The sequence below is a fragment of the Lissotriton helveticus genome, chromosome 5_1, assembly GCF_964261635.1.
Source record: "Lissotriton helveticus chromosome 5_1, aLisHel1.1, whole genome shotgun sequence".
NCBI lineage: Eukaryota > Metazoa > Chordata > Amphibia > Caudata > Salamandridae > Lissotriton > Lissotriton helveticus.
Genome location: NC_136065.1, coordinates 1,941,748,338 through 1,941,892,516, shown reverse-complemented (window position 1 = coordinate 1,941,892,516; position 144,179 = coordinate 1,941,748,338). Strand labels below are relative to the sequence as shown.

Here is a 144,179-nt window from a genome sequence, read left to right as displayed (position 1 = left end):
TGCGGCCGCTTTTAAAACTGTTGTCATTTCTAGCAACAACACACATTGTGCACCCCAAGAAGAAAATGTCTAGAACTATTTGGGGCAAATATGGGTTCTGTCTGCAATAATCTGCATTGCCAAAGGCTCCTTGTGACATGGCAGAGGATGAGGGCAGTCCATCTGACCCAAAGTCAGGCACTCACTATAGACAATTTGAACTGCTTGAGCGTGTCATTGTTGCCAAGAGGCTGGTGCAAATGAAACATCGCTTCGATGACCTGGCATCAAGGATTGCAGGCCAAAAGACAAGAAACCAAAAGTCCACCTCCCACCAGGTGTACAGGATCAATGTGCCTTAGAATGCAAGATGTGTAATTCATTCTCTGAAAATTTTGTGAGAGAATCCTAAACCCACTGTAAAAGTTTTTATTTTCTTGTTAAGTTGAGACCAATGTTACTGCTATAGTGCACTTAAAAATGAAAGAAACTCTACACGATGTGTAGAAAGATCAGAACAATCAGATATTCACATTTTATTTTTCCGTAAGTTTTATACACTGCCACGGAAGAGATTGATTGTTACCATATTGAAGGTGATGGAAGTGAATCGGTGTTGCCCCGCTTTTTTAGCAATACAGAAATTAGATACTATCTTAACAGTTGCATCTATTTCTGAATTTCTTTAAAATGTTTTTAGACTGCGGAAATCAATTTGTATATGAGAATTATGACTTGACCGTTGATGATGGCCCTGCCACAATTATGCAAAGTGTTAGCCCCTCCCCCGAAGTACAGGTCTAGTTGCAGCCCTGCACTATTGTAGTGCTGGCTGAAGCAGCACTGTGAACGGTAGTCACACCACACAAGAGTTACAGGTTCAATGCTTGACCCAGCCTAGGATCCAGGCCCTCTATATTTGTTCTCTGACGCTACACTGGGTAAGACCAACCACTCTAGCTAAAGTTGGGGGAAGCAGGGAGACCACCCTCATCCGGGAGTCTTAATGGTATCCGCCTTAAAGATTACAGTTCATTACTGGCATGTACAGTACAGGGATCCAAAGCTATTCTGCAGTGAGAGTTATTTCTGATCAAATAAACCCCCCTCAGCCAAAGGCCTACTGACTCCAGCACTGTCAATGGAGAACGACCAAATAGCAGGAATTGTATGATTCACATTGGGATCAAAGGGGCAATCTTCTGCTCGCCTGAGTTCGCTCTGTCAGACCTCAATTCCATTTTACTGTCAGTGCCACACCCATGATCATTTTCTTGCTCTCTTCCTGCTTACCATTTTCTTCTCTGTCTAACTGACTCTGGCCTGCTCATCTCCTCCCAACTAGAGGCCCAAAGCCTCATGTTGGAGGGAGCCGGGTGAGAGTACGCTTCTGGAGGCTCCGTTGGATCGCCTTTATCAAATTGTGACCGTGTCCCTTGTACTCTTTCGGGCAACCTGTGGCATATCTGCCTGCTGTTCTACTGTACCCGACCCCTAATAAGCATAGAGAACTTATATTGAGCTCAAAGATGATCGCTTCATCAAACTGATGACTTGTCCAAGACTGACGACTGCCATTAATCGTTTTGAAGATCAGTTTGTGACTTCAATCAACAGTAGACAACGGTATTGACAGACCCCTAACTTTGAGCGTCTAACCGCCTTTGAACTGTTGTGCCCCATACGTGGATAGCCTGTTGAAATCACCACTCATTTATAATTCACGTCGGAGAAGAGATAGCTCTTTTTTTTGATGATACTTTCCGACAGAGACTCTATAGATATTGGAATCATCGCCCTGAAGATTTCCTATAGTAGGACGAAACGCGTCGGCTGTATTGTTTTTTTCTACACAACGAGAAAATGGAACAAAGAAATCAAATTGAAGATCTTTGCCTGTGTTATCTATTGGTCTTGAACCCTATAATCGGTCCTATTTGAACTATTGATTAAGTGGTGCACCTGTGCTTTTTTGTTTCAAATTGTTACATTCCTGAGGGAATAGGCATTGTGACAGTGGTTGCTGTTCGGTGTGCACACTGACCCCCATAAGAATAGAAGGGGTAAAACTTTGGGAGCAATAGTAGGTTAGGTGCTGGCAATGAGAAGGCTCCACTGTCCTCCAAAAACTTTATCCGTAGAGGCCCAAAGCCATCCTTCCTTAATGTGCGTCCTCCCAACCAGAGGCATCTCTAAAGGCATGTGACTTTCTTCAGTGAGTCACTGACATTTTGTGGAAGATCATTCTGTGCACAAGGTTTTGTCTTCCCAAGGCTCCTTCGTCCTTCCTTCTTTCTACTGTCCACCTGCTTCACAATCTGTTTTACATTAACAATACGCTGTAAAAAGCGCGGGTCAAACATCCAATTTTACACTGTCAAAAAATTGACAAATTCGCCACTGTGGTTCAGGCTGAACTAAAGATTGGAACTACTCAATTTAGCATTTGAAAATAAACTGGTTTTGCTTGTTAGACATAGATTTCTCCTCCCCTTGCAAACCTTTTGTATTCCATTACGTTCTACCTATGGGAACTGAAGTCCGAGGCAAAATCTTTGGAGCAACGTGAGGGAATACATGGGCAAGCATGCTTGAGGCCCAGTAGTCGGTCAGAATCCTGTACACCCAGGGGCATATTTACAAGCCCCTATTGCCACATGAACATCACTCTTAGTGACGTTCTTGTGGCGCTATGAGCTTCACCTTATTTACAAGGCAGTGTTAAGCTATTTAACATGGCTCAACTGCCTTTTAAATAAGGCACTTTTTTACGCTATATTTAACGTTAAAGGGGTGGGCAATGGGTGTTGTGGTGGCAGGGCCGGACTGGCTACCGGGCAGTTTGGAATGCTGCTGAGCTGGGGTCTGATTTCGTTCATGGAGACTTGCGTGTGCTAAACAAAATTTGTGTTGCTTTAATTATTTAGAAGCACACGCAGGTCTCCATGAACGAAATCAGCCCCCACCACAGTGAAATCAGCCCCCAGGTCGGCAGCATTCCAAACTGCCCGGTAGTCAGTCCGGCCCTGGGTGGTGGACATTCCACCACAACACCCATTGATTTTGTTGCTGCCCCATATTTATAAGGTCAGCGTAAATATGGGGCAGCGCCACAATTAAGACCAGGGAAAACCTGGTCTTAAACAGGCGCAAAGAGTAGAAATGTTGTATTTCTCCTTGTTTTTGCTGTTTCCATGTGTGCACAACGCAGCACACAAAGAAACAGCAAAAGGCCATTGAGTGTTTATGTGCAGTAATGTGACCGTTCCTGCACATAAGCAATCTATTTTTAGAAAATGAAGTTTTGCAACTTCTATGTGCGCTGCATTAAACAGCAGACATAGAAGTTTCAAAATACCAGTTCAGATTGTTTATGTGCAGGAGGGACAACTTCCTGCACATGAACAATCTTCCCCTACAACGCCGGCACCCTTGCCCTATGGTGCAAGGGTGTACGTGTTGGCGCTATGCAGCTAAAATTAGCGCCAGCGCAGGTGGAAACGCAGGGCTGCGCCCTATGTTTGTAATACGGTGCAGACCTGCGTTTTGGGAGTGGCAGAGCACGGTGTTAAGCGAGGGAGGACCTGTTTTGGCAGTTCAGACCAGACTGTTCCCATGGGGAGCAGGGTAAAGACTGATTTGCAGTGGCTGGGTCCAAACTGGGCTGACATGGCGAACAAAATAACAATGGATTAAACACAGATCTGTGACTGGGGGTGAGTGTTTGAAAAGTTTCAACACTCCGTCCATCATTTTATATTGTGATGGTGTAAAGCAATGGAAGGAACACACTTTGCCAAGATGCTGGGCACTTATGAACCAGAAGACATTGTAGAAAGATTGAAGCACATGTTTTCAGGACAGCACTGTTTCAATGCATGCCCCAATTCAACTCCACTTGACCGTGCAGCCAAGCCAGAGTTGTGAGACATCAAAGCACACCCTACCATTTGTGGGAGGATGAAAGGATAGTTAAAAAAAGACACAAGCTCCACCCTTGAGTCATTCGATGGTGATCAGACTAACACTAAAGCAACCTGGAGGCGTTTGACTAAGCATCGACAAACAAGCAGCGCTATCAAGTAAGAGCCCCATTTCTCTCTGACGAAGGATACCTGCTGTCAAACCTAAATGGTGCAAGATATTTCTCTAACCTACCTTTGAATACAGGCTACCATCAACAGGGCCGGACAGGCCATAACGGGCACCGGGCGTTTCCGCGGTAGGCCGCTAGGGTCGGGACTGTTTTTGTTACCGGGGTCGGTAATTTCGGCCCTGTAACAAAATTGCCCGAAAACGGCCCTGGCAAACTGCTCAGCTGCACTCCCCCTCACCCCGGAGGGGGGGGGGGGAAGCTGAGCAGTTTGCCAGGGTCGGTTTCTGTTCCCAGTCCAGCCCTGACCATCAACTACACCTTGGGGAAAGCAGTTTGCATAATACCACATTCTTTACCCAGGTACGGGACAGGGGATATAAATATCTGGGAGGTGCCCCCCCAGCCAGCGGCCCCACCCCTGGACAAATGGTTGCAACAGCTCCTCAAGCAATTCACATAGGAGAGGCAACAGGCCTGCTGCCACCATTGAAGGACCTATCTGCACCAAAGATGGTGGCAGCACGTTAGGCCGCGTGGATTGGCTGTTGCGCAAACTATTTCGTGGCCACCAGAGAGAGTTTGATTTGGTAGATATGTTTTCAGCATAATAGTGAGTGCATGGCAAAAGAGAAAATATTTTTGTAGATGAATTATCTGATAGAGGTTTTGATAAATGGAAATCAGGTATAGATTATTAATAACAAGAGAGAAATACATTTCTATGTAAAAAGAAAAATAAAGAACCACAGAATAATATTATTTATTAGGCAGGCGAGGAATCAATTTCTGTTAATGCCCATCTCTTCTCCTCGACCCATTTGCTGGCTGTTGCTGTCTGTTGGCAGTGATTCTCCTTTTTAGAGGGTTCAGCATGCTGGGGTCTATTTTCCCCACAGAAAAGAGAAGCAGCCCCCATTCCCTGTCACCTTGTTGTAAGTACTCTGTGTTTGGCTGGGCCTTTGATAATGGGGCTTTGGGGGCTGGAGGCTAGTAAAACCTTGCCCCCCCCCAGAGTCTACGAGCGAGTGGTTCAGGCCAGAGGTCTGATGGGCAGCAGTTGGTTAGGTAAGGAGGGGGCAGGGTTTGTATTTTGAAAAAGTCTCAGTAGTTAGGAGAGGTCCTCTTTGGTGTAAGTACACGCTGGCCAGAAGGCGTCAGATAGGGTTTAGGGTTGTGTTTTTGACAGTACTTAATTTGTAAAAAAATAAATAAGTGCCACAGCTCTCATCAGGAGGCCATTGCAGCTTACACCACATATTTCCCCTGCAATGCTTCCAATAATAGTAAAAACACAACTACTAACCATCACACTCCTACAATTGATAATTTTGACTATTTCAGGCTCACGAATATAATATAAGAATGACTTGGGCATTAGGTAATAGTCATTTGTAATGTATATTGAATTATTAATTATCTGCTGTTGTGGTCATCCTAAAACAATTGCCACACAGCACGACCTTGTGGTAGACTGTCACAAGCACCGGTGTTCACAAATAACTGCTGGTACTCAGAACCAGAAACCTCCGGCTCAAATTAAGCACTGGTTAGGACTCAGAGCGGGTGGGGGGTTGGTGTCGTTTTAGGTTTTTAGAGTGGGGTCGTTTCTAGTGCTGGGAGGGTCGCATTGTTTATAGGGCAGAGGCCAGGGTTTTAGGGCTCAAGGTGGGGGGGTCGAGGTAGTTTTAAGTTTCAGGGGTGTGGGGTAGTTATTAGGGATCAGGGGGAGGTTGGGTCGTTTATATAGCAGGAGCCAGGGTTTGAGGGCTCAGGTCGGAGGGGCAGGGTGTGATCTTTACTACACATCCCTTTACCAATCATGTCTTCACCACGAAATTGCATGATAAAGGAATGCGTGGTAAAGGAATGCGTTGTTCAGACGCATTCGTTTTTCAGGCTGAGTTGTAGAGGCACACGTGGTTAGCCATGCATGCCTCTGTCATACAACCATGGACGTTCATGCGAAAGAAGGCAGTTTCGCTGTTTGCAAGGGCACCCCTTCCCTCCAGTTTTCTGATAGCCACAGAGAATCCTGTGCCGAGGGGCAAGCTGTTCTGTGCAGCTCCACCTTATGGGTGCTGTCAGCTAATGCAGCTTTCAACACCAAAACGCAGGAAGAAAATCTGAAATGTACCCAGCAATGGCAGGAGGAAATCCCCTTTGTACAATTATTTCCCTCATGGCTGGCTTCAGTCTAGACTACAAAAGAAGATCCAGATCAACTTAGTCCCTGGGCAGTTTAGCTTGCAAAGACACGGCTGGTTTCATTAAATGGTGCCTCAACGTCCAGCCCTGCACAGGGTTGGACTGGGATCAAAAATAGGACCGGGCATCCTAAAAAAAGTGTCCTACATTTGCCGATTGCACTTTTTCGCAACACACTGCTTCTGTGTTTTAAGTATTGTGAAATGGGGGGAGTTCTCTAAAAGAGGCATGATGTCTTAACATCACTGAGATAAAAAATAAAATTACAAAAGTTGCCAGGACTTTTTGCGCACGGATTAGTTCACAGTTGTGAATCACACCTGAATAGAAGTGAGGCCACTCCTGCTCAGGCCCCCTGCACAATCTGCATACATTCATGGGCCGACCCAGTGAGAGACTGGGAAAGACACCTCTGCCCTATTGGTAATAGAGGCCATCTGCCTCCACAAGGGCTGCTCAAGGCCCCACTGGGCCTCTGGCGACGCCTAAACAGCACAGACACAGCCCAAATTGGCCAGCATGCTGGCCAAAAATAGCAGCCCACTGCTGCAACTGGGATACCGGCCCGTCAAGAAAACCTAGGGTCTGAAAAAAGGGTATTATTAACAGCCTTTATATATCTAACTGGAGGTCTAGATTAGTACAACCAGATACAGCCAAGACTAGTTAGTTCTGGCTCAGAATAAGGAATATCATACAGGTGGACCACCAATGATTGTAAAGGAAACACATTAATTTAGGATTCCCATCAAACCATTGTATGATCGATATTATCAGTTGGTAATCCTATTAGGGTCGCAAGTCTCTAGGGGCCAGATGTAGGTAGGCATTTACCGGTCGGTAACGGCTGAATTCGTCCGTTACTGACCGGTAAATGCAATTTGAGATGTAGGGCCCTGTATTTTACAGAATCGGTAAATTTACCGATCGGTAAATTTACCGACTCTGTAAAATACCGAATCGGTATTTTTACCGATTCGGTAAAATTGATATGTAGGTGGGACTCTTCTGAGTCCCACAAGCATTACAAAATCGGTATTTTACCATCAAATTCTATTTGATGGTAAAATACCGATTCCGGTGTGCATGCACACCTGTGCCATATGACAGGCAGACCTGCCCTTAGGGCAGGTCTGCCTGCCACATGGCACCCAAACCTGTTTTGGGGGTGCTAGAGGGTGTCAAAGTGACACCCCCTGCACCCTTGTGAAAATCGGTATTTACCGATTCGGTAAATACCGAATTGGTAATGCCCATTCATTCCTATGGGCTTCAAAGCCCATAGGAATGAATGGGCATTACCGGTCGGTATTTACCGAATCGGTAAATACCGACTTTTACCGATTCGGTAAATCAACATCTGGATTTACCTAAATCTCGGAACTTCTATTTTACCGATTCATAAATACCGAATCTGTAAAATTCGGTATTTATGAGTCGGTAAAATAGAATTACCTACATCTGGCCCTAGATCATTGAGACTGGGATCGTACCCTTAGTTCAGAAATGGGATTCCGACCCACAATCATTTTAGGACCATGTGACTCTGATCATGAGGGAATCAAGTGCAGTGCAGAAAAATTATAAGAGTGGTGAGATTAAAATAGGATAGAGAACCGCACGAAAAATTTATTTTATTTAAGAAAGAAGCGGCCTCTTCCTGTTAAAAACCAAGAACAGTGCAGTAATAAATGTTTTATTTGCAGTTTTAACCAAATAGCTGCAAAGGGGCCAACATGTTTCAGCCTAATGGGAAAGATGCCCTAGGCTTTCTTCGGGGCCTCTGTTCTGACTTGTAAATGCTACAGCAAGTGAAGATTAAGGTGCTAAATTAATTCAATAAAGTGTTGACAAAAAAGGATATTATTTTCCATCGTCTGTTTTACTTCACCGTGTCACCTGGTGTCAACTGACATCTGAAATAACAAGGCGAGGATAGGATAACCCTCCAATTTTTGTAGTTGTTACAAAAATCAAGCCATGAGGAGAAAAAGGCATTGATGATCTAAACCTCGACTACGCCTCAAAGAGCTTTTTGTCACCGATTTATCTTGCTCCATCAAAGACAATCTTTACTCCAAAACTTTTTGCGCAAGTAGATAATGCCAGTTTGGGGCTAGGGAATCAAGGGCAAAAAGGAAGGTCCAAAAGGGTAGAGGGCAAATGGGAAACAAGGTCATGTTCCTATTAGGATTTCAGTAATGTGTGCTCATTCAGTTCTCAACCTGCAAAACACAGTTGAGAAATGCATTGTAGCATCATAATCACCAGAGATCTTCAGTACTAGTACTGTCGCATATAAGTAGTTCTAAGCCACATATGTCAATGGGATCATATAAACATTATATAATAAAAGGGACAAGATTGGTCCTGGGGGTACACCACAATCCAAGGATCCCACCCCGTAGAGGAAAAGGAAGAAAGGGATACTGAAACAACCTATCAGACAAGAACTGCTGAACCAGGAAAGAGTACATCCCCCAGATCCCAGTGTCCCAAAGACTTTTCATATCATTGTCGACCAGATCAAACTCCGACAATAAATCCAAGCGAATAGGAGCAACTGGAAGATTCTGGCCAGCACAGCAGAGTAGTACATCAAGGGCAGTATCTACGTCCTTTTGGGTGCAAATCCAATACATAAATATACAGTAAATTGAGAGGTACAGGGGTTCTGAGGGCAGAAGTGGACAGTTATTGTATTGTTATGTAGTGTTCGTAAAGAGGTGCCTTCAGCTCTTTCCTAAATTGTACACCACTTGGGGCAATCCCAATAGATACGGGGAGGTTGGTTCAGATCAAGGGTCATTAGGCAGAGAAAGACATTAGAGAACACATACAATCTCACTAGTTGATCTCTACAACTAGATGCATCTGCGACAACTCCTCACCAGAAAAGTCCCCACAAGACCTACTTTATTTAAACAAATGTCAAAAAGGACCTTGCTAATGACTAGATTCTCCACCGAACAGGTGCTGGCACACCTGGCATCTCACCTGGCGAGGCCCCACTCCAGCGGTTACCTGCCTTCTAGAAGTAGAACAGGTTTTTGGAGTTTTTCCTCACGAAACCAGAAGGGGAATTTTCCTCACCTGGATCATGCATGCCAAGGTTTTTATGAGCGAAAACAGGGAGTGACCCGAGAGCAGCGGATGGAGCAATAAAAACCAAGGAGATAGTCATTGCTAGGGCACGTCCCAGAACTACAAACGATTGTAGGAGGAGAGGCGTGCCCTGACTTTCCAAATCCTGTCAACCTGAAGGTCATGTACGAGGTGAGGCAGGCAGAACCACATTGCTCTTCCTGATTGGCTGTGCTTCTTGCACACATCACTCGGGTGGGAAGATGAGCAAAGATAACAAAAGACAATAGAACCTAATTACAACACCTTGTTATTCCGAGAAAAATATGTTATATTCTGCAGAAATAATCATTTTAGGATATGTGAACCTTAGCCAACTCTTACACCCTCCCCGCAGGCACCATAAGTGGATCGTATTTCCATTCTTCTCGCACCAGCCAGGTGTTTACAAATTATGATGGAACAGCACAATTTTGGCTCCACCCTCACACGTCATAACTGCACAATATATACATGCATTGAGCACCATATACTCAGTGTGTCCTAACGTTATTAATGCGAAGTGTTGCACTTGACCAAAACACTGAAGTGCATTCACTGTAGAATTGGAAATTCATATACATGTGTACACTAATGTTTAGCATAACGTGGAGATTTGAAATCCTCATTTACGTTTACGCTTATATTTCAACGTATACCGCACGCAAATGAAAAGTGCATTGCATATATCACCATTATTTCAGTTATATTTGTAACCATTATTTTGAAGTTGTATGTGCACATATAATCATGTATTCAAGTGCACATTGACTGTCTTACTAAGTGAGCTTAACAAAAGGCCTTAAGCATTTGGTCTTTAATGTTTAACCTTTAAAGTGTACGTTTTGCTTGCGCTGAAATGTTCTTTCTTTTGCAGGTGCGGTCACATGATCTCATAGCTATTGAAAGGCATATTGTGTATTGGAGATAGTGAGACTGGGAGGAGAACGTTTGGCAACGATGAGAGGAGCTAAAGAACTAAGGGGCATATTATCAAGAAAGGGCGTTCCATTATCGCCGCTTTTATCGGCAGGAAACTGCCGATAAAAGCGGCGATAATGGGCTTGATAATATGCTCTATGAATTCCAATCGAAGCCAATGTTAGATGTGAAGACAACAGGGAGATGTGAAGACATCTAACATGCGCTTCGATTGGAATTCATAGAGCATATTATCAAGCCCATTATCGCTGCTTTATCGGCAGTTTCCTGCCGATAAAAGCGGCGATAATGGAACGCCCTTTCTTGATAATATGCCCCATAGAGAATACTCCCTGTTCATGTCGTATCAGGAGTTCGTAGACACTCAAGGTCGTCTTGATGTTCAAACTGTGGAACTGGAGGATCAACTAATGGTGCAAGTTCCTACTGTTCGAAGGTGGAAAGTTACTGGAGCTGGTGATGTGGAATTCTCGAAGTTCTGTGGATTGGTTAGGGCTCACACTGTGGATCTAGGGAGTCAGATTCCCTGTGGACTTAGAGAGGTACAGACCATTCTGCTCTTATTCTCTTTGTGTGGCTTTATGCCATGCATCTTCTTGATTTAGAGAACTTTTACTGAAGTCTCACCAATGTGGGTACCTTTCTGATTTCCCCAACTTAATTAGGGTTCCCCTTGTATTTCAACTTTAATATAGGTTTGTTTAAGTTAGGATGACTTTAGATGTATTAATGCATAGACAGGAGGATCGAACTTTGTACACTAGCCATCTGAGCTTATTCCTTATCTTTTGTATTGCTGCAACTGAATTTCTTGTATGCCTTATGCTACTAAGACTTAATTTCATTAAAGTTTGGGGTTACCTTTGGTGATTTTATATCCTTACAATATGTTCTTGAGATTTATACATATAGGTTTGGCCGTTAATTTGTAATAAATCTTACTTCACCTTACTTACGGATTCCTGGTGTATTGCATGGCCAAATGGCCGACACTGTAAATTGAACAGTTGGATTGATGTTAACTCCCCATTACTTCTCAGGCAACTAAAAAGATTAATCGCAGGATAAATGATATGAGCGGCTCAGTGCTGCTTCAATGACTAGAGCCTAATTGTTGAGTGGTGGTAATATTTTGCATTAAAAGTGTAATAGTCTTCCTATGGTTGACACAGGTTTGAAAAGGCTATGTTTTGACCGCTGTACATGGGTTACCTAAAACACATTTGCAATATACATCTATGCTTTGTTCTTGTCCAGAGAAATGCCCGGATCTCAAAAAAGACTTGCCTATTGAGCCCTACTGTTTTCCTAGTGTTTGCATATAGGTAGGCAAAAAAGTGGACATAAAAAGGGACATGGTGCAACAGTTCTGGTGGCTTCTCTTTTGTGAAAGGCGCCAACAATGCTTGAGCATAGTTGATACCTTTTTGTAATCTATGAGCTAAAAACAATGGAATGGAATGCTACAATGTGCAATTTCCCAATAATATGATTGGGTCAACCATTTCCATCCATCAAATTTTTGTTGTTGAAGTAAGCTGTTCTAAGAGGCACGAGTAAACCCAGAAGCAAATTCCCTAGTGCTCTGCTACACTAACTAAAGCTGCACCTCCCCAATGAGGCCCCACAGGGCTGAAAAACATCCATGGCATTCTACGTATTCAGAAGAGCCATAGCCTAGCATTTTTTGGTAGACTGCTTCTTTAGTGGCTGAACTAGACTTTTGCACATAACAGATCCCCCTCTGTCACGCCACAGGCTGGTTAAAAAAAGCAATGGATTTGAATGCTAGCTTTTGGAATTCTCAGCGGTTAATATTTATTCAAGAGTTTTATATCTATCACTTGTTGATGGAAAAAAAAGTGTCAACAGATCCAAACTGTCCCTTTGTAAGTACGGTATTCCAAAAGGGAATTTCCAGTAATGGCTTGTAAAGGGTACAGTAGACCTGGTTAGACGTACTGGTACTGAGAAGCAATGATCAGTCCAGGTACAGCAGGTCTGCTTTGCAGAGCCGATACTGTCCTATTAAATGTAGGGTAGCCTTCCTGAAAATGCTGGGACTCTTCTAGTTGATATATACCTACCAATGAGAATAGTCCCTTTCAGAGTACAGCTGGTGTACTGTCCAATCACAACAAGAAAAAAGGCAGCCACGTAAAGCCGACGGCAAATGTTCTTTAAAGGCAACAGAGACATCAGAGTTGTCATAAAAGCCAGTGTGAATTCCATCCAACAAGATTTGATTTTAATACTTTGATTTCTCAAATCTCCTCTTAAGTTTATCCTTTCTCTCGCTATCCTTGTAAACTCCTCTTCTGCGTCTGGCGTTTTCTTGGCTAATCTAAAGTCGTTCTTTTTTAAAGAAAAAAACACTCCTTTGATCCTCTGAGCCTGTAACTGTCCCCCATTTTACTCTCAAATTCCTGGAATGCATTGTACATGTTTGAGTTTCAACATTCCTCCAGACTCACATTTCATCGTCTCTGATTTTCTGCACCAAGGTCGAATCGCTCACTATCTTCTATTGCTGCTCTACTTGATTTTTTGCAGCTTGTAACATGATTGATGACCCTACTCTTTTTGTGTCTCTTTCCACTCGCAGGCTTTTTAGGGCTCGCGAAGTGAAGAGCCCTTTTGTAGGGGTTTAAAAATGGACCTTGGAATTCCACACAGCTCGTGCGTGTACATTTCCTAGGTCCATTTTTATTGGGCTTTGCGTGCGTGCTGTTTTTTAACAGAACACGCAATAGGCCATAGGCGGTCGCGTAGCTACGCCTATGGCCTATTGGTGTCTGTTACGCGCACCAAAGCCCATATGTCTTCAATTATCACGGCCAGACACGGGCGCGATAATTGAAGACATTCGCTCCAGACCCCGTTCCGCCCCGGCTGAGTGCCGTTTGTGCGGAGGGTCGAACTCTAGAGCGCCATTCCCCGCCTTCTCTTTTCCACTTCCGCCCTGCCGCACCCAGCGCAGGTTAGCGGTCTAGTGGTTTCACGCCCCTATCATATACAATGACGGTATGGCGGAAGCGCAGCGGACGAGCGCAGCGGGAGCGCCGACTTCGCGCCGAAGTCAAGCCAAAGTCCTGCCCGTCTGCGCCCGTCCGCGGCCGGCCGCGACCTGCGGCCTTACACTCTGCCCATACATTCCTGTATTCATCTTCGGACTTATGTTCCCTCCATTATGCTGTTCCTCTGCCGCCTGAGGCTATTAGGAGGGCCCAGGCGTGTGGCATTTTTCGTCCCCCGAGCACGTTCTCCCCCCTTCCGCCCGGTCCTGCCTCCTTATCCGTACCCTCTATTTTTCCCCCTCCCACTCCTGTCACCTGTACCCTAACCATTCTTTATCTAAATACACGCTCCCTGGTGAAACACCAATTAGAGATTTACCGCCTATTAGATGACACTAACATAGATATCCTTTTCCTGTCTGAGACCTGGCTCACAGAGGACTCCGTGCCTGATATTCTAGCAGCTATTCCAAACGGCTACTATATCTTACACGCTAATCGTCCTAGGGGGCATGTTGGTGGTGGAGTCGCAGCCATTATCCGTAAAGAATATGTCTTTTCCATCTTAGACTGCACTCCCATCCCCAATACCCAATCCCTCGTTATACAGCTCCGCTCTATCACTACCTCCCTTATTTGCGCTCTTATGTACAGACCCCCCTCCTATATGCCTTCTTTCGCTCAATCAGTCGGGGAGCTGGTTTCTCAGCTTCTTATTAATCACTCCAGGATTCTCATCCTGGGCGATTTTAATTACTGGCCTAATGACCCTCAAGAAAGTCGATTGTCTGAGCTGTTCTCAGAAACCCTCACCAGCTTGAACTGCCAGCAATTGATTTCCACTCCCACTCACTGCAAGGGCCACATACTTGATCAGGTTTGGATGGCTAACCTTGACATTGAGCCTCCACTGATCACCCCTTGCACCTGGTCAGACCACTACTTCATTTCCTTCTCTGTTGACCTTCCTAGCTTCCACCGCCCTCTGTGCCCGGCTAACATCATGGCCCGTAATTGGAAAAATGCCAATTTGCCAAAACTTCACTCTCTTCTGGCAGCCTCAGTCCTTCCAGTTTCTGAATCAGTCTCTCACCATGCCTCTACCCTTGAGCACTGGCTGAAGGAAGCAGCCGACACTGTAGCTCCCCTAAAAACTATAAAAGTCCAGCGCCCCCATGACGCCCAGCGATGGTTCAATGACCAGCTTAAACTTGACAAATTAGCCCTCCGCCAAGCTGAACGTCGTTGGCGCCACAAGTACGACCCCTTACTCAAGACAGAGTTTATCACTCTACTTAACAAATATAAATCCTCGATACTTGAGGCAAAAACTTCCTATTTTTCCTGTAAAATCTTGGAGTCGGCGTCAAAAACCAAAGACATCTTTTCGATCGTCAATGAGCTCTCCCTTCCCGATCGCATCACTCTTCCTCCCGTGCCCACCCAGGCACTGTGTGATGAGCTTAATGCCTTCTTTCAAGATAAAATTTCCACTATTAAAAACAATATCTCTCCACCTTCCCCTTCCAAACCATTTCCCCTCCCCTCTGAAAATCCTCAGAAATGTCACACTTTTCCTCTTATTTCTATCACCGACTTCCACAGTCTTCTTCAAAAAGTCTGTTCCGGTTCTCCCAAGGACTGCTGTCCCCCACATATTCTTAAAGAAATCTTCATGGCCTGTCCTGATCCTGCCTTGGCTCTCCTCAACTCCTCCTTAACATCAGGAGTGGTTCCAGAGGCTTTCAAGCAGGCTGTGGTATTACCCATTTTAAAAAAAAACCAGCGCAGACCCACTTGTGCTGAGCAATTACAGACCCATTTCCCTTCTCCCTTTTCTGGGAAAGATCCTAGAAACCCATGTTACTAGATGTCTGAGTACGTTTGTGGAGACTTCCCTTTTCCTGGATCCCCAACAGGCTGGGTTTCGCCCCCTCCATTCCACAGAGATGGTGATTGCGGCTGTCATGGACACTCTTAGAGCCGGTGCCGATAATAACATCTCCCAAGCCCTTGTACTGTTGGATCTCTCGGCGGCCTTTGACACGGTCGATCATATTATTCTGATCGACCGTGTCAGAAACGCCGGTATCCAAGGCATCGCCCTTGATTGGGTTCGATCCTTCCTGCAAGGCCGCTCGCAGGCAGTCCACCTTTCTACATTCTCTGCTCCTTTCTCCCCCCTCACCTGTGGTGTCCCCCAGGGTTCAGCTCTTTCCCCGCTTCTCTTTAATCTATATATGCAACCACTTATGGTCTCCCTTCGTCACTCCCCTGCCACTATATATAATTATGCAGATGACCTGCAGTTGGTCTTCCCTTTGGACACTTTACCTTCTTCCCGCTCTCATTTTCAAACAACAATGTTGTTCATCTCTGACTGGATGGCTCACAGCCAGCTCAAGCTGAACCCGTCTAAGACGGAACTTGTTCTGGTGGGTGGTCCTACCAATCCATGGGATGACAATTATTGGCCCTCTTCTCTTGGCACCCCCCCCTCGCCCGGTCAGCTCTGTGAAAAGCCTTGGAGTGGTCATCTCTGAGGACTTATCTATGAAATCCCAGATCTCGGCTGTTACATCATCCTGCTTTTTAGGTCTCGTCCTTTACCATTGCGAAGCAATGGGAAATGGGGGAGAATTCAAGTGCTCAAACGGATTGTCAAACCACCGCTTTTTTCCGTGGCGTTTTCTTCGAGTGCACGTACAGGCACGCGCATTTGGCCCATACACTTTCATGGCCATCTTTTCCTGTTCCTAATGGCCCTCCCCCCTCCCCCAGCACAGAGCGCGCATCGCGGCCGCACAGCACATCAAAGGGCTTCTCCCAGCGTGTGCTGTGCGGCTTCTCCTCCCCTAATTATGTGGCCGGCCGTACTTGTGTTTCCTGGCCGCTTCCCGGCCGCTCTTGTATTTAATTAGCAGCAGCAGCATTTCTCCTGCGCCAGGCCAAATCAAAGGCTCTGTGCCTTTAAAACTTAACTTATCTGCGAGGTAAAAGACTGCGAAGTACTGAAATCCTAACCTGGAAGTAAAACTCCTGATGTACTCACTTGCAATGTAACATCCCACGATGGAAAACCTATGATGCAATGGTGACGTACATACACCCACACCCTACTGCCCTGCATATCTGTGAATCCCAAAGCCGAGTCCAAGTGATCTTACACTCAGGTCTTGCATCAATCATCATTCCGTGTAAGGTGCATGTTTATTTCCCGCCATGCCGCACGCTGAATCACAGTTTTCAAAACTTGACAGATTTATAAACCTTGTGTAAAAGTTCCGCAGTGTCAGCAGGAGCAGCCCGTAATACCATGGTTACACATTTTACAGATTAAATTCATTTTCATGCCCTGAATTGCGCATTTGTTCTGGACAGTAATCCTTCAAGAAAGAGCTGAAACCTGTATTGCGCTTATCTTTCTCCATACTCTTCCAGCAAGAAGTGTATCCTAAAGGAAGCCAGACACACACAAAGGTCTCAGTAGCCTCGGGGGACCGTATGTGTTAGGGATGCCACTCATACATTATTGGCTCGAGAGCATCCTTCTTAGACAGACTGCAGCAATGAAGAGGCTCACACAGAGAGAGAACAGAATGTAAATCTCCAGAATATGATTGCAGAAGCACTGACTAATGCTCTGGCGGGTCCGTCGCTTTGATAATTTGTGCACACCCGGTGGAAACATAAAATATTAAGACATACGCGGTTCTTGTGCTATTCGCCGTTTTACTGTTCTTCCCGGTAATTGAATACGGGTTGGCTTGCCCAGGCGGTTTCAGCTCCCTTCCCTCCTTGTCTTCAAGGACAAGCCTGGTACATTTTACAGGACAAGCCTGGTTATTCCTTGCATAACTACTTAAGATATGAGGTTAATACACATTTTATCTTGTTTTATTTTGATAGATGTCTTTTTTGTTTAGTTTCTTTATAATTTCAACTGACATTTAATCCAGATTTGGATTCGGGATTCTGAGTTCTGCAACAAAATACAGACACCTTCTATATTTTCCTTTCACATTTCAGGAGGAAACACTGGGTGAAATGTCACATCAAAGGCTCTGTGCCACTTTCACCCACACAGCAACACTTACAGACACGCAACGCCACTCACACCCACTATCATCCACGCAACACCACACTCACCCACGCAACGCCACTCACCCAAGCAACACCACTCACACACGCAACGCCACTGACACGCGCAACGCCACTGACACGCGCAACGCCACTGACACGCGCAACGCCACTGACACGCGCAACGCCACTGACACGCGCAACGCCACTCACACGCGCAACGCCACTCACATGCGCAATGCCACTCACACGCGCAATGCCACTCACACGCGCAATGCCACTCGCACACGCAACGCCACTCGCACACGCAACGCCACTCGCACACGCAACGCCACTCGCACACGCAACACCACTCGCACACGCAACACCACTCGCACACGCAACACCACTCACACACGCAACGCCACTCACACACGCAACGCCACTCACACACGCAACGCCACTCACACACGGGTGCAGATTGTGGGTGCAGATTCAGAGAAAACTCAGCAGCACCACCACCATTGCAATGCAATAGGTCTCGTTTTAACGCAAATTTAAGCTATAGGCCTTGTAAATGGCAAAGCCTTTTATTTATGTTCCAAAAACCAGAACGCAAAAATAAAGGGCATAATCATTTACAATGCTAATAGTTCAGACTCGCGTTATTGCGAGACCTATTGCATTTTCAATGCTTGTTTCAACTGCGCAGGATCCGTAAGATCTGCCGATTTCTTACCAGAGAGGCACTCATACTAGTCATACTGGCTTTGGTCATCTCCAGGGTTGACTTTGCTAACATCTTGTATGTGGGGATCCCTGCCTATCAGCTTCAAAAACTCCAGCTAATTCAGAACCAGGCGGCCCGCTTGGTGTTCCATCAACCTAAACACCAGCATGTCTCCCCTCTTCTGAGGAGCCTCCATTGGCTCCCAGTGGCTAAACGGTGCTCCTTCAAACTCGGATGCACCATATTCAAATCTCTCCATAACCGCGCCCCTGAATTTATCTCCTCCAAACTAAAGAGATACCTCCCTACCCGTAATCTCAGATCTTCTGCTGATAACCTTCTCTGCATCCCATCTAACCGCCGCAAAAAACACGGCGGACTGCGTTTTTCTTTTTTAGGCCCTTCCTTCTGGAATTCCCTCCCCTCTTCTTTTCACCACTGCCCTTCATATGAGTTGTTCAGGAAAACTTTAAAAAACTCTCCTTTTCAAAGCGGCCTCAGAATAATACCCTTTGCCCTGGCTCGTTAAGTCTGTTATGAGCGCCAAGAAACCGTCTCGGTGTACGTGCGCGGTATAAACTTTTTAACATAACATAACATATGCTTGCAGTGGAGCGCGCACCACTTGCAAGCTTTTTTTTGCGGGGGGGGGGTCAATTTCACGGCGAAGCAACTAAATAAAACAACCGCTGACGTATTGTTCTATCTTGCGTGAACCCTTCTGGTTTTTTTTCCGAGGACTTCAAGTTGGGCTCTGTGAAACTAGCGCTCAGAAATACAATATCAAATATCTGTTTACTGAAACAATGTTGGAATTTATTTTCGGGCAAATATTTATTTTCTGATCCCCCACCCCCCAAAAAAAAGAATCGGACTCGACTGGAGAAAGAACCTAGCTTGCACGATTTTGTCTCGAAATGTTTTGAATTATTCAAATATATTGACTTTTGTACTATGCCTCAACTTCCTTTTCAGAGGGATTGATGCGCTCCTGAGGTACATGTTAATGTCTCGTGAGGGTTGCGTAGAAATCACGCATATTTCTAAAAAAACTAAATAAATACATACTTTGTTAAGGGCACCTTTGTTTCCACTGCTGACGCGAGCGTGTAAATAGCGCCTTGCGACCGCTTTCCTTATTTCTGTGGTGCTTCACAGTCTGCAATGTGAAGTGCTTTGAAGTGCTACTGTACACCTACTCCGCGACCAAAGAAATGCCTGCCATAACGAGGAAGCTGAGTGGGTTTGCGAGCTCCGTGCAGACATTTGTATGCAACCTGCGGGTAATGGACACGTTTCTACCCCGAAAAGGCCACCCCAGGGTTCCATCACCTCAGAGTGGATGCAGTGAGTAACAGCGGGCTTTTGTACCACCCCTCATGCTCGCGAAAGTGCCCAGATGACCCAGGAAAATAAATGTTGATGCTAAAATCAGTGTGCATTATTTTAACACGTTTCTATTTCAACAAAACATGATCCCTGTCGAGGGAGTAAAACATTCATTTAATGTTATTGAGTATCTTTGTCATTTAAAACGTCGGCAGTTGTATCGTGACATTAACATTATCTCCGACATACAGCATTTTTGCGTGCACCTTGCACCAAGCAGGCAGTGCGCCTGCATCTGCCGCACTGTCCATAGTGAAACGTGAAATCTCACACCTGCCTGGGACCTACCTGCTCCCGTTAAAACGCATGCCGCTCCCTGCCCCTGAGACATCTCATACACGAGTATAAAGCAGAACACCTGGCGCCTGTCGCGAAATTAATAGCCCCCAACTTCATGAATACATTAGGTTCAGAATTTAAAAGAGGCCTCAGCCCCCCTCCCCATATTCAAGGGTACTTCAACATCTGCTCATTTAAGGGCAATTAATCATTTTGATATATGGTTTAAAATTGACTGCTTCCCATGGACCTCTTTTTGACAAGAATAACAAAGTATTTTTCCAGGAGCCATCTCCCGGACATGTTATCAGCGTAGCCTTCATCTTGGAGTTTCTCTCCCCCACCCTTCTTAAACTCCGATTTAGAGGCCTGCCTTAAGGAGTCCTCCCCCGCTCCTTTATGCGCCGCCTTTGATGCTTCTCAAATCCTCTGATTCCTGCCAGGACTGCGCATTCCCCCGTCCCTTAAACCACTCTTGGCTCAGGCAATGTCACTCGCGCGCCATTTCTGCTCCGCGAGAAGGTGACCTGAATGTCATTGGCCTGCTCTGCTGCTGCCTGGCACTGCCCGCCTCTTCCCTGACTTCCTGCTGCCCTGATGTTTGCCAGCAAAGCAATTCAATACTATATAAGAACTGGAATTTGTTATCTGTTCGTGTGCGAAAGTTATCGTGACAGTAGCCAATCTGGACGACACTTTAAGGATCAGGACGTATGAGTTGTGATGATGCAAGCGCGAAGAGCCCCCCTGGACAGGCCCAGAGTCACTAAGCTCCTGCGCTGGCCATGGTGCTTATAATCCAATAAAACCAAGCATTTACAATGAAATAGGTCTCGCATTATTAAAGTTTGAGCTATTGGCATTGTAAATGACAATGCCTTTTATTCATTTGTTTTTAAAACCTGCAATCGGTGCATAGACACGCACTTTGAACGGATAGTCCTTGCTTACGATGAGCACGGCTGGCAGTAAAAGAGACTGCAAGCCTTTCTTCTCATAAGCATGGACTATAAGTACAAAGTGCTTGTTTACGCACCGATGCAAATGAATAAAAGGCATTGCCATTTACAATGCCAATAGCTCAAACTTTAATAATGCGAGACCTATTGCATTGTAAATGCTTGTTGGATTTGGCAAGGGAATGGGTACATTCTTATTTCTCAGGGCATGTCGGACACCTTCACACAAGAGTTCTTATGTTACAAATAGTTCCTCACATTATGGTGGACCTTAAGGGTGTGCCCTAGTCTTGGCCCCTTCAATACTTCTCTTTTGCTCATTATTTAGTCATTTGTTTCTAAGGTTCATTAGAACATTGGAAAGTTGAGCGCGTCATTGAAGACAATGGAGTGCTCCAGGATTCTAATGGCTGGTATAAGCCTGGAGCAGCAAAGTTCCAATGTTTATTCACAGCTGTTGCTGTGAACAAAGGCCTCACGAAGCCTGGGCGCATTTCAACCCCCTTGGGCTCCGAGAGGGCTTTGTTTTACAAATTTGAACATTCTGCCGCCAAGGCATGGAATGTTCTAATAGCCTTTGAGCCCTCGGTTGCGGGCTCTACCGGCCATTACCGGCTCTGGCCTTTAACACAGGAGCAGACCTTTAATGGCCCATAGAGCCTGCTACGTCGGGCTCTAAGGCTATATTAGATCGGGGTTTTAAGAGTGCAGCTATTAATGGACTTACACAGATTGGCCTCTAGATCTGCCCTTTTCAAACGCCAGCTGTCATCTTAGTTATGTGTGTACTTACCTTGTGTACTGTCATTATTTGAATGTTGGTTCCACGTTCTGCTCTGATGCTTGTTGAGGTTCTTAACCCCTCCCATGCTCATGACGAGCTCAGCTCGTCATGAGCCACGGCGCTACAGTGCTCATGACGAGCTCAGCTCGTCATGGCCCGTGGAATGCTCAGGTGCGGGAGAATTCCCCTCCTGTGCTGAACGTTCCACAGGAGCCAATGCACCTGTGATGAGCTCAGCTCGATGCGGAAGTAATTCTTCACGTTGCTTCTTTAAAATTTTGTCCTGCTATCGGGAAACAGTGTAACAAGTGTGGAAGGGTAGGACATTTCTCTAAAGCTTGCAGGGATGATAAGAGGAAAAGTGTAGATAAGAGTAAGAGTCATGGGATTAAGAACAATGAGGTGTCATCTGTGAGATATAGTGGTAATAATGGGGTTTGTTACAAATGTGAACATTCACAAGATTTTGATGCGAATAAGGAAAGAAGAATTGTAGTTTCTCTTGTAAATATTTGTGTTATTGATGTAGAAAATTTGAATTCTCCAAAATGCATAGTACAATTTTGGAAGAAGTTCTTGAATTGATGGCAGATTCTGGTTCTCCTTGGACCATCATAACTGAGAACTATTTTCAGGAGAAATTTGGAAACAAGAAATCAATTCATGATCTAAGCCCACCTGATATTGTTGCTCAAGGGTTTGATGGTTCTGCAATTGATTTCATTGGATATGTTGCATCTTGGATAATTTTCAAAGGAAGGACAGCCTTTATTAAGCTGTATGTAGCTAAGAAAGGAATTAATGTGTTAGGATGGAGAGATCAGTGGAAATTGAAAATTGTTTAGAATCCCCGTAGCATGGAACCAGTAATGATAGTTGTTGAAGTGTTGGAGACAGGCACATTAAGTGAATCAAATCTAGAAAAGGAATTTCCAAGCGTTTGTTCAGAAAAACTAGGCAAACTTAAAGGTTTTACATATGTTGCTAAGCTTAATCAAAATGTTTCACCAGTCAAACAGAAATTAAGAATGTTCCTCTCAATGTGAGGGAAGAATTGGGAAATACTTTAAAAGAAATGCTTGACACTGGTGTTATTGAGGAGGTAGAATCTTCGGAGTGGGTGTCTCCAGTGGTTCTTGCGTGCAAGCCAGATACGTCTTTAAGGCTTTGCATTGATTTGAGAGCTCTAAATGCCAACATACTAATTGACTGCCATACGCTTCCGAACATAAATTAAGTTGTAAGCATGTTGGGTGATGCCACGGTGTTTTCTACACTGGATCTTAGATCAGCATATCACTAGGTGGAATTGGCGGAGGAATCAAGGCATTTGACAGCCTTTATTACACCCCAGGGGTTGTTCCAATTCAAGAGGATGCCTTTCGGACTGGCGGCGTCAGCCTTTCAAAGGACTATGTGCCACATTTTTAGAGATATGCAAGATTACGTAAAGTGCTTCCAAGACAATATATTGATATTTTCTTGTGATGTAAGTGCTCACACTGGACATTTGAAAAATGTATGTGAGGTATTAAGTAAACATGGTCTTACTTTAAAAGGGAACAAATGTAAATTATATCAAGAATCCGTATAATATCTAGGCCATACTGTGTCCAAACATGGAGTATTTCCAAAATAATCACTTGTTGACGCTATTTTGAAAGCCCCTGCTCCAGATTGTAAAGATAAATTACTTTCATTCTCAGGTCTTTGTGAATATTACAGTAAATTCATTCCAAACTTTGCTACAAAGATGGAGCCTTTGAGGGAACTTACTAGGAAAAACGTAGAGTTTGTGTGGGGTAGCAGGCAACAAGAAGCATTTGAGAATGTTAAAGCAGAAATGGTGGCTGCACCCACACTTAAACCTTTTTGCATGAATAAGGTATGCATTCTTACAGTCGATGCCAGCCTTTATGGTTTGGGGTGTGTGTTATCTCAACAAGCAGAGAAGGAAGAATGGAATGTAGCGTTTGCTTCGCGTACACTCAGTGTGTCTGAAAGAAAATATGCTGTGATTGAAAAAGAGTTGTTAGGATGTGTTTGGGGTGTTGAACACTTCTGCAACTACATTTGGGGAGCTCGGTTTGTGTTGAGAACAGATCATAAGCCTTTGGTTACAATTTTGTCACCCAGGGGTGGTTCAAAAGCTACAGCTCGTATTGCTAGACTGATGTCTAGATTGCAAGAACATAGTTTTGATATTGAATATGTTCCAGGTAAAAGCAATGTGACAGCAGATTGTCTCTCCAGACTTCCTTGTGATGAAGAAGGTGTAAGTGAAAAAGAGGAAGTGGTAGCAAGTATTTCTGAAATTGTTTCAGAGAAGTTTGGTTTCATTACGGAAGAGATGTGGAAAGAGAGTATGAGTGAGGATGAAGTTTTGACAAAAGTAGTGGAGTATGTAAAGTTTGGATGGTCGTCTAAAAATGAGATTCCAGCTGAAATGGTTCAATTTTGAAATATATCCAGTGAACTTTTCACAGAGGTGATTTAGTTTTAAGAGATGGTAAGTGTATTCCTTTTGGAGATGAGCCATGAGAGCCATCTGGGAATGTCGTCTATGAAAAGATTGATCAGGTCGTTTTTTTGGTGGCCTGGGATGGACAGATTCATAGATAGAGTGGTCAAGGAGTGTCCAGAGTGCATCAGGAGTGATAAAATTTGTAGATGTGATCCTGCACCGTTAATTCCGGTAAAGTGGCCTAGTCAACCTTGGCAAAAGGTAGGTTTGGATATTGCTGGAGCTTTCAATTTCTTACCTCAGGATTGCAAGTTCGCGTTAGTGGCAGTAGACTATCATTCAAAGTGGCCCGAAGTTAAGTTAGTGCCGCATCCCAGTACTGATGGTGTGATTCTATTTCTAAAAGAAATGTTTGCTCGTGAAGGGTATCCAGAGGTGCTGATTTCCGATAATTGCATACAGTTTAAGTCTAACCAGATGGTAGAGTTTCTGAAGTTTTACAACATACGGCATATGACTACTGCGTTGTATGAACCACATGGTAATGGACAAGTGGAGAGGTACAATAGAGTGCTGAAACAGGACATACTTTGGGCATTTGCTTTTGGTTCTCTTTGGAAGGAAAAGTTGAGAGAGAAACTTTGGTTGTATCGTATAACACCACAGTCTACTACGGAAGTTTCTTCTTTTCGTTTGTTGAGAGGTAGAGATCCCATTTCTAAGTTGTGTCCGTGGTGGTTCAAAAATGCAATGAAGAGTGGGAATTCAAAGGTTCATGTGAAGGAATTAGCTCAGAAAATTGAAGTAAAGCAAGAAAAGAGTAAAACATATTATGATTTTCCATGAAGGTAAAGAAACCTTCCTTTACCATTGGAGAATGGGAGAGGATAAGGAAACCAGGACATGTTTCCAAAGGAGAATGTAAATTTGGTAAACCTAGTAAGGTTGTAAAAGTCAATCGTAACAGTGTAGTTACACAAGACGGAAGGGTATGGAATGTGAGGCGTGTTGCCAAGTGTGTTTCCTATTCGTCTTAACTTTGTATTCTTTAGGGGAGAGGTGTGTTACATAGTCACACTTTGTTTCTTTCTGTATTTCCTTTTTAATATTTTCATTCCACATTGCCCTTTTAATAGAATTGCTATCCTTTGATTTTGGGTCATGCCATCTCTTATTGATTCTGTTAGAATGTTTGTAAAGGACTTTCATAGAAGTTACAGCTGCTGAGCTGGGAGCTGTTGTACTGTGCCTCCTGATTAAAGATCTTCAAATATGCTCTGGACTCACATTTCATTGGATTTTACAGTAGTGATGGTAGAACTTCTCGTAAAGTTAATCTACCTGGAAAATGTACGCATTTTTATATGCACTAGGGGGCATATTATCAAGCAGGGCATTAAAATTATCGCCATGGGCTTGATAATATGCCCTGGAGAATTCCAATAGAAGCCCATGTTCACACCAGAACATGGGTTTCTATTGGAATTCATCTACCTTTACAAATGCGCAATTTACATAGATAGCGCCAGCCATATTTCCTTATGTGGTTTCTTTTGTGTCTCCACACTAGTTTGTCCACATGGATTTCCACCACAAAGGCACAGGTGCCTTCTAAATTGTTTAAGTTAATTAAAAAATATTCTTTCCTCTATTCCATGCATATGTGTAATTAATTATAGCATTATTGCAATATTATTTTTGCCACTCGTCTAACAGCTTATTCGTACCTCTGCTTGTTATCCTGGCTTCAATCTCTCTCTAAACTATTTCAAACAAATGGTATCTATCATCAAAGCATGTCATCTTCATTCCTAGAATATTTGTGCAATTCAGTCAGTGGTATTCTTTAAAACTTCCTTTCCAAACGTAGGTTCTTTCTCGTTCAAATTGCTGTTCATCTCTCTCTTTATGCAGACCCTCCAAGGAGTTTGCAATTTTCACAAAAACATGCCGCTATTTTTACAAAAGCGCCTGCAAACTCCTAATTAAAATAGAGAACAGAGAGGCAACAATATTGAATGCAGTGCATCAATCAAGTTGTTTTTCAAAAAAAGTGTTCATATATGTTCACAAAAAGAGTAGCGGTCCTTCAAGTTGTTCTTCAAATATTTTTATTGCAGTCTTCAAACAATATCTTGACAGAAATGACAGCCAACGCGTTTCGCCCACATTGGGCTTCCTCAGGGCGGACCTGAATCTTTGGTAACGAATTAGAGCTGTCTATAAGTTTTGTGGTTCACACTTTTTCTATTTAAATGCAAATGTCAGTGTCAGTCTTTCTAAAAAACCGTGCGTTTTTTTTTAGAAAGACTGACACTGACGAAGAAACTGGACCGGGTGCTGGATGGCGTCACTGCGCTCTGCCTTGTAACTTGTGACATCCAGAGACATCTATCATAGTGTTCAACCGGAATCTAACGCATTAATCGCTGTGACTTGACCACCATACGTATTTGAGGAAGATATATTTGAAATTACATTTCTGTGTCAGGACCATTTTCGTGTTCCATGCACACTGGCATTTGCATTTAAATAGAAAATGTGTGCACCACAAAACTGATAGACAGCTCTAATGCGTTACCAAAGATTCAGGTCCGCCATCCGTGGGGCATCGTACTGCAGTGCCGTTGGCGTTCTAATATTTTTTTTGCCCTGAGGAAGCCCAATCTGGGCAAAACGCGTTAGATGTCATTTCTGTCAAGATATTGTTTGAAGACTGCAATAAAAATATTTGAAGAACAACTTGAAGGACCGCTACTCTTTTTGTGAACATATATGAACACTTTTTTTGAATAACAACTTGATTGATGCACTGTATTCAATATTGTTGCCTCTCTGTTCTCTATTTTTTCTGTATAATTAGGGTTCTTTAGCAGTGGACCTAAGAGGCGGTCAACTATGGCAAATAAGGTTTTGCTTTGACTGCCGTGTATATACTAGGGTAGTGCAACTGTTGATTCCTACTGCTATTCGTTGTTTGTTTGAAACTCCTAATTAAACCCTTTGTTTAACCTTCATTTGTATTGACCCTGTGCTGCTGCACTGGGCCAACCAAAGGAGGCCTGGCAGGAGAGAGGTGGTTTCCTACTCTGCTTCCACAGCCAGGAGCAAAAACATAGCAGCAGAAGAACAGTATTAAACAGGTATGTTAATGTCCAGGCCTCTTTTGGCGGTCTTAAGCCCCTAAACACCCCTCCTGCCTCCACCACGCAGAATGTTAACAACTCCCTACCCCAGCCTGATGCCTCGGAAAATTCCCCCAAGCACATATCATGCACAAGTACTAGCTTAAAATAAATTGTACTGGAGGGGAGCTGCTACTTTAGCCTCCCTCCGTCCTCCTCACACCTTAGTATAAGGTGTGAGGAGGGTGGAGGGAGGCTAAAGAAACAGTTTGCTTCAGCACCATGTATTTGATGCCGCGAACCATAATGGCGGGATGGGAAGAGAGAGAGCTACAAATTTAAATCACATATTTGTCTCTTAGGTCTGTCACGCCGTGTAGTGCTGGTTAGCTGGCCGATATTTTGCGACAGGCGCGTTTAGTGCTTGCTGCAAAAATACCGCAAATTATGTATCTATTATTTAATTTATTGCACTCTTCTCCTACATGAGGGGCGGCCCGTGCAGGTAAGAGCAGTGGGAGGGGGAGAGTCGACAGACAACGACAAGGAAAAATTCTATTTAAAAAAATGAAAACTTCTTTCCTTGCCCTCGCGACATTGTCAATTCGGCAATGCAACCAGCGCAAGGTAAGTGCTATTCTGTTTTTTTTTTATGTCATTTCCCCTCGTTGTCTGTCGAGTGTCGCCCCCAATCCCCCCACCACACACCCCTCCCGCTCTTACCTGCACTGGCCACCCTTACTTACATCACCATTTTAATGTTACATTAGTTACATCTTCCCTTTGTCTTAAACTATCTCTGAATAAACTGAGTCAATAACTCCTCCTTTTCTCTTATTCATTAGTTAAAACTCATAAAAACAGTTTCCAAATACGCACTTTCAATGAAGAACTCCGACGGACTTTCTGAATGTGATTTTAAACGGTTAAATGGTTTCTCATGCTTGGTTTTTAGACTGCTTGTGTCTTATCAATCAAAGTGTTTGGAGTGTTCTTCAGTTTGTATCCATATTCTCGGTTTCTTTGCTCCTCTATCGATCGCCTTCTTCCTGTTCCTTCTTCTACTGTCACTTTTCCTTCTTGTGGCACCAAAGCTATTCAATGACTTTTTCCATAAAGGGACAGGTATTATTTCTCTTGCTGACTATTTTTAAACTACGTCACAAGCAGGTTCTTCAAAAGAATTTAGGACCTCCAAACAACAATCTTTGTTTGATAGGGAATTTTATTTCATTACTGTATTTTCTACTGTCAAACCTTTGTCTGGTCCTTTGGATTAAAGTTCGATAGTAAATTCAAATACATAAAGACCAAAATGGATTGTTGATGTCACTGTGTCCTTGGTGTCACCTACCTCCAATGTATTGGGGTTTTAACAATCTGCTGTCGTTAGACATGTACTAGGAACCCTGCAAACATTTAAGACGTTTTGGGGGATTTCTTTAATTTTCCGTCTTCTCCTCAGCCCCCACCTCTACCCCTAATCTCAGTTGACCAGTTACAAATGGTTTCTAATGGGTACTTTTTTTTACACGTGTTACCTCATTGATTCTTTCAATTATCTTTACATGTCCAGCAGAAAACAAAAGTTAAATTCCATTGAAGAATACAGAATCAAGCTAATCTACGCCTTCAGATTCCTAGGTCTGCTAGAATATCAATTTCACCATGGCATCATATTTCAGAACGTGGCTTCCTCTCTAAAAATCAGTGATTTCAGTAGTGTTAGTCCAACTGAAGCAAACCAGGTTGATATCCGCAAGAGCCACTGATGTGTTAAATAAAAGACTGACAGCCAAATTGGAGTGATTTGACAATCCGAGATTCAAGTTGAAACTGGGATTTTCCCTATGGCTGTTCATTAGGTGTCAAAAAATCCTCGTGCCACTAATTGGATCTAGTAGATATGATTTGTAAATAGTCAACTGTATCTTCCACTTATAGGTACTGGAAGTAGGGGTATGGGAGTGCCGCAGCACCCCAAAAGTAAACATGCTAGAATTCAGATGATGAATGAGCAATAAAAATGTGTATTACATTTTGCTATGTGTTCAAAGACAGGTCAAATGTCAGATTGTGTCTTCTGACAAATTGCTGCTTATTCTTTTAACATGGGGATTGAGTTTTACTTTATCTTTCTCTGACTTCAAAGTTCGATAATTTTGTTAAGTGAGTTGTGTGACAATGTCACTGGGGTACAGGGAGCTTGAAAGGAAAGACTGCAGGGTGTCATTTTCTTTCTAACACAACATTTAAATATCTGTAAATGAACTGTACATCTATTTCAAAACATAGCAGTTAGGAAAGCACAAATGAAGGACATTTTTAAAATAATTCTGAAGTGTGATGAAAATAGCGGTTTTAATGGGCTAAAAACAACTTGGTGATGTGCAAATAATCAATATTTGCTGAAACCTGATTTCCAATCACTGTCATTTGTGTGCTATATAGTGTTATCAGTAAACTACATGTCAGTGTGAATTTTGTTGCCATGTCAATGGAAAATTTGATTGCTACCGCATAATGCTTTAGGAATAGATTTTCGACGGTGTGCTCCAAAATGCACCGCTGGTGCATACTACACCCTTACTTCTCTGTTGAATGGGTGTGGCTCATATGCAACACTTGTTCTTTGTTTGACAATTGGATTTTTCACAATCCCTATGACTTCAGTGATGGAACAGTGATGGCAGCACCCCCCACTCTGATCATTGTTCCAGGACCACTGCTGCTGAATGCTGGAGAGTTTGAGGTCTAACGGACACTTACCTGATAGTCCAACCCTTTTGTCCTTTTTACCCTAAAAGGACTAAACATAAAAACAGACAACTCTGGACTCAATGAGATACACTAAAGAAATTTATTTCGGTAAAAAAGGCATTTTCCAGTTCTTTTCACAGCAGTGCAGAAGTATTACCTCAGGTCTAAAGAGACATTGTAGAATTTGGAACAAGTCTGGGGAGAAGAAAACATGTTATTCTGTGAAACCACAGACAGCAACCATTGACAGACCACAGACTACTAAACTGACTGAATAGCACTCGTTAACTCTGGCCTAACTCAAAAGGATGAAAGGTTGCGCTGGTACTGGACTTTAGAGCTTGCACACAGAGTGTTGCTGTTGGTGAAGTAACCCACTAAACTATCTCACCAGTAAGAACTGCTGCTAACAAGTCAAAGGCCTCAAACCCAACGGGGGAATGACTGACAGGGTGTGGGTTAGAACCTCTCAGTCCAGTTTGGTCGGAAGCGGCACCCACCCACTCTGGTTGGCAATAATTCCTAATGCACTGTGTTGTGGAATACAAGGCCCAGAATACAATGGGACTCCTATACAAGTCCAAGGTTAGAACGTGCCCTGGCTGATCTTGATGTGGGAGCAAACAGTGTCCTAGGGACGGGTCCAACTCACACTCAGTGACTCCACCAATTCCATCTGAAAAGGAAGGAGGGGACTAGTTTACATTTATCTCTCAGACCTTTTAGTAATATTTAGATTCATTGCGGATTCCACACCGTTTCACATGGATGCGCCCATTTGGGGTATGAATCCATATTCATGTGGTGATACCATTATCTAAGACTGCAGGTCTCTCTCTCATGTTTCCCACCCCTTGCCTCCTAACTACCACCTTCCATCCTACTCATATGTGTTTGACTCTCCCACTGGTCTCAGGGTCACATGAGTTAGTCTGGTATGGGTGAGCTTGAGATGCCAAGATCCATCAACTATCTCCAGATCAGGCGAAGACTCACTGTTTAGGGCTCAAACTCCATGTTTTTGGTGAGATTTTCCCGTTTTCACATTTCTTCGTTATACAAATTGCAAAGTCAAGTGAGTGAGAGCACAATTTTAATAGCAAATCCCGCTCTTTCAAGATTTCAGATTTTGGCAAGTGTAAAAGTGACAGGAATTTTACCTGCCCTAGTTAAGGTACTGACTTGTCAGGAAATTTTGAAATGTCCTTCTATATCACTGACTGCACCTCCAACCCGCTTACCTTTGAGCACCACCCTGTTCTGCCATCTCCTCGCTTCTCTATATTTATTGCCTGTATTCCCCAACCCAATTGTCCTCTGAAAAGCACCTGCTTGTCAGGACATCTCCAGATTGGTCCGCCTCTGCTCCGGGCCCTATGTCAACAAGCCTATGTGCTCTGCCATTAGGAATGCACATTTGGGAGGACACTGAATCCTTCAGCGCTTACAGTCCATGAGGTAGTGCACCTGTGCCACGCGGCGAGCCAAGCAAGACAGGTTCCCATGGGTGGGGATGGCTAGGCCTCCTGTACCCACCCTGTTTTATAGGAGACATCCACTCGTAAAAAAATGTGTGCATAGGTGCGGCAGGGTTGCAGGGTTCGCTTCTTTGCCCCCGGGGGACAGGAAGGTTGTTTTTTTTTTAGGCCTATCTGGATGTACCAGGAAGTGATTCTGAGTGACGATGGAGAACAGGAAGTGACATTGTTAGCAAGGGAAGCAGGAAGTGCTCGTGCTAATGTAGAAGACCAGTCTAATACCTAATCCTGATGACAACTGCCGGTCTCAAAAAAATATTCCAAACAAAAGGAGGGGCCAGCACGAACAGACTTTTACAGACACAGGTTTCCAAATAGGTCACTGCCTATTGAATGCCGGGCAGGAAGTGACCTTGCATTGACAGTCACAGGAAGTGACTATAGGAGGCCAGATGAAGCACAAATTGGTCAAAGCCAGGGGAGAGGACATGGCAGACACCGATTAGCACCAAATATAGAGCTAGGGTTAGCAGATGATTTCAGGTCCCCAGGACACGGTGTTTGCATTTCTGGACTTTTTTTTTAATTAATCATAGTTCTCTGGTGTATTAGTGCTAAAACTTTGCAAGCATCAAAAAGGGCATTGTCAGCCAGTGTCATATTAAGGATTTTGGGGCCCCAGGTAAGACATGTGTTGGGGGGCCCTGTTCAGAACACTGACATTTCCATAATCCCAAACTATACTGAATTATGTGTTACACTTTAGGAAACTGGGTAACACAAAAATAATTGAAATATGTCCTGCCCGGAAGCACAAAAATCCTAAAGATGACACCGGAGAGAGAGAGAGGAGTAAGAGGGGTAGGCAGGCATAGAGAGAGAATGGTTTAGAAACCGAAATAGACATGGTAGACAAGACGTCAAATAGAATGTTCACTTTCCCAGGGTACCCCTCGGAGGTGGCCATTTTGCCCATGCCAATTGCGCAGTTTGTCCATGCCTTAAAACCTCTCTTGCATCGGTATGCAACACTTTTTGGTGGGAATTTTAATATAGCACAAATATGGGCCCTTTGCGGATGCACCGGAGTTTTTTTAGGGCACTGTGAAATTAAGTGGTTTGACCAGAATCAGAGGATGTTGCCCAGGCGCCGGGGGCTCGAACTTGGTTCCGTAAATACAAGTTTGGATGCCCTGGCCGCTAGGTCTCACCTCCTCCCCTGTAAAATCTGTAGCTTTTCTGCCTGAAATGCCTCTAAAATGGATGACATTAATATCGTAACAACAGTAAGGGTAGCATTGAGAGAGAGCCACTGAAGTTCAGCCTGGAGCTGCTGTTTGAGCTTGTAAATCTATGTCCAGGTCGGAAAAATAAATTATAAAACGTTCATTTAGTACATATAATTTAAGAGCCTAATTAAAAGAGGGAACGGAAATGCCTAATGCCTGGTGTGGTCTTGTAGACATTCAAAACTGTGTCTCAGACCCCTGTGCTGCACAAAACACCATGTTATATCACATTTATTTTAAATATCTGTGTGCTCACTGGCCACCCACTGTCAGTGGGGCGCTGTGTCCGATTGGATATTCAGAGACACCCACACGGCGAAGCAACAGATTGGATGATGCAGAACGGGCTATGTGCAGTAACATCTAAGTGGCTAATATAAAGCTGCACGTTGCTTGAGCGTCTAATCTGAATTCACTGTTGGGGAGAAGGGAGGGGCTGGCTATTCTGATAATCAGAGTCAGACTGGGTAATCATAAAACACCCTAACGCAACAGGCATTGATTTGCTAATTCAAAAAGTGTCTGCAACAGAAAGGCATGGTTGGCAAATCCAGATCCAGCCTTAGATGTAACTGCCTGATGGGCCACAGTCGAGTCACACTAGTTTTAGAAGAACCTTACCGAGGAGCTGCAATCTGACAGGCTAACCCAGAACCATCAATTAGCTGCACAATATGATTGTTTAGTGAAGACCTCGACCCATTTTTGATTAGTTAATCCAGAACACCAAACCAACAAAGAAACCATGCAAATTGGACGTACCGGGCAAAGGTGGACTGGCTTTTGAGGAACTTTCCAATGAGACAACACTCCTCGCAGCCAGTAGCACAGCCAATCAAGAATGTTTGGTTGTGTTAGAGTGGCCTTTTATTTTTACATAGTCCGCCTCCTGGCTCTGGCAAGCTCCAGATAGGCCAACATGCTTGGAAGCGCATCCTTCTGAGATCCCAGCTGTGCCTGGGACCAAACGTATCCACTACTTTTTCTTCAAACAATTACATTTTCTTTACTCCATTTAAAAGATATAGAGAGCAAAAATAGAAAGGAAGGAAACTATACAACCCTAAGTGTTTCTGTGCCCAGCACCTGGCTCCAGGACCCATCACTGTGGGCAGTGCGGATGGAGTCCAGCCAGAAATGGAAGTACCTGGTTGTGCGATGGACATGCTTATTATGGCTTCTGCAGACCCTTCCATCATAAAAAAATGTGATCTTGAGACACAAGCCTTGTTGGTTAGAGCACTGACTTCCACAATTGATGCATTGCGTGACCTCTGAAAATCAGATTAGATGCCCACAACTGGAAATTGGGTGTGCAAAATACAAGGCTATTAGGTGGTTAATTATAGATGGCATGATAGCTGCCTGGTTGTGAAGAGGAATTGAGACTTGGCAGTATGTATTGGGTACTCAATAAATGTCCTTTATCAGGCCCCTCAGATACCTCGGTACCCCTGCTAAGGACAGTCCTGGATGAAGCCTGCACCCCCAAAATATACCAGCTACAACACAATTTTGAGTAAGTGAAGAATAGGCAGGACCCGCAAAAGGCATGTAGGCTTGTGCAGAGTTGATCACATTAGATCAGGCAGCACTAATACACTCAACATGAAACTGACCCTTCACCAGCTCTACAAGCATTTTAGAAGCACAATGATACCTTCTGGGAACTATCCTATTCCCCTGGCTGATCATCTCGCCTAGTTTACACACCTCTGAAAATATTTAACATTAGTCAAACCACCAGAATGAGTACCTGTGGCAACCCTACAAGCCTTCTCACAGTATTTGAAAGCTTCCGGGCTAACCCCCGTGACTGGGCAGGCTGACATTTCATAGAAAGAGTACATTCTTGGGCATGTGCATGCAATGTTTAATAGCATTTTAAAACATATTTCCGCCCCTTTCACTGTCTCCTGAAATATCAGCGAATAGTCAGTTTTACCCTTATGTTTTTTCTTTAATATGTAGTGAAGACATATTCATGTCTCTCCCAAAGGGAATAGCAGGGCAGTTGACCTGTTCTGGCCTCAGGAGCACATCCCTTTCCAGAGGATATAGTATGCAGCTTGGTAGAGATTCTGTTAACAAAATTGATGAAATACAAAACTATCCACAGTGAAGACCGCGCTAAGGGAGAACATGTCTAAAATCCTCCAGGCGTTACTGAAAATGTGCACACTCCTCAAGATGGCTGCCACAACATGGTGCTGTCACAAGAATGTTCCAGAAATGACCATATGAAAGTTTCACAGATATTGAACTGTCCAGTTGTCAATGGGCACCCAAGGTTCCCACCTAACTCCTTGTCTTCCAGCGCTTTTCAGGTACAAATCACTAGTATTAATTGTGTTCATTCAACAAAAGCAAAGAATGACTACAACTTGCAGAATGCATTAGGCTGTTCAGTGAAAACATGGAGTTCTGCCGACATGGAGAAAGGTGGCAACACAATAGGCCCCACCCCACAGGTGGTAGGAGTGGATCAATGAACGGATCCTCCACATGAGGGGGCACTGGACGGCTTGGCTGGCATGTCCAAAATTAAAGACCGAATGATTAAAAAAACAAAAAATATTATTAATAATAAAAGAAGCACATTTCCTCCTAGTTCAGTGCACTTATTGGGTCGTTTGATGGGCCCTGGTTAACTCACTTTTATCTCATAGGTGGAATCAGTCAGTCGCTCTCTTCAACCTGGATGGTAAAAACGAATTAAGAGGAGATACAATAAGACCCCATGTACATAAAGCTCTAAAGAAAGCTTGTGTGCAGCAGTTGTCTGTGAGTTGGTCTCCATATTTTGTCACATGAATATTATCGCACCTGCAGCTACCCGGTTACAGCCTAAGGCAGAACTGTAGAATGAAAGGTCTGCAAGTGGGTTGGGACATCTGAAGCCAACATTAACAGAGCTCTAAAGTTACACGGGCATATGCATGGGTAGCATATCCAAGCCCTGTTTTTTCCTCCCATTATGAATCCAGGTCCATACGTGCCATAATGCAAAGTCTGAGGGCCTGATTTATAGTGTGGCAGGTAGGGTACACAGACACAAACTTGATGGATATCCCATCTGCTGTAATTCAAGTAACGTAGAATATATTATGCACTTGTAATACAGCGGACTGAATATCTTCATGTTCGTGATGAAGTATCCTATACACCAGACTCTACATCCGGTCCTAAAACCTTCACTGATTGGCTCGTCACTCAGGACCCGGGAAAGATCTCTAGCACCAAATGGCAGGAATCGTGTAAGGATCGTTCATACCGCTACCTGCATGTGACATACCACCAGGCACCACTCAGGAGCACGGATAGGAAAATGCCTCCTTCAAAGCAAACTACCTGACTCAAGCAGTGCTAATTACTGCTCCGTGGTATTGGGGTGCCTTGCTTCCAGTTGCTTAATCAGCTTTTACATTACTGATACTTGTAATCAGAAAGATCAATTAAAAGAAACCGATAATACCCAGAGTGATTTAGTTTGTTAAATAAAAACCCAGAACTGAAAATAGAGTGACATGGTTGCCCAATACATGCTGGTATTCAAATGTTGAGGCCACCCACCTATAAATGGCCCACTGCCTCTGCTGAGCAGGCAGGAGCCGAGCACGCACACTAGATCTGCATATTTACACCAACGGAAAAGACAGCAAGGGCTTCTAAAAATACACTTTCCCCAAATAATCGATGGTTGGAGTTTAATAGTAAGTGAGCCTGTCCTTGAACATATGAGCGTATTTCTACGACTCCCATATGCTTTTCAGGGGAATGTGTGGAGAAACAGCAACTTCCGGGAGACACGGAAATACAGGGAAGCTTAAACAGTTAGAACACTGGCCCTATTATCTCAGCCTGCGTTCGGCAGAGCTTTCCGGGAGGTGTAGCCCCTCCGCCCCCCTCATGCAACATTGCGTTGTCAACAGAGGGAGAGAGCAGGTGAGCTCAAAAGCTCACCCTGCATCGATTGAGCGAGAAGATAAAGCGTGGAGCTATTTCCGCCCTCCTCGTGCCTCAGATCCTTCCCACAGGTTCCCTGGGACATGTCCAGACAGCTCCAGCTCTGGCATGGGCCGTGAATTGGGAACTGATTGATGCTAGGCCTCGCGCACAGACTCTGGCGGGTCACATCATGGCGTCTCTACCTGATGATGGTGGCTGGGAAGACCAAGAAACTGCAGAACATGATTTCAGACACTCCTGCAGGTATTCCTATCCCACCATCCACAGCTGCACCCAGGCTTTCTCCCTTCACCTCCACAACAAAATACACAGTGTCTACTACAAAATGTAACTTTCCCTCCTTCCACTAAACAAATAAATTAACCCTACTGAGGTGCTGAATGTTCATAGTTAAAAGTTTCTACAGGCAGTCGGTCCTCGACCCCTTGTCCAACTAAGGAGGGGTAGGTGTGTTGATGAAGGCTCGAAGGAAGTCCAAGAGCCAGTCAGTCAAGGCCCCACGAGAAACCGCTAGATCTAGGCAGCAAGTGCAGTCTGTCTGAGGAAGGCCATCCCTGTGGACGGAGCATCTATGGCAGTAGGTCCCGGGAAGAGACTCAGTTCACTTGAGTGCCACTCGGGGCGCTGCCGTCAGGATCGCGCTTGGCTTTCCCGGAGGGTTCCACAGCATTCCCTTTGTTCTCTCCTTCCGCCGCTTCCCGGCCCCCCTCGTGGGTCTTCATATGCTTGGTGAGGTGGTCGCTTCGCATGAAGACTCGACTGCAGACTGAGCATGTGAACTTCTTTGCACCAGTGTGGGTCTGCAGGTGCCGCTGTAGCTCATCAGAGCGGGTGAATCGCTTGCCACAGAAGAGCCAGTTGCAGACAAAGGGGCGGTCACCGCTGTGCCATCTCAGGTGGGCTTTCAAGTGAGAGGTCTTGGCATAGGCCTTACCACATCCCGGGATGTGGCAGTTGTGGAGGTGTTTCTTCCTAGTGCTGTCGTTGCTCTGCCCAAGGCGTTCCGCATCCACACAATTTGGGCAGCGGCAGACTGCTTGACCTGCACTCCTGGGCACGGAACGCCTCGAGTTCTTTGGGCGGACTGAATTCTCCATGGCTTGATCCGAAACATGAGGCTCTTGGGATGACTCCAGCTGCTTAAATCCTTCTTGGCCAATGAGATGCTGTGAAGAGGACAGCATGTGAGGTGGGCCACACAGCTGATGCTCAGTTCCATAGCCACCAATAGATGACTGAAGACCTCCAGAGTGAGTTGGTGCTTGAAGGTTACCTTGGCTGTGTTGCAGGTCCATCCAGCTGGAGCTGGCATGTAGATCCCACCAAGACGACACCCCCCCATCTTCAGCTGAGTTACCAGAGTGTGTCTGTCTGAACCAGGGCTCGTAGTGGTGAGACATCTCTAAGGAGGGATGCAGAAGCTTCGAGAAGTGGCCCACCTCCAGGTTGTCGTCACTCTCCAGGTCCTCACAGTTCACTCGGCTCGAGCTGTGAGGCTCATAGCGGCTCGGCGAAGAGAACTGGTGCTGCGAGCTCAGCGACAGGTCGTGGAGTACTGCTGGCTGCAGCGAGGACTGATAGTTGCTGCCTTCGGATCCACTATGGAGCTGATACGGTTGCAGGGGTTGCAGGTCCAGGTCTGGTGAGGAGTTGTGAGGTGTGTCCGAGCGTTGGTTCCCAAGGGAGCTACATACAGCAGTTAGCATTGCCGAACCCCGTAATTCAATGGAAGGCAGAAGGTGTCCTACAAGGGGAAAAAACATAAAAACATGTTAGGATTAATATATAATTCCCAAAAAATAAATACGTATGCTTATTATTGGAATGGGAAGCGTAGGGCAATATGCTAACATGGCCTCACTGTCTTATCGAATGTCTCAGCGAATGATATCTGTGAAACTTCTTCCAAGATCTCTAGTTAAGTCAGGGACCATCGCATATTCAACTATTGTATATTCAACCATTGAATATTCATGTCCTCCTTGGGAGCTTACTGCCCCCTACTCTGCCCTCCACCAGCCCTACCAGTTCAAATTCGCACACTAAATACACCTCACATGTTGTCACCTGAAAAAAAAGTTTTCTTGTTCAAAAGAGGACTAATCCAGACCAGATTTTCCAACCGGACGGTGATGTTTTGGTGCACGGATGACAGAAATATTTAAATATAGTTTATTCCCGCCATCTAAATATACTTAAAGACAGTCGCTCTAATAAGAGGCTTTGGGGACTCGGATTATAGTAATTAACTCTCTGGTCGAGCTGTTGCACGGTAACAGAATGAGAGCGAGGGCGCTGGTAATTGCTCCTCGAGCCGATGGGGAGCGTGGGAGAGGTCCTGTGGAAGTCTATAGGGTAAGGGAGTGTGGCGACTGTGGCAGAGGTGAAGGCGGCCAGGCATGAACTCCACGCTGCTCTTAACACAGTAGATGGTTTGGTTTTTAGAACATCCAACATCTTCGCCTAGAGGTGTTGTTTCTGGTGAGAGTCTAATCAAAGGTGAGGTCCTTGGGAGTAATGTGGGGCAATGGAGGGGTGTTGGGAGGATCTAGGGAGGAGTGGAGGCTCCTTCTTGAGGAAGGTGTTCAGTGTGTGGGTCTTGGGGAAGGGTGGGTAAGTCATGTGAAGGTGTTTAAGGTGCAGTCACTAGAGTACTATTTGCCACTGGGAAGGGTGTTCGGTGGGTTTTGGGAGTGGCTGTGGTAATGATGGGGTGCATTCAGGCTGGGGTTTTAGACGTGGATGCGGTAATTCTGTGCAGGGTCGGGTAGGGTGACCACTTCACTTCATGTCATGTCATTATGGCCACTGTCTCTGCTCCTAAATTTTCCATCTCCAATTCATGATTTCAAGCGTATTTGTCTAATTTGTTCAGTGTAAGCAAAACAAGACTACGACACCCAGATTGCATCAGGCTATTGCATAGACGTTCAGAACTGGAAACAGACCAAGAGGGAAGTAGACACTCTCTGGGTGGGCTTTCCCAAGAGTATGGGATAGTCACATGAAGGTGTTTAGGGTGGGGTCTTTTTGGAGTACTGTTTGGGACGGTGTTCAGGGTGGAGGACTTTGCATTGTTGGCTAGTGGAAAGGTGCTTGGGGTGGAAATATTGGGAGTACTAAGGGAAATGATGGGAACGTGTTCAGAATGGGGTGTCGGGAGTGTTTAGGTTCACACCTCAAAGGTGTTCGGGGTGAAGGGCTTTGAGGTGGGGTTGGCCAATTAGGAGACATTCAATCTGAAGTTCTTCAGATTGAACTCTTTTGCAGTGCTGACTAGTGGAAATGGGTCGTGGGGGGAGGGGTGGTAATGATGGGATCTCTTCCGGGGGATGATGGTGCGCAATGTATTGATATTGCATGTTCATGGAGGTGTCATAATGTAAGGGATTCATTCCTGGACCTAGGCTTGGTTAATGGAAAGGTATTGAAGAAGAGGGGAGAGGAGTGTGGACCAATGGGAAGCTGCTCAATATCAGACCTTTTTTTAAGTAATTCACATTTGGAATGTGGTCAAGGTGATGATCCTGGGAGTTGTTGGGTTTGTCTCTACCCAGGGGACGTTGAACTATGCGAAGTTGATGATAGCTGTGTTCTTTTGGGAGTGGAGGGCATACCTGGTGGGTGGTTGGCCAAATTAGAAGCTACTTATTGCTTGATTTCCTTTAAGTATTTGTTTGGTTTAAGTGGGAAGATGTTCACGCAGTGGTGTTGATCATTTGCAATTGGTTTTTGCCACTAGAATGGCCTTTAGTGTAGGAGCACTGGGAGTTTGTGTGCCGATGAGGAACTGGGTTAGGGGCGCAAGTAATCTTTGCTGTGTGATTCTGTAGGGAGCGGCACAAGGTGTTGTGATCCATTACAGTGGTTAACGGCTACAGGATTAGACTCAAAGTGGCAGTGGAGAGCTGGGAACTTGTTGGCAAAGAGGGGATTTAACAAAAAAGGAGATGTGTCAGTTGGAGGTTGGAGTGGTGTATGCCAATAAAATGAAGTTCTGCAGCAGAGATTTAAGCAGGTCTTGGGAAAGTAGGGGTCAGGCCTCTTGTCCCTCTGTCACCCCAAGGTGGCTTCCACATTCTCATTTTCCCGCCCAAATATCTGATCCTCTCCTTAGAGAGGTATTTCTACTTCTTCTTAGAGCTGGATCGGGTGTACATTGGCATGGACAGGAAGGCAAATGCCTATACCAGACAGAAATTCTGTAAGATTTGTCATTCTCTCTACACGTTCTACTAGCACTATGACACAACTCCGTGGTTGGTTTATTGGCCCACAATTATTTTTTTCTGCCGAAAGCATAGGCGGTTCAACAGCACAATAGCAGTTTAGGTGGTGACATAGAAGGAAATTTTCAAACACACACGATATATGATACATGATACACATGACGTGACAGCGGCAGGACTAGGTGTGTTTGGGATTAGTGGGAGCTAAATGTAATCGGTCTTGAAAGATCCCTTTAAAGGAGATTAACTTTTACAGCAATTTGAACTTGACAGGGAGGTGATGGCTCTTACTCGTTCGGTAGGAGAATGCAGTGCAGGGAGCCAAGGAGAGTGAAAGATGGGAATCTGGACACAGCCATGTTTGGGTGAAAGGAGTAGGGCTCTGCTGGTAGATTGTAGGGCGCTTCACAGAGTGTAGTGAGAGAGGATCTCAAGGAGATATGAAGGAGAAGATATGTTTAAATACCAGGATTATATCCCACTGGTGTCAATCTTTTCCTTTTCTTTTCTTCCACAAAAAGATTCGACATAATATTCAGCACCTAGCATATAAATGTGGCTCAGGGAAGCGCCTTTCTACTGGAATAGAACAATGTTAAAATTAAGATTTATCCAGGAACTCAGTGAATACAGCACATACCAATCACCTTGACAATGCTCACAGGGTGACCCCATTTTTTAAATGGGCAAATCCCACATTGCTGAGTTCTTGAACATACTGTGGAAGTTACCGAGTACATTATAGTATTCAACAAAAGCTAAGGTGTATATTACAAGCCATTGCCATTAAAAAAAATACTAACCAGAAAGCCAACATTTCCATTCTTAGGGCATGGTTCAGAACCAATCAAGCTATACAACCTTCTGAAATGACCCTGCTGTGGTCATCTTCCCCACCTCCACTCTAGTATTCCACACATGAATGGTTGTTTTAAATGAAGTGTGGGTGGGTGCTTCATGGCTCCTTTGGTACTGCTAACCGCAATCAATGGTGTCTGAGTTTGTTGATATGCACCATAACACTCTTTGGTGCAAGTTTTTTTGGTGAATGTTTTGCGCTTATTATATCTACATTTTTATTGGGTTTAGAACTTTGAAGACCATACGCAAAGATATACTGAACAAAAGCACTACAGTAGTGAAAAATCAACCAGCCACAGAAAGCATCAACAGCCTTTGACATGGAGGCAGTTAGTGGAATATACCTAAACACAATCACCACATGGTCACTGGATGTTCACAAACATTGAATATGTGATAACAAGACATTCTTCAGATTTTTGGGGTTAATGTGGACATATTCCACCTGTTATCAATGTGCCATTATCCCCCCTGGTAATGTTGTGGGTCTGGGCTTGTCCCAAAGAGCATAAGGCAAAGCATTTTCATGGCAGCCTGCACACCCTTGTGAGGACTGCAGGTCGAACATGGCCAGAGGAGATAACAATCTCAGTTACTCAGAGCCAATCATAAGTACTGTTCAAGCTAATCAATAAGTTTATTATATAGTAGAGGGGGGAAGAGAGAGAGAGAGAAAGAGAGAGAGAGAGAAAGAGAGAAAGAGAGAGAGAGAGAGAGAGAGAGAGAGAGCGAGAGAGAGCGAGAGAGCGAGAGCGAGAGCGAGAGCGAGAGAGAGAGAGAGAGAGAGAGAGAGAGAGAGATTCGTGTGTGCTTGCAACTTCCTGCTCCCGGGATTTTAGAAGGAAGGCGATGCCACAGCGAAGAGTCCTTCCTGGGCAGCAGGAAGTTATTTGTCATGTGAGTAAAAAACGCCTGGTCTAATTATATGTATGATGGACCAGTCAAGTTAGTTTAAGGATAAGGGGCATTTTTACAATCCCGCTGCGTCGCTCTTGCACCACGCAACGTGGTGCAAGAGTGATGCAACTCAAAATGAGATTTATGAAGCCACGCAAGGCCCCCTTCCATGGCCTCATAAATTTGGAGTAAAGCAACACAGTGCAAATTTCTGCATTGCCTTACTCTACGCAAGGAGGCATTTCATGGGTATTGCGTGGGTGTTTCCACACAATAACTATGGATTTTGACGCATTACCAGAAGCGGTAGACCTGGGAATGCGCCAAAAACCTACACCTCCCCAGGTGAGGTGTAACAAGGAGAAATATCTTTATTTCTCCTCATTTTAATGTGGCCACCCATGTACCATCATGCAAGGGTGCTGCGTTGGCACTAGGCAGACAAAACGGCACCAGGGCAGGGGAGAAGGCAGGAATACACTGCATTCTTTTAAATACTACACATTCCTGTCCTTTCCCTGTCACGCAGCACAGCGAAGTGACTTGCTGCGCTGTGTGACAATCTCATAAATCTGGCCCTAATTCTTTCCTCTAAGCCTAGCTTTTCTCTGGCCGCTGATACATGATCAATTTTTCAAAATCATTCTCAATTCTCACTATCATATTTTGCATTCGCTGCCTCTTCTATAAGGCACATTTAGGCAACCTTTTTTGAGAGATTTAAAAATAAATGTGCTTGTGGGAGAAAAGTTAGATTTTGATCAAAGATCACAATCAAGTACTCTACCTTAATGTTTGGAAGGTGAGTGTCTCCCAGTTGAGCAAGTCTGATTTTGGGCGGTTATCATTCTCCCTAATAATCAACAGCTCTATCTTGTCATTATTCAGCTTTAAGAATTTATCGGTCATCCAATCTTGGATTTCTAGGAGACATTTTGTAAGTCTATGAATGGATTTTGTAGATCTAAACAAATTTCAACAGAAGCCAGTTCTAATCAATATGTAGGTAAGTGTTCTAGGGGTAAAATGTTATAAGGCTACAGAGGGTTTGTACATACAGATTCAATGCAATGGCAGATCAGGCTGAGCTTTGTGAGATGCCACAGGAGAGCATAGTGTAGGTGAACAGAAGTTGGCTATTACCATCGACTAAGACCTGTTGGTCAAAGAGGAAGCAAACCGAGAAGATAGACTGCTTTCTAAATTCAATAGAATATAGTTGGTTAATTAGAAGGCCATGATTAACTGTGTCAAAAACACTGGAGAGATGTAACAATAGAATTTCTATGCAAATGCCACACAATATACATACAAACACATACATATATTATTAATCAATTGTGAGGAGGATCTGAGTGTACTAAATGATATGGCTGTGGGGCCTTATGGTGGAGTACGGTCACAGACGCGGTCGTGGGTCCATTCAGTATCGTTTACTCAACTGTGGCAGCGAGCAGTAAGGCTTGGCAAAGGAACTTAGTGTAAAGCATTTAACAGCACCAAACAACGAAATAAGAAAATCACACACCAATGAATTTTTTGTGAACTTGATCATCAAAATCCATTGGCGGGTTCCGGAGTTATAGGTTTTAGAGCTTTGCAGCTCTTTTAAATACAACAGCAAACAAACATTGGCAATGTAAAGTTTCAAAGCTTTTGAAAAGTTAGTGTGAGTACTCCAGCCCAGAGGCGAAACTAGAGCCAACTTTCGGGGGGAGGGGCTACTGAAAATTTCATGGGGGGCTAATTCTTCCAGCAATAGGCAGAGTGGAGATGAAGGGGTAAAAAAAACAACAAAGCCTCGTTAACATGTAATGGGTCTTTTAAAGACCTGTGAAGTACTCGAGTGCGGCTACGATAAGCTCAAAAACTGCCTATGTGTCAGCCGGGGATGCTTTCTCAGCCCGGGCTGACACACACGACGGCGGGGGGCTGAAGCCCTTTGAACCCAATGGGTATTGCACACCTGCTCCGGCCTGACGTGGGTTACCAAATCCAGCTGGGATAAGGTCTAGGGGGCGGAAAGGATACTTTGGACAGGTACCTGGCCGCTCGTGCATTTTTGAAGCAAGTTGTCAACTTTACAGGATGACTGCCATAGACTTTAATAGAGTGGCACTGATGCTGAGGGGTGCAGGCAAAGGATGCTCTTGATGCTGTGCTGTCAACGGGATGAAGTCCGGTCAAATCCTCAGTCCATGAGTGGAGGAGACTCTGTCCACGGATCTCGGGGTCCCACTAAGTCTTAGGTGCAGGGTCCAAGGGCTGCTGATACAGGCTTTGCGCTTTTGCAACACAGCGGTCTGGGTGCAAATCTTTGGTGGAGGCTGGTGTCCCTCTTGGGCAAGGAATACAGTCACAGCCAACACCCACGACTCCAGCAGACACGGATGCACCTTTTAACTTTGTCTGAATTGTCCTTTGGGTTGCCTAGCATTTGGTTGTGGCAAAACTTTTGCGGGGGCTACCAGAGAGGCGAATTGGGCTCTTTTCAGCTTTAACGTCCCCAGTTCCGTTCTGGAGGGGTCAGTCAACTAACCCTTGGAGTATCTCCTTCGGACTGGGGCCAGGGATCAATATTTCCCTGAGCCAGGCACGGAGAACAAAATCCAAACTCCGCTAGCCCTAAGTGCAGCAGGTGCAGTCACTCCAACGTCACTGCCTCCCTTTGTGTGCTTCTAACAGATGCAAAGTAGTATTCTTGTCCTCTTCCCAAATCCAGTGAGTACTCAGGGGCAGGCAGGGTGCCAGGGGTGCTCTACTAATCCCAGGAAAGTGCCCTGTGGGGGCCATGTGATCGCTAGCTAATGGGCTACTGGGTCTCCTCCTCCCTAGTGACAACGTTCCTGTGATTTGTGGCATCTAGCTATCCCAGAGTGCCCCATTCTTGCCCCCTTCAAGATGGCATGAGCCTTCTTTGGTCGTCTGGAGCACGGCAGCCCACCCTAGAGGTGTGGCGAGCAGAGGGCTACACGCCCACGAAAAAAACAGTTTGGACACAGCGTTCCTTCACATAGCTCTGTCTCCTAATTTAGGAACAAAAGGCATCCTGCTAAGGGATGTTGTAACAAGCGGCCCTTCAAAGGAGGCTTCACCTTTGAAGCCTGCCTTTTCAGCTAACACCCTGAGTGGCCATCTAAGAGTGGAGGTGACACCTCGCTCTGACGCAACTGCCTTTGTTCCCAGGCCTGGAAGTCGTCCACACGTCTCCCCGGGTGGTCAGAAACCCATATATGTGTCAGGGCCTTTGTGAGGCTAGTGGACTAACTGGAGTGCAGAGTGGCAACTTTCTAAAAGTTGCTTAGTATTAATAGTGACTTTAAATCTGGCCTGGGCACCAGGTCGGATTTGATGTCCAATTAATGTGATACCTTACTTGACCCTGTTAGGTAGTCCCATTCAGGAGTTAGACGGGTTAGAGTCCCAACCGTTTAACCCTGTGTTAGCCAATGGGGCTCCTAACCTTTCAACAGCAGGTTTGCTGTTTGGAAGTGTTGCTGCTAAGACATATAGAAAATCATATGTCTTACTTAGTATCATATAGTTCTCTGTCTTAGGACCCCATAGGCCTTACTTATGGGAGGCTTACATAAATTACTTAAGGGAAGTGGTGACTTTGCCATCAGGTGTAATGGCAAAGTCGAACCGTCAGTGTCACACACTGTCCTGTCAGTCTGCAGTGGCAGGCTGGGGTCCATTTTGTGTCTGTCACATGCACAGAGGCACAACTAGTGCTGCAGTTCTGGGTGAGCACTCTGTCTTACATGCCCTGGGTATGTACCTGTGCATCATATTCCAGGGACTTATAAGTAATTCAATACTTGCCAATCCAATTAGGTGTATCCAATTCAACACATCTTTGTATTGGGGTTAGAATATTGGCACGAAGGGCTGGTTAGCAGGCCTCAGTGGACTCTCAAGAGTCGAATAACCAGCAGCTAATAGTCGAAATGGGGCAAAACGTGTTTGGGGGGGTGGAGGGGGGCTGCACAAAAGCATGTTTCCTTATATCAATGCTTTGATTAAATGAAGCAGGTGAAAAAGTTGAGCTTGCCTGTAGGCCAGACCTCAACATGTAACATCTGACTCAACCACAGGGCCACTGTAAGTATATTTCTCGTAATAGACCATTAGAGAAAATATAAGAAAATGCATAAAAGTATTGCCATTTAGGATGTATTTGCCCCCTTTGATGTGCTTGGGTTGAACTGTTAGCCCAGTGCATTTCAGAGTGGTCCTTTGGCCTGTCCCTCTGGACTGAGAAGGGGTGTTTACGTAGATTGTCCCATTATGTTGGCATGGTAATGCAGATATGGCCCAGTCATTTTGTGTTCTAAGCAGTCAAAGTCACCTCATAGCTCCTTCTATTTACTTCCTATTGCGACACATTTCATTTGGAAGCTAGGCTGCCATATTGGAAATCCATGCAGATAGATGCCTGAGGCAGGGCTCTCAGAACCAACTCTTCTGCTTTCCACAAGATAAAAGTAGTTTGCCTGGAGACCCCTGAATTCACAAAGCTCTTCCTTTCAGTAGCTCCTTACCTCCCAACTAAGGGAGGACTTCAAGAGTTTGAAAGCATCTGAAGGCCGACATCTTCCTAGGCTTATGTGTTTGACTCAGTGTAAGGCTTCCGCCTTCTCGCTCCTGTGTCACTCCCGAAGCCTTGTCTGCTGCCTATGTTAGCATGTACTGAATCAGGGAATCACAAGAGCTCTCCAACTCCGCAAGCTTCACTTATCGTGTTTGAGCCTGACTCATCGAAAGTTAGTCCAACTCCTGATCAGCCCCATAGACACATTGGAGTGATGAAGGGACCTTCTTTCCTAACCCACTTCAAGTCATCGTAGGCTTTAATGGACTCTCACTCCATAAAAATATGTTACCAGTAATACTATTTTTTCGGATGTATGACGTTACAACGCATGCTTTTACATCGCATGCCTTTACAACGCGGTTTTTACATCGCATACCATTACAACGCATAGCGCTTTTGGGTGTTGGATAGTGAATAGTTTAATTTACTATTCCAACTCCAGTCCCCGTGGACACTAGGGAAGGTTATTGGATAGTAAATTAACCTATTCCCTATCCTAGAGCGCCCCCCAGCGCAATGCGTTGTAATGGTTTGCGTTGTAATGACCGCGTTGTAATGGTAGTGCATTGTAAAAGTTTAGTTGTAAGTGATGTTTCCCTATTTTTTCCTATCCTTTGGGGAGTTCGATCTTGTATCTCACCAGGCGATGTGATCACTTTTATAAATGAAAAGCAGATTGCTGTTCCAAGCTTCCTCCATTATTTTTCTGACCGAGAACTTTTCACAGTCAGAAATATGGGTGCTTTAGTGCATGAATTATGCACCCCACATGTATGCATCTGAGATGGTACCTATATTTTAGTCTGTACTACTGCCGTTGCTGGTTCGTTATTAGCCTGTTACTGTTTACAGAAAAATGGAGTACATTCCTTCTTAAGATTGGAGCCTGTTTCCAGCCCTCTCTTTCAGCATGCATTATTCTATTTACAAGTGTTATTTTCCCACCATCTCTTACAGCGTGCAGTACTTTGTATACAAGATTGGTTGGGTGATAAGTGCCACAGTGCATAGTAGCCCAGCGGGTTGTTGGGAGCTCTACTGAACCGAATGACGTATCTCAGCATCAATAATGGCTAGTATATACCTTCTAATCCAACATTCCAATGTGCATCTTTCTGTTTATCCCTTCTTAATTTATAACATTCTGCCCTCCATGAATGGAACATCCTAATAGCATTATTGCTCTTCTGTTTTGGTCCATACCGGTCCTTTAAGCCTCGTGCTCTTGCTATAGGTGTTTGCCTGCAGCCTGCACCTAGAATTCAGAACAAGTACCTTTAACAACCAGCAGAGGCCAACGCACTGGCCTATAAAGCTATAAATTATAATAGTATCCGTTCTCCAATGGGCTGCCCAGAAGTCCCTTCGAAATATGTAGATCGCATTTAGACCACAGTTTCCATATTTCAGGTCCCCCAATTGCTCACTAAAGTAACCAGATATTTCGAATGTGGCATTTAGTAAAAGGTAGCGCTGGGACCGAGCCAGGGAAGTGCTTAACACATGAAGGCCAAGGGTTGAATAATACCATTGTTCACGACTAGACCTCGACATTGATTGGCTGAGGACTAATAACAACAGGCGAGTAAGCGGAGGTAAGGCTGTTTACTATCCTGACCTATCAACGTCGTTCGAATTTTCCATTTGACGTAACGTAATGACCAAAACAAGTTTCTTCTCAGAGGAAAGACGGGATGCTCTGGCGGCTACAGGCTCCTTCACTCATCACACGGGCCCTTCATCTCTACCCACCTGGTTCCCACAGCATCCCCGACCTCGCCTGACGGGTTCTGCGGGCCCCTGACTCAGTGTAACCGGAGCAGGGCAGAGAACGAGGGCCCTTCCCAAGCAGGCACCGTGTAATGTTATTGGAAGGCGTATTTTTAACGCCCGACGAAAGGAAAACACTGGCGGTGCCAGGCAGAGTTCACTCCGAGGCCTGCGCCAAAGCCGCCCACCCACTGAACGGGGCCAACAGTAGCCCGACAGAGCCCTGTGCCAGGCCAAGAGCACTGAACGGGGTCCGCGGCAGAAGCGCGAAGAGGTCTGTGCCAGACCGAGGGCACACGAACTGGGCACACTGCATGCAGCTCGCGCCGCCCTGCCACCCTGCCCATTTAGGCTACCGCTTTTGCAGCAGTCACACCGCCTACGACTTGCCATGGTTAACCTACACTTCCTGCCCACGTGGAGCAAAACAAAACTGGGAGAAGCCCCCGTGCGGCCAGGCCGAGGCTGCCTCAGACTAGCATTTGCCCTCACGTGGTGTGTTGGGCCAGCAGGGGGCGCTCATACACGGAGAGAGCCAGGCAGAACTTTCTTAAAAAGGCAATGCATGAAGAGGTATTAAACTACGACATTGATACTCAAAGTACGGCCAGGGGTGGCATGCGGCCCTCCTGACATTTACATGCAGCCCCCTGGTTAACCGCAACAATGGGCTGCTGTTTACTCGACACAGAACAAACATTAAAAATATGTTTAATAAACAGGAAGAAGTGTATTTAAAGGTTACTTAAAATTAAAGAAAGGAAGTAACTAGGGTGTCCTACACTGCTAAGCTTTAGACACACCTTAATTTTTAAAGGTATCTTGTAGTAAAGGTGTAAAAGCCTAATAAAGTCTCTTCAAAATTCTATAAGTGTATTTCCTTAACATGCAGAACTGTTTCTCCTTAGTACATCAGATTATATCAGTCCATTGTAGAGTATTTTTTCAAGGGATAGTTTTCAAACATGAAGTTAGAAACATTCATTCTTACACTCCCCCAGTAACAATGCCAATAGTGAACTAAGAGATAAATCAGTTGTTATGTGCACTCTTCAGGTGGCCTGGGTTCCTATTATATAAGAACAGAATTACAGTTAATTAAATCAAACTTTGGAGAAAGTTTTGTACAGTACACATCCTGAAGTCATGTACTTCAATGTTCTCATATGTGATTATGAAGAAAAAGGTGGAAAAGTTAAATAAAACAATTGCTAAACAATTACTTAGGATAACACTCTTTGGTTAAGTGGAAAAGCTAGGATTAATCCCAGTTTTTCTGGTTTCACAATGTGTAATTCAGCCACCAGTTGTATATACTTCACTTCTACTCCCACCTTACTGCTAACTCTCACCCACACTCCAATCCCCAACCGCCATCCACCCCAAATCCCCAAATGCTACCCTGCTGGCATCAGTGCGTCCCTGGGCTACATCACTTGACCAAACATTTTGGCCCCTGTGATCACCCTCAACGATGTCTTATCTTCAAATTATCACTACATTGTCATTGTTGGTTACCAGGCTTCCGATAGACAGACACCTCGGCCTCATCAGTCACTCAACTGAAGAGTCTATTGAGTAAAAAAGCACTGCAGTTGGCAAGAGGTTTAGGGGGTGAATGAAACTTCTGACACTCTAGGAATGAGAATCCATGGCAAGCAACCGGGAGTTCAGTCTGAGAGGGTCAGAGTGCAACAAAAGGGAGGAGACAAAAACAGAACTATAATAGAAGGAAGATACAGCAACTTGGACAAGAGAAAGAATAAAGAGAACGAGAGAAAGAACAAAAAGCTAATAGGTCTTTTTTTAACGTGCTAGAGCATGCATGGTAAAGACATTAAAGCCAGACAAGAAACGAAAGGTGGACTGTATGCAAGGCTCGCGTGCCTTTAATACAGTCACGTATTTTGTTTGCCTTTCAAATAAAGAGGGTCATAGTTGAAAAGTAGTCCCTTCATGCAGTTTAATGCAAGCATTTGAGTCAGTGGGAAGCATACATCTAAGCACCAATATCATTTGGAGATAGGTGAATACTCCACTGGGCTGGGCTAAGACGTGATTGACAGATGTCTTAAACCAATGACTAAAGAAGCTGATCGTAGAAAGCCAATGTTTGGAATGGGCAGACCTAAAGGCCAATTAGTGTATATTGTAAGCGGTATCAATAGCTGTGGTGTGAAAACCAAGACCAAAAAGCTGGGAGAACCAGGAAAGCAGTTAAGATGAGATTAAGAGAGAGAAACAAAAGAAAAAAGAGACAACAGACACAGCAACATAAGGTGAGATGTCAAGGGGATAGATCATCATTGTGAGTTTCTTAAGGAAGAGTCAGATTAACAGAAAAACAAGTGAACACGAGATTGGCAGGAAAGAAATATAGTGAGTGATGGAAGAGAGGAGAACATGAAGATGGTTTGAGAAAAAGAAAGATGCTGGATAGAATAGGCAGCGGATAATGGGTAAAAAAAAACTAACCAGTAGAGGATGTGTGCAAGAGAGGAAGTCCATTGAAAGGAGAGTGAGACAGGCCGAAGTCTAAAAAAGTGGGGTAATTACAGATAGAACTGTAGCCAGAGAAGGTGGCAATTAACCCATCTGCTCTATACATGATCAACAAAAGCTAATCCCCGCTGATGTTCTAATGACTCTGATTGGAGTAGCAGTTGTCGAGGATGAGTGTTGCCAGAAACGGTGGACTCTAAATTCTGCTCATTACCAAGGGGCCGATTCACGGAACTAATTTAAGACAAAATCCTAAACTTACTACTTTTGGTATTCACAGAAGGCATTTAGTAGTAGTAAAGTTAGGATTTTGTCTCTGCATGAATTGCGAGGCAGAAAAAGACGAAGGAGTGACTCGGCCTCAAAGAGGCACACTTTAATGAGATGGGAAGAAAGTCACTCACTCTCCCAGTGACTCCTGTTCCATGAGACTGAATGCAGGACGCACGCGTGCACTGTGAGGTGTACCAACATGCAAAGGGACGGGGACACTAAAGAAAGGTGAGTCAGCACAAACACTTCAGAGAAATGTGTGAGGAAACCGTCATCAGGACTCAAAGTGTGGACACAGAAGTAAACCGACATGTTTCAATTAACTTGTTTGCTAAACATTCTTGAATGTTGAAAATAAATACAGTAAGTGCAGTCTAAAGTATTCTCATTTTTTTTGGCATTGGTTTGAGAAACATCAATATTTCGTTGGTGTTTCCGTATATTTCACGTCCTGTTCTCGCTGAAAGGTAAACACATTTCCACAGACTTTAACATACATTAGCCGATGTCACACTTGACTAGGGGCACCTGCACCTCACTAAAGACCTGTGCGAAGTATCCGAAGGGCAGGAAGTGTCTGACATCCGCTTACTAGAACCGAGGGCCCAAGAAGTTTCTGACATTCGCTTACTAGAGACCTGAGACACTGACGGCACAGGAAGTGGCCGACATCTGCTTACTAGAGACCTCAGAAACCGAGGGTACAGGAAGTGGCTGACATCCCCTTACTAGAGACCTGAGAAACCGAGGGCACAGGAAGTGTCTGGCATCCGCTTACTAGAGACCTGAGAAACAGAGGGCACAGGTAGCATCTGACATCTACTTACTAGAGACCTGAGAAACCGAGGGCACAGGAAGTGGCTGACATCCGCTTACTAGAGACCTGAGAAACCGAGGGCACAGGAAGTGGCTGACATCCGCTTACTAGAGACCTGGGAAACAGAGGGCACAGGAAGTGGCTGACATCCGCTTACTAGAGACCCGAGAAACCGAGGGCCCAGGAAGTGGCTGACATCCGCTTACTAGAGACCTGAGAAACCGAGAGCACAGGATGTGGCTGACATCCGCTTACTAGAGAACAGAGAAACCGAGGGCACAGGCAGCATCTGGCATCTACTTACTAGAGACCTGAGAAACCAAGGGCACAGGAAGTGGCTGACATCCGCTTAATAGAGACCTGAGAAACCGAGGGCACAGGTAGTGGCTGACACCCGCTTACAAGAATCCTCAGAAACCAAGGGCACAGGAAGTGGCTGACATCCGCTTACTAGAGACCTGCGAAACCGAGGGCACAGGAAGTGGCTGACATCCGCTTACAAGAATCCTCAGAAACCGAGGACGCTGGAAGTGTCTGACATCCGCTTACTGGAGACCTGCGAAACCGAGGGCACAGGCAGCGTCTGACATCTACTTACTAGAGACCTGAGAAACCCAAGGGCACAGGAAGTGGCTGACATCCGCTTACTAGAATCTTCAGAAACCAAGGGTACAGGAAGTGGCTGACATCCGCTATCTGGAGACCTGCGAAACCGAGGGCACAGGAAGTGGCTGACATCCGCTTACAAGAATCCTCAGAAACCGAGGGCGCAGGAAGTGGCTGACATCCGCTTACTAGAGACCTGAGAAACCGAGAGCACAGGAAGTGTCTGACATCCGCTTACTAGAGACCTGAGAAACCGAGGGCACAGGAAGTGTCTGACATCCGCTTACTAGAGACCTGAGAAACTGAGGGCACAGGCAGCGTCTGGCATCTACTTACTAGAGACCTGGGAATTCAAGAGCATAGGAAGTGGCTGACATCCGCTTACTAGAGACCTGAGAAACAGAGGGCACAGGTAGCATATGACATCTACTTACTAGAGACCTGAGAAACAGAGGGCACAGGTAGCGTCTGACATCTACTTACTAGAGACCTGAGAAACCGAGGGCACAGGAAGTGGCTGACATCCGCTTAATAGAGACCTGAGAAACCGAGGGCACAGGCAACATCTGGCATCTACTTACTAGAGACCTAAGAAACCGAGGGCACAGGAAGTGGCTGACATCCGCTTAATAGAGACGTGAGAAACCGAAGGCACAGGAAGTGGCTGACATCCTCTTACAAGAATCCTCAGAAACCGAGGGCCCAGGAAGTGGCTGACATCCGCTTACTAGAATCTTCAGAAACTAAGGGCACAGGAAGTGGCTGACATCCGCTTACTAGAGACCTGCAAAACCGAGGGCACAGGAAGTGGCTGACATCCGCTTACAAGAATACTCAGAAACCGAGGGCGCAGGAAGTGGCAAACAACCACTTACTAGAGACCTGAGAAACCGAGGGCACAGGCAGCGTCTGACATCTACTTACTAGAGACCTGAGAAACCCAAGGGCACAGGAAGTGGCTGACATCCGCTTACTAGAATCTTCAGAAACCAAGGGCTCAGGAAGTGGCTGACATCCGCTATCTAGAGACCTGCAAAACCGAGGGCACAGGAAGTGACTGACATCCGCTTACAAGAATCCTCAGAAACCGAGGGCGCAGGAAGTGGCTGACATCCACTTACTAGAGACCTGAGAAACCGAGAGCACAGGAAGTGGCTGACATCCGCTTACCGGAGACCTGAGAAACTGAGGGCACAAGAAGTGTCTGACATCCGCTTACTAGAGACCTGAGAAACTGAGGGCACAGGCAGTGTCTGGCATCTACTTACTAAAGACCTGAGGATCCGAGGGCAAAGGAAGTGGCTGACATCCGCTTACTAAAGACCTGGGAAACCGAGGGCACAGGAAGTGGCTGACATCTGCTTACTAGAGACCTGAGAAACTGAGGGCACAGGCAGTGTCTGGCATCTACTTACTAAAGACCTGAGGATCCGAGGGCACAGGAAGTGGCTGATATCCGCCTTCTAGAGACCTGAGAATCCTCAGAAGCTGAGGGCACAGGAAGTGGCTGACATCCGCTTACTAGAGACCTGAGAAACCGAGGGCACAGGAAGTGGCTGACATCCGCTAACTAGAGACCTGAGAAACTGAGGACACAGGAAATGGCTGACATACGCTTACTAGAATCTTCAGAAACCGAGGGCACAGGAAGTGGCTGATATCCGCCTTCTAGAGACCTGAGAAACCGAGGGCACAGGAAGTGTCTGACATCCGCTTACTTGTATCCTCAGAAACCGAGGGCACAGGAAGTGGCTGACATCCGCTTACTAGAGAACTGAGAAACCGAGGGCACAGGCAGCGTCTGACATCTACTTACTAGAGACCTGAGAAACCGAGGGCATAGGAAGTGGCTGACATCCGCTTACTAGAGACCTGAGAAACAGAGGGCACAGGTAGCGTCTGACATCTACTTACTAGAGACCTGAGAAACCGAGGGCACAGGAAGTGGCTGACATCCGCTTAATAGAGACCTGAGAAACCGAGGGCACAGGAAGTAGCTGACATCCGCTTACTATAGACCTGGGAAACCGAGGGCACAGGAAGTGGCTGACATCCGCTTACTAGAGACCTGAGAAACCGAGGGCACAGGAAGTGGCTGATATCCGCCTTCTATAGACCTGAGAATCCTCAGAAACCGAGGACACAGGAAGTGGCTAACATCCGCTTACTAGAGACCTGAGAAACCGAGGGCACAGGAAGTGGCTGACATCCGCTTACTAAAGAACAGAGATACCGAGGGCACAGGCAGCATCTGACATCTACTTACTAGAGACCTGAGAAACCGAGGGCACAGGAAGTGGCTGACATCCGCTTACTAGAGACCTGAGAAACCGAGGGCACAGGTAGGGTTTGACATCTACTTACTAGAGACCTGAGAAACCGAGGGCACAGGAAGTGGCTGTCATCCGCTTACTAGAGACCTGAGAAACCGCGGGTACAGGAAGTGGCTGACATCGGCTTACAAGAGACCTCAGAAACCGAGGGCACAAGAAGTGGCTGGCATCCGCTTACTAGAGACCTGAGAAACCGAGGGCACAGGCAGCGTCTGACATCTACTTACTAGAGACCTGAGAAACCGAGGGCACAGGAAGTGGCTGACATCCGATTACTAGAAGCTTCAGAAACCGAGGGCACAGGAAGTGGCAGACATCCGCTTACTAGAGACCTGCGAAACCAAGGGCACAAGAAGTGGCTGACATCCACTTACTAGAATCCTCAGAAACCGAGGGCACAGGAAGTGAATGACATCTGCTTACTAGAGACCTGAGAAACCGAGGGCACAGGCAGCGTCTGACATCCGCTTACTAGAGACCTGAGAAACCAAAGGCACAGGAAGTGGCTGACATCTGCTTACTAGAGACCTGAGAAACCAAGGGCACAGGAAGTGTCTGACATCCGCTTACTAGAGACCTGAGAAATCGAGGGCAGAGGAAGTAGTTGACATCTGCTTACCAGAGACCTGAGAAACCGAGGGCACAGGAAGTGTCTGACATCCGCTTACTAGAGACCTGAGAAACCGAGGACACAGGAAGTGGCTGACATCCGCGTACTAGAGACCTGAGAAACCGAGGGCACAGACAGCGTCTGACATGTACTTACTAGAGACCTGAGAAACCGAGGGCACAGGAAGTGGCTGCTATCCGCTTATTAGAGACCTGAGAAACTGAGGGCACAGGCAGCGTCTGACATCTACTTACTAGAGACCTGAGAAACCGAGGGCACAGGAAGTGGCTGACATCCGCTTACTGGAGACCTGAGAAACGGAGGGTACAGGAAGTGTCTGACATCCACTTACTAGAGACCGGAGTAACTGAGGGCACAGGAAGTGGCTGACAGACGCTTACTTCAAAGGCAGCCACTCAGCAGAGATGTGGGCCAATCGAGGGCACTGTAGGGCACCGGCTAGCAGCCAATTATTGGATACCTGTGCCAAACAGAGTGTAGAGGAAAGGGGTCAACAGCACCTCCCTGGGCACCTCCACCAAACCAAGGCACCAGGACTAGGTGCAGAAAGGTTCTCACGGTAAGGCTATGCACAACACCACCCCAGTAAAGGGAGAACTGCTGCTTCCTCGAGGCATGCACCAAAACGAGGGTCAACAGCAACTTGCCTGAGATCTGGCCACACCGTGGGCCCTGGGCCCAGCATGGAAGGGGACACTGAGCAGTTCACAAGAGGCTCTTGTTCTAGCAGGCATAGACCGGGGATGTGCAGCGCTCTGGAGTCTGGGGAGCATAGACCGGGGGATGTGCAGCGCTCTGGAGGCTGAGTTCATAGACCGGGGATGTGCAGCTCTCTGGAGGCTGGGGGGCATACACTGGGGATGTGCAGCTCTCTGGAGTCTGGGGAGCATAGACCGGGGATGTGCAGTGCTCTGGAGGCTGGGAGCCATAGACCCGGGATGTGCAGCACTCTGGAGGCTGGGGGCCATAGACCAGGGATGTGCAGCGCTCTGGAGGCTGAGTTCATTGACCGGGGATGTGCAGCGCTCTGGAGGCTGGGGGACATACACTGGGGATGTGCAGCGCTCTGGAGTCTAGGGAGCATAGACCGGGGATGTGCAGCGCTCTGGAGGCTGGGAGCCATAGACCGGGGATATGCAGCACTCTGGAGGCTGAGTTATTTGACTGGGGATGTGCAACGCTCTGGCGGCTGGGGGGCATACACCGGGGATGTGCAGCGCTCTGGAGGCTGGGGGTCATAGACCGGGGATGTGCATCGCTCTCTAGGCTGGGGGCCATAGACCGGGGGTGTGCAGCGCTCTGGAGGCGGGGGGCGTAGGCCGGGGATGTGCAGCGCTCTGGAGGCTGGGGGTCATAGACCGGGGATGTGCAGCGCTCTTGAGGCTGGGGGACATAGACCGGGGATGTGCAGCGCTCTTGAGGCTGGGGGCCATAGACCAGGGATGTGCAGCGCTCTGGAGGCTGAGTTCATTGACCGGGGATGTGCAGCGCTCTGGAGGCTGGGGGGCATACACCGGGGATGTGCAGCGCTCTGGAGTCTGGGGAGCATAGACCGGGGATGTGCAGCTCTCTGGAGGCTGGGAGAATAGACCGGGGATGTGAAGCACTCTGGATGCTGGGGGCATAGACCGGGGATGTGCAGCGCACTGGAGGCTTGGGGCATAGACCAGGGATGTGAAGCGCTCTGGAGGCTGGGGGTATAGACCGGGGATGTGCAGCACTCTGGAGGCTGGGGGCATAGGCCGGGATGTGCAGCGCTCTGGAGGCTGGGGGTCATAGACCGGGGATGTGCAGCACTCTGGAGGCTGGGGGGCATACACCGGGGATGTGCAGCGCTCTGGAGTCTGGGGAGCATAGACCGGGGATGTGCAGCGCTCTGGATGCTGGGGGCATAGACCGGGGATGTGCAGCGCTCTGGAGGCTGGGGGCATAGGCCGGGGTTTGCAGAGCTCTGGAGGCTAGGAGAATAGACCAGGGATGTGCAGCGCTCTGGAGGCTGGTGGGCATAGACCAGGGATGTGAAGCGCTCTGGAGCCTGGGGGGCATAGACCGGGGATGTGCAGCGCTCTGGAGGCTGGCATAGACCAGGGATGTGAAGCGCTCTGGAGGCTGGGGGTATAGACTGGGGATGTGCAGCGCGCTGGGGGCATAGACCGGGGATGTGCAGCGCCCTGGAGGCTGGGGGCCATAGACCGGGAAAGTGCAGCCCAGTATACAGTCCTCCAGTCACTGCCTCGCACCCATAGCCTTCCAGGGACGACACAAATGTGGCTAGCCCCCTCGAGGACACATTGTCTCAGCAGACGTCTAGCGCATGATGAGGAACAATGGAGGCAGTGTCTGGGCATCCTCTAACATGGACACTCTAAAGCTTAGGGAAACAGTCAGGGAACATGGAAACAGGCAGGATGGGACAGATAGTACAAACCGCTCTGGACGTTCATCCTTACACAGTGGAAGTCGCAGGGCCCAGAATGAGGCGCCAGCAGCTCGTTTCAAGGTCCTTTAGAAAGAGACAGAGCCAGGGGTATCTCACAGTTCACTAGGAAGACTGTGCCTACAACTGGTGGTGACAGAGAAGGCCAGAGGCCGTTCAATGGAGGGCCACCTGGGACTGACAGGCCAGGGGAAATGTTTGCCACCAGGACACTTACTACAGGTTAGACCCGGACCACAAGAAGGTGCCAACAGCAGCTCACCGGCACACCTGTTCCGAAGTTCACTGTTTCACTGAATTGGGAGCCTTAGGAGCCCATCTTATACTTTTTCACTTGTCCTCAGGGGCGGTTCCAGCATTTAAGCGTTGGGCATTGCAGCACTCATTCTTTTGAACCCAAAACCTCCTTTAATGTGCATTCTATAAACTGATTTAGCTTAAAACACTTTGCATGACTGCATTCATTTTCATGCCTGCGCCAGCTCAACCTTCACCCATGGGCATAACAGCAGCTGTGAAGTGGGTGGGGTTTCAATTAATTTTTATAGATACCATGACTTCAGGTTCACACACCAGTAACAGGAGCCAGAACATGGCACCTAGGCCCAAAGTGCGCATGTGGGTTTGGACGGCTGCCTTTCCCCGGCCAGCTTGACATGCTCACTAGAGGCCTCTCTACACCTGCACATTAGGAACATGGGGCTGATCAAAGCTGCAACCACCCTCGCCCCCCCCCAGTTTCCAAATGAGAGATGAGTCTGCTCACTCAAGCCAATCCTGGTGCTGCTCTAATGCTGTGTAACAGCATGGGAGCAGCGTCTCTATTGGAGGAAGGGGTTCTCACCTCTTTGTTTTAAGCGTCACGGTGTTAAATATGAAATCACACGGTTCCATAGGGTAAACAAGTGGCCGAGTTCTGCAACACTCAGAAGTGTCTGCTTGGTGAGCATCTTTAGCCTTCTGATGTACCTTTTCCTTATAGTTTAATATTTAAAAAAGTGAGCTACACTCTTTGGAAATTGCTACAAAAGTTGAGCGTATTGTAGTTACCAAGTGTATGCCACCAAAGATTTTATTTTAGAACTACTGCCTTAAATAGTGCATGCCACAGCACCACAGTATGTTTGTTAAGTAGCGTGCCATAAATCCTGATAGATAACTTTGGAATCAGTCTGCAGAAAGTGATCACATGAGGTTCTAGGTTTGACAATTCGATGGATTCATTCGAAAGAATTTTTCTGTTAGCGTGTAGACCCCAATATTTTTCTATTTTCAGTATTACAATATGGTTCTACTATGGATGAAATAAGAATTATCATTCCACTGTGGATGAGATAGGTATTCTTATGTTTACTTTCATGTCCTGTGCTGTTGTACCCTTCGACCTAATCTGACAATGGATGAAAAAAACCTGTTGACACATCACATGGATTTATTGCGTATGCACATTTTTATTACACCCGGTTTCTCACAGTAACCATATCGATTTGCTTTATTCTGGTGGAGATATTGTTAGTAATGTTTCTTGCGTCAGTGTGCTAAGGTAGTCGAGAGCATTTAATAAACCTAACACTTTGAAAATATTTCAGACCGGTTTCACGTGATGCAGTAGAAAACACTGTTGATTTACTCATTGATGTATGTGCAGATTGGTAGTGTTGGTGTATTGTAAAACGTGTCCCGTTGATTTAATTCGTAGCACAATGTACACATGCTTGCACTTTTCATCGGCCCTGCATATGTTTACACAGGCCCTTGTTTTGACAATTATGATGCATTGAACCAGAAATCTATTTCTGTCATTGTCCATATTTTGTGGGGCTCTGAGACTTCTTGGCATGTTGTATGTAGGAACGTGCATATTAATCCTATTCCCAAAGGACTGAAGTTCTGTGGTTATAATGAATAAGCAGCTACCTACATCATTATCATATGAAATCTCTTTAATGATGTCCTAACTACACTTTCACAACTATCTTATTAACCTTCTTGCTTCCTCAATTTTTTTTTGAAAATGCACCATTTGCCCAGTCTTTTCAAACTTGATTCAGGGATCCTTATGACGGTCAGATTCGCCTCGCTCGCTAGCCACAGGTCACTCATTTGGAACTTTTACGCCTCACCACTTTCAAATGTCACCAGCTGCCACTGCTAGTCCTATGTTCATTGTGTTGAGAGGAGTGGCCATTAAATATCCAGATTAGGAGCTTTTCTGCCATTAGCAAGAGTAAATGAGGGGATGTTGCTTCCCGGTTAGAACTCCCAACTTTGGAACTGGGGAACCAGGTTTGAGTCTCGGTGTTGACTGAAATTCCTGTGATTCTGGGCGAATCACTATATGTACCTGTGCCTGAAAAACGAACATGACCTTTTGTAACGTAACTAGAGTTTATGTAAAGCACCATACGACGAAAGTCGGGGTTGGAATAAATGTCATAGAAGCAGGAATTGTAGGCACCAGGAAGGTGAAGAAGATAGGTGGGAAAACATATGGTAACAATGTTTGACCCACTTGTTAAATAGACCAATTCCCAAGGAACAGATGTTTTCAGCTGAGGGGTATTTCCATTTCAGGTATATTACAGTTTAATTTCAGACTTTTTTCCACGTAAAATCAGGGCTTTTTTATTTCAATATAGTTTTTATTGTTTTTTACAACATATAACATGTAATCGTCAATGCTTTGTCGTTACAGGGTGGCAGCCCAAACTGGCTGTGTTAGTTGTAGTACAGTTTCAGATTATATATGATTGGCTGTCCCCCTATCCACTGTCACAGTAAGAGGAAAGGAAAGAGTGAAAGGGGGAAGGATAGGAATTAAGGTAGAGAGAAGAGATAGCATACCAGAAGTTTTCTCTCTTCTCTATATTATCTTGATCCAGTGGGGGGGGGGGGGTGCTTTCGAGACAATTGTATCGTTTTGTTAGTACTATTCAAAGCCGATCTTATGGGTCTACGAATTTGTCCAAGAATGCCCACATTCCCCAGCAGGGTTGTCTCCATGGTGAGTTTTGTAGGGCAGTTGTGTCAGCGCCTCTAAGGTACGTCACCCAGTTTAGCCAGCCCTTGAAAGTTGCCTTGGAAGTGTCTTTCCATTTGGTGAGTACTATTTTAACTGCCACTGTTAGTAGGAGATCCAGTAGGTCTCTGTCCTGTTGTGAGTCTAACTCTGTTGTCACAGCCATTCTTTTTTTTTTTACAATACTTACCAAGCTTGAAAGTTCCTACTACTATTAGGCATAACAATAGTAAAACGTGTTTGATTTGTAAAAAACAAAAGTGCAAGGGTCAAGTTCCTTTAGGAACCTCGTTGCTGACGAATGCTGGGAATGACAAATACCAAGGCTGTCTAATCTTGATTCCACCCCATGTCTTGTTTTTCTGCCACCATACATTGGTTCCTGCCTCTCATATCACTCGTCTCTTGCAGTTTACTTTTCATTCCTGTTTCTCCATTTATCATTACTGTTTTCCTATCTCTCTCTTTCTGACTTTCTCCTTCTTGTTCATAAAATTATTTTAAAAAATCCACCAGCTGCAATCAGTACCACAAATTAAGCACTGTCTATCTCTCTGGTTTTAACTACCATGGAAGATCCTGAAGGCATAAAAGATCAAACCAAGATCTGTACCTGTGACCTAAAGTATTTGCACCTGAAAATTATTCCTGCTTTACTGGATATCCTTTTTAGGTCTCGGTGAAGCGAGCGAAGCTCGCTCTCGCCAAAGACCTATAGTCAGCGTGTCTGCTTTCCAGCAGCTTTCCAGGAGGACAGCACTGGCCGCGCGCGGCGATTTGTTAAGGTCACGCGCACGAGAACGCGCTCGCGGCCAGGGCTGTCCTCCTCGAAAGCTGCCTCCCTTCCCCGTGCAGGGCGGGCCGCCGCGCTGCCTGCGGCGACCCGGAAGCATTGCCGGCCAAAGCGGAAGCACACAATAGCGCTTTTAAATGAGCTGCACTTTGAATGGCTGAGGAGGAGGGCACCGGCTGGGATACACTCCGGAGCTGCAGGTAATGCCGCGCCGCCCGCGATGAGAGAGGAGCCCGCCGCCTGCCGTCAGCCCCTGCGCCCAGAGTCCGCCCGGAGGTAGGAGGCACCGGAGAGGGGAGCGGGGCACCTCCAGCCGCCCGCGGGCACCATGGCAGAGGAGAGGAACAAGAGAGCCCTGCAGGAGCTCATCCAGAGGCCGGGGAACAGCGTGTGCGCCGACTGCCAGGCCCCCGGTAAGTCACCCGCTCCCGGCGTGCCCGCCTGGGTCGTCCTGACTGTGTGATCTGCGGCTCCTGTCTGGGCGTGTCCTGCGGATGACTGAGTGAGCTGCCACTGTCTGGGGGGATCCCGCTGCACCTGCCCGGGTGTGTGCCCTGCTCTGCCCGGCCTTATATCCCACCGATGTCCCTGTGGTGTGCTTGTCCTGGCACGACCCCTGTGGGTGCTTCTAGGGAGCGGGCACCCTGCGTCCTCCTCTTCCGTCTTTCCTGGTGTTTGCTTCTTGTTCCCTTTATCTCAGGGTGTACTGCTGCCTCGATCTTTTCCTCCTCTATCCTGTCTTGTCCGTCCTGTGGCTCCCTGTCGGTCTGTCCTCTCACCTCCTCCCTGTTGTCTACCTGTGAGTGTAAACCCTCCTCTGACTTGCTTCCTTTTAACTCTGTCCTCTTTGGCAGTGTGTTTTGTACGCCTCCTGCCTGCTCGTTCCTGACTCCAGACTTTGGGTTCTCATGCATTCCTCCTCATGCCCACGGTCTGTGCCCTCATGCCCGCTGTCTGTGCCCTCATGCCCGCTGTCTGTGCCCTCACTCCCGCTGTCTGTGCCCTGACGCCCCCTGTCTGTGCCCTGACGCCCCCTGTCTGTGCCCTGACGCCCCCTGTCTGTGCCCTGACGCCCCCTGTCTGTGCCCTGACGCCCCCTGTCTGTGCCCTGACGCCTCCTGTCTGTGCCCTCACGCCTCCTGTCTGTGCCCTCACGCCCCATGTCTGTGCCCTCACGCCCCCTGTCTGTGCCCTCACGCCTCCCGTATGTGGCTTCACGCCCCCTGTCTGTAAGTCTTTGCCTCCTGCCTGTGCGTTCATGCCTCCTGCCTGTGTTATTGGCTCATCATGTGTGTGTCTCCATGTAAGGTAATTGGTGCTCAGGTAAAGCCCTCTAATATCTTTATTATCAGCATATCAACTCATTGTCATACACAATGCCAATAACTCAAACTTTAATGCTGCGAGACCTATTGCATTGTAAATGCTTGTTTCATTATGTTTCCTTATACTGTGGATCTAATAAGTATTATTCTCTGGTACAATGGGGCATAGATGTAGATTCAATAACATGTTTGGATAGTGACAGTGATGTCACACAACCTGTGGCCACCACCAATGTACGCATTACAGGGACAATCCTTTGCCATATCACAATCCCCTCAACGGCCCGCTATTTGCGGCTGCATGGCTAGCGAGAGGGCAAATAATGGAAACTACTTATAATACCGTGGCTATTTGAGTCCTTATGTTCATGCCAACACCTTTATGACCTGTGAGAACACAGTTAACAATGGCAATGCCTCTGGTACCAGAGATCCTATACTCTTCATTTTGGGAATATTTCATAGTGGTGGTGTGATACTTTATGGCCAGTCTGGGGCGATTTCACTAACATAGAATCAGAGCTGGTAAAATTGACTTAACTGAAATGTTGTTGTAGGACTGAATGAGTATTTGTAGGAAATCCACCTTTCTGTGTGTTCGTCCCAGTTTTTTTGCCTATTGCTAGTTCCTATATTTTTCCAGCTTTAGAATTCTGTTCACTCTACCCCTGATAACCATTAGGAAAGTGCCTGCTCTCCCTCTTTTCACATATTTGAAGTAGCACATTCCCAACTGGTATATTTAACTTGCAGATAAGACTTTAGTATAAGGTACAAAGTGTACCTAGGACTTGGAAGCTAAATGCCACTGGTGGACTGCATCGCCTGTTATGCTATCCAATACAGTGGTGGTGCAAATATGGCCAATACCATTGGAGCTGGACTGTAGCAGCATAATAACTACAATTCGACCTGTGAAAATAAACCCATTTGACAGGTAAAAACCTTCCTTTTAAATACAAAAAGTCACCCCCTCAAGGCAACATGCATGGTATATAAAAGAAGGACATGTAGACATCTAATGTTAATATGTCCTTAAAGTCACTAGCACCAACAAGCTTTTGTTACTGTGGGAAGGCGGGCTGACCCATAGGAAAACAATAGGAAGAGATATTAAATACTAATAGTGAAACTCAGGAAAGGTGCCAGCTATAAAAATATTTAAACCACTATTTTTAATAGTTCTTCAATATCCAATTCAATGGTGAAGTTGGATTTTATGACAAATAGTAAGGAAAAGTAACTTTTAGAAAGTTTTCTTTCCCTGATTGAAGTTCCTGGAGGCAAATTTGCATTGGCTCTCTCGCATCTCCCAGCCAGTAATTAGCCGTTAGCAGCTGTGAAGTGCCTCCCAGGAACAAACATGAAAGGGCATTGATGACTCCCCACACCATATGCTTGGGGGTAAGGGTTGTATGCAACCTTTTTGACACAACAGTGTTAAATCCTATGTGAGTGTTAAATCCTGTTTGACCGGTCTGCTGGCTTCACATATAATACGTATGGCACGTTTGAAAGGGGAGAGAACCGAATACCAAGACAATTCTTGTGGACCCACTGTCTTGTTGCTGAAGGACTCTGCTTTGTTCTACCAGATTTCTGTCTCTGGGTTTGTTGTGGCTGACTCAAATTTGATTTTAGTGTTAGATGTTGGATGGCACTAGGATTACCATAGAACAATCCCCATAAACCCCCCAGCACTCAGAGCCCAGGTTTAGGGTGGCTGAAGTATTTTGCTTAAAATGGGTAGGATTGACCCCAGGAACTTTTATCCCACAAGTTAGGCCGTGCCCAGGAGCAACTTGACCCGATTATTGGATTTTTTATGTCATGTGTTTATTAATTTTTATTCTGTTTTTCTAATTTGGTTTGGGATTTTTATTGTTAGGAATTTGTACTATATTGCTGTTTTGGTACCTCATGAATACTGTACACATTGCCCTAAGTTAAGCATGTCTGCTCTGTGCCATAGCTACCAGGGGTGAGCTCAGGATAATTTAGTGAGTTCACCCTGACAAAGGTTGTAATTATTTCTTGAGGTGGGTATCACCCACCCCAAATAATAATCTAATTTCTTACAGTGTTTGAAAAAGGTAGCCCAAACTGTGAAATGAAGCGTCCTTCATCTGGAGAGAGTTCTAACCTGGAGTGGTTGATCTAATTATCAGTTCTTCCAGAATTGCCATTTAAGACTGTCCCTCTAAGACTCAAAGCATGGAACATTCAGCTTTAAAATGAGCCTTGTTGGGGGATTACTTTACATTAGCAAACCCTTCAAAGGGCTTACTTCAAAACATAAGATTGTTTGCATGGTTCGCACAGTCAGTGGGAGACCATTTGCAAACATCTCGTGAACGCCTATCTCCATAAGTGGGGTTGTTGTTGCAAACATGTTGCTGTGCAGAAAATGAACTTATTGTTGTGACATTGTACCCTGTGGACGTGTTAAGTCTGAAGGATAAATGGATTAATTCATCCACTCCGGGGATTGGTGTTTCATCTCATTATTATAGGTTTGAAGTGTGGTGGATGCACTTTGCCTTTTATCCTTCCGAGGTTCAAAACATTGAGTTGCGTAACAATAAACATCTGTTATTTCAACACGAAGAGGTCCGAGGAGAAACTTGCATTTTACAAAGGCACATGATATCATGTTAAGTCTATGGCATTAGTGCTTGATATGAGAATGAATCACTCATTTTGTGTGCTAGGGTACACATAAGAAAGTACCCAAAACATGAACCCTCACAAAGATGGGAGTAAGAAAGGGAGGTACGACCACCATGTTACTGGGGGGTCCTGCCTGAGAGATGGATAGGCCTCAGAAAGGAGTCACCATTGCTCACTTAGCGGCCTGTGACAGGCCATGACCAACAACATCCAATGGCATAAGGAAGGTAACTGTAGGGAATGAGCCAGAAAGTGCTGGAACACAGGAAGGCGTTACCAGTGGCACGGGAGTGATAAAGATTGAAAACCAAAGTGTGTGTGTCTGTGTGCGTGTGTGTTTGTGTGGTGTGTGTGTGGTGTGTGTTTGTCTCTATGCTGTACAACTTAAGAGGGTCTAGATATCAGAAAAGACAGTGTTGTACTATAAATATGGAAAGCACTGCGAGCTGAAACCTGTCGCGCACTTCGACTTAAGTGAATCATTTAATTTCTAGAATCTTGGAGGTCAACAATGAACGACCAGTGCCTGGGACCGAACCTCTAGGCGAGTGTGTTTTTGATTGCAAACAGATTTGCAACAAAACATGTTCATAAGATCATTAAAAATATTAAAAGAAACAGTAGTAATAGTTGTAGTAATATTACTCCTGATTTTATCAGTAGAAATAACAAGGCTAGACCGGTGACTAAAATAGAGTGGCCACTCCTTATTAATACTGAAGCACTTAACAGCATAGTTAATGGTGAAATGACTTTTTTGGAACAGAGAGTAGAGGGCACTCTTCACATCAGGAACACTCTGGCTATGTGGCAGCTGAGGGAGGTGTGAAGAGAACGAGAGGTGGAAGTGACGTCCTTGGGGCTCCTGGTTAAAAGTTCAGCGTGTCCCTTTAATCCCAACACGTTGTTCCAACTAAGAAATTCTTCCTGTGCACATCCACTTAGCAATGGAGATCCTGCCTCACAGGTGCACAGACAGCAGGAAGCTACTGGAAGTGGGCGGAATTTGAAATAACAATACTTTATTTAGACTATCAAGTCTGTTAAAGTGGCAGCAGCATAAAATAATAATCGAATCAAATATATAACAAGCATTGGCATAGCCAATAGGTCTGGCCTTTGTGACATTCTATGCGTTTAACCATGCAGCACACTCCAGCAGGAACATTATTCACCAGCTACTTGACATTTTTATCGTTGCCTGAAAACTCCTGGACACACGAGTAATTCGGCAGCAGGAGGTTTTAAACCGATGCTAGTTCTAAATACACAGCGCCGTACCCTCCACCCCCAGAGTACCAAAAGAACCTCTGTGACAAAAGCAGTAACTCACTGCTTATCCTTACATGGTACGTGTTCTTTACAGTAGGATATTAACCCACTGCGCCAGTACATGGCGAGTCAAAATTGCCTGCCAGCAGACACAAACAACTCCGACCTTTTTTCCGGCAGGAAAATTATAATCACTGTTACGTTTTAAACTTACTTACCAAGTCTCAGAGTCACAATTCTGTGCTGCAGCTGGCACTGGCGTAACGAAAAGTGAGGGGGCCTCCCTGCACGGTACTTAAAGGGGCCCCCTTCGGGCTCAATCAGGAGCTCTCTGGCCACAGTGTAGTGCCGAGGGGGCCCCTTGGAGCTAGATGCCCCCCCGCACCGCGGGGGCTGCATGGGCCTGTGTTACGCCCCTGGCAGCTGGGAAAATAAAGCCTGCTGCCTCGGACTGCCACTGAAGTGTCTGTCCGGGAGTCGCAGTGACTGCAGACAGGTGCTGTAGATGCAGGGCTTTAAGTGGGCCGGGTCTCAAGGGGTCTGAGCACCGGCAGTTTTTTAAAGGGGGGCTCGAAACGGGTCTCTATCGGGCTCTGTTTTGAGCCCTGGCACAGGCGGTCCGTTTTTTTCCGGACTGCAGTGTCTGCAGTTTACTGTCACTGCAGTCTGGATAAAAGTGCCAGGGCGCAAAACAGCCCGATGGAGACCCATTTTGAGACAGAAGGCACATAGATGTGCGTAGATGTGCGCTGCTCACACTGCTGACTTCTAGCAAGTGGAGAAGTTACAGCATGACGTCATGCCAGGTGTGCGTTGTGGGCGAAGGGAAATCCTTTAAAGAGTCATTTTCTTTATGGATTTCCCTTGTCTTTCTGAAACGCAAGAGCAGCAACATTATGGTGGGGTCACGAGGGCTTTAATTGGACGCTTTTTCAATATTATATGTAACAAGCCATAGTTGTAGCTTATTTATCTTATGCAACTAATAACCATTGACAAAGCAAATAGTCCTTACTTGTTGTAGGTATGATGTTACTTGTTGTCTCACATATCTGGATGCAATGACAAAAACAGCAAAATACAAGTCGGGTGGCACACTATGCTAAACACAGATTTTTTGCGTAAGTGTATTAAAGCCACGCCCCTAATTACACTGGCCACGCCCTTTTGAGAGACCCCCCAGTTTTTTCATCCCACTTAAAGCCCTGTGTAGATGTGACTGAAGTCTTTTATGGTAAGAGAAGTTATTGGAGTGGTAGCTCTGCTGTCTTGAGAGCTGTGCTGTGTGACTCTGCTCTCACCCTGATTGGACACACTTACCCCCCACCCCTCCTCCTACACAGAGCAGAGCAGCAACACGAGGAGCGAGGTCAGAGTAGACACTGTCGTATCATTTACAGCAGCAGTACATGGGGGCCTGGATTGGCAGGAAAATTTAAAACATCCCGCTTCCACAGCCTGTGCTGAGTGCAGACTAGCATCAGGACAGTGGCAGTCCGTCCAGTGTCCATCGGGACTGCCCTGAGAGACATCAGGCTGGTAAGGAGAATTGAGAAAAACAAGGACCCCCCTGAACAATAGTGTAAGGATAACTCCTAGGGCAGGGATAACAATATGTGAATACAAATTCCTAGGCAGTTAGGGTATAGAAAAACAAGTGACTTAAAATGACAACAAGAGAAGGGGTAAGCAAAAACATATAAAACCAAACATAGTTTTAATAGACATAATTAAAAATCATATGGAAAACTGAAACAACAGAGACCATATGATGACAATACAACAATGTAAAAATATATCCAAATTATACACAAAGTTAATCATAAAACAAGGACACACTGAAATGTATTTATATATTTATCATTGGTGTCCTGGAGTAGTGGCGAAATGAACTCGACGCGCGTTGCGGCGTAGAAAAAACGCCTTCTTCAGGAGCCACACATTCAAATCTGAAACAAATATTCGCCACTACTCCAGGACACCAATGATAAATATATAATTACATTTCAGTGTGTCCTTATTTTATGATTAACTTTGTGTATAATTTGGATATATTTTTACATTGTTGTATTGTCATCATATGGTCTCTGTTGTTTCAGTTTTCCATATGATTTTTAATTATGTCTATTAAAACTATGTTTGGTTTTATATGTTTTTGCTTACCCCTTCTCTTGTTGTCATTTTAAGTCACTTGTTTTTCTATACCCTAACTGCCTAGGAATTTTTATTCACATATAGACATCAGGCTGGTGTCACGCGCCAAAGATAAACTAGTGATCTGAAAGGATGCCCACGGCAACCAGGTCATTGTCAGTGACGCTACAAGGGTGGGGCAGCGCGAGTGGAAATAGCTATTTGTGAGCGGCCGGTTTTATCGAGCGGAACACTTCTAAAAGTATTTGTAAGCAGAAGTTTAAAAAACACAAAGAGCAGGGAAGGAGAATGTAGGAGGCGAGGGAGGAGGTCGTGGGAGAGACGGGCAAGACAGGAAGTGGAATGAGACTCAGGAAAGAAAAACAAGCGCGGCCCATGTGATGTCACCGGTAACCATGGCATGGCGCAGGCCCCGCGCGCGCCCTCTCCGCTGTAGAATACATCCTTCACGCATGACACAAAATGATTTTAATCTCATTAGCAGAATGAAATAATAAACAGGGCCCGAAGAGCCAGTTAATACGCACTCAGCCAAGCGAGGTTATTATTTGTTCGGGGTTCTGGGAAGAAGCGAGACTTCGACGTGATGTATTCACGGGCGGGTTCCTTAGTGATAATCATTTCAATCCCGGAGCCTTTCAGGTGCGGTTGATCAAATGGCGAGCGATGGATACCCCGCCTGGCGCCGGGACAACCGGAGGCCGACTGCTCACCTGTTATAGGGAACGAGGGAGCGATTAAAAGGGCATGCATTCATAGAAAGGCCGCTTCTAACCCTAATCAGTCGGCAGTGAACATGCATAGCAACCGCCTAGCCTGCCGAGCCAAACGATGAGATGGAAACTCCGGTGAGATGGAAAAGTAAACAAGAAGACCGCGAGTGGTGCGCGCGCACTGCAAAGAATGTAAAGAATGCAGCTGCCACCCTGCGAGCCGCTGCTCGCTTCCGCAAGCAAAACGATATGGGAGTCAACATTTGCAAAATAGGTGGGACCTGCGCCAGCCTTTAGCCAATTGCAGCCTCCCATTTCAAATTGACACAGTCAACAGCCAACCAAATGCGTGGGGGGAGTCAGACCCACACAGAAAAGTTTTGAGTGATTACATGAAGCCTCCCATAGATCAGCGCATGCACGCTGCGCTAGGCTCGACCTAAAAAGCAGTGTCGCCGTGTACATCGCGGCCAGTTCTCGATAGGTTAGGACATCTGTGATACCTAATGTACCGTTCTAAGAAAATATTTGTCGAGTAGCAAGACGTTTTGCGGTGAATTTACATCAAATGCTAAAAATCAGACTGTGCCCCACTGGATAATCACATTCCAATCACTGTAACAACAGATCTACTAACAGTGGTTTTGGAGCTACTGTTATTAGTCTACAGCGTCCAGAACTGATCATAAGGGTATTTACTTTCTAAAATACGTTCTAAAAACGAGAAATTAGTAAAAGACGACTAGTTATTCTAAAATGCAGAGCCATAAAGCGCCTTGCACGGTTTTTAAAAATGCAGAATTCACAACCAGCTCTACTAAAAAGATTTTTCCAACATCAGAATTTGGATAGTAAATTTCTGGAACTGCGAGATAGACGAGATTCAAGAGAGAGTAAACAAAAGATGACGAGAAAGACAGGTTACTAGGGATGGTTGAGGTGTAGGAATTAATTTAAAAGGCTTCTGGAGCTAAGCATAATAGCACTTCATTGCTGTTAATACATTCTAAGAGTAAGAATTTGGACACGACCCAAGAATTTAGTCTATAGTGCTGAATCCTAAAGTGCCACGAGCTATGTATTGTCCTGGCTTTAAATGCATGCCAGGGTTTTTCCTCTAGGACCCCGAAGCCGTGGTGGCTTAATTCCTTAATTTTTTGTCTACTCTGTCCAAATTTGTTGTCTGTTGGCTATTACTTGTGGGCGGGCATCCACAGGAAATGGACAACACCGTTTATTGTCCGTGTCCCTTGTCTGTTCAAACAGTTGCGGATAAACCTTCTGCGTTCAGAAGTTAGCACAGGCATATACAGAGAAGGGTAGCAGGGACTCCAGAAGTAAGCCACAAAGAAAGCGCATGTTGCTGATGGGGAGGCATGCCCATGAAGGCAGGAAGACTAATGAAGAGAAACAGCCCATGCGAAGGAGGCAAACCTTGACTTTGTAATGGAATGAAAATGATTCAGTGATATATGTTCGAACCCCTCTGTTGGCATAGCTTCTGACGACGAAGTCCGCGTGTTTTCTTCTCATGAGGATCAAGGGTCAGAAACAAAAGATGCCTCATGAACCTCTTTATTGAGAGCTATTTTCAATTACTGGTGAAGCAGGTTTGAATTCCAGAGGGCTACTGCACCTTTAAGTTCCGAGGCTTCAGAGAAAGCATTCATCCAAGCAATAAGGAAAACCGAATAATTTGCAGCTAGCACTTCCAGCCAGATTATATTTTTCAATGTGCCTTCTGTAATGGCACGTGCTGAGTGCATACATTTAAAAACAAGCATTGGCATAGCCAATAGCTCTCGCCTTTGGGACCTTATAAGTGTGTAGCCATGCAACAGTTGATGTTGTTTCACCAAGGATATTGTGCTGCATAACTAAATACTTATAAGGTCCCAAAAGCGATACCTATTGGCTACCACTTCAGCTACATCCGCTGTGACATCCATGTCCTTTGCTAAACCTCAACAAGATCCAACATCCTATTGAGAGAAATGCCCACTGTGTATAGGGTTAGACTAACCTGAGAAATCAGGGTACCCCAACATATGACAGCAGTAAAAAACAGTATACTCAGTAGCACTCGCAGCACCAGTAAAAGTGGCACAAGCAATTAGCCTCTGTGAGGCTGAAGGCACCGATTCAAATACTCCCCTTTCACCTGAACCAACCAATGATAGCAATGGAGATAGTGAAGCTAAAGAGAAGAAAAGGATTACACCTCTCAGAATCCAATCTTATCCGTCGGCAGCTATGACGCCTGATGCAAAAGTGTTGATATTACAGGAAACGCATCAGGAGGGTCTGACCCTTTACGTATAAAAAGAGGGATCAAAGAACTCAGGCTTTGTTGGACAAACGTGGGATGGAGCTAGAGGAAATGCGGGCTTCCAGACAACGGCCTGCCACTCCACATTTACTCACCTAGTTTCCCACTTGGATCCTGTTTTTGATCCACACTCTTTAGCACAAGTCTCTAGCGGACACTATTTCCAACAATTTTAGATTGAGACCAATCAGTCCACTTGTATGGAGGCAAGAGACCATCTGACAACCCACCCCTGCACCTGTATACCAATAGAGTTACAGTTGTGTGGACTAATGCAGGGCCTAACACCTTTATTAAAATTGCAATATGTTTCTAGGTTAACATAAGGCTCTTGAGATTCACATGAATGGTAAAGAGATCAAGCAAACTTCAAGGGAAAGTAACTTAAAATTGCTTGTCACATTTCTAGATCGATAGCAAGACAGGTTTATAGTTCTCCACAGATTCATATATTGGAACAAGTCAGTCAATTTGAAATCATTTAGACCCCTGGGTCTCTGGTCCCAGTGATAATCAGCAAGGCTTACTGAGGAACCATCTAAGCCAGATATCTTGGTTATGAGAGAGTCTTTCTTTCACCAGTGTGTCTGCAGTCAAGCTTCTTATGGTCAGCAAGCATCGCAAGACAAGGCCGTTTTGGGAGATTTCCAGACATGATCCTTTCTCCAATAAGAGAAGCAACAGAGTCTATATTCTCCAGATTCAGATATACTTCTCGAAAAGCTGACCTGAAAGCTTCTGCCTCTGGTCCAGAGTAATTTGGAGATTGGCTGCAATGCACCAATACTTACAAAAAATTCCAAAAGGCTGAGCATGGGTGAAGCGCCAAAAATATGCAGTACTTTATTCAGAATATGAATGGACAGCCAACCAGGTGAGTACTCCATTTTGTGGGCTTCTCTATAGATCTACTGAGTCCAGGCGGGAATAATCTGGCCAGTACAACTTAAAGTCAGACATCTGGAAAGCGAGTGCACCTTCATAGAAGACTCCAGTCATGCACATGCAACCCACTGAGCAGAGCACGGGCTATTGACCTAAAATATGGTGCACACTCCAAGGAGTTATGGTTGCAGTTATTGCAGGCTAAATGGATATTTCACGTAGTTTAGAGGTCACAGCAATGAATGTATGGAATTTCGTAAATTCCATATGCATTAGACCTGCCAACAAACAAATGGCAGCAATGCCATAACCACAGTGGGGAATAGATACACTCCTTGTGACTATGCAGGGGACACTTTGTGGCCCCAAGTTTAGTGGAGTCTGTAACCAGGGAGCAAACAAGAGTTGGTTTATTGGTGGTCTGGTAGAATAAAGGCCAGGGCTGGAAAAATGCATGGAGATCTTGGTGAAAAATATGATTAGATCAGCACAGTAGTTTAGAGAACAGTGAAAAAACTTTTATATTTGCTATTTGTGTCCTACAAAGCGATACAAAAGGGGGATGATGGACGGAGTGTTTGAGCAAATCAAACACTCACCCCCAGTCAACTGATCTGGGTTTAATCCATCACCATTCTTTAGCCCACTCAGCCACCCCATTTCAGACATGGCCATATGCAAATCAGTCTGACCCTGTGCCTCATGGGAACAGTCCAGCCCGAACTGCCAAGCCATGTCTTCCATGGACCGGAAACAAGCATCCTGGGACCGGTTTCGGATTCATAATCCTCATCAGCCAGGCTATCTTGAATCCAGTGGCCAAGTGAGCAAGGGACTCACGTCTGAGCATACCCTGCCACACTTAGGCAGAGGGTCAGACTGATTTGCATATAGCCATGTCTGAACTGGGGTGGCAGAGTGGGCTAAAGAACGGTGATGGATTAAACCCAGATCTTTTGACTGGGTGTGAGTGTTTGATTGATTCAGATGCCCGTCCATCACCACCCCCTTTTGTACCGATTTGTGTCCTACAGCATCTGGAAAGTTATTTCACAGGAGCAGCCTCAACATATTTATTATGTCAATGATTCGCAGAGCTTTAAAATGTTTGTTTACATTGATTAAAAGATTCCAGGGACAAATTTCATCTGATGACAGTTTTCCACTCAGACATTGTGGTTATAAATCAAATGCGGGGATGACTAGAGGACTAATGTATGCTCACCATTCTACTGTAGAAACCTAAAAACAACTTTGGAAGCGTATTCTGTTTATGTAAATTGTGAAAAATACATTTAGGAAAGAAGAATTAAATATAATGGACCTAAACAGTCAGCACGATACAATAAAGTGAATAACAGTGTAAATATGGCAATATGATACTCAGCTCAAACATAGCCTTCTAAGTTCATTAAGATAAAAAACATATTTGCAATGTAAGAACAACAATAGATAGTGTCATGGCTGAGATTTCTTGTAGTTTATACTAGCGTTTCGACCAGCAGCCTTCATCAAGAAGCCATGAATAAAATTCACAGAATGACCTAAACAAGATGCAGATAACCAAAATTCCATATCAGTGCGGTGTCACGGTCCTATATATATATATATACAGTTGCCTCTTTTACAGCATGAGGTCAATATCCATAATTACAATCAATTTACAATTAAAAACTACTAGTCAACTTATTCTAAACAACCTAACCAAAAAGCCTTAACAGGGGCGTGCCTGTTAATCTCTAACACCACCAATCCATCACCAAGTGAATTCATTCTGTACACAACCTCCAGAATCTCAAGGACCACATTGTACGTTCACGAATGCAGAAAAAGTAGCCTAATTCAGTACAAACTTCTATCACTGATCTTGCTTTGCCTACAGGAAACTATAGGTGCCTGTCCTGTGTGGCATGTGAATTTGCTATTGAAACCAGACAATTTTCCTTCAAAGGCGTCAGCTTGCCTCTCAAGATCCTAACTAACTGTAGAACAACTAATGTGGTCTATTTACTGATATGCCCATGTAATAAAGGCTACGTGGGCGAAACAGCTCGCATGATGTCGACGAGATTATCGGAATATCGGTCAGCCGTTCGTACACACAAAGTACAAGCCCCCTTAGTCAAATACTATATGGAGGCTAAGCATACTGCAGAAGACATACGTTGGCTCATTCTGGAAAAGATTTGTATAACCTCTGGCGCTATAAGTACAAATGTACGTAAGTGTAGAGAGGTATATTGGATTTTTGTATTGAATACGTATCTGAACGGAATGAACAATGAAATACCTTGGGATCAGGTATTGAAATATAACTGCGGATGATTTTTGAATAGTTGAGGTTATAGTCTGTACTACAAGGCCTTGTTGGCATCTGCTATTAACTCAACATCTAAATGCACCCATCTGGTTGCAACACACAAAGTTTTGTTGATTACTTAGGGCAATTTTATAATAATTTTTCTTGTGTTACACATTTGTGTATATCACAATGTAAGAGATTATTCTTTCTGCATAACACGCATTACTAGAGAATACCCCTTCTGTCTATAAGACCCACCCTATGATGGCCGCCATGGCATGTTTACCCTTTACTGTATTTAGTTGCCAGACTCTTTGACTGTAATCAACAAGGCTTTGTTGATCATCTAGGTCAATCTTTTAAGAATGCTTGTGGGCTTTCAAGCTATACACCTATACATAGATTTAGCCAACCTCCAGCAACTATATAAGAACTCTAGACGATTCATACATCAAGTTAATATCCATTTTTTGAAGGCACGCTTAAAATGTTGTGCATATGGGTACATCCCTCTCAAATGTACCGGTTTCCACACACACGCTAAATAAATATTCATTTTCGACAGTTCGCTACGTCTAAAGGAAGTAACTTCTTTGTATACAAAACCCTTTCTAAGAAGGCCGTCACGGCACGTTCACCATCTTTTGTTTCTAAGTAGTACTCTTGGTTCACTGTTTCCGGGTCGCATGGGCTTCTTTTCTGTTTTGAGACATGCGTTTTTGTAAGCAACGGGCATATATAAATGTCCCCGTTTAAACTTGTCCCCCGCGTTACATCACGAGCGTATACTGGGAGCGCATACCTCCTAACCGTGCCGATTTAACTACGGACATACAGACTCCCCGTAAAGAGCCGCACATTGTTTGCAATTACCGGGTAAGTTACTTCAAAACAAACACTATTGGGTGTTGCCGCACGCCAGCTCTTCCACCGCTAGCCGTGCTTGTTTCCTTTTATCATAGACTATAGAACCGTAAAGTTGAAACACTTTACGGTTACTCTTTCAGGATTGTGGTTGGCTCAACTGTCGGGTCTCACCACCGACTGAATATTCTAGATCGCTATCTTTCAACTAATCTTTGTGCTATCCAAGAACAAGCAAAGTGGTAAGCTATTAGCTACAAGTACAATAATTTTTCAAGTTTCTACCGAGCCATTGATTTCTTAAATTGATAATGGCCGTACTTGGATTCACAGGGTTATTAATTCATACATTTCCCATGTTGCTGGACCTGTATTTGAAGCCTTTACTTCTACGCAGATTCTTGATATATACCAGGTGCTGGTTTATTTATCCATTCTTTGTTTCTTATAATTGTTCTCATGGATACGTATACCGGTCCTTTGATAGTTGGATCTGTCTTAAATACTAGGATGACTACCATGGCCCTTTATTAAATAGGGTACATTTAAGAATTAGAACTTCATTATGAGCCCCACAAATAACATCTCATGCAGTCATCGCTAAAGAGGAGTTATTTTACTTTTAACAGCAGCTTGCCACACATATTGGATTTTTTAAAATATTTAAGGCGACTTTATTATATTGGGTTTTTCTTCTGTTTTTGTTACAGAGTTTCTATACGACCGTTTAAGCTGATTCATTGAAAATAGCTTTAGATTGAATTTCTTGGCACTGTTTCTACAGCTTTAAGTAAACAATTTAGGTAAATACACCCGGGCAAGGCTTACATTTACACCATTCTATAAAGTCAAGGGTACATCAATAATTTCAGTTTGTTCCCTTTTTCAGTGTTGAGCAACAACACAGATGTAGTGCAAGTAAAGTTGGCTTCCTCCCCTGGTTTACTATATTGTGAGAGCATACTGCATCCACCACAAGGTATTTTTGACTAAACAGTGGGCGATTCTTCTTTGGCCGCCAGCCTCTGATTATGAATGTGAACACATCATGGTTCTTTTTCTTCTTTTTTCTCTTTCGTCATTTTTCTTCTTCTGACTTTTATACATCTTATTTTTCTTTTCATCTAGTTCTACTTTTCTTTATCATTTTTTTCCAGTCAGAAGCTAGAACTGTTTTAGAGGTTGTGTACAGAATGAATTCACTTGGTGATGGATTGGTGGTGTTAGAGATTAACAGGCACACCCCTATTAAGGCTTTTGGGTTAGGATGTTTAGAATAAGTTAAGACTAGTAGTTTTTAATTTTAAATTGATTGTAATTATGGATATTGACCTCATGCTGTGAAAGAGGCAACTGTATGTATATAGGACCGTGACACCGCACTGATATGGAATTTTGGTTATCTGCATCTTGTTTAGGTCATCCTATGGCTTCCAAAACTCAGCCATGACACTATTTATTGTTGTTCTTACATAACAAATGTGTTTTTTAGTCTTAATGAACTTAGAAGGCTATGTTTGAACTGCAAAAACTGTGAAAACTAGGAAGTAAATTCAAGCTTAGTAATAATAATATTTATTATAATTCATATAAAAAATATTTTTGATATTGAGCAAATAAAGTTATAAAGTAAAAATGGCTGTTTTTTTAGTATCATATTGCCATATTTACACTGTTATTCACTTTATTGTATTGTGCTGACTGTTTAGGTCCATTATATTTAATTCTTCTTTCCTAAATGTATTTTTCACAATTTACTTAATTGCCCCGATTTAGGAATATTAGTAGGGGTACCTCTCTTCTTTACAAACCCTATTCTGTTTATGTATGCACAGAAGTTATACAAAGAAGTGAAAGAAATTATATGGCAGTAAATACTGAGAAAATCAGGATGAACATTGAACACAGAGCAGCGCGAACACACCGGTAAAATGAAGGGAAAATAAAGTTCTGTGCTGTACGGTAGGGCCAGGAAGTTAGAAGTCAGGTTGTATGAATGGGAAAGAAGACTATAGGAGGCTGCGTTGAAGGTGAAGACAAATGCATGAAGAACATTGAGCTAGCAGAGGCCAAAATGAAAAGAAAGATAATTTCAAAGTAGCCCAGAGGTCAAATAAAAATTCAAAGGGTCCTTGAGCATTACAAGAAAGGTACAACAGAGCTGTCAGCATATTTTTTGAATAGACGGAAGAGGTTAAGCGGTAGCACAGAATTAATTAGAACATTCACAAGTGAACTGGGACAAGAACGCTTTAAAGCAAGAGCAGAGAAGGACCTTGCCCGAACCAGGGTAGGAAGCTGAGAAACACACCAAATTAAAAAACGTGGACATCATTAAAATTCAAGCAGCTTGGGATATTTTACAGTTGCTTTCTGAGGGTTCTCAGAGAAAAGGTGGAAGTCTGACTCTCTTTGTTCCGTCGGTGAGGAAGGAGAGGATCCAATTGAGGGCTTTGTCTCGGACGCCGGAAACGTGAAGTCTAGCACAGAGGATGGCTTAGGAGACGGTGTCATAAGTGGCCGAGAAGGTACAGGAGGATGAGGTCCGCTGTTTCGCCTCTGTTGAGGAGGATGTAGATTTCATCTGTGGTGATGAGGAGAGCGGTCTCGGTGCTGTGGTTGCTTCTGAATCCAGATTGGGAGAGGTCTAGGATATTGTTTGATTTTATGAACTCAGAGAGTTGGGTGTTTATGGCCTTCTTGATGATTTTGGCTGAGAAGGGGAGATGGGTCTTGAGGTCCATGGGGTCGGCAGATGGTTTCTTCAGTGAAGGGTTGATCTTGGCGTGTTTCTAGTCGTCAGGTGGCAGATTTTATGGAGTAGTTGATTGTGTGGCAGAGTTTGGGTGCGATGGAGGCACTGTCTCTGTTGAATATGTGGTGGGGGCAGGCATCCGAGGGGGCTCTGGAGTGAATGCTCTTCATGAACTTGAGGGTATCATCGGTGGTGAGTGAGGTTGAGTAAAGTCTGCTAGCGTCTGGGTCAGTTGGGTGTGGTGGTTTTGCTTGTGGTCAGTGGGTTTTGGTTAGTGAATCTGTCGTAGATTGCCTTGATCTTGCGATGGAAGAAGTTGACCCGGTTTTAGTGCAACTAGTTTCCCACAGTTAGTGCTTTGTGCTGTTTGGTGCAAAAATGTAGTTCAAAATTTTAAAATTCATATCTCTGGTTCTCCTTATTGGATTTTTTTGTCATTTTGGTGTCTATTTGTTCACTGAAAATGTCTCTATTTACATAAACTGGAGAGGGATTTATTGTGTTATGTTTCTACTTTTAACAGTTTTGGTCCTGACAAATGCTTTAAACATTTCTCTTAAGTTAAGGCTGCCTGTCCTGTGCTACAGCTAACAAGGGTTGATCTCAGGTTTAAACTATTGTGACCTAATTGGGTTTGGTATGGAATTATGACATAAATACGTAATGGAGACTCACGTCTCCTCCAACTAATAATCCACATTCTCACAGTACTCAACTAAGAAAGTTAATGCACAATCACATACTGATAATCCTTGTTACACTGAGTCCTACCCTTACATGCCACATCCTTATATCATGCAAAGTCTTAGTCTGAGAATGGAACAATTGTGTTTATTGGGATGTTGGACCTCAGAACATGTACCAAATGGGTCAACATATTGCCCAATGAGTCTGCAACATCTTCATAACTGCATAGAAGGGGCTGCACAAATCAAAAATGGCTTCCATGGATACCCCATGAACCAGAAGGAGTGAAGGAGTGGGCTTGTATTGAATCTATGAAAGACCCTTCAATAGTAGCAGAATAGCAGGGAACAGCATCCACCAATGTGCGGGCCCTTTTACTGAGAGCCCAGAGCATCTTCTTAGAGGATTTCGAGGCCTAGTGATTAGGCCTGTCTTTTTTTTAACTCGGATTACCTTTACTTTCCCATTTGTGCTGCGCCCTACCTTCACTTTGTCCATCTATCTATAACATTAAAATTACCTTTTGATTCTTCCTCTTTACTTTGGCCTACATTCACTTCATCAACTATCCATAATGGTTACCATAATGCTATCAGTTGCTTAATCTTTTAATGTAACATCTCATCAATACTATTACCTTAAATCAAATTGGATTTTTTAATTAATATGATAAAATAACTTATTCCAACACTAACTTAAATCAATTTAAATTATAACAATATGGTAAATCAGTATTAACTCTAACCACACCAGTTGTATTTTTAATTTAACAAACTTATTGTGGTTCTAGTGGCAACACTAACTTTATAATAAATGCCATTAAAAACATTTCATTGAATTAACATACATTGTCCTAAGTGCACTTACACTTCTCCCATTACTAAATCAAAATAATTGTAAACCTTTTAATTGTAAACCTTATTCTAATCTTAGTGCCTAACCATGCCTTGTATATTTAATGAACAATTACATGTATTACATTATTATTAATCCTAATTGTAAATGTTAAGGATGTATTTGAAATTAAATATAATTACATTAATAAGTTATGTTATTCCAATACCCAACCTAAACCAAACCCATAATTAACTATAATTAGTTTTTTGAATTAATGACAGTAATACTAACCCTTGCTTTAAAATAAACAAAGCTACATTCGAACTATATATATATATATATCTATATATATAGATATATATATAGATATATATATATATCTATGTATATGTATATGTATATGTATATGTATATGTATATGTATATGTATATATATATATATATATATATATATATATATATATATATATATATATATATATATATATATATATATATATATATATGCTATTTAAATGCAATTACAATTACAAACAATTAGCAAACCAGGACAAAAAAACTCCCTTGGGTCTTCGACAGATTGAGCATCGCATGGAACCTTCCTGTAGTGCCTCTTGTGGTGTGTCCTCTCAGAACACGAGGTGAGGATTGAGGGCAACGCTAAATGCTTGGAAGGGACATGGTGTACTTAGCTCCAGGGGAGAGTGTTCCAGGGCAGGAAACTCAGGATGGGGAGGTTGTAAACGGGGCCTGTGTGTGGCCAGGAGCTTCTCAGTTACTGATAACGGCACGATGGGCACTGGTGTGGCGAGTGTTGAAGTCCAGGTTGAGACACATGAACAGCGCTTCCTTTTTACAGCCTGACAGATGGGGGTACAGAGAGGTGGGCTTGGACCGGACAGGTTGAGGGGGGCACATGGACAAGCGATGCATCTGAGGAAGGAGTAACTAGTGAGGAGGCTGCAGATTCATGACTACTGATACCTTACTCAGGGTTTTGGCTCACTGAAAGAGGTGGAGTTGTGGAATTTTACAGATGAGTGTGAGACTGAAGGTGGAGGATGGAAAGAGGAAATGGTGTGGTGCTGTGGAGGGAATAGCTAACAAGGAACATCCTTGAATTGGGAATCATGCTAATTGGGAATCATGCTGAGAGAGAGTCAGTCGACCATGGGTTCATGATAAGAACACTTACTGCATGTTCCCTAGTGTTCTGGACTCCTGATATTTTCCCCTCCCGTCTATGCACAGTGACATGTAGATGTGGCCTGCTTACAATGGCGCGGCTGCGAAGCCCATCAAAGCCGATCCCCACTTGATTGATCACAGGGTGGCGTGGGTCGAACAGGGGCAGCAGCAGGGACTGACGCAACCAGGATTTAGCTGGGAGTCAGGGTCACATTCTCTGGTCCGCTGCGGTCTCTTGGACCCTGTTGCTCGCCTGCCTGCTGGGGTCCTCGGCTGAACTACAGCCTCTTCTTTTTTATCTGTCCACCCATTCACTTTTTTGCTAGGTTTTTTCTTGCATGTGTTTCATGGTTCTTCTGCACTTTCTTACCACATTGGTAAGAATAATTTCATGGACAGGTAAACACCTTGATATCCGACCCTATAAGGTCTGGCACGTTCAAGGTTCGTGTCTATGTATTTCCTCAAGGGGGTTAGTGTAGCAGCGGTGTTCAGGATGGTTGGGTTTTGAGCTCTGCAGCGACTGTCCACTGACTCCTAACACTGCCCGGGGTGATTAAGTAAATGATATTAGTGGCAGGAGACCAAGATTTGATCCATTTGCCTAGGTCCATCTTCCAAAGGGTGCCAGGGCATTCCCGTTTTGTGTTTCTCTTGGATGGTTTAGGGTCCAACTTACTGGTTGGCCAAAATGAGCTTCTCTGGTATAGGGGAGTTGCTGGGTTTGCCATGTCAAATAGACCCCCACCCCGGGAGAATCTGGGGGCCCAGGCTAAATTTTCATGGCGGTGATGCTTGAAGGGCCAAGTCTGGTGCTTAACCAGGATTTAAAGAAGATCATAGCTTGGTAATTTTATGTCTAGTCTTGCATTCATATGGATGATGTTCAACGTGCATGGTCAAATCTGTCTTCTGAAAAATAAATAGGACTGGAGAATGTTACATTTTCTAAATGAAGTTTGAAGGTCACAGGATACTTCGTTGCTTCGTTGCTAGGTGGTAGGGGGCATGGGCTTGTTTAGGGTGTTGACCTAGATATCATCCCCACTTAATATCAGTGGGTCCCTCGCCTACAGGTGATTTGCCCAGAATAACAGGATGTTGATCCGAGGCCGGGATTTGGACCTGGGTTCAAGCCTTTGAAGCGCTGACATACATCGCTCTGTTGGAGAGATGAATACGGAGAGCTGAGACTCCAACTCTCGAACAGAAGCTGGCAAACCCGCACTGCAGACAGCACAAACTGTACAGGTGTGATGGCTAGGTGCAGATGATTGGCACATCACACATGCAGTTTTTCCCTATTACTCCGAGGGTCTGGGCTGTGCCGCTGGGTAACTCCATACCCCTGAAGTAACAGGGTAAAAAGTCAGGAGGGGTAACACCCGACCACAGGTGTGTCGCACATGACTGTGTTATCGACATGAAAGAAACTGGTACTTAAGCGCAAGGCTGGGAAATACACCCAGCGTGGAAAAACACCCTCTTGCAATAGAACTTCTTTAATATTTCATCGTACAGGTCTTTAAATAGACTCACAAGCGACTGTCTACTCTAAAGAACTCCCTATGCCGCTCCTAAAAGAACTCTTTGGATAGACTGTTCCTAAAAGAACTACCTAGGTACGCCGCTTCTACAAAAATCTCCCTAGATACACCGTTCCCAAAAGAACCCCCTAGATTGGTGGTTCCTCAAACAACTCCTTATATAGGCCATTCCTTAAACAACTCCCTAGATGTGCTGGTCCTAAAAGAGCTCCCTAGATAGGCATTTCCTAAGAAAACTCAGTGAGTTAGGCTGATCATAAAAGTACCCCTAACAAGGCCGTGCCTAAAAGAACACTTTACGTAGGCCGTTCCTATAACAATTTTATAGATAGACCTTTCCTAAAAGAACTCTATAGATGGGCGTTCCAAAGCGAAATCCCTAGCAAGGATGTACCTAAAAGAACTCACTAAAATAATCCCTTGGAGTATCATCACTTTTAGTCAATGTGTAGGACAACGTCTTGTTTATTATGATGTAGCTCCTTGTCCCCAAACCTAGCGCCCACTCCACCAGTGCTGCCGGCCATACAACGTGGTCTGTGTCAGTGGTGTCAACCTATATATCCCACAACAGAACAGGGCTTATATGCCTGAGTCCATTGTGCAGCACGATGGAGTGATTGGAGGGAGTGAGGGAGTGAGCAGAAAGGAAGAGGGGGCGATGGTGTATGTTTTGTGTCTATCTATGCATCAGCTCCATAACACATCCTAGCAGAAGCCAGTACACCCCCCTAGCTCTCGCAGTCCAGCAGCTGGACATATCAAGATCTGTGCTACAAAACTACCATAGCATGATTGGGTACGGCTATTGATGGACTGGCTAGTGCCACAAAACCATTACTTATTGACCCCAACCATACCCGTCCTACAATAACCGCCACTCGCTGGCTGGCGACCCACCCTACCACCCTGGGCCACAACAGCGGCCACATGACGGTCCAACCAGAGGTTTCCATTGAAATACACTGGGCTACACACACGGTGTGTCAGGATGCAGCTTAAAACTGCATTTTTGGCAGAATCTATGAAGTAAGAAACGGATCCTCATATGGCAGTCCACTTCCCACCTACAGTCACTGCTGCAGAGAATCCCATTTACTAGTTAAGAGGTCTACGCAGATCCAGAAGCCCGAATTTGTACCAGGTTTTCAGGATATCCAGGTAAGGTTAATTTACATACAGTGAATCCGAAGGGAACTTTCTATATAGTAAGGGATTAGACTGGAAATCGGCATAGATCCCATTCTCCTGGACCTACGGTGGACATGTCTGCACATGGGTGAGCCAATGAACGTTCGTCCTAGCATGGGTCAAAGGTCGGGCACTTGCTCAAAACTGCGAGCCACTACAGAGCCGAGCCCAGCATCCCAGAGCAGCCAATACTCTCCCCTCAATAATTCAGCCCTGGATACTAAATATAAGAATGCTGCATCCTGCTGAAGAAAGGGCAGCCGGCAGACATGTCATAAGCAGGCATAGATCCCAAGCATAGTGTGCGATTTGCCCTTAAATTCATCCGCTTAATAAGATTTTGAGTGCGTATCAGGGCTACATCCTACAGAAAGCTTGTAACCCGGGCAGGTTCTTCGTGCCCTCTAAGCTCATTGTCTTGCTGCTATGTGAAACAGTCTCCCTGGAGGCGCTGTGCTTCTCCTAAAATAGTTTTGTTTACGTCAGCTGGCCTCACTCTTAATGCTGTCATTTGGAAACTAATACATATGTTTTCAACTTTGTAGCTCGCTGCCTGGCTTTGAGTGTTCAAATATTAAATGCTTTCCCACCTTTCAGACCACATCATAGTCTGTTTTAACCAGTGGTATGTGTATTTGGAAAGCCGCCTTTATGGAACAGTTTATTTATTTATTTAAATATTGAAAGACAAAAAATACAAAGTGTAGCTCAATGCGCACAATAAAATTGTAATTTCTGTACTGCATATCAGTCTTAATGCATTTTGGGGGGGGAGGGGGTGGGGGGTCAGGCAGGGACACTAGCCAATCCTAAATCTTTCTAAATGCATGTTGAGATAGTATTAGATGTCACTTCCTGTAGTTAGAGGTGGGCGAGACGCCGAAAGCTCGAGCCAAGCTCGAGCATGAAGGTTGGGATTAGATCAACTCGAAATCTCGGTGGAACCTCGAGCAAAAAAACAGTCGAGCTTTCCGGTGGCTTCTTCCTGCCTCCCTCGCGCTACCCTTGTTGGTAAAGAGGTAAAAACAAAGCATTAACATTTTAGTTAAAAATAAGGGTCTGATTTGCACCAACTGAAATCTAAAAGCCTGGATTAATCGAGGCTTCCCCACTTAACCAATCTGTGTGATTTTAGGCAAATATTGAAATGTTACCAATCATCCTTTTGCTTCACTATTGCATTCTTCAAATACGTACGTTCAGGATACCAGCTGTACAAAAACCTATTGTGTTTGATTTAATAGTCTATAACGTTGATCTAGCTATAAGAATCTGGGCCCCATAAAGTATTAACATGGCAGCTGTCTTGCTTCTTGGTTCACTAGTGGCATTTCTCACAAAGGTGAGGATGGGGCAGTTCATGTTTAAAAACTATCACTTTTAATAAGTACTTCTCAGTGCAGTATAATAATGTGATGTATTAATGTCAAAGCTTCCACATGTTAAAGAAATGCACTTTTTTAATTTTGAAGACTTTATCATATAGTACAAGATGCTTGTTGTATGATTTACATGGCAAAAATGTTCAGGGCTCGTGTGTGGGCTCTAAGAGTCAAGCCAGACCCTTGGTTCGCCATGTTAATGTGTTGCCCACCTCTACCTACAGTTTTATAATCTAGTGTACTAAGGTGAATACTTAGAAACGTGTTATTTCCATGATGATCCTTTCAGTGCCTTCGCTTGTATTTTGGCTTTTAAAGTCAGCTAGATTCCGGGCTCGGCTCTCCCATCTGTCAGATGTATGACAAGTGAATTTCAATCCTAGTTGGTTAGAAGGGGCGGATATACATTTCAGAAAATGTAACGACGGTTGACGGTTAGCAGTGGTTTTGTCCAAGTGACGGCTGTGGCAACCAATGCTAAAGCTCAGCTCTACTTGCTTTAGGTTTACTTCCGAGTCACGTGAGGTGACGGCCGGAAGTGACAGAGCTCCCCCTATCTGGAATCAAGTAGACACCGCCCCGTTCTCTTGTTTTCTTTATTCGGATCCCGACACGACGGACCGTCTGCTCCCAGAATGACCCAGCTAGCTTCAGTAGCCAGTCCTTCCAGTACTTTCTGTTTCTGAAGTGTGTGTGACTGTGTATGTGTGAGAGCGAGCTATAGAGAAAGGTTTCAACCATCATAAAATATCCGAACGAGAGAACGTAGCATATATTTTAGCTGAATGGGTGAATGCTTTGATTGCAGATATCCTGGCAAAATTATTCAGGGATTTACGCAGTTTCTAAACTCACTTTAGCTCTCTGTAAATTATGTAGTGGCACTCTGGGTATGATTTTGTTGAGCCTGATGGGATCTGGTGGCACAGGTTGAGTGAGGTGCAAGCTAGCATGGACAAAAGAAATACTGATTATCAGTGAAGTGAACCATGTTCTGGCGTCTGCCCTGGAAAGGTAAACAAGAGCCCTTGACCTCTCTGCTGCCATGCTCACTGTGAATATGCACTTGTGCATAGGTCCTGGAGTCAGCGCAAGAACACAGAAGGGACGGTCAACTGGGCCCATCCCTGAATGCAGTTTGAGAACAGCTGCCACAACAGGAATCTGATGGGTCCCCAGTCACTTCTGGCATCCATTGTCTATGCAGTCGTGTGTCTTCTTGCAACTCTGTACTGCCATAATGCAATTTTAAAATCACTCATCATTGGAATTGGAATTGATAGTCAATAAAAATTCGTATTTGTGATTTTTTTTTCCAGGTTGGGAGTTGATTTATGGTAGAATACCGCAGTCGTCACTGGCCCCATGAATTTAATTCTTATGGTCTTTGGGGAATGAAAAGAGGGGGTGGACTAGAATAGGTATGGGTTTGAGATTGAAGTTTTACAGTTGCCATCTATTGAGTCACGCTATTATGTTTTCCTTGAAATGATTTGTAAATGCAGATTTAACTGACTCCAAACTTTACCCGCCTCTTTTTAAAATGACTTTTTTTCCCACGAAAAAGTACACTTGGTGTTGCGCACTCACGATCCTCAGGGATTAATGCTTTTAATAAGAGGGGGAAAAAATCACACAATTTAACAAAAAACGAGCTACACTTTCACATGACTGTGGAGGGCTGGCAAGTATATTTTAGAATTATGACATTCGCTGAAAATAATTCATGATTTAAAGTGGGTGGACACTTTGGTCGTATGTTTCTTTGCCCGCCCCCCTCCCGCCACACTTTTATGTTATGGTGTGTTGTTTATTTCTACAGTGTTTTATGCAGCCATAACACCTCCATGTGTAGTGTGGAAAAACAGATGGTAGAGGTCGAGAGGAGACAGAGAATAAAGGCTTGTGGAACGAGTGGTTTTTCTGAGCAAACAGTGCCAGTAGAAAGAGTTGCACCAGAAAATGTTGTGATGTGACAGGATATGTGTACATTGGAGCATCTATTAATCCCTTACCAGTATGATAATACAATGCCATTATTAGATAGACGACTACCACCAAGTTCAAAAACAGTGTTTATGAACAGAGCTTAGGTGCAGTGGAATGATCACCAAGTGGTGGCAAAGAGGATTGTGAAGTAGGCAAGGACGAATTTTCCTTTCCACAGGTTACCACTGAACCCAATTCAAACTACATACAAACCACCCAGAATTTTTCTTAATTATACCAGATCCACATGCACAAAACAATGTGTCAAATCCACACAATGAGCAAAGATTCTTCAAATCATACCATCCACTCAAAGTTGAGCAATGGACAACCCTACAACCCAGCAGAGGGAAACCAGGTCGGCGGGCTTACAGATCCATAACAGGACCCACTGCCAGCGACATAATCCATCACTAGACAATACATATGTCTACTCTAAGCTCGACGCAACTACCCAACATAATTCTTCTCCAAACACCACAAAACACAGCAACAACAGACCACTTTAACTCTGGTCAACAAATACCGCAGAACAGCAATGGGCAACCATATTCTGCAAGTTCTGTAATTCCACACAAATGACAGAGAAGCACTACAGAAATGCACATAACATAACTTAGCAAAACAAGTACATTGGGCTACATATCAGTTGACTTTTGAGTGGGTGTTATTTCAAATCCTCGAGTGTTAGCCAGCAGAGTATGGTCCTCTTCTCAAGTATCCATGGAGACAAGAACTGAAAGATGTCATCAAGGACGATCAAACAGCATGAATGGGATGACTTGTTTCTTATCACTTTATTTGATCAGATAATAGCGTTTTTATTACTATTTACCTCACTTAATTGCCTTAGTAAACCAGCTTTACCATGGATTTTGAAATGCATACTTTTAATTGTATGTGGTGGTGGAGGTTTCTGCAAAATTGCCTAAGTGTGAAACCATTTAAAATTTGTCAAAGAATCTGTGGAAACCCAAGTAAACTTCAAAGTCAGGAAATTTTTACTGTGTTTATCTTTACTAACAAGTAGGTAATGTAAACGTCATTATAGGTAGCCTAGCAAAACATATTTTATAACTTGCTCAATCTCTAGGATAACAAAGCGCTGTAAATAACAGAGGCTCCTATGACAAATCTGTGGCAATTATTTTCTCGATCTCTAAAGATAAAAGGTCGAGTGGGGACAACTGGTGTTGAAACCTATGAAAAGGGGGTCAACGGTTCTGGGCAACAAAGGATGAAGCTGGAGGCTATGTTGTAAGTTAAAAGTGGGCCAAAAGTAGTGTGAACAATAGGCAGAAAGAGGTCGATCACGATGGGGATCTGATCGGCCATTTGATTACTTTCTACTCTTCACCTTGCTTTTTTTAGTCCTTCCTCTATGTTTCTTATACAAAGGGTTCACTGTGAGGCGTTCACACGCTCTGGTGCAAGAGTAGTGCAGGTCTGAGGAATGCAGGTCGGGATTCAAATCACAGCTTGAGCTAAAACTCTAATTGGCCTAAAAATGATGTGACTTTGGGCAAATGACTTTGTCTACATGCCTCGAATTGTAAATGTGTATATTGTAAGTCCAATGTGAAATAAAAGACAACAGGCACTGTCCAAGTGAGCAACTGGCACTGTCCAAGTGAGGTTTTGGACTCATCACATGCAGGTCTGTGTAATCTAGTCTCAAGTAGACTCCATATACAACGCTTGTCTGAGAAGAACAACTCTTCTCCTCTCAATCAAGCACTGAGCTGCTTCTTGGGACTAATATGCACTTTATCAAACATCTACAATTAAGCTGAATTAATGATATATTCCATCACAGGACACAAGTGTGAACAATTTCAATTTTCCAATCTATAAATGTTACTACAAATATGCATTTGTCCAAAATAAATCATAACACTAAAGGTGCTGCAACAATTTGAGAAGTGACACCAATAAATGATGAAGATAAGTGTACCATAAGTCATGATAATAATTATATGTGGCAAAATAACACGAGCTCCCAGCCCCATGACTCATCGAAACATCATGAGAATAAAGTTTAAAAAGTACATGAGAATAAATATGCCTCAAAAAATCTTGAGACTAAATAAATCATGTGAACGTCTTACTTGGCTTATACAAGTATCACACGATAACGTCCAGCAGTCATGCTTACTATAGAAAGTGTTCTAAAAGAGGGCTTAAGGTGACATGGTGAGCACTTTACAAAACACCAAAATAGGTAAAAAGAAAAATGTCCAAAAAATGAGAAACCGCATACCAAAAATCCATGAGAAAAATGTACTTTAAATGTATCCCTGATAATTTATGTGAATAAATATATTCAGATAATTCACAAGAACAACATTATGCTAGTGATTTAGGAAAATAAATATACTATGGACAAATTATGAGAGAGTGTATTCAGATTAGCCATGAGAACAAATTTACTATAAGAAACTGAAAATAAACCGGTTACCATAAATCATGAGAAGGCACGTTCTTCATGAAATGACGACACTAAATGGATGCTTATCGTCCACAATAAAGAAATGGTCCGAAGGTAGAGGCTAGAACAATGGATCAAGGACAGATTTTAGAGGGAACCACATCAGATAACCTTATATATATATATTGAAACTAAATGGAGCCAGTTTCTGTGACTAATGGCTAACTTGGAAAACAGAACATACACTCAACACCTCTGAAATAATTCTCACAGCGAGTAAATCCTAGAAGTTATCACACTAATTAGCTGAAATGCTCCCAGAAAAGTTGTGCTGTGAAAAGTGGACAAGCAAAATTGCATATTTTTCCCCGCATGTAGCATGCATGCATAATTCTGATGAAAATTACGAATTGTAAGCATATTACGCAGACAGTCTTCCTAAGAGTCTCTTTGATTCCCAACTTCTCTTTGTGAAGTGGGAAAAGATTAATTAATGTATAGACCATCGGCTGCGTAAAAGTAGTATGATATCCCCTCAAATTCGAAAAGAATACAAAATGCCAGCTGATTGCATTGTTCAGAAAGTTTCATAGGTCATACAGTGATCACTGCTAGCACAGTACATGCAACCACGCCACACATCCAGTTTCACAGTTCTGGAAGACATTTTCTGCTCATATCTAGTCTAGCTCTAGCGAAAATTACATGATTAACATGAACAAAAATAAATATTGCTCATGGCACAATGCACAATAAAACGTTTTTATGCACAACTATGCTTCCATAAACAAAAATTGTGCATACCCATGAGCCGCTAGTAATGAGTCTAACCACCTTTTACATAGTTTCGATGTGTAGCAGCACATGACTTCCACTGGGGGCAGTGTCTTACAGAAGTGTTTCTAGTAGAAAGTTCATGAAATTCTGAGCCGCATCGCTGTATTCTTCCATTGGAGCTTTCATCCCTCCTGTAAAAGAGTGCTGCTTTTAAATCGCTGTGTTTGGTCTTCCCCTTAAGCATAGCACGCCAATTCTGCTAAACAATCAATCCTTCGCCGTGCCGGTCGAGAATTGCTTGTTCCCAAATGTGGCTTAGAAGGTCTTCAGGGTACTCACACTTCGAAAGTGCTCAAGCTCTTACTGGAGCATCTCTCATTGCATTACACCGAGTGCACATAGTGAACCTGTGCTCCAGCGCACAAGAATGGTGCTAGGAATGGGCAGCTGCCCAGGACCCCGCGCTCAGCCAGGCAACAAGGGGCCCCACACCAGTGTGCCCCCCTGTCGTGCGCGTAGCACTATTGATGTAGCACTGGGAGGAACATGGGAGGGACATCTTTCTCCTGGGTCTCGCCGGCATGTGTAGCGCTGCACGAAATAGGGAGAAGATGTCCACTTTCCCTGCCCCTCGCAGCACTGGACCGGAGGTGCGAGGCACATCTGCATTTCGCAGGTTTGGGTTTAGCCTAAGATTGGGGTCCTCTCAGCATCTTTGGCTTCCCTCCTCTACCCATGCTCAGGACCAGTCAGGAAGTATTCCCTTGATGTCTATTTCTTACAGTAAACGTGTTTCAAAGTGCTACTGTACTGTCAGATCAGTGCACAAGGCACATGGAGAATATGAATTGCCCAGGATCAAACAGCTGGTTAAATTATAAGACTCAGGACTGTAGTGCACTGCTACTTGGAAAAAGAGATATGCTTTATTCACCCATATAAGTAACCACTGGACCCCAGATTTCGCAACCTAGTTTCTTCTTCCGTTTGCCTTTCAGAGCATATAAACAATATTCAATATTAAAGGATGATAGTAATCTAGCCCTCGACAATTCAAAATATGGTGCATCCTTCTGTAGCCACATTGAGGCAATACATAGTCTTATTACTGCGGTTGCCATAAAATCGGTATTTATACATCAGTTGGTCCCTCTCTGTTCCTTCATCTATCCCCAATAATACATGAGCATTGGAAAGTCGTACCGTTCCACCCAATATCTCCGCCAAAAATGTCTCAATGTGCCCAAACAGATTATTTAAATGCATGCATGAGTACTGCTGTACTGCATTTAGGTGACTGTTTCATGTGATTGGGCACCTCTCTCCTCCCAGGTATACCCAGTCCATTTTTATTTTACACTGACTAGCACTTTTTATATTGACTAAAAATGCCCCAAATTTTACCATAAAGGGAGCAGCAGAGCAATAAGTTCAGAAAAGAGATTGCCCAAGAGCACACAATTTGGCCAGATGGGAGACGGGATTAAAACTACATTGCCTGGTTCAACATTTCCAAATAGTCCACTAGACTACACTTTGCATGTCAGTAACTCTGATGGCAAGGCGAAAAGTGCTGTTTCTCCCAGGAAATTGTCCCTCTGTTATGGATCCTGCTCAGCTTTTGAACCTGGTGTTTATTTCTATCATAAAGCTGAAAATTAGATATCAAATATCCTAGTTCCATGGCTAAAATTTACTGGACCTGGTTTTGTGGGACTTCGTGGTTACTGGACAGTATGCTCGGCGGACTATTTCATTCTATCTGGATACCAGAGTTCATTTTCTAAATTTGTCGCTCAAAATTTGCAATGGTGAGCAGTCAATGCTTACTCCATGGATCAGAACTAAAATATAGAATGAAGAGTAATCACACTTGATAAACTTAATCTCCAGCTGAGTTATCTTTTAACATGGCCTGCGGTAGAGGGGGAGTTTAGAATTAAACCCCCCAAAATCTGCTATGTGACTCATAGTTCCCTTGCTCCCCAATAAACATCCTCTATTGTCCCTACACACACAACTTGTCTCCATACCTGCAATGTGTCTCCAAAGGCAAAAATTGTCCTGTAAATTCATAATGGAAGATTGGCCACTCTACGTAGCCTGCGTAGCAATCGCTGGGGACAGTGGCTGTGAGGCCCAGGGAAAGTGACTTGCGGCACCAGACCATGGATGTGGGGCCTAGGGCAGTGGGTCATATCCTATGGGCCTTGCAGCACTAGACCACAGCTATGAGGCCCAAGGGATGGGACCGTCCTTCCCTGGGCCTCACAGCTCTGGGTCATGGTGGGGTATTCCAGGGGAGGGAACACCCTTAAGCCAGGTTTGCAGTGTTACGCTATTGTTGCAAGACACATGGAAGATGGTGCATCCATTCTAGAGCCCCTCTCCTGAGCCTCGCATCACCCTACCATGTTTGCGAGGCATAAGGGTTTGGAGGCCCTGGTCCTATGCCTTGTAGTCATGGTGTAGCATTGTCTGAGAGGCCAACGAGAGTGGGGCTCACGCGCCGCCCCCTCCCTTGGGCCCAATTGAATTTGTCTCAAAGCACTGTACAATGATCCTGTGCATGGGTCCAAGTCAGGGGCATTTCCATCTATAGCGCAGCAAGTGCAGTGGCACTTGGGCCCACAGGTATTAAGAGGCCAATGTTTCCAAATAATTGCTTTATTTTGCTGTGCAGCCAGTGTGCGAGGGTGAGGTAACACTTACTTTGCACTATGGCCCATGGCACCATTGCAGGTAACCTGCCTCTCTTTCATGTGCATCACAGCCATTTTCCAGAGCGGTGAGGCCTTGGAGAGGCCTTCGCTCCCCTGGGATTCACAGTCATACTTGGTCACTCAGGGGAAGAGGAACCTGCCCATGAGCTTAGCAGGACTGGACTATGAGTGTGAGGCCCATGCTGGGGGGAACTATCCTAGGGGGGTAGTTAACAGTAGTGCAGCAGGTGTCCTGGCACAACGGCTCAAGGATGTTGGGGGCTCAATGCACCCAAAATTAGGGCTGTGTTTTATTGTTTGCATCTCTTTCTTGCATTAGGGCCCAAAGCTACATTACTATCCCACTGGTCCCTACTCCCATGCCCCAACCAGCCATGATGAAGAGCTGCAAAGCCCATGCAAGGCCCATCCTCCCCTGAGCCAGCCAGCCATGGTCAAGAGCCGAGAGGCCCAAGGTAGGGAACCTGCAGCCCTGCAAATTGCAGCACTGGTTCATGGCTTCAATGCCCTGTCCAAGATGCCTTTAAGAGAAGTCAATCTATTGTCAACATATATTTGCTTTTATACCTTTCTTGTACATACCTTATCTTTCACTGGGTATCTGAGAAACTATCTTGGAATTTCAATTCACACTGGTCCCCCATGAGGGCACTCACTCTACATGGTGCAGCACACCTCGGTAGGACATAAATAAATATGACCACATTGTTTCGCATGCTGAAAGTAAAATAATCCCCCTTGTCAACCTGCACCATCTTCAAACCTAGCTGCTTCATCTACAAAGCCATCACAGTGTATTAACAGTTCACATACAAGCTACCTTTCCTATCACTTCTTGACTTTCTGATAGTCATTGACCCTCTACAGTGCTCTGCTGCCTTTTGGCTAGGTTTGCACTAAAGAAATACTACATACCCATGACTGACACCCTTGCCTACTTGGATGATAAGTTTGCCATCTCCAGGGGCTCTCAGCACATCTGTGGCAAAAACACCTTCAGAAGAAGTACTAAAAACCAAAACAAAACATCAAAAGGTTTTTCCCATCTATGCACGAAGGAGCTGGAACGATATCCCCATATCCATCCGGACAGCCCAAACTCCTCTCCAATTTAGGAAACAACTGAATACTCAACTCCACAAACCATCTACTCCTCCTATCTCATGTTGACTGTGTCTTTGGCTTTGACCCTGTACAGCACTTTGCAACATTTCGGCTAGGTTTGTGGTATATAAACATACATAACAACCTAATGGACCAATCTGGAAACAAATTGTTAACATTTGATTAGAGATACAAGTTTAGGAGAAACCTAGGCCAAACTTTTCTATCCAGTGTGACTAATATAATATATTTCCACCTTGTAGAAATATAAAATATATGTACTTATTTTATTAGTTTTAATATTTATATTTTATCTTTTTTACTGATATGTGCACCAAGAAAGTTGCAAAGTCAATCAACAATAGTCAATTGATGGCAATTCCTGTGATGTAATTTCCTTTGATTTCACGCTGTATGCAAATTAAAGGGGCATCACACATTCCCTTTCTGCCCAGGGCCCCAAAAGTCCTAGAACTGGCACTGCCGGTGTACGCTGCCCCATTGCCCTTGTACTGCTGTTCCTTGGGGTTCCTTCTGTGCAGACACCGTGACTGTTAGTATCACCGACTGAGCCAGGCTATTTGGAGCACCAGTGATTCTCTTTGCGTGAACCAGTGGGCTCTGTGCTTGGGGGGTTGCTAGCTACTCAAAATGTTTTCTGCACCTAGAGGCACTGAGTTTATTCTAGGCATAGTGTAGTAAATGTAGTGCTTATATAGCGCACGTATCATCCCTGAAGGGGTCTCAAGGCGCTGTACACATACCGCTGTGGAACCCTTCCTGGCCTTTCCCTGTGAAGTGCCCACTCCTGGGCATCCCCAAGGTGAGGCCAGGCATCCTAGCGCTGTTGGGGCCGTTGTGGAGATTAAGCAAGCTATTGCCCAGAGTTGCAAAGTGGAACACATGATTAGAATAGGCACCGAGGCGAGAATTATCAGGTCCGGGGAAATTGAGCCCAAGACCCGCCAGGGCGGGAATTGAACCCTGGTCCGGGCCAGACCTCTGCACCAGGGTCTGCCGCTCTAACCATTGAGCCACACTTTTCCACTGAGCCGTTCACTTTGTTTGTGAAGTCTTCACTGATGATGCCTGTGCTGTTCTGTGTGTGAGTAAAGTCTGCACTGATGCTGCCTGTGCTGTTCTGTGTGTGAGTAGAGCCTGTGCTGCTGCTTCCTTGCTTGCTGTGCCTGTTCTTTCTGTGCCACTGAAGCATGCGCTAAAGCCGCCTGTGTTGTGCTTCTTCTATGTGTGTTAGTGAAGCCTGGAGTGCGGCTGCCTGTGCTGTTGCCTGTGCTCTTGTGATTGTGAATCTAGTATTGCTGCTGTCCTTGTTTTTGAGGGAACCTTGTTCTGCCACTGCCTGATCTACCTGTTCTCTGTGTAAGGGAGGCTGTCCACGTGGCATCTCCTCCTCAGATCTTTATTTGTTCAGTATTATTATGATTATTATAATTAAAAGTAGTTGTTAGGTACTCACAAGCAGTACCTGCCTTTGTCAGAGGAGAGGGGCCGGCGGGCAAAGCGGGGGCGAACAACGAAAAAAGGGAGAGATAAAAAGAACTTACCTGCAGCCTGCAGCATGCCGCATCACGTCTCCTGCTCCTCTCATGGCTCCACTGCAGGCAGAGGCCCCCAGAATCCCATGTGGCCAATCCTGAAGCTGCTCTGGTGTCATGAGAGCAGCTTCAGGATAGGCCTGAGCGCTGTGAATTTGAACTCCCAAATAGACTGGGAACCCTTGCTTTGCTGTCTCCAAACCGGCAACACAGCTCAGGTTGGAGAGTGCTTCAGTGTGCATGTTGGTTTCCCCGCCTAAGACGGCCGACCAAATCGTCATGCGCACTGATAGCAGTGCAACCACTCCCTGTTGGTGACTGTCAGCCCCCCTGGCCCCACCCCAAGGCTCAGCTGGGAAAGAAAATCAAACAATAATAAACCAGGACTTATTATCGTTTTATTTTTACTTTTTATGCTGCTGGTGGGGATTGGGGTGGGGGGCGAAGATCCTCCGCCATAGCGGACCTCCGCCATAGCGGAGGAGCCGCCCCTGCTTACTAGATAACCATCTCTAAATACAACACAAGCACAACCCAGGGATCACTTCATAGCGCTGTTGAAATGTAAGAAATTATTTTCATTATGCAAACACCATGACGATTTGTCCTCGTCTATGCTTGTCAGTTCAGAACAATCATGACTTCGGTTTCACGGCTCAATGGAGCTGTCCGGTGTGGAGCGGAGGGGTGGTGGTGGTGGTCAAGTTGGCCTTTAGCATGTGCGAGCAAGGCCCACGTCCAGAGTACCGACCTGCAGAGGAGGGCTTGAGCTCCCTGCAGCAGTCTCCCTACGACTTGGGTACAAAGAAAGTGTTTCAAAACACTTTTTTTTCCTAAGAATGCTAGTGCCCTTGTCTGTTTTTTGTTTATCTTGTCATAGCTTTCCTTAATCTTGACCCCCTTACCAACATCCTACTCCTCCCAAATGTTCAATCCGAAGACAAAAAGGCTTAGGGGCCAAATTGAGTTTCGCCCAGGGCGGCCTCAGAGCAAAGTCCAGCTCTGGTAGTGATTACAATGATATTGAGGTGAGCAAGCAGCATGTTATGTTACTTGTGACCACCAACATGCACACATTCACCACCCCGTGATTTCATGGCCCCAATAATAGACATTTGTTTCCCTCTCATTGCTTCTGTTTTATTCTGCCTCGAAAAGATATAACCCGTGCTATAAATAGGCCAGTATTGTCAGGTACAGCACTGCTGTATTTTGAGAAGGGGAGTACCTACACTTCTCAGCAAAGGTGCAATACTTTTAATGGGAGCGGACCAGCACTTCTTTATTTTTTTAATTCTTTTTATTAACCATAAAAATAAACATAACACTTGCTTCAGAATCATTGCAGCATACATAATATTTAGATCGACATACATAAATGCATTGAAGACATAGCACTTTAAAGCCTCCCATTGTCCCTCCCTCCCGCAAAATAAATGGGCCCCAACCAAAAAACACCTAGCACAGGGCACAACAATATGTACATTATGGTGTGGGTGGATCAATTCTGTAGGTCATCCAGGCCCTCCAGGTCGTTTCCCATTTGCGTGGGCATTCCCTACTCTGATATACTGTTTGTTCAGCTTGCTGGCACCAGTCCAAATCATTACGTCCAATACTTTTAATGAGAGAGTACCGGCACTTCTTTATTTTGAGGAGACTACATGCACTTTATTTTGAGGAGAGTACCTGCACTTCTCAGCACAAGTCCAATACTTTTAATGAGAGAGTACTGGCACTTCTTTATTTTGAGAAGGAAAGTACATGCACTTCTCAGCAGAGGTGCAATAATTTTGATGAGACTACAAGCACTTCTCAAAAACAAGCAGGTACTCTGGTACAGTGTGCCAGCTCTTCTATGTTTCCATTTCAAGCACTGGGTATAACATTGTACGAACCCAGTGGGACTCGAACCTATGGCCACAATGGGCAGTGCACCTTAAACGCTAAGGCTTTAGGTAGGTACAGAAGTCCTCCAACACACGAGCCCAGCGGATCCCACGGTAAGGGCAGTTCAGTGAAAGCTTGAGATACAGGAGAGGCTTGAGGCTAGTTTTACAGAGCTTGAGACTAAATACGTCCAGATAAGAGGAGGCGAAGTTTAGGGCCTTTGGAATTGATGGTGGGGATACTGCAGAGGAAGTGAGGCAGACAGAGGGACTGGGAGATATGAGCAGAGAGTGTGGGAGGCAAAAAGTCCTCAGCACCCTACAAGGCGGGAGGAGCCACAATATCTCTTAACAAGTCACTACTGTTGCCACCCACTGCTTGTGCAGTCCATACCATCTGCTGGTTCCGACCCTATTATTTGACCCTGTCTTTGATATGTTTCTTATGTCTTCCCTGTTGCTATGTTCTCCCCTCCACTGACCCCCAGCTAGTTTGGTGCTGCACAATGTAAATACCTACAAACATTATATTTTATCATTTGTTCCAAACCAGCAGTGTTCCACCTTCAGGTTGTGTTGGACTGGCCCTTGTTGCATGTCCAGTGTCAGTCGCTTGCCAGTGCCATTTTTTCCCTATCCATCATGGTTTTTGTAATTGCTCACTTTTTAATAGAAGGAAAACAAAAAGTCCCAGAAATCTAAACAAAACATAGTTGTATAAGTGTTTTTACCACTGTGGGTGATCTTGAGATCTTCCATTTGTTTTGGCCGAGGTAAATCTGGCCAGACCAACCCTACTCAGCAGTCCCACAGCGCTGAATGGTTCAGTGGGAGGTGTGACAAAAGCACAACACTGCCCTTACCTTACTGCCTCAAATCAGCCAATGGGAGGTGAGTTAGAGGCTCTCCCTGCTTGGGAGTGTGACGGCACCCAGCAGAGTCCTTGTGCGTCACTTCACCTTTGTCGTGGTTGCAGTGCGCTCCGGACATAAACAGGTTTGCATTTTTCTCACAATAGTAACAATATTCTGTCCATGCACCTGACCCCTTTATCTCAGTGTGATCCTAAATGCACCTCAGTGAAATCCACATACTCTCTAAAATAAGTGCCAGCACTCAGCCCTGAAAACACCTACTCAAATTAAGCATTGGATGGGTATCAGAAGTATGAGTGAACAATGAGGAACAAGCTTGACGAAAACAAGAACTCTGCTTGGCCTTTTCACACATTGCCATTGAATGATGTATGTGTATTTTACTGGGAAAAATAAACCTCTATGTTGTTTATGCAGAATGGCTTTCGTACAGCACTGTTCACGGAGAGGCACAGCTATCAGTTATGTGGCAGGTACAGTGGCACCGGGTCCCATAGGGGTGAAGGCACACGTTGCCCCAAGTAATGGCTTTTTTCCCTTACAAAACCAGAGGACGGGGTGCAAATTCTTTGATTCCATTTGGGCGCATGGCACCCTTCTCGGCCTATGTGGTCTATGTTAATGACTCCATCAAAACACTCTGCCAAGTCCCAGATTTAGTGCAGGAAATGAGAGCGCAAAATATGCTAAATTTGTCCCAGTGGCTGGATAGTCGGTGGAAGCAGATGCAACTGTTCTTGAAGGTGGGGGCCTAAGATGTGTAGTGCCTTGAATGTGTCTGTGAGGAGTTTGAAATAAGTGCATTTGTTTGTCAGGAATAAGCATGGGCGGATTTTGCGAATTGGCAATCCGCAAACTTGCGTATTTACGGATTCGCAATCCGCAAAATCCGCGAACTCTCGCGAATTTGCGGATTTTTTTTTTTGTGTGTGTTCGCAAGGATTTCTGCCAGTTCGCGAGGGTTCTGTACCAGTTCGCAATTGCGAACTTACTTGTCGGCTCGCAACAGCCGCGACTATGTTGTTTCTACATCTGGTTCATCATCACAGGTTCACAGCACCCTCTGTTTCACCACTGCCACCCTCTGGTACACCCATGCCACCCTCTGGTACATCACTGCCACCCTCTGGTTGGTTTATCACTGTAGATTATGGGGGTGAAAAAAAGCAAGCACACCTGCCCTGCTTCAATTGACATGAATTTATTTGGGGTTGATTAATGTGTCACTGAATTTAAACTTCTAGTCTGGCTGGCACCTGCTTCCTTATCTGTAATTTGCTTTCTGTTGCAGTGCACTTTTTTTTCACAGGACCTTTGTGGCCTATAGTTGCGAGTAGGCAACTGAACTCTGAAGGGCCCCCTCAGGAAGCACTACAGGGAATGGTTACTAATGATAAGATTGAACTTTTGCACCTGCTGAGTGCTTTCAGTTTTGTCTGTAATTGCTTTCTGTTGCAGTGTAATTTTTTTAACAGGACCTTTGTTGTATACTTGTAGCTATTCTCTGAGCCTGCTGTGAGGGTCAGAACAGGGTCATAGAATAGTTGCAAGTTGGCAAATGAACTCTGAAGGGGCCCCTCAGGAAGCACTACAGGGAATGGTTACTAATGATAAGATTGAACCTTTGCACCTGCTGAGTGCTTTCAGTGTTGCAAAAATCCAAATATCCAGCAGCATCCACAAAAAGTAATCCTTCCAGGTCAAGATCCAAATCAAAGTGACCAGCACATGAAGAAAGCACTGGGAGGAGCCTGGTGGACAGGAACAGGAAATTGGAGACTGTGGGGCACTTCCTTCCTCCCACCCCCACCCCCCAAAATGGACTCCTTGCAAAGAAAAAGTGCAGGCAAATGTCAACCTGAGGAGTTATTCTGATAAAAATCATAATTTTCAAGGTTTATGCTGCCTGCTGGTGGATTTCTTTTGCGAAATTGCGCAATCTCGCAATTGCGAGATTGTCGCTGCCCGCCGCTTCTACGCGTTCGCAAGTGTTTACTCCCGCGAAATTGTATAGTATTCTAGTTGGCAAGTGCGACCAAGCAAAAAATCCGCTTCGCACGGATTTTACGAATTTTCGGCAAGTTCGCGAGAGTTTGCGGATTGCGAATGTACCGAAAATCCGCAAAATCCGCGAGCGGAACGGATTTTACGCCCATGCTTAGTCAGGAACCAACTGGGCTCCCTGAGGTGTGGTGTAATGAGAGTTCTGTGTGGAAGGTTGAGGATGAGTCAGGCTGCACAATTCTGGATGGTGTGTAGGTGTCTGGTGAGTTTCTTGGTGATGCTGGCATGGAGAGTGTTCTCATAGTCCAACTTGCTGGTGACTAGGGCGTAAGTGATGTTTATTCTGGTGTGCTTTGGAATACTTTCTTCCTGGTATGGAAGCAGGATGCAGAGATGGCTTTGCCTTGTGTGGTCCTGAGCAGTTTGCTGTCAATGATGAGTCCAAGGTTCCTGGTGTGTGTGCTCATTGTGGGTGCAAGTTTGGATGGCCGCCCGCTGGAGTCCAATGGCGAGGTGTTCTTGCTGAGAATCATTAGTTCTGCCTTGTCTGTGTTGAGCTTGAGACAGATGGCTTTCATAAAGTTTGCAACTTCGGTCATGCAAGAAGTGAACTTGTTTCTTGTGTTGGGGGTCTTGTTCGAGAAGGAAAGTATGAGTTGTGTGTTGTGGGATTAGGAGAAGATGTTGATCTTGTGTGCACGGGTGACATTGGCCATAGGAATCATGTATGTATTGAAAAGGGTGGAGCTGAGAGATGAACCTTGAGTCACTCCACAGATGTGTTTGCAGGCTTCCGAGGAGTAAGGTGTCAGGCTGACAGCTTGTACTCTATTTGTTAAGAAGGAACAGACCCATCGGAGAGCTGGTCTTTGGATGCCAATTTCGTGCTTTCACATGATGAGGATGGAGTGTGAGTCCATGCCATGTCAGATGCTGCACAGAGGTGCAGAAGAAGGAGGGCTGTCATTTCTCTTTTGTCATGGATCAGGCAGATGTCATCTGTGGAGGTGATAAGGGCTTTTTCTGTATTGTGGTTGTGCCTGAATTCAGATTGCTTGGCATAGAGGAGCTGGTGGTTGCTGAGGTGGTCGATAAGGCATTGGTTGATTTGTTTCCTCTAAGACCTAGGCTGAGTATGTTAGGAGGGAGATGAGTCTGTAGTTGGAGAGTGTAGCTGGGTCAGCTAATGTTTTGAGCAAGTGTCCAAGAATGAGACTGACTCCATGGCAGCATTGAGAATGGATGTTAGTGCTTTGCTGATCAGTAAGAGTCCTTTGGTGAAGACGTGGTGGGGAACAGGCTCAGACGGAGCCCCGAAGTGGATGGCCTCCATGATAGAAAAGATTGTATTATTATGCTGGATCTCTCTGCGGCCTCCGATACGGTCCATCATAATTTCCTGAATCTTTCGTGATGGACAGAACACAAATATTGGCCTTGGACAATTTTTGTTCTAAACCTTTTTCCTTACCCTGTGGGTGCCGCAGGGGTCATCCATTAGTCACACTCTTTCTAATGTTTATGTTTCTTCCTTGGCCTTGTTGATCAGATCATTTGGCTTTCATTTAACCTCATTTGCGGATGACATGTCAGGCCAGGAATCAGAAAAGGGCAATAGGTTTCATGACTGTATGAAATCAGGATGTGGATGACACAGAACTGCTTGAAACTAAACTCAAGCAAAACTGAGGTCATCATCTTCGGAAATAATGCCAACTTCAGAGCCCCCGGATGGTGATCAGAAGAATTAGGAACCCTTCCAAATCCTACCAGGAAAGCAAAAAATCTGGGATTTATAGTTGATGATAAGCTTACATTTGGGGATCGGGTAAATGCTGTTGCATCAGCTCCCTACCCGTCCCTTAGACTGATTAAGAAAAAAATGCCTTTTCTGCCATAGGACAGCCAAAGCATAGTAATAACTTCTCCCATTCTATCAAGGTTGAATTATTGCAACGGCCTCTACCTGATCATTCAAAAGAGACACCTAAACATACTCTAACTATTGCAAAATGCGGCAGAAATGCTGCCTACTGACACGCCAAAATTTGTATCAGTTACCAAGGAAATTAAAAGGCTTCATTGGCTGCCAATCAGACAACGGGTGCGATTCAAACTCCCCTTCCACATTAGAGCTGCCTCTGATCTAATGACGTTTAGGAGGGCATTAGAAGCTAGCACCAGGACACCCTAGGGTAACCGTTGCGCTTTATAAATATAAATAACATAACATTTTGATGGTGGTCAAGGTCAAAGTTCACTCTTCTGCCGTGATGGGAAGTTGAGTTGCAATGGTAAGAGGGTCCAGTTGAGGCCGAAGTTTCCATATATGTAGGTAATTTTGATACAGAAGAATTCAGAGAACTTGTTGCAAATGTTTTGAGGGTGTGGTGTTGCTTGAGGTGGCAGGAGACGCAATAAAATCTTTGATGATGGCTAAGATTTACTTGCTGCTGTTTGGACACAAACTCTCTGTGTCAAAGCAAAAACCTATTTACTTATCTACATAAAATACAAATCTGTGATCTGTACGTTGCAGTATGCTTTGCATCAGGCACATTAACCACCTATTCTACTTTTTGCGTCAAACAGTGACTAGATAAAACACAGGAAATCTATCCCTCATGCTCTAGTCACCAGCAAGTTCTACACCGGGATCACTAAGCAACTCACTACTAGAATTCAAACCACCCAGAACTCTACAGATAGACTCATTCTCAGCCTCCTACACAGAACCCCCATTACAACACACCACAGGTAACTATACTGACACCCGATAAAAAACACTTTCAATTCAAACTCCTCTCACACAAGAACAAGGTAATGCACAACTCAGGCCCCACCTACCTAAACAGTTGTATCTCCTTCCACCAACCACTGATTCACCTCCGCTCCGCAGTACTCCTTCCCCCACACATACACAGAACCAGATCAGGAGGAGCAACTGCAATCTATGACAGTCGGTGCTCGGCTCATTTGGAGAAAGCATTCCTTCCACTTGGGATCGACTTACTGGCCTCCCCACAGTGTGTGACATTTGCCTCCTGTGAATCCAGACCCCCCTGCCCCCACCCCCTGTCTTGATAAAGATCCGCCGTGACCACCAATCGGGGCACACTAGGATCGAAACGTCGACGCACAATATTGGTCAAGAAACCTCCGGGAACGGGCACAGTAACCATCTGTCTCCTTGGAGCATTAAATTAGAACTCTGACCGCCAAAAATCTTTCCCCTTCCCTTTTTTTCCCGTGTACAATACTGTATATATTTGTAAATAAGTGTCACTGAATTTGTTGCACCATTCACTTTGCTCACCAATAGTCACTTTTCACATGTGTTTGAAATTGAAATGGAATGAAGTAATTCCGGTGTTTTAAATGTGACTTTGTTTCTTATATAAAAGTTTTGAACTATATCTGTTGTCAGAGAGGTTTAATCAATTTTATTGGTTATATTGTGTTATGAGCTAATTTAGCCTTCACTCAAAAACAATTTATTCCTTCACCCGACAGAACCATTTTTGTCTTTAATCATACTTACCCAGGTTCTGAGGGACACAGGGTTACCCCTTTTTGGTAAAACAGATCAGGAGGACGGCATTCACTTCCATCGCTCCTAAAGTGAGGAACAAACTCCCACCCCACATCAGGGCACCCTCCGCTCTTCTTGAATTCTGCAAGAAGCGGAAGACCTGGCTTTTTAATTACCACCAGAGTTCTCTTACTATTATTATTATTCCCTGAGATGTACGGGGCACACAACGATCTCTGAAGCAGGTGCCTTGATCCCATAAGCTATTTTAAAATGCAGCCTCCTTGTGACAAGTTAGGTAAGCCAGAAGAGTTTCTGCAATGTTTGCCAATTTCTTTTCAGCAGAGTTTATAAGAAATAACTCTATACGTCGACTGTCGAAGTCCACCCCTTTTCCGCTGCCGCACCCTTACACTCAATTTAGGGGTTCCCAGACCCAGAGTAAATGTTTACCAATTCCAGCACTGACCGGATTCTCCCTCTGTTATAGCGTTTAACTATAGTCAGTGAATCAATGAAAACATGCGAGGCGCTCTCCTAAGAGACTTGAGCGGTGAGACACCAAAGGGGGGGACAGAGCCTCGACAGGAGGTGGGGGTGGGGCGTCAAGTCTAGACGGAGGGGGGTTTGGATTTAGAAGGCCGGTGGCAGAAAGGGTGATGAAGGGACGGATTTTGGAGATTAATGCGCTGAAAGCTGCAGGTTCGGGGGAATAAAGAAAACGCGAGAAGTTAAATAAAGGTGCGGATCAAGGACGGTACCACGTTGTGGAGCTCGGAGGGGGAGACGGGGCGGAGGGGAGGAAGGGGGGAGATGGGGCGGGTAGAGGGCGAGGTGAAAGAGGAGGATTTGGGAGCAAGAGGATAAAGCAGGTTAGAGGAGGGTAAGGGGGGCATTTGCAAATAATTTTCATAATTTTAAAACAACACTTTTGCATATGTAGCGACAATAAGAGGTTCTCAAATTATTCTTTGCAATTCGTAAAACAAATGCGCAAAAGACCCAGATTATCCCTCACAATGCTTTACCTAATATAGGGCATATGTACAGTGCACACCCGTAATTAAAATCCTCACACACCATAATCTAGTATAAAGATGTGCTTACTCAAGAAAGCATGGGCGCCGACCTTACCCATTAAATACACTTCCTTCCTGAAGTGGTAGATGTTAAGCCTAAAATTCCTATTATAACAAGACAGCAAAGGTTTTGGCAGGTAGGTGTTCATTTCAAGAATAATTCTCCTTTTTTGCATAAAACTGGGAATAAGTGAATTATTGAATTTGGGGAAATATTCTGGAAATTATAAATTTCGATGTCTGTGACAACCCGTGCTGGACAGGCCGGGCACGCTCAGTTTTGTGTGAAGCCACTCAAGACTGTAACAGACACACACAGCTAGAAGGAAGGGAGGCCCTAAGAAAACTGAGTAAAAAAGAGATCAGAGGTAAAGAGAGGAAGTGTCAGCGTAAAAAAAGGAAACGACGGCAACTGGCAAGATTTGGGGTACCCTGAACAAAGGGAGTAGGAAGTCTGTGGTTATATTGTCGAAGTTCCCAAGACCCAAGCTGCTTTTAGCCACTTGAAGAGTTTCTTGACACCCCTCCTTAGGAATGCACTAAAGGCCCATGTGAGGAAATATACAGAATATTTTTCCCCAAATGTAGATTAAGATATTCCAAGAGTCTGAGAAGTTCTCTCCAAAAGAGAGCACTAGCCAATGGACAGAATCTTTTATAGTGACAATGAATTTTGAGGTGATATATATAAATATATATATATATATATATATATATATATATATATATATATATATAGATAGATAGATAGATAGATAGATAGATAGATAGATAGATAGATAGATAGATAGATAGATAGATAGATAGATAGATAGATAGATAGATACCATCGTTAAAATGTGCTTACGTGGGGGTACATTGTTCTGTATAATAAGAACAATCTGGATTTGAAAGAGTCAACACTGGTGCATTGAAGTTAGGAAACTGTTGCTATGGTTAGACACAATTTTCATTTGCATAATATATGGATTAATATGTTTGGAGCTCAACTAACCACCATATTTAAACTTACATTCAGAAGTGTTCTCCGAGGCAAATTTGCGCTAATAACTTTTTCCTGTCTTGATGGCGGTGCACCAATCTTACCCACATTTGCGCAACTCTAAAATGTTGTGGTAAAGTTTTTAAAACTGGTAAAGTGGGAGCAAAATAAGTAGTTCTTGATGTTTTTCCAGCTTAGTGAAGTCCATAAAGGAGGTATCCTTGTGAGCGCAACTTGTAACCATTCTCAATCGCTACTCTACAGATTCGACGTGGATTAGGAGTTTACAAAGACATCTCTGGATTTTTGGAAATTCTGCTCCGTGATTTTAGAGAGGTACATGAAGACACCTTTACTGAGCATGAGGGATTTTTAAATATCCATCATATATGAAACACCACATTGGATCAGTTGCAAGCATCAGTCAGGTTCTTCCAGCAGAGGTGACCCGACGTACTGATGTCTGCCTCCTCAAGCCTAGCCGTCAAACTTATCGGAAGAGGAACTTCACTTCCCGAGGCCAGAAACATACAATTAGTCCAGTGATCAAGCCACAACCTGGTTTCTTATCATAAAATATTGTGTTTAAAAAAAAAATGTATATAAAAATACAGAGTACTATGGAATTAAATACATTTCTAAATCAGCTCACATCTTGGCCACAGCAGAATATAAAAGAAATGTATAGGTAAATGAAAAATACCTCTTGCTATTTTAGGAAAGTTCTCTTGGTCTCAGTGAGATCATTGACTTTCAGAGTCAATCACTGCAGGTGACCCAAAGCGCTGAGACTACGACACAGCATTCCTTCCTCTGTCCTCCTTCGGGGATGGCACACTGGAGAATGCACTCTGGGCAGAGCACCAGGGCAATATCCTTCAGAGCCCTCCCACCTCGAAGAAACACACCCACAAGTAATCCCTGCCCATGTCCTGCTTTGTGGGCAATGGCAAGGGGGGGTGGAGCTAAGAGCTGGTTGGTGAGAGGATCTCCAGGTGAGATACAAAAAACATACACGAACAGAGTCGCAATAGACGACTGAGTAGGACAATGTTTATGGGACCCAATGAGCATCCAGAATCAATGAAACCATCAGATCAAAAGAAATAAAATAGAAAACAGCTGATCCCATTTACATGCAGGTTAATTTACAATTAAAACAGGGTTTATCTACTTGGTTCAATCTTAAATTGATAAATGGAACATCATCAATAAATTCTTTTTTGGTCCAAGCTGCTATTCATCATTATGTAATCAAACAACGTCCAAAATAATATATTTTTGTCTCTGCTCAAAATCAAATAGTCAAACTTCATTCGTGGAAGACATTAACCCCAAGTCTCTTTTGAAAGGTCTGGAAAAATGGTACAGTAGCCCTTCGTTGTAATCAACCTGCTAATCAAAGTTGTTCAAATTCTGTCCTTTTGAGAACTCTGTACAATTGTGAAACCCCACAACCCGCTACACCAATCTGCTGCCTTTAACTATAGAATGGGCCCCAGGTGCTAGAATGCCCACTCCCCTAGTGCACGCTCAGTACGGCCATTGTTTCAACTTCCTGTCTGGGATCCATCTTCTGCTGTCAAGTTTGGAGGCACTAAACATAAGATGGATGATTACCACGGGCTCCAAGCACCTAAGAAGAGTCCTCCTTGTGTGGAAACAGAAGCTAATAAAGTGAAACAGATTGGATAGAGTGCTGCCTCATCCACCACCCATACACACAATCACACACACACAAGCACATATATATAATATTGACGAAGGCTGAAATAAACCAAGACCTGCTAAACCACAAAAGTGTCCGTTTCCCTTGTCTCTGAGGCATTACCGGCTGGAGTGCTAGAGATTGCTGGGAGAATACTGCTTATATATATATATATATATATATATATATATATATATATATATATATATATATATATATATATATATATATATCCATATTTAAGTCAGAGGTGAGGGAGGCAAACATCTTTGACATGACTGATTCCCCTCTCCCACTTTCCTCACAACAACAATCACACACACCATTCTGTCATCCTATAGAAATTAAGTCTTCACCTGCCTCTTTTCTGAAGATAATTTGGTGACTAGAGCAGCCCCTTTCTCTGCCCCTGAATGCAGGCACCATGAGGGGTCTTTTTCAGCTCCATGTTCATTGTCACCTTTCTCTTACTATGCAATCTTAGACAAACCGAATCAGGGTCACCCCTGTACCCTAGATATGCAGCAAACTAGTATGATCACGCCAGCGACGGGCAATGCAACCCAGTTGGAATGGCACCTCCAATGAGAGTAAAAGGCACATAGAAAAAACTGCTGACAATTTCCTGAAAAGCAGCCATCTTGGTTCACCATCCAATGCATATTAACAGCCCTGGAAAGCCAGTGCATAGAGATGTTTTTTTCCTATCAGCCTCTGTGCCTCATGTCCATTGAACGACTGGCCTGGTGATCATTACCACAAAAACACTTGTCAAGCAAATTCCTGGCCCCGGGATTTGTGTCTCCGAATTTTAAATTCTCAGATCCTAGGAATGCCAGAGATCCAGGAGTAAGTTGAGCCTTGAAAAATCCAGATCCACATGAACACACGAAAGTATTCAAATTCAAAGAATATGCACACGGAGACAGATGTGATAGTGGCAAAGCCTCACAAAACATGAAAATTCACAATACTTCCTGTAAAGTCTATCAAACCCATTGTCTACGAGGGTCAACCGCAGGTGGGTCTCTTAACTAGCGGATCTCAAGACTTGTGTGTGACTTATGATTATGTGTGCAACTATGTTGAAGGAGTGGGGAAAGATGAGCAAGGAAATAACACATGTGTGGTACAACCAGCAAAAAGAATGAAAACTAAGTTAACTGGGGGCAAAGTAAAAAAAAACATCTTCATGAATTAATTTCTTGTTTGATGAACTCTAGTGTGAGAAGGGAAGAGGAAGTTGATAATAAAAGAAGCCTAATCAAAGATGGTGCCTCTGTATAAACTTTTTGTTTATATTTAACAATATGAAATCTGGGGTACTGTATAGTGAATTATAACTGGTGTTGTCTCAAATAAAAAGATGTTAAGTCTTAATTGTGCTAGTGGGTGCTTATTTACAAGATTGTATGTACTTAATAAAGCTTTAATCTCGCCTGCCAAATGTGTGGCTATAGTATGTATACAATATATAAAAGCCTGAACGAAGCATGGGCAGGTATTTTAATTCGACTTACAATAATTTATTTGCAAACTTTAGTGTCTGCAAAAAGCAGTTTCTTTGACTTGGTAAATCGGTTTCACGGTTTCTAATGTCGGATCTCTGTCTGTCTGCTGAGCAGAGATCTGGGGTGGAAACTCCCTGCTGCTCTGAGGAGAGAGCACAATATTACAGGCTCAGCTTAAGCTCTCTTTCCTCTGTTCCAAGAAAATGGAAGCAGCTTTAGAGCATGAGGGACATTTAGAGATAGTGACTGCTCTCTGTGCGGCAGAAATCCTAAATTAAAGAATTACAAAGAATAGAGCTATCGGCTGCTACTCCTGGCTTAAAGGGGCCGTCCAGGGAATAATGCCACAGTAGATCCCAAACCCCAAGCAGATGCCATCATGGCCAAGGCTAGAGCGATGGACCTGGAAGCGGTAACCAGGGTCGAGTCTCGGCAACGACGCTCAACATCCTGTGATCCTGGGCTAATAGCTTAATCTCCCGTGTATGTCTGTAACGCAACTGGTGCTCACGTAAAGCGCTCTGATACTTTCGGGTCAAGTTCGCGTTATATAAAACTCCGGGAAGAAAAAATCAACATTCTAGAATGCTTGTTTTGGGGAATTGTTAGGGATGGGATTGGGTAAAGAGGTAAGCCGACTGGACTACGGCAACGCCCTTTACGCCGGAACCACCGCCAAGCTCCAGAAGAGACTCCAGCGGATCCAGAACGCCTCGGCCAGACTCATCCTCGACATCCCCCGACGCAGCCACATCTCCGGACACCTGAGAGATCTGCATTGGCTCCCGGTCAACAAGAGAATCACCTTCCGTCTCCTCACCCACGCGCACAAAGCCATACACGACCAAGGCCCGAGCTACCTCAACAACCGGATCAACTTCTACACTCCCAAGCGCCTCCTCAGATCAACCAGCCACGCCCTCGCCGCCGTCCCCCGCATCCGAAGAGCGACAACAGGAGGAAGGTCCTTCTCCTACCTGGCCGCCAAGACCTGGAACTCACTCCCGACCGACCTACGCCTGACCCAAGACCACCTCTCCTTCAGGAGGAAGCTCAAGACCTGGCTGTTCGAGCAGTAACGGCACCCCCCCCCCCCCAACCCAGCGCCTTGAGACCCTACGGGTGAGTAGTGCGCTCTACAAATGACCTGATTGATTGATTGATTGATTTTCTCTACACCACACGTCCCCTTTAGGGTCTGGTACCCCTGCCCTGCTGCTCTCGGGTGCCGTGCAGCTAGCTGGAGGAACAGAGAGTTAACATGGCTAACAGCCCTCTTGTTTTCATTAGTTGCCGGTACTTGCCCTTTCCTAGCCCCGCAGCATCAAACAGGGGGCTGTCGGCGGGCTGCGAGTATAGACATGGGGTCAACGCCGGCAGTCACCGGATTACCAAATCGGCGAAGTAGGCACCAGCCTATGGGCCCCACTCCTTTTAGGGTCCCCGCGACAACTGTTGGCGTTGGTAAAATTAAAGACGTATTAGGAGATCATTTGCGTGTGTGTGGGGGGGGGGGAGCTTCGACTGCCAAGGGGCCTCCACTGCGTTAAATCCGGCACTTTTGCTAAACCTGGCAGATTGGTGAAATAAAGTGCTCGAATCTGAGGCCCAGCAGGAAACACGTCTCATCTCTGTTACAACCCACAGCACGCGCCTCAGGGTCTCCGAATTGACAGCAGTCATCACATCCTGTTGCAGGGTTTCTGTACTCACACAGAACTGTGCACAGAGGAGTGGAACCTCGGCAAATTAGGGTGTCCCAAAACTTACCTTAGCAACCAACTCACCCCTTACCGAGCTAGCTACAGTGTCTCATTGGACATATCAAACACCCAATGTTTAGACAAACCAGAACATGAACTTACAGTACCTCAGGGTACGTGGGACTCATGAACACTCTTTCGTTATATTATCATTACAAACCAGAACATGGAGTAAAGAAGACACATGTGCATTTGAAATGTTTATTTACTAATGCCGTCTTCTCAGGCGCAGTATCTTAGATAATACAAGTACACTTATTATCAGTAGCAAAATTATCAGCATAGTTACTAAGACATAAAAAGCGAATGGTGACAGCATGTTAACATGCTGTAATGAATAAGAGTTAACAACACTTATATCTCACCCTCCCTAACACATATATTATATTATTATCTAAGAAGGTCTCTTTGGGTTGTTTTAGGGCGGGCCCATACCTTAGTGTCCTAGCATGAAGGAATCACATCAGCATACACCAGCTCTCTCTGCATGTGCACCGCATCAAGTGTGTTAACAATTCTCGTGCAAAAGCAATATCAATCCCGCCTCAAGCCCAAGTTGGCAAAGGCTGCACTTGTGTTATGACTATGAAGGCGTGGAGATCAGACCTCATAACAATTCCATATCGTGTTGCTCCTGAAACTTCAGCACTCTCCGTGCAGACATGGTTTATTAAACAAAACTGATATCAGAGCAATAACATATTATTCTCACATACACCACGGCAAACCACTAGGTTGAAAGCTAAGTCAACAAATAAGGGTCGTGTGCAGAAGTTGCAAGAAAGGAAAAATGGCGTTTAAATCCGAAATGTACCTATGCTAACTTAACACGATATAAGGATATTTAGAAGCTATACAACACCCCCCCATGATCCGAGAACGGACTAAATAAGGTAACAGAAGTGCCATCACATGAGAGCAGAATCCATGTATAAACGAGCATGAATAAAAATTCAATTATAAAAATTAATGCCAAAAAATAGCCCACAAATATAATGTGGCTCAAGCCAATAGGCAAGCAAAAAATAAAATGTCTTGACCAAAAGTCAATAAAATCAAGGAAATGCTATCAATCAGCATGTCAATTTGAGGCAGTGTCTATGATAAGACTGTATATGAAAAGTAAGCTGCAACAGCCTCCAGGAGGAAGTCATTGTCCTCATCCGAAAACAGTTCAGCCATCCAATTTAAAAGATGAAAGGAACATACGTGATCATCCAGCACCGCATCCTCTATAACCATCAGAGGACAGCTCGGTGGGTTGTCAAGAAAACTCCGTTCCAAGAAATTTCGCGCTGCCGACAACACATCCCAGGGACCCATTAGTCCATGTGCCACCGCCAAGGCCATAACCCTTTCGTCAGAACAAACCAACTCGTGAGCAATGATAGGACTCATCAGTTGATCAAAATCGACGTCAGAAGATATTGGTCCGCAGAGACACAAATCAATGGCCCAAAGGAAATCACAGGTCAGGCAGTGAAATACAGGCTGGACACAGGTGAAATAGGAGAACCGAAAAGATAATCCAAACGACGTGCTTAGAGTCGCCAACGGCAGTGTGCCATAATAATCAAGCATGCGGTTGCGAAACCGCGTCAGTAGTAGCTGTGCGTGGTCTTGCACAGGAAGGGCATCCATATTTAAAAAGGCAGAAAACCACCAATGCGCCAGCCGCTAATGCAAGCAAAAACGGGAACCCTCCAAACAAGGATGAAAAAATAGAATGGAAGAAAGCAGGGATGACTCCAAAAATCTTCTCAAAGGAAGTCACGAGACCACCGCTAACAACTTTAAAAAAATGTGCTAGGCCCGTTGTGGAGGATGCGTTAAAGATAGAACGGACCATGGCTCCGAAATGCAAGGGCAAATCAGTGTTTAAAAGAGCCTGAACCTCCGTGCGGGTGTTAGCAATGTGAAGCACGAAAGTTTCACGGGCCGAGCTCAAGGCCACCTCTTTCTGGGACAATAGAGCTCTTATTCTAGCCATGCCGCTGAATTCTGCTCCCAAGGTCGGTATCTGTGGCCAAATGGAAGACTCCCTATGTTCACGTGTGGGAGGATAAAGAACATTTCTGCAGCAAATAACTCGCTCACTAACCGTTACTATGAAAGCTATACCTTTAATCAAACCACAGCAGTTTTCATTATTGAGCATTAAATAACTACCATTCTCTAACAATTTAAACGTGGGGATGATAGCAGGAACTGGAGTGCCCTGTAAAACGCAAGCCATATTCGGTCTGTCCTTGTTACATGAACCGTGTAACTGTATGTGTCTGCACATTAAAGAATGATCTGGCGTCTCAGTACACTCATCCCCTGTTAGATAAACCTCTTGTTCATCCTTGAAACATCTGTATGTGTATGGGAGTGACCAGACCTCATGAAGAAAACCGCTACCTAAGGGTTCAAAACGACCTATTGGCACATATTTCATACAATTTGAAAACTTATATAAAGCAAAAGGCAGCGTTATTAAACCGTGGATAAGCCACGTAGCAGCAGTGGTCTCTGCCACAGAGAAAGGTAAAGATTCCAATCTTTCAATATGGAGCATAGAAAAGGAAGCATCACGCATTGAAAGCAAGCGTTGTTTGTCTGTCAAATTAAACGGTGCAAATAAAGAGGAAACGTTCATGTATCCCCAGGGAACTTTACCCATTTTTAGAGTCTGTAGTGTCCATGCAAACTGCATGATTGAACGTAATTGATTTTGACCATGGTATAATACAGACACTTCGTCATGCACAATATCAACAACAGACGACACAATATTATCTAATGTGTAAATTCTAGAGGAAAGCACGTTAATGCTATTGTCAACCACTGCAAGCACTTTCTCAAGATTTGCCTGATCAATAGCCCTAAGGCGTGAAGCAGCCTCAATCTGTGAGAGTTTCCAAATTTCATTGTAAACACCATATAACCACCTTTTAGACCTGCCACTAGCTGGGCCCTTAATGAAATCATTCAAATCCACGTCTGCATCCAGTTTGGAAAGGTGATACTTAACCGCAGGTAAAGTTGAATGTTTCAGCCAAGCTTGACACAACTTGCCAACTGAGTAAGAGGTGACAGTATGACTCAAATCAAAACGGGGATCAGATTTAACAGCCTTAAAACCGTCAGTTATATTTAAAAATCTCTTTTGGCAAGAATCAGCACTACGGTGCCAAAGCAGCCAACCCTTGGGATTCATACTGGAAATGTTAAAGGAGGAATTCAGAAGTAGAGCCTGTATATCACTAATGGACAATTTAGTAAAATTACTCCAATTCTCATATTCCTCCAAATCCGGGAAAGACGGGGTGTTTAACCTTTTAGATGTAGCCAATCCAAAGCATGTGGTCTGGGAAATGGTTTCATTTAAAAACCACATATGATTTGGGATGAGACATGCACGGTGCAAAGCCTCAGTGCCTTGTACCTGCCAGGCCCTTGAGCCCCAAACTGATTTAAGGTCTATGGTATCCTTCCATAACTCATACCCTCCAGTAACTAATTGATCCAGGAAGGCCTTTGAATATAACAATTTTGTATTTGTAAGTCGAACCTTGGACAGTGGCTGTTTGTGAAATTTAAAATAAAAGGACTCGGGATTGGACTGATTAAAGTCAGTGAAATAAGTATACTTTTTAAGAAACGTTTCTGAACTCCCTTGTGTTGGTGCTGGGCAATGTTCCCACTGAGTAAAATTAACCGCATCCCTACGGGAAGATGTCTTGTGTAAGAAGTGATTGCCATAATGTTGGTAACAGAACAATTCACCATAATTAGCAGATTCTAAATATAAATCCTCAGCATCAAAAGCAGCATAATATTTCAAATCAGAAAACAAACTTTCCACAGCATTAACATCCCAATCATCAGAACGAATGTTTTGTTTCACCACATCCCCCATATTAACTCTTAGTACATTAGGGACATTAACGACTTCCGTTGGACCATGAATCTGAAAACGAACTGCATCCCACGCGATTCCATCCAGAACAGGCCACGCTGTGATGTTAACCAAACTCAAGTTTTTTTTTTAATCTGTGTGTAGAATGTGAAGAGGAAAGTGGGGCCAAAGTTCCATTCAAATGAGTAATGCAAGTTCTCTCCTCGACATAGTGTCCATTCATAATCCGAAAAAAATAAAACACAAAACCAATAGACATAAAAAGGTAAACTGAAAAAAGGACCAGCCAAATGTATATCCAAGGAGGTATCAAAAAATGTGTTTTAAACAGGCTAGCATATAATGCAATTTTAGAGGGTTTTTTCGAGGCAAGGGAAGCAGAGTCAAATGAAAACCTGGATTCCGTGGCTAAACGAGCTTGCAGGTCAGGCATGGATAAATCAGTGGGGTATGTATAGTCTGTCTCATCAAGGTTAGTTCCTGGTAAAGTATTCAATAATGGAGTGGAAACAGCAGGTAATTCGATGGCCACCTCAGGTTCACTATTAGAAGCAGTGGGCATAATTGAATTTCTCACAATGGAAGGACAGGAAACAGCCGGTGTCATGCTAAGAAGAATCGGCCACTCTGTGTATCTTGACATTGTCAACAGAAATAAACCTGTTTTCCTTACGACCTGGAAGTGGTGGTAAAATGACTGTTCTTGTGCCCTTCACTCCAAGCACTGGGACCGGAGCGCGATAGGAGGGACCAAACTCTTTCTTGTTGTCGATCTTCTCTCGAACCAGTTCTCCAACTTGGGGTAGCCAGCCAACTACCGGGATCTGCAACGCATCATCCGATGAGGAGGGCAAATGTTCCTTTGCAAGAGTGTCTCTCGTCTTTTGTAGATCCTGTAAAACATTGCAATGTTCATCTGCGTCAAAGGAAGTGGCGCGAACCACCGAGTCTAGACCGTCAAGGTCAGGGACGAACATCTTGATGCCAAAGAGCATTTCGTATGGGGTCCGCCCACCCAGAGACCTTCTAGGGAGATTATTAAGAGCACGCTGCACGCCATAGAGGTGAGCCAGCCAATTTCTGCCAGTGCCTATAACTCGGGCTGTCAAAGATTGCTTTAAATCACGGTTCATTCGTTCAACTACACTATTACCCTCGGGTCTGTAGGGTGACGAAAACTTGACTTGGACCCCCATCGAAGTCATGGCATCCTTATACGCCTTAGAGGCGAAAGCCGGACCCTGATCCGAATGGAAGGTACCACAGGCAAAAATCCCTATAAAGATACGCAAATCTCTGATGACAGTCCGGGAATCAGCGCTGCGATGTGGCCATAACCACACAAAGCGTGTGCATGAGTCAACTGCTACTAAGATGTATTTATACGCAGTATCAGATGAAAATGGACCGCAGTGATCTAAATAAACACAGCCTAGTGGTTTATTAGAAATGTACAACTGAGTCTGTGGCGGACGCGTAGCAGTTGAAGGTTTAATCTGCTGGCATATGTCACAAAGAAGGACATAATCACGCGTCTGTTTGTACAGTCCCCGCCACCAGAAACGTTGTTGTAATTGCGTTACAGTGGCTGAGACGCCCGCATGCGCAGACGCCACACCTTCATGAGCCGCTGTAATCAAGTCTGTTCTGCGATCCGAGTTGGGAATCAGCCGTTCCCCAACATCAGGAATTGTCACAAAAGGAACCTTTTCGGGACTTAAGTGGTATTTATACTTCGAAGGGAATCCCGAAGGATGTTTACTTCCCTTCTCAGAGGCAGCAATCGCTGCCAAGATGTCGCTATCAATCTTGGTTTTAGACCTAGTAACTGCTGCAACTAAGTATGTAGATACTGCTGATTTCGCTGCTTCATCAGCAAGCGAGTTGCCAAAAGCGTGAACTCCCACGCGCTGATGACCGAGAGTATGAATCACATAAACGAGTGGCAACATAGCCTTAAGCTCTGCCACTCGAACCCAGATCATTTTATGTTTTATTGTGCTACCCTTGGAATCATGAAAATCATTTTGAATCCAAAAGAACAAGTTTTCATTGTAAGACTGGACACAGTAGTAAGAATCACTTACAATTAGAGTAGTAACACTTGGATCCGCGTACTCCAAAGCTAGTAATAGAGCACGAAGCTCTGCTAATTGTGCGGTGCAATCGCCCAGGGGCAACGTGTGTACCTCCCTGGAAATGAACTCATCATTCAACATAGCACCGACCACAATGGCGCATGCGGAAACGTAGGCATGTTTAGAGCCATGCGCAACCTGCGCCGACCCATCAGTGTAAATGATGCAATGGAAGTCCTCCAAAGGTCGCATCGCCAGAGGAGCAGGATGAACGAATTCATACTGCAAGAACTCCTGCGACCGTAAGGAAGCGTCAAAAATAAACATGACATCCGAGGATGACAATGACGCAGCCCACTGAATCCACCGAGGGTGCAAAGCTTTCGAATTTGGTACACTGGCTTTCGTGACTGCCTCCAAATGAGGACAGGGTGTTACCACTAGCATGCGTTTCCCCTGTGACAGAGCCCGTTCCTTTAGAATAGCCATCTGTACAGCAGTTAAAACCTTTTCTATGGTGGGAAAGCGCATCTCAGCCGAGGTGTACAAGTGTGACTTGTAAGCAATAGGTACTGTGTCACCTTCATTAAAAGTGAGGTAGGTGAAACCCACCGTCCCAGGAATAATTCTTATTACCAGGTTGGTGTGGTTATCACGAGTCAGTAAATATTTAGAAGCGAGCAGATCAGCCTGCAAGGATTGCAAAATGGCTGAATGCTCAGGCAGCCAGCATGATTTAGAGAAAGTCGGTTGTATCAAAGCATACAAAGGCTTGATACGCTGGGCATATTCCGGAATGTAAGTTCTGCCGAAATTCAAAAAGCCCAGTAAGGATTGTAATTTTTTCAGAGTTGTCGGTGAGCGCAATTGTGCGCACTTCTCCAAGAAGTGAGGAGCCAAACCTCTACCTTCATTGTTGAGCTCATAGCCCAAAAACAACACTGTGTGTTCAGCAATGTGCGATTTTGCAAAGTTGAATTTGTAACCCATGTCCGCGAAGTTGCAAACAAGAGAATTTACACGACACAGATGCTCCCAAATATCGTCGTCTGTGAGATATATGTCATCCACATACGAAAAAGCATCAGGGTCGAGTGCCTCCAGAATAGAGACAATTCGAGCGGTAAATACACCAGGACTATTCTTGTAGCCCATTGGAAGACGCCGGAAATGCTTTTGGACTCCAGCGCTTGTAAAACTGGTCCATTGGGAGCTAAAGCTGTCCAATCTGTGGGCATAAAAACCATTGGATATGTCAAGCGTTGTCTTGAAACGCTTACGCACGAGACTATCCACTAGGGCAGAGCCGTGGGTATTCTGTACTGCACAGTTACGGCAATGCGAGTTCAAATGCCGGTAATCCAAAACCAAACGATATGATCCGTCAGGTTTATTCACAGTAAAAAGGGGATTATTCATCGGTGACACACACGTTTCAATAACTCCCTGATATTCCAATTGTTCAAGGATTTCCGCGACGGAAGATTTTGCTTCACGCCGAATGGGATATTGAGGTTGAGGCTGCGGCTGAGACCGCAACGGAATTTCGTGGCAAGGCGACAATTTATCCCAACCACATTGGTTACGGTACAGAGCCGGCGCGAGAGCCCGAGCCCACTCTTCTGCAAAATGCTGCGCATGCTCTTTCGAGACAGTGTTCGCGAAACTGGGTAGGATTACCTCCTCCCCTCGCGGCGCCGCGAGCACAAAAGGTGGGGGCCAGTCAGCCTCCGAAAGTAAAATATCATATGTAGAAGACAGATTCTCCCAAAATACACCTTTAACGGTACGCTGTATGTCACCTTCAATTAACAGGACAATTTCATATAGTCTTTCAGGGGGAGCAAGTCTAGTATCCGCTGTTTCTATCACAACGTAGACATCAGTCGCTGTCACCCTCAGTAGTGGACGCAGCGCCTCTCTGACTATGGTTATCTCCGCCGCGCTGTCCAGCAAGGTCAGAGCCCACGTCAGATTCCGAAGCCGCGTTCTCACTATCTGTGGCATATCGATGCGCTGTTAAGGATGCGACTTTCTTTTTCGCAAACTGCGGACGCCTAGGCGTAGAATCCTCCTGCTTCACTGCGCCGTCCGTCTGGCGGGACTGGCCACGTCCTTGTTGGCCACCACGTCCACGTCCACCCCCTCCTCCTCCGGTCTTCGGGGCCGATGTGTCCTGAAAGGAACGAGGAGAGCGTTGATCAGAACCCTGAAAACGATCAGGCGATTTAATCATCGCGCGGTCGCGCAAATCATAAACTTTTTCGGGTGGCGCAGGAGCTTGTATTGCAGGAAAAGTACCCTGAGTCTGCGTTGTAAGCTTCCCCTGTGTCTGTTTTTTAGGCCAATTTTGTTTCTTGGACTTGGGCTGGGCATCTGTCACTGCAGATTGTCCCTGTGGTTGTTTTTTCTCCTTCACTGGAAAATATTTCAGACCCCTACTTGTGCGGCCAATCGTTTTATAAGCGGCCACCACAATTTTTGCTAACTGGCGGGGTTTGTCGGCATCGGGCAGAGCAGCCAAAGCATTCGACACCTGAAAGTTAACTGCATCTCCTTTAACATTGGAGAGAATGAGATCACTTACAATCTCAAAAGAACCACACAGGCGCATACCCAATTCAACCGCTGCCTCTGGACCGTGATCATTCTGAACACGTCTAACGATTTCAGGCAGGGCAGTCATAGACGGGGTGCCGAAGCACCTGGTATAAACTGCCGCAAATGTTTTTCCCCAGCTGTCACAGTCAGCAAGTTCAGGAGTAATATCCTTCGGTAGAGTAATCGTCAACATTCTATGTTTATCAGCAGGAGTAGAATTCGGAAAAACCGCCTCCAGTTGATCAAACTTCTCTGCTAGCCAGAATGGGAAGTCATCGTTGTCAACCGGACGCGCACCAAAAACCGAATTAACAACACTGGATTGAGACGCATTCCGCCTCGTTCCAGGGGAGCGGCCGCACCCCCCTGGGGACCACCAGGAAGATGTCGACCGATGTATTGCACTAAAGCACGAATCACGGAAATGGAAACTACATGCAGCCTGCGAATTTCTGCCAGGGTGCAAGCCCCGTGATTCGGGTGCGGGGTAAAGCCACCCAACGCAGGCCAATTAGTACCTGGAATTGAGAGTGGGCCTAACCTCGCAGGGGACATAGAGTGGGGGAGGGCGCCATCAAACCAAACTCGATGCTGCCAATGATCAATAGGTATTTCCAATGCCCTGTACGGCGTATATTCAGCTGGGACATCTGAGGCGGTGTAGGAGTGGAACAAACCAGAATTAGCGTCCACAGCCGGAAACGTAACCCAAGAGTAAAACAACTCGTAAGGAAACGCCGGATCTGCACATACCACGAAAATCACAGCCATCCCATCTACTGGGACCTGGTACGTCTGAAGATGGTTGCGTACCGCTACGCGACTATGCTGCGCAATAGCCACCGCTGCCGCCATTACAGAACTGGAAACAAGAAAAAACAAAGAATACTTTGTAGCACAACTGGGTAGTAATCCAAAGAAACCGTTTAGGTAAGAATCAAGCTTGAATAAAGACCTATTCCAAGAAATAGGTAGGTTTCACCAACACCCCGTTTTCCGGAAACGGAAGTGAAGGGGTTAAGGCATGAACGATAAACTACTCGAGTGTCATGATATAAGACCACCGAAACCGTTGGGCGCCATGTTGCAGGGTTTCTGTACTCACACAGAACTGTGCACAGAGGAGTGGAACCTCGGCAAATTAGGGTGTCCCAAAACTTACCTTAGCAACCAACTCACCCCTTACCGAGCTAGCTACAGTGTCTCATTGGACATATCAAACACCCAATGTTTAGACAAACCAGAACATGAACTTACAGTACCTCAGGGTACGTGGGACTCATGAACACTCTTTCGTTATATTATCATTACAAACCAGAACATGGAGTAAAGAAGACACATGTGCATTTGAAATGTTTATTTACTAATGCCGTCTTCTCAGGCGCAGTATCTTAGATAATACAAGTACACTTATTATCAGTAGCAAAATTATCAGCATAGTTACTAAGACATAAAAAGCGAATGGTGACAGCATGTTAACATGCTGTAATGAATAAGAGTTAACAACACTTATATCTCACCCTCCCTAACACATATATTATATTATTATCTAAGAAGGTCTCTTTGGGTTGTTTTAGGGCGGGCCCATACCTTAGTGTCCTAGCATGAAGGAATCACATCAGCATACACCAGCTCTCTCTGCATGTGCACCGCATCAAGTGTGTTAACAATTCTCGTGCAAAAGCAATATCAATCCCGCCTCAAGCCCAAGTTGGCAAAGGCTGCACTTGTGTTATGACTATGAAGGCGTGGAGATCAGACCTCATAACAATTCCATATCGTGTTGCTCCTGAAACTTCAGCACTCTCCGTGCAGACATGGTTTATTAAACAAAACTGATATCAGAGCAATAACATATTATTCTCACATACACCACGGCAAACCACTAGGTTGAAAGCTAAGTCAACAAATAAGGGTCGTGTGCAGAAGTTGCAAGAAAGGAAAAATGGCGTTTAAATCCGAAATGTACCTATGCTAACTTAACACGATATAAGGATATTTAGAAGCTATACAACAATCCCATGTATATCGGCCTCTAACCACGACCTGCCGATATTTCAACTTTGATTTATTCTTGTTATTTTACGTCAGAGCGCGCCAAAGCGAACATACACTATGTATAAAAAAAAGAATACTTCAGTTAAATTAATCCTTCTGCCCAAATGTTCAGGCCCCCAGTAAAGGCCGGGTGAAGGCCCTTCTGGGACTGAACACTGAGGCAACAGAAACAGTTGTAGATTTCGTTGCGACGCTTCGTGCAGTTGGAAAGCGGGGAAAGTTAAGTAGATATCAGAAAATGCAGTAGGAGCGAGGGGAGGGGAGGTACAGAGCGGCACTCCACGGGGGGAGGTCGTGGGAGAGCGACAGGGAGCTGGGGGGAACAGAAACATATTTATAGATTATTTCAAGAAAAAGCGAGTGCTAAGTTTTTTTTTTTTTATTATTTAAAAAGGCTTTTATTGGCATCAGCAAAAATATGCAGGAACATAGACAGAAAAGACTGCTTCTATCTCTTGTAGAGGCTTTAAAGTCATATTCTCGGCGGGTTTTGCGGTCGGTGCAAACAGTGAGAACAGCGACGCGTTCACCTCACATAACTCATTCCCTGAGAGAAGGGGGATTTGGGGGGGCAGCCGACCGTAGGGAGGCTTGCACACCCGGGGATGTTTGGGGCAGTAGGGGGGGGGGGGGGATAGGTGTCCTAGACAGGCACCCGTAGCTTGGGCTCCTTGGGCTGGTTTGGGCTCCTTGGGCGGTTTTTGGGCTGGCCGGGGATATATACGGCCATTTTGTAGCTGGGGGCACCATTTCAGGTGCAGTGACACGGCAGCCGGGGGTGCTAGGTGGAAAGCGTTGTCCTTGTCACGTGGTGTTCGGCGGCGCGAGAGGGTGCTGTGGAGCGTCGGTTTTCGTTTCCTACGTAGCGGTGTTGTTTGTGATGGCGGAGCGGGATCCCAGAGTCGCGGAGGCGTTGCGGTTGCTGGGGGAGGCGGGCCGGCTGGATGTCCTCAGGCCGGACTTTCAGGTGAGGCCTCCGCCGCGGCGCGCTGCCAACGGCGCCGCGGCGGCCGTGTGGGCCTGTGAGCCGCCGCGGTCGCGACCGCGGCCGGCTCTGAGTGTGCAGAGGGGAGGCGGGGCTGGGGGCGGCGGCGCGAAGGCCGCGAAGAAGCGTGTGGCGGCGGTGCCGCGTAAGGCGGGGGGAAAGGGCGGGGGCGCGAAGGCTGGCCAGCGGGGGGCGCTTAAGAAGCCCCTGGAGTTCGTGGAGGGTGGCGGAGGGCAGGCACCGGTGGCGGTGGGGGGGGAGGGGGTGCGGGCGGCAATTGACGGGGACGGAGGGGTGGGGGGGGAGGGGGTGTCTACAGTGCCGGCAGGGCTGGTTGGTGAGGGGGCGGGGGGGTCGGGGGAAGGGAGTGCAGGGGGGGTGAACCAGGAGGTGCAAGGAGGGGGGGGTGGGGGTGAAGGAGTGGGGGGGGCGGGGTCCCCTGAGGTGGTGGAAGAGACTGAGGTGGAGGAGATGGGTGGGGGGGCAGACACAGAGTTGGACTGGAGCTCTTCAGGGTCGGAGGGGGGTAGGGGCTTGGGGGTACAGGAGAGAGGATCGTCCCCAGGGCTGGAGAGGGGGGGGGGTGGGGGGCCAAGGGGAGGGGGGGCTTGGAGAGCGGGAGAGGCGGGGGCGTGTGGGGGGTAGGGGGTGGGTCGGGAGACGGGGGGTGGTATGGGGGGGGTGGAGGGGGGGCATGTGGGGGGGGGGCGTGGGGCGCGGCGGGGGGCTGGGATGGAGGGTACGGAAGGGGTGCGGGGCCTGGTTGGGGGTCCGGCGGGTGGGGTGGCACCGGGGGCTGGAGCAGCATGGGTGGGTGGGGCATGGGTGGCGGAGGGGTTCCCTCGCGTCGCGGCGGTCACTCGGCGGGGTGGGGACGGGGGGCGCCGCTGGGGTGGGAGAGTGGGTGGGGTGAGTGGGGGGGTGATGGTGGGTTTGTGCACCCCGGTATGCTGGACTCCACTTTTTTCCCTTGGCAGGAGCTGCTTGCGAGGCGCTCGGGTGAGCAGCATGCGGCTCTACTCCACCGAGAGGATGGGCCGGCTCTGTCTAGTGCGGGCGGTCGCGCTCCAACGAGGGACCTGTCAATGGAGCGTGGTGGATGGCGGCGGGGGTCAGCCCCGCCGGCCCCCCCCCGAAGGGTTGTTACGGCCGCCGGGGGCGGGGGAGTAGTTGGGGATGAACAACTTATTGAACCGGGCGTGAGTGGAAGGGATCGGCGTGGGAGTGTGGATTTGGGTGAATTGATGAGAGTGTGTCGGGAGAGAGCGGGCTTGAGCCGGGTGGATCCCCCAAGGGGGGGTCGGGAATGTGTGGATGTGGCGGCGGAGGAGTCCGCGGAGGAAGGGGAGATTCGGGAGGACAGGGGGGAATGTAATGTTGTTGCCAGTATTTTACAGGTGCCGGCGAGGCAGGAAGCACCGAGAGTGTCGGCCCCCTCAGCTCCACTGGTTAGGCGGCGGGATCCGGTTCGGACGCCGACCTTGACGCCAGGTAAGACGGGAGAAGGGGCGGAGAGTGGTAAGCGGCGATGTGTACAAGTTTCAGTGGGGACTGGGGGGGAGGGAGCTGAGGGTTGGAGGCTGGTGCGGGGACGGTACATGCGGGACACCGGAGTGGGCACGGATGGCGCGGCGGACGGGGTGGCCGGCGCGGGAGGTGGGTCGGACACGGTCGCAGGCGCGCGAGAGGGAGAGGGGTCGGGGGCGGTCGCCGGCGCGCGGGAAGTGCCGGGTGCGGTCGCCGGGAAGGAGGCGGCGAGCGGGAAGGAAAGTTGCGTGGTACCGGTGCGTAAGTTGCCATACATGGGCATTACGAAGCCACTGGGTGCGCACCTGTCGTTGGCTACGAAGGAAAAGATTTGGAAGGGGGAGTATGTCGACATACTCAAGCTTCTCCACCGGGAGTTGACGTCCAAAGAGGGATCGAAGGAGGAAGAGCAGGAGTTGGCCAGGCGTCCGAAGGTGCCGTTGACACTGGACAACTGGTCGGCGGCTTTCCTTATTTACGCAAGTGTGTACTGCGAGAAGTTCCCCGACCGATCCGTGGCACTCATGAAATACATGGATGTGGTGCGGAGGGCCCAGGTGACGTACGGCGGTTTCGCATGGTCGCACTATGACGAGGAGTTTCGGGCGCGAATGGCGGCGGATCCGGAAGCATTGTGGGGGGAGCTGGACGCGGACTTGTACCAGCAGACGATGGGCGGGGCCAAATTCGGCCACACCATTTACACGGCCAGTGGGTTGCCAGTGGGTTCCCCCCCCTTTACCGCGCGCCCCACCCGGGGGGTGGGGCGGGGTGAGTCCACCGGGCAGGCCGCGCTCGGGGCCTGTTGGGATTTCAATAGAGGGTCGTGCGGGCGGGCAACTTGCCGTTTTAGGCATGAGTGCTCGAATTGCGGAAAGCGGCACCCGGCGCAGCGGTGCTGGGGGCTCGTTGGACAGCCAGGCCACCAGCAGGGGCACGGAGGTCCCCAGGGAGGGGGGCAGCGGGGTGGGGGGCGAGGGGGGGGAGCCGGAGCTTTGGGCAAAGGCTCGTACTCCGGTTAGGCTGGAAAGGATGGAACCCTGGTTGGCGGCGTATCCGCGGGCGGAGGATGCTGAGGTGCTGCGTCGGGGTTTTCGGGAGGGATTCCGCCTGGGCTACGAGGGCCCCCGGATTGCCCGCTGGGCGGACAATCTGAAGTCAGTCAATGCACACAAGGGTATCGTGCGGGAGAAGTTGTTCAAGGAGGTCAGAGAAGGGAGGATGGCGGGCCCGTTCACGGAGCCACCGATGCCTGACTTGATCATCTCCCCCATTGGGGTGGTGCCCAAGAAGGAGGAGGGGCAGTTCCGGCTGATACAACATCTGTCTTGGCCGGAGGGGGAGTCGGTGAACGCGTACATTTCGGCGGACTTGGCGTCGGTGACTTACTCGTCGGTGGACGTGGCGCGGAGGCTTGTCACGGCGGCAGGGAGGGGCGCCTTGATGGCTAAATGCGACGTCAAGTCGGCCTTTCGGCTTCTCCCGGTACATCCGGCGGATTTCCAGCTGCTGGGGATTCAATTTGAGGGGTGCATTTTTGTGGACAAGGCACTGCCGATGGGTTGTTCCATCTCGTGCTCGCTCTTTGAGCGTTTCAGTTCGTTCCTGCAGTGGGTTTTTTCCAGGCGCACAGGCTCGGAGTCAGTGACGCACTACCTGGATGACTTTTTCCTGGTGGGGCGACCCGACGCGACGGACTGCCAGCGGCAGCTGGACGGTTTGGCCGGGTTGATGGGGGACTTTGGTGTTCCCCTGGCACCGGAGAAAACATACGGTCCCAGTACGGTGTTGTCCTTTCTCGGTATCGAGCTCGACTCGGTCGCCATGGAAGCACGCCTACCGGACGATAAGAAAGCGGCTATGTTAGGGCTGGTGGCCGACATGCTGGCCTGCAAGAAGGTGGTGGTGCGAGAGGTGCAGGTGTTGTTGGGGCACTTGAACTTTGCTTGCCGCGTGGTGCGGGCGGGACGGACGTTTTGCAGGCGGTTGGGAATGGCGTTGTCCGGGTTGGCTTTGCCACACCACCACGTGAGGTTGTCGGCGGGAGTGAAGGAGGACCTGTGCATGTGGCAGGCGTTTTTGGAGCGTTTCAACGGAGTGCCCATGGCGCCGGCGGAGGATTGGGAATGGGACGTTACCATGTACTCGGACGCGGCGGGTGTTGGCGGTTTCGGCCTTTACTGGGATGGTAGGTGGTGCGCGGAGCAGTGGCCGGCACACTGGCAGGCTGGCGGCCGGAGCATTGCGTTTTTGGAATTGTTCCCGTTGGTGGTGGCAGTCACGGTGTGGGCCGGGGAGTTGGCTCACAAGCGGGTGTTGTTTCGAGTGGACAATATGGCTGTCGTCCAGGTGGTGAATAGGCAGTCGGCCAGGGACCCGCAAGTGCTGAAATTGATGAGAGTGTTTGTGCTGCGTTGCTTGGAGAATGACATCCTTTTTCAGGTGCGACACGTACCGGGTGTGGACAATGACATTGCAGATGCTTTGTCTCGTTCGCAGTGGGAGAGGTTCCATGGGCTAGCCACGGCGGCGGAGGAGGTCAGGACGCCGGTGCCGGGAGAGATGTGGTCGGTGGGAGAGCCAGGGTCTTCCAGCTGGTGAAGAGATCCGTGGCGGCGTCAACGTGGAGGGCTTACGAGCAATCCTGGGAGGAATTCTTGCGGTCTGGCGCGGTGAGGCGGGGGGACCGGTGGCAGCGCGAGGAGCAGGTGGTAAGGTACATGTTGGAGCTCATGGAGAAGGGTTTGTCGCGGGTCACCATCGCGGGCAAGTTGTCAGCTGTTGCGTTCATGGGTAAGCTGTGGTGGGGCTACGTTCCGTCGGCAGGGGAGCTGGGGGCCCGGCTCTTGGAGGGTTGGGCGAGGGAAAAGGGCGCGGCGGTCCGCTTGAGGCGTCCGGTCACGGTGGCGTTGTTGTTAAAAATCATTGGCGCGCTGCCGGAGGTGTGCAGAGATGAGGGCGAGGTGGTGCGCTTTTCCACGTTAATGTCTTGGCTTTTTTATGGTGCTTTTCGAGTGTCGGAATTGTTGGGGACAAAGGGGGCGCCAGGAGTGGGGTGGGATGATGTGGAGCTGCGCGCGCGAGAAGTGGCGGTGCGGCTGCGGCATTCCAAAACTGATCAGAGGGGGGTGGGGACTTGGGTGGTCCTGGGCCCGGGGGAGCAGGAGGGAGCTTGTCCCGCGGCGTGGGGTAGGCGGCTGATGGAGATCCGGAGCCGGGAGGCGGGGCAGGTTTTTGGCAGGAGTAGTGGGGGTAGGGTGACGGCGGCGCAGGCTTTGTGGGTTTTGCGGCGCGCCCTGCGGGACTTGGGCGAGGACCCCCTGCTGTTTGGGACCCACTCCTTCAGAATCGGGGCGGCGACTGAGGCGGCGCGTAAGGGGTGGGGGAAGGAGGAGATTCAGAGGCTGGGACGGTGGAAGTCGGATTGTTACCGGACGTACGTGCGGTTGCGGGAGGTGGAAGGGGTGACGTCTTTGTGATTTCGAAGCCTGATATGTGTTTCTTTGCAGGTGCTGTGGCGGGGCCGGAAGTGGCGTTGTTGAATGTTTATTTGGTGGGCCACTCGTTTGTCAAGAGGGCTGAGCAGGCGGAGTGGGACAAGCATCGTGCATTGAATTTGGGACTGGATACTGGACTGTATAGGTGTCACTGGCGGGGCAAGGGGGGAATGCGGTGGCACGAGTTGTTGCCTATGTTGAGTACGGTGGTGAGAGCGGGAGTGTGTCCGGATGTGGTGGTGATTCATTTAGGGGAGAATGACTTGGTGCAGTGCAAAGGGCTGGCGGTGGTAAAACAGATGATGAGGGACCTCCGGGAGATCAAACAGCGGTGGGCGGGGTGCCATGTGATCTGGTCCGAATTGATCCCCAGGCGGGTGTGGAGGGGTGCTGAGCGCCCGGGAGCGATAGACAGGGCCCGACGGAAGATTAATCGGGTGATGGGGGATTTCTGTGAGAAGGAAGGGGTGGGGAGAATGGTTCATCCTGACTTGCGATATGGAGCGGTGTATTTTTTCAGGGAGGATGGGGTACACCTTTCTAGATATGGCATGGAATTGTACGTAGTACAGTTGAAGGAGGCACTGGATAGAGCGCTAGGGGTGATTAGGTATCCGAGGAGGCAGGAGTCCTAAGGGGGGGGTCGGAAGGCGTAAACGACTTCCGAGTGGCGTTTCCCTAGGAGAAAAAGGGGGATTCACAGGAGGCCTGGGGCTGTAGGGGCAGTTGGGGAGCGGAGGTCAGGAAGGTCACTAAGGTCATTTGAAGTTGGGGGTAGGTTGCTGAGCGGATGTTGATACTTTGTTGCAATGTTGGGGATACAATTAGGGGTGGGGGTGGAGGGGGGCTGTTAGGCGGTTAATATTTAGAGAGTACTAGTTTTGTTCGGCACAGGCCAGGTGGGGTTTATTGCGTAGGTGCACCTGATTCCAAATAAAGCGGCCTTTAACACACTAAGTTGGTGTCTGTTTCAGTGCTTTCCCCCCCCCCACCTACAGGTGTGCCCCAAGGGGGATTTGGGGGGGCAGCCGACCGTAGGGAGGCTTGCACACCCGGGGATGTTTGGGGCAGTAGGGGGGGGGGGGGGATAGGTGTCCTAGACAGGCACCCGTAGCTTGGGCTCCTTGGGCTGGTTTGGGCTCCTTGGGCGGTTTTTGGGCTGGCCGGGGATATATACGGCCATTTTGTAGCTGGGGGCACCATTTCAGGTGCAGTGACACGGCAGCCGGGGGTGCTAGGTGGAAAGCGTTGTCCCGCCCTCCCTCCCTATGTCCGTGGGATGTTTTAGGCCAGGGTGGGCCTCTTGGGGGGTTGTGAGGGGCTTTGTTGGTTGAGGGTGCACCTGAGTTAGGGTACAAGAGTGGTTGTCGCTGGAACAGGTGCTGTGAGGGGTGGCGTTTCCCTAGGAGAAAAAGGGGGATTCACAGGAGGCCTGGGGCTGTAGGGGCAGTTGGGGAGCGGAGGTCAGGAAGGTCACTAAGGTCATTTGAAGTTGGGGGTAGGTTGCTGAGCGGATGTTGATACTTTGTTGCAATGTTGGGGATACAATTAGGGGTGGGGGTGGAGGGGGGCTGTTAGGCGGTTAATATTTAGAGAGTACTAGTTTTGTTCGGCACAGGCCAGGTGGGGTTTATTGCGTAGGTGCACCTGATTCCAAATAAAGCGGCCTTTAACACACTAAGTTGGTGTCTGTTTCAGTGCTTTCCCCCCCCCCACCTACAGGTGTGCCCCAAACGTGTTTAGTACGTTCCGTGGCATGATGGAAACGCGCGGGAGGTGAGGAACCTTAGAGACTGTATCCCCCTCCCCCTTTTAAGACTGACCTGTGACACAGTTGAACAAGGATTATTCGCTTTTACTTTGATCGTCTCGGGAGCGCACCCGCCTGAGTGTGCGCGCTCCCTGCCTGTACCGCGGCCCTGTAAAAGGAACTCTCCCGGGCGGCCAGGGGCTACAGGGGACGGCGCTGTGGTACCCGCTCCACTCCCGCGGTGGGGACACCTTTAAACAGCGGCTACAATGCTGACACACAAAGTAAAAACGTGCCCTCCAAAAAAGATTTCCGAAAATCACACGTATTCTGTGTCACAAGCCCGTGCTTCTGTGAGGAAGCGCCTACGGCGTCACAAGCGCCACGTTCAACATATCGCCCCCCCCCACACACACACATATCCACACTCTAGTCTTACTCCACTCATATTCGGTTCTGCAATCCTCTCCACGCCACACAACTCATTCATTCATGTACACACCACACCTCCTTCCACTCGTCTGCGCATTCACTCTACTCAACCTATGCATTCATCCATACACACCACGCAGTTTACTCATTCATCTTCTCCATACACGGTCCATTGATTCATCTACACACCACGAACGTCCTTCTTTTATTTACAGATGACGCCGTCCGCCGTCACTCCTGGATGCCCAGCCTTCAGCCGGGTATTCCATTCCAGAAAAGCAGCTTCTCATACAATCGCTTCCATACAGGCCACCCTGCAATCCTCTTCACACCACAGACCACCCTGCTACTGTCTTTATACCACAGTCCACCCTGCTTTCGCTTCCAAACATGCCACCATGCTATCGTCTCCCTACCGCAGGCCACCCTGCTATGGTCTTCTTACAAAAGCACACCCTGCTCTCGCTTTATACACCAAACCACCCTGCTATCGTCTTCCTACCACAGACCACCCTGCTACTGTCTTCATACCACAGGCCACCCTGCTATCGCCTTTATACCACAGCCTACCCTGCTACTGTCTTCATACCACAGCCTACCCTGCTATAGCAGCCTTCCATACATGCCACCCAGCTCTCGTCTCCCTATCACAGGTCGCCCTGAAGGTCTACACCCGAGAGTTCGTCCTTGAAAAGAGAAGCCCTCTTCTCTCACGTGCACACAGCACCGCCACTTGATGCCTCTGATCCTCGTGCACACGGCACTGCCACAGCACCACCACCTTTAAGTCTCTGGCCCTCGAGCACACAGCACCGCCACCTTGAAGCCACCGGCCCTCCTGCACACAGCACCGCCACCTTTAAGCCACCGGTCCCCGTGCACACAGCACCACCTCTTTTAAGCCACCGATCATCGTGCACACAGCACCACCACCTTGAAGCCACCGGTCCTCGTGCACACAGCACCGCCACCTTGAAGCCACCGGTCCTCGTGCACACAGCACCGCCACCTTTAAGCCACCGGTCCCCGTGCACACAGCACCACCTCCTTTAAGCCACCGATCATCGTGCACACAGCACCACCACCTTGAAGCATCTGGTCCTCGTGCACACATCACCACCACATTGAAGCCACCATTACACGTGCACACGGCACCACAACCTTTAAGTCTCTGGTTCTCGAGCACACAGCACCACAACCTTGAAGCATCTGGTCCTCGTGCACACATCACCACCACCTTGAAGCCACCGTTCCACGTGCACACAGCACCACCACCTTTAAGTCTCTGGTCCTCGTGCACACAGCACCACCACCTTGAAGCCACCGGTCCCCGTGCACACAGCACCACCACATTGAAGCCACCATTACACGTGCACACGGCACCACAACCTTTAAGTCTCTGGTTCTCGAGCACACAGCACCACAACCTTGAAGCATCTGGTCCTCGTGCACACATCACCACCACCTTGAAGCCACCGTTCCACGTGCACACAGCACCACCACCTTTAAGTCTCTGGTCCTCGTGCACACAGCACCACCACCTTGAAGCCACCGGTCCCCGTGCACACAGCACCACCACCTTGAAGCCACCGTTCCACGTGCACACAGCACCACCACCTTGAAGCCACCGTTCCACGTGCACACAGCACCACCACCTTGAAGCCTCTGGTTCTCGAGCACACAGCACCACCACCTTGAAGCCACCGTTCCACGTCCACACAGCACCACAACCTTGAAGCATCTGGTCCTCGTGCACACAGCACCACCACATTGAAGCCACAGGTCCTCGTGCACACTGCACCACCACCTTGAAGGATCTGGTCCTCGTGCACACAACACCACCACATTGAAGCATCTGGTCCTTGTGCACACAGCACCACCACCTTGAATAAACTGGTCCTTGTGCACACAGCACCACCATCTTGAAGCCACAGGTCCTCGTGCACACAGCACCGCCACGCCACCTTGAAGCCCCTGGTTCTCGTGCACACAGCACCACCACCATGAAGCATCTGGTCCTCGCGCACACAGCACCACCACCTTGAATCAACTGGTCCTTGTGCACAAAGCACCACCACCTTGAATCAACTGGCCCTTGTGCACACAGCACCACCACATAAAGGGAGAGGTGTGGCGCTGCGGCCAGGGCGACTGACGCTGGAATCTGGGGACCACGTTTCGATCCCCGGCTCCGGCGGCAGGTTAGCCCAGCACCATGTGACTCTGGGCAATAGCTTGCTTAATCTTCCCGACGGCCCCCTGCGCCTAGAGACCCTTACAGGTGATTGTGCGCTTTACAAATGTGGACTTTACTTTACTTTTACATTGAAGCAACAGGTCCTCGTGCACACTGCACCACCACCTTGAAGCCTCTGGTTCTTGTGCACACAGCACCACCACCTTGAAGCCACCGGTCCTCGCGCACACAGCACCTCCACCTTGAATCAACTGGTCTTCGTGCACACAGCACCACCACCTCGATGCCACAGGTTCTCGTGCACACTGCACCACCATCTTGACCCCCTGGCTGCTATTTGAACCATAAGATAGATCAATACTCAGGGTTCAGTCGGAGCCCTCAGGCCTCTGGGTCGCGGTGTTACTGCACCTGCTGCACTAATGGACACTCAACCCCTCCCCCCCCCCTCCCCGTCACCACGGCCAACGACTATCGGAAGAGTCGTTGCTTGCGAACCCCGGTACGACATACAGCCACCTGCAGGACTTTATCTGGAGATTTCACCCCAGAAAAGAGGCACGGTGGTGTTCTTAATACTCCAGCGTCCCTTATTGCACCCCAGAAATAATACATAAACCACACCCACCTGATCGGCGCTCTGTCACCCTCAGAATGTGTCAGGTCACCGGCTCTCGTTGTCGCGGTGTGTGTCATTTATAGTGAAACCACGTGAGCTTTTGAGTTCTACACAGTTTGTCAAAGCGCGGCGTTCTGCAAGCACGCACTCTAGGCGCAATACAAAACCACGCGGATCCTGTGGAGATATTCTGACAAAACTTTAGGCAAAGCGCTTGCTGCCAAAATAATAAAAAAATAAAAACACAGGAGTCCGGCACCTGCGCCCTCCAGTCGGAGAGGCTCTTCTAGACTGATGTTTACGACGATATTTCCAGAACGACGGTACTTTACACCAACTCGATTACCTTAAACCGCGCTCGCTTCTCACAAGGCGTCTTGTAAATAAAAAATAAAAAAGAACAGATTTACAAATAATACCTGGGGGGTGGCTAGTGTCGCCGCCTTCCACGTGATTGCATCGGGTTCGTGTTCAGATCCAACACTTGTCCAAGTGTGACGGTTCGTGAAATCCTTTCGGTCTGACAGGGACAATCCAAATAGCACGGCTCAGACTTCGTGTGTGATCTGAGGCAAGTGAGCTCCAGCAAAGGTGAGCGGCAGCCAAGGAAGAAAGGTGAGTGAGTGACTCACAACTGGCTGCGCTCCTTTTTTCCCAAACCTGGCCCCTCCCACCTCCCGTTAACTCTTTCAGAGGTGGAGTGGCGAAGCAGGTACCAGCTGACACCCGGGCCTATCCTGTGAAATCTGAAGCTGGCAAGGTGGGGGCAGACACCACAAACACGGCGGTTAAAGAAGAAAGGGTCCGGGGGCCGGGATTAGGACCCCCTTCCTGCAGGAGCCGCCCTGGGATTTACATTGGCTGTCTGGAGGGAGGGGGCGCTTTAGATGCGGGCGCGTGTTATAGGACAATAAGGACATGTGTGATAATACAGACCGTAACCAAGTACAATTAATCATCGTATGCACTTAGTGGCTCATTATCTACATATTTTTAGGCATTTTTAAAGCGCTTTTATTAATTAGTAGTGTGATTACACCGTAGTACGTGCAAGGTTACAAAAAGTAGCTCCGGAGTCACTTTTCATACAATTCGCCATAGCGCCCCTACCCGCTGTCGATAACAGGCGACCATTATCTCATGTAATGGTTCTCGCACCGTCTCTCAAGGCGCTGGAACCGGTTGGAAGCGTCTGTCAAGAAGCGTCTGTCAAGGCGCTGGAACTGGTTGGAAGCGTCTGCCAAGGCGCTTTAACCGGTTGGAAGCGTCTGTCAAGGCGCTTTAACCGGTTGGAAGGGTCTGTCAAGGCGCTGGAACAGGTTGGAAGCTTGAGTCTAGTGCAGTCATGGGCTATCTGAGGAACCCAGTCAATGGAAAGTGTGAAAGGCTGGCACAGAAGGGAAGTGTGGGAAGCTAGCACCGGTGGGCAGTGTAAGAAGCTGGCACTGGAAGGAAGTGTGGGAAGCTAGCACTGGTGGGCAGTGTAAGAAGTTGGCACTGGATGGAAGTGTGGGAAGCTAGCACTGGTGGGCAGTGTAAGAAGTTGGCACTGGATGGAAGTGTGGGAAGTTAGCACTGGTGGATAATGTAAGAAGCTGAGAACGAAAGGGGATAGGTCCATTAACACGTGGTGAGGGCTAGACCCTTTATAGAATTTAATAACAAAAATTGCCCAAACCACAATTACTGCAAAAGAAACATTTTTTTGGGAGGGAATAAATCAAATTATTATAACTACCCTCGACATCTTGCTCAATGTCAATTTTTTTAAATCCTATTCAAATTATCACAAACTTTGTGACAGAAAACAAACAGTACATTAAATATTTACACACCTATATATACTTTATACACACATAAACAATAATAAATATTTACACAATGAATGAAATTTCTGCATCAAACATTACAAAAAAGCAATGAATACATCACAAACAACATTTTAACAAACATTACAATAAAAAAAAAAGAGAGAAATATCAATTTATAGGGGGAATTATAAGCAAATAAATGGCTCATAAATAATTCATTACTGGACCAGCCGGTCCTAGTATCCTACAGATGACAATTTGTTCCACCCTAGAAAGTGCCGACGCGTTTCGAGACCAGGTACAGTGTCACTGGTCTCTCATCAGGGCTGTTTTATTCTTTGTATCTGAAAGATGGAAAGGAAGTGTTTTACTCATCAATATTCAAAAAAGAAGAAAAAAAGCTCCTTATTGGTAAGTGAGCCGAGAGGATGAATAGCTACATACCAGATTTGTTTGTGGGGAGAACAGGGCTTTAAAACATCATAGATTTCATACAGATTGTTTCTTTGACGTGGCCAGGCAGGAAAATCTAAAAAAGTTTGAGTGGATTGGTCAGGCAAACAGACTCATGATTTAATTATTGCGATGTCGCCTATTAATGAATAAGTCATACCTTACTATCATTCAGCTGCCGTCAAACGGCGTATTCATGTGTGTTGCACCACCATGTGGGTGCACCCCTGGAACAGTAATGACAACCATTTTAGACACGGGGCGTACACTTACAATTTTACATGTACTTTCAAAAAACCGGGAAGGAAAGGGGGCAAAAAGAGTTGCGCCTACCTTTCCGGTGTTGTCTGTGCTCTTTTAATAGAAAATTGTTTTCGAGAGTCGCAGTCCTGTTAAAATAAACCACGAGTGTAAGCGCTCATCGCTGAGATTAAAGCATTCGAGTGAAACATGGACATGAAGGAAACTGATTCAATTTACCTGATCCCCAGTAACAGCTCGCCGCTACCAGAATTAGTGTTTTCTCAATGACGATGGACGTGCATAGACTTCCTGTATTTAGGGCGCGGCAGTAACCGTGGGCATGGTGGAACTTGTAGTGCCCTATGCATCACACCAATATAAATCAATTTTTATTTTGCGAGACGCATGAAACGTCAAAGTGCGTTTATTCCCTGATGTTATTGTATTGAAAAACGAAAATGATTGTTTTAGTGCGTGCAGCATTTGAAGATCAAAAACGTTCAAACTTTATTGACAAGTCGTCTATGGACGCTGTTTCCGAACTTGGGCCATGTTATTAGAATAATGAGTGCCGGCTTGATTCATATTTATTCTATAATCACTTGGCCGACCACCATCATGTTGTGAGTGTAAATTGTGAAAGTCGAAGCTTTGTTAACGATACATGTGCGTGCTCATTAATGACACATCGCTCAGTCTTTAGAATGATATGTTTATGCCGGACAGGCGTTGGCCACGTTTATTCTATGTCGCTAGTATTTTAATGAAAAGCGGATATAAGGACACAGTTGCAGCCAGGGATGTCTAACAGATGCCAGTCCGCTGTATTGTCTATCGTGAACAATTATATGTTAGCTATTTCAGACAAGCTGTTCAAGCCGGTTTGAGTGCTGTTATACTTCAAGATGAGGTAAGCCTCTTTTTGCAGTAAGGTACGTTCAATGTCGTGGCTTTTTGCCATTGGCTTTACAGTGTGTAACACAGACCATTTAAAGTCGTGTTCATTGTGGCCTTTATCGCTGAAATGCTCAACCATCGGAGCAGTCATTGTTTTCTTCTTGATCCGTGATCGATGCTGACTGATCCTTTGGTTGACCTGTTGGCTGGTCTTGCCTATGTAAATCAACGGGCACGGACAGAGTATGGCATAAACAACGTTTTTTGTTTTGCAATTTTATATGCAATAAGTTTGAAAGTTTTTGATCTTCAAACGCTGCACGCACTAAAACAATCATTTTCGTTTTCCAATACAATAACATCAGGGAATAAACGCACTTTGACGTTTCATGCGTCTCGCAAAATAAAAATTGATTTATATTGGTGTGATGCATAGGGCACTACAAGTTCCATCATGCCCCGGTTACTGCCGCACCCTAAATACAGGAAGTCTATGCGCGGCCATCGTCATTGAGAAAACACTAATTCTGGTAGCGGCGAGCTGTTACTGGGGATCAGGTAAATTGAATCAGTTTCCTTCATGTCCATGTTTCACTCGAATGCTTTAATCTCAGCGATGAGCGCTTACACTCGTGGTTTATTTTAACAGGAGTGCGACTCTCGAAAACAATTTTCTATTAAAAGAGCACAGACAACACCAGAAAGGTAGGCGCAACGCTTTTTGCCCCCTTTCCTTCCCGAAAGTACATGTAAAATTGTAAGTGTACGCCCCGTGTCTAAAATGGTTGTCATTACTGCTCCAGGGGTGCACCCACATGGTGGTGCAACACACATCAATATACGCCGTTTGACGGCAGCTGGACGATAGTAAGGTATGACTTATTCATTAATAGGCGACATCGCAATAATTAAATCATGAGTCTGTTTGCCTGACCAATCCACTCAAACTTTTAAAATTTTTCCTGCCTGGCCACGTCGAAGAAACAATCTGTATGAAATCTATGATGTTTTAAAGCCCTGTTCTCCCCACAAACAAATCTGGTATGTAGATATTCATCCTCTCGGCCCACTTACCAATAAGGAGCTTTTTTTCTTCTTCTTTTTTGAATATTGATGAGTAAAACACTTCCTTTGCATCTTTCAGATACAAAGAATAAAACAGCCCTGATGAGAGACCAGTGACACTGTACCTGGTCTCGAAACGCGTCAGCACTTTCTAGGGTGGAACAAATTGTTATCTGTAGGACACTAGGACCGGCTGGTCCAGTAATGAATTAATTATGAGCCATTTATTTGCTTATAATTCCACCTATAAATTGATATTTCTCTCATTTTATTTGATTGTAATGTTTGTTAAAATGTTGTTTGTGATGTATTCATTGCTTTTTTTGTAATGTTTGATGCAGAAATTTCATTCATTGTGTAAATATTTATTATTGTTTATGTGTGTATAAAGTATATATAGGTGTGTAAATATTTAATGTACTGTTTGTTTTCTGTCACAAAGTTTGTGATAATTTGAATAAGATTTAAAAAAATTGACATTGAGCAAGATGTCGAGGGTAGTTATAATAAATTGATTTCTTCCCTCCCAAAAAAATGTTTCTTTTGCAGTAATTGTGGTTGGGGCAATTTTTGTTATTAAATAATGTAAGAAGCTGGCACTGGAATGAAGTGTGAGAAGCTAGTACCAGTGGGCAGTGTAAGAAGCTGGCATTGGAAGGAAGTGTGGGAAGCTAGCACCGGTGGGCAGTGTAAGAAGCTAGCACTGAAAGGATGTATGAGAAGCTAGCACTGGTGGGTAATGTAAGAAGCTGGCACCGGAAGGAAGTGTGGGAAGCTAGCACTGGTGGCTAATGTAAGAAGCTGGCACTGGAAGGAAGTGTGAGAAGCTAGCACTGACAACAACAACTAACAACTCCAGAAAAAACTCCAACGCATCCAGAACGCATCAGCCAGACTCATACTAGACATCCCGCGTAAAGACCACATCTCCGGTCACCTGAAAAACCTCCACTGGCTTCCCGTCAATAAGAGGATTACTTTCCGCCTCCTAACACACGCACACAAAGCACTTTACGAACTCGGACCCGAATGCCTCAACACACGACTCTCCTTCTACACCCCCCCCGCCAGCTACGATCCTCCAACCAAGCCCTTGCTACCGTACCTCGCATCAACAAAACCACCATGGGAGGTAGATCCTTCTCCTACCTGGCAGCTAAAACCTGGAACTCACTTCCCACTCACCTTCGTCTCACTCAGAACCACCTAGCATTCAGAAAGCAACTTAAAACTTGGATATTCGACAAGTAATTCCCCACCCTTCTTCAAGCGCCTTGAGACCCCCTGGGTATGTAGCGCGCTATATAAATTCCTTGACTTGACTTGACTTGACTAAGAAGCTAGCACTGGAAGGATGTATGAGAAGCTGTCACTGGTGGCTAATGTAAGAAGCTGGCACCGGAAGGAAGTGTGGGAAGCTAGCACTGGTGGCTAATGTAAGAAGCTGGCACTGGAAGGAAGTGTGAGAAGCTAGCACTGGTGGGCAGTGTAAGAAGCTAGCACTGGAAGGACGTGTGGGAAGCTAGCACTGGTGGGCAGTGTAAGAAGCTGGCACTGGATGGAAGTGCGGGAAGCTAGCACTGGTAGCTAATGTAAGAAGCAGGCACTAGATGGAACTGTGGGAAGCTAGCACTGGTGGGCAGTGTAAGAAGCTGTCACTGGATGGAAGTATGGGAAGCTAGCACTGGTGGCTAATGTAAGAAGCTGGCACTGGAAGAAAGTGCGGGAAGCTAGCACTGGTGGCTAATGTAAGAAGCTGGCACTGGAAGGAAGTGTGAAAAGCTAGCACTGGTGGGCAGTGTAAGAAGGTAGCACTGGAAGGACGTGTGGGAAGCTAGCACTGGTGGGCAGTGTAAGAAGCTGGCACTGGATGGAAGTGTGGGAAGCTAGCACTGGTAGCTAATGTAAGAAACTAGCACTGGAAGGACATGTTGGAAGCTAGCACTGGTGGGTAGTGTAAGAAGCTGGAACTGGATGGAAGTGTGGGAAGCTAGCACTGGTAGCTAATGTAAGAAGCAGGCACTGGATGGAAGAGTGGGAAGCTAGCACCTGTAGCACTGTGAGAAGCTGGCACTGGAAGGAAGTGTGGGAAGCTAGCACTGGTGGCTAATATAAGAAGCTGGCGCCGGAAGGAAGTGTGGGAAGCTAGCACTGGTGGCTAATGTAAGAAGCTGGCACTGGAAGGAAGTGTGAGAAGCTAGCACTGGTGGGCAGTGTAAGAAGGTAGCACTGGAAGGATGTATGAGAAGCTATCACTGGTGGCTAATGTAAGAAGCTGGCACCGGAAGGAAGTGTGGGAAGCTAGCACTGGTGGCTAATGTAAGAAGCTGGCACTGGAAGGAAGTGTGAGAAGCTAGCACTGGTGGGCAGTGTAAGAAGCTAGCACTGGAAGGACGTGTGAGAAGCTAGCACTGGTGGGCAGTGTAAGAAGCTGGCACTGGATGGAAGTATGGGAAGCTAGCACTGGTGGCTAATGTAAGAAGCTGGCACTGGAAGGAAGTGCGGGAAGCTAGCACTGGTGGCTAATGTAAGAAGCTGGCACTGGAAGGAAGTGTGAAAAGCTGGCACTGGTGGGCAGTGTAAGAAGCTGTCACTGGATGGAAGTATGGGAAGCTAGCACTGGTGGCTAATGTAAGAAGCTGGCACTGGAAGGAAGTGCGGGAAGCTAGCACTGGTGGCTAATGTAAGAAGCTGGCACTAGAAGGAAGTGTGAAAAGCTAGCACTGGTGGGCAGTGTAAGAAGCTAGCACTGGAAGGACGTGTGGGAAGCTAGCACTGGTGGGCAGTGTAAGAAGCTGGCACTGGATAGAAGTGTGGGAAGCTAGCACTGGTAGCTAATGTAAGAAACAGGCACTGGATGGACGAGTGGGAAGCTAGCACCTGTAGCACTGTGAGAAGCTGGCACTGGAAGGAAGTGTGGGAAGCTAGCACTGGTAGCTAATGTAAGAAGCAGGCACTGGATGGGAGAGTGGGAAGCTAGCACCTGTAGCACTGTGAGAGGGTGGCACTGGAAGGAAGTGTGGGCAGCTAGCACTGGATGGAAGTGTGGGAAGCTAGCACTGGATGGAAGTGTGAGAAGCTGGCACTGAATGGAAGTGTGGGAAGTTAACGCCGGTGAGCAGTGTGAGAAACTAGCACTGCATGGAAGTGTGGAAAGCTAGCACTAGTGAGCAGTTTGAATATATTTTTCTACAAGGCAGTGTGACAAGTTCACCATGTGAGTAGGTATTGTGAGAAGCTGGCACTGGATGAAAATGTGGGACGCTAGCACTGACGGACAGTGAGAGAAGCTGAAACTGATGGGCTGTGTGAACAGCAGTCAGTGTGTGCAAGGTGTGGAGTTTGTTTAGCCTGGCAGTGTGCAGAGTTTTAATTGCCTGGCAGTGTGCGGAGTTTGAATTCCCTGGCAGTGTGCGGAGTTTGAATTCCCTGGCAGTGTGCGGAGTTTTAATTGCCTGGCAGTGTGCGGAGTTTGAATTGCCTGGCAGTGTGTGGAGTTTGAATAGACTGGCAGTGTGCAGAGGTTGAATTGCCTGGCAGTGTGCAGAGTTTGAATTGCCTGGCAGTGTGTGGAGTTTGAATTGCCTGGCATTCTGCGGAGTTTGAATTGCCTGGCAGTGTGCAGAGTTTGAATTGCCTGGCAGTGTGTGGTGTTTGAATTGCCTGGCAGTGTGTGGAGTTTGATTTGCCTGGCATTGTGCGGAGTTTGAATAGCCTGGCAGTGTGTGGAGTTTGATTTTCCTGTCAGTGTGCGGAGTCTGAATTGCCTGGCAGTGTGCGGAGTTTGATTTTCCTGGCAGTGTGCGGAGTTTGAATTGCCTGGCAGTGTACAGAGTTTGATTTTCCTGGCAGTGTGCAGAGTTTGAATTGCCTGGAAGTGTGGGGAGTTTGATTTTCCTGGCAGTGTGTGGAGTTTGAATTGCCTGGCAGTGTGTGGAGTTTGATTTTCCTGGCTTTGTGCGGAGTTTATATTGGTGGCTCTGGGGTCTACGTGAGGAGCTGACACTAACAGTGAGTGTGAAGCTGGTAAGGATGAGCCCAGTGCTTTCAATGGCCAGGTCCTGTGAGGAACTGAGTACCTGCGCCTCTTAAATTAAAAAAATGTAAGTACTGGCACTTCTCAGCACTGGTACAATACCTTTAATAGAAGAGTACTAGCACTTCTCAGTAGCAAACAGGTACTCTGGCTACTGAGTGCACACATAACTATATGTCCATTTAAATTACTGGATGGGCCATATGAGAAACTTAACCTGGGAACAGTACGTCAAACTTTGGTACACTTAATGTGGCACTGAGGGCATTATTGTGTCAATCTGGGACTGCTTGACTGTGTGAGAATTTGACACCGGTGGGCAACGCGGAGAGCTGATAAGATTGGCAGTGTGAGGAGCTAGTATTCAGGGCTTGGTACGTTGTTGGCACTTGTAGGCAGAGTGAAGAACAGGCACCAACGAGTAGTGTGAGATACTCTCATTGTAGTGTAAGGAATTGTCACTTTTGGGCAGTGTGAACTAACACTAAGATGCAGTGTAAAGAACTGGTACCACTAGTGATGCAGAGTGAGGAGCTAGGACTAATGTGCAGTGTGAGAAGTTCACACTGGTGCACAATTTGCACATCTTCTACTGGTTGAGAAGAATGAGGGGTAGGGGCAGCCTGAAAAGCTGGAATTCATGGACAATATGAGGACCTAGCCCTGATAGCCAGAGCTGGAACAGGGATATCACCTGTATGTTAAGCAGATGTCTACCTGTGCCCTGATTGCCTGACTGCATGTGAAACCAGTATCTTTGACTCTGGTTTCACACTAGCACATATACAGACGCCTAGAGCTCTTACTGACAATGCATGGTCCAGAACCTGTTCTGTGCCCTGGAGGGTTGCATGAAGGAAGCCCTTGTACTAGGCAGAGCTAGTATGAGGGCATGCTTATTGCACCCCTACCCATACACAGCACTCCACTGCCTTTTGGATAGGTTCACACTTCAGAAATACACAAATACTGTCCCTATTTTCTATCTGTCAATGAGAGCGCAGTCTTCTGACTCTTCTTGAGCAAAGGTTCACTGCTATGGGAGGCCAAGAACCTATGTGCTGACAACCTATGTGCTAACATCCTGTGTGCATGCCAAGGACGTGTATGTGTGTGCAATGCATTTGTAGCACATGTATGATAGTAGGACTCTCTGTGTTATGAGTCTGAGTACTGGTGCCTGCAGGATCCATTTTGAATGCCCCTGGTTTGTCATGGGACAAGATGAGGGATAAGGATGTCTTACCCCAGACAGTGAAAGTGCAGTGCTTGCATTCCTGTGCCTGGAGGGTGTTGACCAGACATTGAAGTGAGGACTAGTGTTACATTGCTACCTTTAGAAATTCCACAAAGTCACTGTTAGCAAAGGACTGCTTATCACTTCATCTTGAGCACTGCCCTCGGGTAGATGTGAGGGCTGGAAGTTCAGGTTCTGTTGATCAAGATGAGGAAGTTTCTAGTCTGAGCCATCTCTTTTGTTTGTCTTTGATTATTGCTTCAGGAATGCTGATGATAGCCAGGCGAAGAGAACTCACATTTCATTGTGCTCATCTTTTGGATGTTCCCATTTTGAGCCAGCCCCTTTGTCATATT

At 46.0% G+C, this 144,179-nt stretch overlaps 1 protein-coding gene across 2 annotated transcripts; it reads right to left on the bottom strand.

Annotated features, from left to right (window-relative positions):
- Positions 1-29,997: 29,997 nt before the first annotated feature.
- SP6 (Sp6 transcription factor) lies at positions 29,998-134,682 on the bottom strand. Of its 2 annotated transcripts, none has more exons than XM_078645581.1 (2): positions 134,501-134,682; positions 29,998-38,391 (listed from the first exon to the last, which is right to left on the bottom strand). In XM_078645581.1, the coding sequence occupies exon 2, from the start codon at positions 38,351-38,353 to the stop codon at positions 37,244-37,246; it is 1,110 nt and encodes a 369-aa protein (XP_078501707.1). In that variant the 5' UTR covers positions 38,354-38,391; positions 134,501-134,682; the 3' UTR covers positions 29,998-37,243. The 2 variants fall into 2 exon arrangements, with proteins under 2 accessions (XP_078501707.1, XP_078501708.1); XM_078645582.1 differs by lacking the exon at positions 134,501-134,682 and adding an exon at positions 108,155-108,278.
- Positions 134,683-144,179: the final 9,497 nt, after the last annotated feature.

What these genes read in the sequence shown, in the direction of transcription:
- SP6 (XM_078645581.1), bottom strand. Translation starts at nt 38,353, where the DNA reads ATGCTAACTGCTGTATGTAGCTCCCTTGGGAACCAACGCTCGGACACA.